We start from the raw sequence: 109,649 nt of genomic DNA, 5'->3' as shown, positions 1-109,649 counted from the left end.
CTATCTCAAAAAAAAAAAAAAAAATCCAAGTAGCATGAATTCATTACCTTCTCCACAGGCTTTCATCCTGGTAAACTAAACAGAAACCTGGTCATTCCCAGATGGGTGCAGAATGGGTTATTATCAGATGAGCACTGAGAATATTTATGCCAATGATATATGATAGACAGAACCTCCACTTTATTCTTGGATTTCCTGCTACACAGAAAACAAGCAACCCAAGAATCAATTACATACAATCCAGTATCAGTCACTGGTAGATTTCTCAAGGATTTTATTGAAAAATTTTTCAGACACATAGAAAAACTTAAAAGAGTAGTATAGCAGAGACCCTTACATACATCACATAGATTCAACAAATGTTAATTTTTGCCATATTTTCTTTATCTTCTACCTGTAATCTATATCGCTTTTCTATCCAGTTTGCTGCTTTTGACTGAACTATTTGAAGGTAAATAGCAGACATCATAACCCTTCACCCCCAAATGCCTTAACTTGGATCTTACAATAATGTATTGTCCTACAAAGCACAACACCGTCACGATGTCAATCCTTTAAGGGTGTAGTATTTAAGAAAGAAACCTTATGAATGCAGTGAATGTGGGAAAGCTTTTATAGACAACTCACAGCTTACTGTTCATCGAAGAATGCATATAGGAGAAAAACCTTATGAATGCAGGGAATGTAGGAAAGCCTTTAATAAAAAGTCGTCCCTCATAACACATCAGAGAATTCATACAGGAGAGAAGCCTTATGAATGCATTGAGTGTGGAAAAGCTTTTATAGATAAGTCACATCTCATTGTCCATCAGAGGACTCATGCAGGAAAGAAACCCTGTGAATGCACTGATTGTGGAAAAGCTTTTATACAAAAAGCAATGCTCATTATACATCAGTGAACACATACAGGAGAAAAGCCCTTTGTGTGTCTTGAATGGCAAAAAGCGTTTAGCAGTATGGCAATGCTCTGTAGACATCAGTTGATTCATACTGGAGAGAAACCCCATAGATGCAATGAATGCGGAAAAGCCTTCTGCCAAAAGAGCCATCTTATCCATCAGTGATGCCATACTGGAGAAAAACCCTATGGATGCATTCCATGTGGTCAAATCTTCAACCAAAAGTCACAGCTCATCAGGCATCAGAAATGTACAGGAGAAAAGCCATATCAATGTAGTCAATGTGGGAAAAGCTTTTTTGAGAAATCATACCTCAGTGTCCACCAGAGATGTCATGCAGGAGAGAAGCCTTATCAGTGCAGTGAATGTGGGAAATCTTTTTCTGTCAAATCTTTTCTCACTACCCATCAGGAAATTCATACAGGAAACAAATTTCACAAACACAGTAAGTGCTGGAAGGACTTCAGTGAGATGTCAAATATCCCTAAATATAAGATGATTCATATGAGAGACAACCTATGAGTTCAGAGAAAGTTGGCTATTTTCTCATTAATTTTGGCCTTTGTAAGCATCAGAAAAGTTATTCAGGAGACAGATTTTTTCAATGCATTGAACAAGGGAATATTATCTCCCAACAATGTAGCCTCATATTCGGTTAAAGGCAATATGAATTAATTGAAAGCTGGAAATTTTGAGAAGATAAATTCTATTGTATGTCACACAGAAACAAAACTTTTTGAGTGCAGCAAATATTTTTGCATAGGCCATCATAAAATAGGGAATTTTTACTGAGAAAAAAAATCTCATGAATATGTTGAATCCTGGATTGCTTTTCAAGCAAATGAATTTTTATACCCGAGAATACAGGACTGAAGACCTGTGGATGAGATGCCTCTGGCATAAAGCCAAAACTCATTGTGCATCAGAGAATATTTATTGAGGAGATATAGTGCAGTGATAAGGGGAAAGGTTGTCTACATAAGCAATTTTAGAATAAAAGTTCTCATCCTGCCACATTACCATGCATTCATGGAAAACATAACACCAAATAGTTATGAAGAGTAAATAACCTCAGTATGACAAATATCACTTTGTTGCATATTTGAATATGTGGTATAGTCAGAGCAGTAAGTTAAGAATGGTCCCATATGTATGTATTTGCTTTGTGTGTGAGTTTGTAGAACATATATGTAATGATTTTCAAATTTCAGAAGATAATGAAAGAAAATTGTCTGTCAGATATTACTTGTCCTAGTTTGTATGTTTCGCTGCCAGCCAGAATACATCATTGTAAATTTTTGTGTATCATATAAATCGCAAGGGAAGTGATCAAATTTAAGATTAAAGAAGAACTATGTAATATAATACCATGTATCTTTTTTTTCTTTACTGATTTATGTAAATGGATATGGTAGTTCTTTTCAGCCTGTTGAGTAAGAGGTTTTTGTTTTTTGGGGTTTTTTTTTTTTTTTTTAAGCGAGAGTTTTGTTCTTGTTGCCCAAGCTGGAGTGCAATGGTATGATCTCAGCTCACTGCAACCTCTGCCTCCCAAGTTCAAGTGATTCTCCTGCCTCAGCCTCCCAAGTAGCTGGGATTACAGACTACTACCGCTATGCCCAGCTAATTTTTGTATTTTCAGTAGAGACAGAGTTTCGGCATCTTGGCCAGGCTGGTCTCGAACTCCTGACCTCAAGTGATCCACCTGCCTCAGCCTCCCAAAGTGCTGGAATTACAGGCGTGAGCCATCATGCCCAGCTTGAATAGTAAGATTTTAAAACCAAATTGTACTCTGGTCAGTCAGGAAAAAAAGTTTATTAAAAAGACTGAACTCTAAAACTGATCAGTAATCACAACTCTTCTGTCCCTAGCTGAGTTCTGAAAAAGTAGACACAGCTTCTATTTTCAAAGAAATGAAATTAAAATGTCACCTTTGGTGGTGGTATTGCTCAAATGGGGAATGGGGGTTGGACCTATTACGAGATGTGCTTCTTACTGTATCCCTGCAAAACCTAGTGTATGTGTTTCTTAGGGCTTGCATAACAAAGTACCACAAACTGGGTGGCTTAACACATTTTTCTTTTTCTTTTTTTTTTTTTTGAGACGGAGTCTCGCTCTGTCGCCAGGCTGGAGTGCAGTGGCCGGATCTCGGCTCACTGCAAGCTCCGCCTCCCGGGTTCACGCCATTCTCCTGCCTCAGCCTCCCGGGTAGCTGGGACTATAGGCGCCCGCCACCTCGCCCGGCTAGTTTTTTGTATTTTTTAGTAGAGACGGGGTTTCACCGTGTTAGCCAGGCTGGTCTTGATCTCCTGACCTCGTGATCCGCCCGTCTCGGCCTCCCAAAGTGCTGGGATTACAGGCTTGAGCCACCACGCACGGCCTAACACATTTTTCATCTTATAGTTCTGGAAGCTGGAAGTCTGAAATCAAGGAGTCAGCAGGGCCATGCTCCCTCTGAAAGCTGAAACCTCCCTGTCATCTTCCTAACTTTTGATGGTTTGTTCAGATTCTTGCATTCATTAGCTTCCAGCTGTATAACTCCAATCTTTATCTTTGCATTCACATGGTGTTTTCCCTATGTGCCTCTGAGTCTTCATATAGCTAGTTTACAAGGACACCAGTCATTGGATTATGAGTCCATACTACTATATTCTGACCTCATCTTAACTAATTAAATCTGCAACTGTTCTAGTCCCAAATAAAGTCATATTTTGAGGTACTGGAGATTAGGACTTCAAAATGTCTGGTTTTTTTTTGTTTTTGTTTTTGTTTTTTAGAAGTGAGGCTATTCTATGCATAAAACCTAGCGATTTAAATGTAAATCTGTAAAGATAGTCTCAATTTCAGATCAGACACATTCAGACACAGGTACACTTGTCATGCCTCCCCACTGAAGAATGAAAAAAACAATCTGCATATCTGTCTCTTTGAGGTAAGCCTTGAATCCCATACCAATGATGCTTACTACTGTGACAGCACATACGAGATGGAATGTATCATTCTGCTGACAGGTAAACCCAAACACAAAAAGAGTATAAACTATGCATCCATGAGCTATTTTCATAACTCACAAATATGATACCTCACTTCTCCTTTGGAAAAACAAGGTGAAAACACAAAAGGAATGATGTAAAGTGTTCTTCCCAATATGGTGGACATACCCGAAGTTAAAGTGCAGTTATAAGTATGAAAAAATGTTTAGTTTCCATCCAGAATAATCCATGACTGTAAAATTTTGTGTATCATATAAATTGCAAGGGAAGTAATCAGATTTAAGATTAAAGAACTCTGCAATATAACACCATGCATCTGTTTACTGATTAATGTAAATGAATATGGTAGTTCTTTAAAAAGGGGGCAGGGGCTTTCCAATTACACTGAATGTGCAATACTATTCACACAATAGAATACCAAAACAGCAAAAATAAGTGGCAGAGGGATGACCATCACAAACCAGGTACACAAACTAGATAAGAACATATTTAGTGTATTTGTACCACTTACTGCCTGTATTGACTCTCAGACCCAAATCTACCCTTCCTAAACCTACTTTGTGGTCCTGGAACTGCAACTGATGAACATTTATTTGTCAGCTGGCACTGGCAAGGACATATTGAGTGCAGTAGTAAAGATACACGGCCATAGCAAAGGAGCTTCTCTTCCTTGTTCCAGTACTTGTTTCTGAAAATGTGACTGCCAGCAGATTGGCAAGCCAAAGTTCTGGTTGCCTTCACTTTAGTGTCTCTCATTGTTGAGCTCACCTCTCTTGTACCCTCTAGTAGGCTCCTCCACCACCTTTAGGCCACTTTCTGCAGATCAAGTGTGTTCTGCTGGCACCCTTCTGTGAGTTCTGGCACCCTGTAGACTGCTTTTATTTCAAGTTACTTTCCCCTTGGCAGGTTGCATGTACCTATAGCAGCCACATTTCTCCAACGAAATGTACATCCTAGCTTTTGGGGATTGAGTTTCCCCTTTAACGTTCTTAGTGCCTTCTTTTTAAGCTTCCTTTAGCTCTAGAGTTACTAGCTACTTCTTGCATCTGCTGCTTCTGCATTGCTTGGAGTTCTCTTTTACTCCATTGAATAGTTAACTCCTTTTAATTTTTGAGAACATGTCAAATTACTGATAAAATTTCTCAGTCCTTCTGAACCCTGAGTGATTTAAAAATAACTTCTATTAAATTAGAAAAATTACAAAACAACTATGTTTTTCCACATACGGACAAATACAGACAAAAGAGAAAGAAGATAAAATTTGCGAGGGCTGCAATTATTGTGGGGATTTGGGGCAGGGGAAGATTTTATCAGAGAGGGCCATGTAGTGCTTACATTGTATTGATACTATTGTCTCCCATTTCCCATATCCTCAGGTTCTATCTGTATCTATTTTTGGAACTGCAATAAAGTGCACAAACATTCCATCTTTACTCTTTTTAACAGTTATGATCATGGTAGAAATAATTTTCTGTTGCTCTATCTTGAATCTTTCCTCTAGCATTTTCATTCTGCTATAAAGTAACCCTAATAAAATTTTAATGTAAGATTTTTTCAATAGTAAAATTTCCATTATTTTCTTTTTTGTTGCTTTTATTTATCTACTGAGAACTTGAAAACTCCATCTGTTTGATTTCAAGAGCGTTTATACTTACCTCATGAACTAAGTTTATCACAGCTACTTTAAAGTCTTTCCCCTGATAATCCTAATGCCTTAGTCATCACAAGTTTGGTACCTGATGATTGTACATTCTCTTTAAAATTGGTCAGGGTCTCCTGGTTCTTTGTATGGTAAGTAACTTTTAATTGTACCCTTAGCATTTTCAGTATTATGTTGTGAAACTTTGTCCTTTTAAAATCCTCTTGAAAATGTTAATTCCTTTTGTCTTAGACTGAAGTCAATCAGGTTATATTCAGACCATAAATCTTTCTGTGGGTAGTGGTTCCAATGTCAGTGCAGTTTTCAAAATCCTTGCTGTGATCTTTGGATGCAGCCCTCACATAAGCCACCTCACAGTAGTAATTTTCAGAGACTTTGCTTCTTCGTGTGTTTTTTATACATGTGCAAGCAGGGGGGTGAGTCTTAGATTTATGTCTTAAGGAATTCACTTCTTTACTATCTTCTTTCCAGGATTTTTTCCCCCACAGTGTCTGGTTTCCTGGGGCCCCTTTTATCCAGCACTTTGCCTCAAAAGATGGAGTTCTCTCTATGAAGTCAGGTAGCTTTATGCTAGGCTCACCCAATGACAAAGCAGTGAAATAAAAATAATGGGAAAAAAGATATTTTCCCCATTTTCTTTGCACAATAGGGAATCATTTCCCAATATTTTCTTTTTAATTTTAATTTTAATTTTTAATTTTAATTTAATTTAATTTTTTTTTTTTTGAGACAGAGTTTCACTCTTGTTGCCCAGACTGGAGTAAATGGCGCAGTCTCAGCTCACTGCAACCTCCACCTCCCAGGTTCAACTGATTCTCCTGCCTCAGCCTCCCAAGTAGCTGGGATTACAGGTACCTGCCACCATGCCTGGCTAATTTTTGTATTTTTAGTACAGACGAGGTTTCACCATGTAGGCCAGGCTGGCCTCAAACTCCTGACCCCAAGTGATCCACCTGCCTTGGCCCCCTAAAGTGCTGAGATGACAGGTGTGAGCCACTGCATTGGGCCTAATATTTTCTATCTATAGATTTTTTCCCTGAGTTTCAGGTGTCCATGTCACTGCCAGTACTGTGGCAGTGCAGTTTCAACAGTAGAGCTAGCAAGACCATGCTAGAAAAACTAGAAAAACGGAAAAAAATACAATAAAACAGAGATCCCCACAACACACTTTTTGGCTCATGGGGATTCATTTTCTCTATTTTATGGCCATCAAGACTGGTTTTTCTTAGTGTCCTTGCTCTTCACCCCAGCAGCAAAATTTCTGTTGGGTTTTGAAGGGAAGGCAAGGGTGAAAGAAAGACACGGAGTGGTGGCTCTACAGCAAATGCAGGCTTTATGTCCAGCGTAAGACCTACAGAAGTGGGGAAACAGCCTAATGCCAGTGCCCACCGCTGCTTATAGGCTGGGACAATTTATAGGCCTGGGTGGGAGGGGCCTGGGGTGGCATGGATAACGTGTTCCCAGGATGAGGTGGTTCCCGCGCAAAGTAGTGTTCCTTGTACTTTCTCCCAGCAGAATATGATAAGAGGCAGGATGTTTCTCACAGTTCGAACCCCCCGTGAAATGATTCACTTTGATCAGGGTTTGTGAAATGGTGGGGGGCTTCCAAAATGGTGCAGTTTGGACTGGCACTTTCCTAATTTGTCTTACTCTTAGGTCAAAGGCAGGAGATACAAACAGAAAAAAAAAATTGGGGAACTTACTCTGTGTATTGCTTGGTTTTCAACTCTATACTTTATTCTCCAATCTCTTTGCAATTATTCATTTTAAAAGTTCTCAAGTCGTTTTTATTTATTTATTTTTCCAAAAGTTTTAAGTGTAACCAGTGGGAGTGATAAACTAGGGGGCTTACTCAATCAGGGCTGGCACCAGACATTACATATATTTATTTTTAAGGGATAAAACATCCTTGTATTCCTGGGAACCTGATCTTGAAGTTCATTCTTTTCATATAATGCTAGATTTGATTGCTAATAATTTCTTCATGACTTTTACATCTATTTCACATGACTGTTCAGAATACATGTGATCTTTCTGAAGTACAAGTAATACTCTCTTGGAATGGGTTGTGGTTGTCAGTGTCTGCTCAACAACCATTTTGGCCCAGTCCTTACCCCTCAAGGTCTCTCTCCACAATCCCACACCCAGTTGTACCCAGATGGCTCCCTGCTTACTACCTGAGCTCCTCCAGACCCAATTCTGGTTTCCTAAGACTTTTCTCAACAAACACATTCCCTGAATCCACCCTCTTCCTGCTCCCACTTCCTTGCTCCACTGCCTAATCTTTGTTCAACAGATCCCAAAACGTTTTCCAAAATGGCTGCGCCTTACCTGCTGCTTTAAGGGCCTACAGGGCTCAGTAGGTGCAGCCATTTTCTGCTTAGGTCTTGTCTGTGATTGGCTTAGGGCTGTTGCTAGATTTGAAGTAGACAGGTGAGAACGCTGAATGTTGTTCCCGAGAATGCACAATGCTGCTGGTAGCAGCGGGGAAGGTGGTGAAAAGGATAAAAGGATAGTAGATCAGCTGCATTGCCTCTTTCCTTTCCAGCAAGATGGAATTTAGTCGCCAGAAAATGCCCATCTCGCTATCTGTAAGAAGCATCTTCCAAGACTGCTGCTTCCATATGCACGCCTAGTTTCAAAGTCTGTAGACATCTTTTTTTTTTGAGACGGAGTCTCGCTCTGTCGCCCAGGCTGGAGTGCAGTGGCCGGATCTCAGCTCACTGCAAGCTCCACCTCCTGGGTTTAAGCCATTCTCCTGCCTCAGCCTCCCGAGTAGCTGGGACTACAGGCGCCCGCCACCTCGCCCGGCTAGTTTTTTGTACTTTTTAGTAGAGACGGGGTTTCACCGTGTTAGCCAGGATGGTCTCGATCTCCTGACTTCGTGATCCGCCCGTCTCGGCCTCCCAAAGTGCTGGGATTACAGGCTTGAGCCACCGCGCGCGGCCTCAAAGTCTGTAGACATCTTGTGTACAGCGAAAGTGCTACCGAGTCTGCGCAAGAGCGTGGGTACGGCAACGAGTGAAGAGGCTACGGAAGCCTGCTAGTCCTCAAGTGAATGTTCGTGCGACTCCAGCTGTCGGGTGAGTTTCCCGGTGCTGGTGGGACGCTTGACCGGATGAGACCAGCGTGGGGTACTTGTGGAGGTTTGCGGTATAAGAAGGCTTCAGGGAATGGTCAGTGGAATCTGAGGCTGGGAGTTAGCCACTGAGGGCTTCTGTGGTCTGCATTGGAGCATCCTCAGCGTCGAGTGGAAGTCGGTGTCTGGGGAACCAGGAAGAGCGAGCAAGCGATGCGGAGTTGGGGGCTGTTATGGCTATCAGTGATGGGAGGGGCCAGGGAAGGAGGTACTTCATTGCTTCAGATGTCAGGGATTTGGGTGCTATGCTAAGTATCCAACCGTATTTCCCAACATTTCATACTGAAACCTTTGAAGTACACTGAGGGAATAGCAACATGGTGGTCATCTGTGTACCCATCACCTAGATTCAGCAATTACTAAAATCGTGTCATAAATACCTGGTACATGTGTATGGGTATGTGTGTGTAATTTCTTCTTCTCTTCTCCTCCTCCTCCTCTCCCTCCCCCTCCCCCTTCCCCTCCTCCTCCTCCTCCTCCTTCTTTTCTTCTTTCTTCTTCTCTTTCTTCCTCTTCCTCTTCCTCTTCTTCTTCTTGTTGTTGTTGTTATTATTATCATTATTATTATTATTAGAGAAAGAGTCTTGCTCTGTCACCCAGGCTTGAGTGCAGAGGGGTGATCATAGCTCACTGCAGCATCAACTTCCTGGGCTCAAGTGAGCCTCCTGCCTTGGCCTCCTGGGTAACTGGGAATAGAGGCATGCTCAACCACGCCTGGCTAACATAATTTATTTCTTGATGAATCCTTTGAAATAACATTTTAGTCCTGATTCTTTATACCGATTCTGCTATTTACTGTCTGCATGACTTCGGGCAAGGTATTGAAATACTATAAGTTTTACTGTTAGGAAAAAATGATGGTATCTCCTTGGCAAATTTCTTTTGAAGATTATTGGAATGGTGTGCCTGAAATGCTAGCAAAGTGCCTGGTTTATAGTAGATAATTGAGAAATGGTCTTTTATTATTATTCAAATATGTACCTTTCTGTGGGAATTTTAATTCTCTAACTTTTCCTTTTCTGCTTTCATATAGTTCGTTTTCCTATATGAATTTATCTTTGAGTACATATTTGAAAACTTCTGAGGATTTTAAATAAAGATCTCCTTACAACAATTATTTATTACAAAAATTGTTACATGCTTGTAAATAAAAAACCAGGCAGTAATAGTAAAAGCATCTGCGATTTACCACCTATAGCAAATTTATCTTTTGTGCTGTTATTAAATTGAACTGCAGAGTATGAATATTTCATTTTTTTAAATATATAAAGCAGATCAGGTTAAATGCATAAACTTTTAAATTAAATTTTAAATTAAATTCTATTTAATTTAATATAAATTTATATATAATATATTTATGTTTATACATATATAACATTTATATAATAAATATAATTTAAGGTTTTTTTACCCTCTTATACCAGGAATAATGAGTATTTAAAAAAATTTTTTATTATACTTTAAGTTCTAGGGTACATGTGCACAATGAATAATTTAGTTTCTAATTAAACATTTAAATGCATATTTAACCATTGGCTCTTTTTGCTTAATAAAGGTAATGTTTGATAATATGCAAATGACAAAGTCTTTCATTTCTGTCCCATCTTTGCATCAATCGTGTATTTGCCTAATCATTCCCACCCCGCTAAAAATTTCCATCTAGAATTGTGTATGTGATTTCCACATATAAGTACATATTTTTAGAAATATGTTTAGAAATATGTACTTATATGTGGATACCTAAAGAACTCAATATTTAGATTTTTAAGTTTTATAAATAGTATTATAATATTTGTATTTGTTCTTAGTTGCTATGTAGAAATTACTACAAATTTAGCAGTGTAAAACAATGCTCATGTTTTAGCTCATAGCTCTGTAGGTCAGGCATCTGAATGCGTTTGGCTGAATGTTCTGCATAGGATCTTAAGGCCAAAATCAAACCAAGGTGTCGTCTGGGCTGGGCTTTTATCTGAAGACTGGGGAAGAAGTTGGCTCCAAGCTCAGTCAGGTGGTTGGCATAAATCAGTTCCTTTGCACTTCTGTAATAAATGCAACTTAGTCATAGTACAATATTTTTCTATCTATTTTGGTATACGATTTGCTAATATTTTATTATTTATTTATTTATTTTAGGTTTGGTTTTTATGAATAAAACCTCAATGAATGTTCATCTGAAAATGCTCATGTGAAAACAACAACCAAACCAATAATTCCATTAAAACGTGAGCAAAGGACGTGAATAGACGTTTTTCAGAAGAAGACATAGAAATGGCCAACAGGTACATTTAAAAAGCCGAACATCACAAATCGTCAGAGACATGCAAATGAAAACCACAATGAGATATTGTCTTACCCCCGTCAGAATATCTATTTGAAAAAAAGTGTAAAATATAAGTACTTTGAATCAAGGAATTAATTTATTTAAGTGGTAAGATTTTATGATGATTTCACACTGTTTTTACCACCTTAAGATTTAATGAAGTGTCTGACAATAAAGGCAAAAAAACCTTATTATACTAGTCAGGTATTCCAGAAATACTACATGCAGAGATTTTTGAAGAGTAGATATTAAATTACTTGGCTTCATTTTTGTTTCACTGCAAATTTCCACATGATGAGTAATCATCAGAAACAAAGGTTTTCATTATTGTTTTCAAGAACTAGATATTTTTTTCTTCCATTTATTGCCATGACATCAATATGAGAAAAACTTTTTAAAACCACTAATGTGTAAAGTATGTGTCACTTTAAAATTGGATGATCCAAACATTACTTAAGATATTGATTTCAAGGCCAGGCACGGTGGCTGACACCTATAATCCCAGCACTTTGGGAGGCCAAGGCAGGTGGATCACCTGAGGTTAGTAGTTCAAGACCAGCCTGACCAACATGATGAAACCCCGTCTCTACTAAAAATACAAAAATTAGCTGAGTGTGGTGGTGGGCACTTGTAGTTTGAGCTACTCAGGAAGCTGAGACAGGAGAGCTGCTTGACCCCAGGAGGCGGAGGTTGCAGTGAGCTGAGATCGTGCCATTGCACTCCAGCTTGGGGAACAGAGCAAGACTCCATCTCAAAAAAAAAAAAAAAAAAAAAAACGATATCGATTTCAGTTATGTCTGGTCATGTCAATGAAAACACAGCTTTTCTGAAATATTGGTTAAAATTTAAAAATGAATTAATATTTTAACTTCAGTTCATAAAAATCACTTTATTTTTCAAGCACAATTTTTGTATTGAACAGATGTATTTAAAAGTAAACTAGTAAGTGTTCCTTTTTCCCCTGTCTTTTGCAAGTATTTCTTGTAAGACTGATGTTACTTCTTTCTTAAATATTTAGTAGAATTCACAGGTGAAACAATGCAGGCCTGAAGTTTTTTTTTGTTGTTTGTTTTTTTGTTTTTTTAATGGGTATTGATTAGAAATTCAACTTCTTTACTAGGTATTGGACTATTTAGATTTTCTAATTCTTTTTATGGCAGTTTCATATGTGTGCTTTTCAAGGAGTTTGTCCATTTCATCTAAATTGTCAAATATAATGGTATAAAGTGATTTGTAATATCATTTTAATGTGTTTAGTCTTTGTAATAATGTTCCTTTTTTCATTCCTAAAATTAGTCATTTGCATTTTCTCTTTTTTCTTGATTAGTATTGCTAGAAACTTATCCATTTTATTGATCTCTTAACATAATTTTAATATTTCCTCATCTGTTGACCTCTATTTCATTTATTTCCACTTTTAAAGATTATTTTCTTATATTCTCTTTAGATTTAATTTGATCTTTTTCTAGCTTCTTGAGGTGTAAATTTAGATCATTGAGTTCACACATTTATTCTCTAATAAAAACACTTAAGGTAAAAATTTCCCCGTAAGGGAGGTTGAGGTTGGATGATTGATTGAGGCCAGGAGTTCAAGAGCAGCCTGGACAACATAGCAAGACCCCACCTCTACAAAAAATTTAAAAATTAGCCAGATGTGGTGGTGAGTGCCTATAATCTCAGCCATTCAGGAGGCTGAGGCAGGAGGATTGCTTGAGCCCAAAAGGTTGAGGCTACAGTGAGCTGTGATTCTGCCACTTCACTGCAGCTTGAGTGATAGAGCAAAACCCTGTGTAAAAAAAAAATCCTATGCACACTACCTTTAGCTTTAAATCACAAAATTTGAAATCTACTCTTCTTATCATTCAGTTTAAAATATTTTCTAATCTTCGTTAAGATTTATTTGGCCCATGGGTTATTTATTATATGTTGTTTAGTTTCTAAAGATTTGGGCATTTGCTAGTTATGTTATTATTACTGGTTTTTAATTTGATAGATTATGGTCATGGAATATACTTAGTATAATTTAAAGCCTTAGATTTTTATTGAAACTTATTTTATAACCCAGCACTTGAAAAGAATTAGATTGGATATTATGTGAAATATCCTACTCTTAGGTGTAAGAAATAGTTTATAAATGTCAGTTAGGTTACTTGATTGTGATGTTTAAATCTCTCTATCTTGAGGCCAGGAGTTTGCCTAGCAACCTTGTCTCTACGAAAAAATAAATAAATAAAAGGAGTGTGGCTGCACATGCCTCAGCTACTCCAGAGACTGAGGTGGAGGATCACTTGAGCCCGAGATTTTAAGGCTGCAGTGAGCTGTGATCGTGCCACTGCACTCCAGCCTGGGTGACAGAGCAAGACCCTGACCCTACCCCAGTACTATTTTTGCTAGCTACATAAGTGACTAGAAAAAAAAAATTATTGTGTGTTTTCAGAAAGCTGGAGGAGAGGATTTTGAATCTTCACACCCAAAGGAATGATAAATGTTTTAGGTGATGGATATACTAATTACCCTATGACTATTATACACATTGTATACATGTATCAGCATATCACTCTGTATCCCTTAAATATGTACAATTATGATGTGAACTAAAACTAAAAGAAAAAAATATATCGTACCCCAACTCTTAGTCTAAGTCATCAGACCTGACCACTTCCCAAAATTTCAGCCTCATAAAATCAGTCAACTTCTTGGAATTTCTGTGGACACAAGCAGTAGGCATGACAAACTAAACATTCTGAAAACAGTATCCCCAATTCTCCTATTCCCTGACCTGCCCCTTCCTCAGTTTTCTTTCTTTTAGGAATCAGAGGCATTGTCCTCTCAATAGATTAAGTGCCAAGTCTAAAATTTATTATTGATTTTTCTCTCATTTGGTAAGCAAAATCCAAGTGCTGCTGATTTTATGCACCCCAAGAATCACCTACAGGCTCATGCCATCTCTTGTCTGGATGCCTGAACTGGCTTTTGCGAACAGATCTCTCTCTCCATGAACAGAAGCAAAAAATGACTTTTTAAAACACAATCAACATAACTACTTCCAGCAGTGATGACATGTAAGAGAGACCAGATTTATGCTCCTACCTTAAACAACTAAAAATCTAGGGAAAATGCGAAAGAGTGGTTTTCTGACACTGGACAACAAGTAGTGTAGCATTGTAATCTCCAAAAAAAGGGGAAACAAATAAGATGATCCCCATGATTGCCCTGCTTACTGACTTAAAAGAGTTTCCAGGCCACAGTGTAGGAGGGGAAACACAGGTAGAGCCCAGTAGACTCTTTGAAATGAGTTTGAAATAAGAAGATAAAGTTGAGAGTTGGGAAGAACAAGACAGATAGATTTCAAAGATTAGTACTAAATAAGAGAGTATTGCAGACAGAATATGATTAAGACATCAATTCTTCCTCAAGCAAATCCATAGATTCAATGTGATTCAAGTTAAAAAAACATTAACAACCAAATTCTAAAAATTTATATGGAAAGGCAAAGGAACTAAAATAGCCAAACTACTTTTGAAAAGGAACAACATTGAAGTACTCATGCTACTTAATGTCAAGACTTGCTCTTAAGCTACAATTATCAAGACAGTGTGATATTGGCTAAACGGTAGACAGATAGACCAGTGGAACACAATAGAGTCCAGAAATAGATCCACACACATTATTGACTTTTGACATATGTAAAAAATTCAATGAAAAAAGAATATTGTTTCCAACAAATGGTACTGGCGTAATTGGAGATTAAAAAATATTAACAAAGGGAACCGCCATCTTCCAGTAATTTGCCAAAATGACGAACACAAAGGGAAAGAGGAGAGGCAACCGATATATGTTCTCTAGGCCTTTTAGAAAACATGGAGTTGTTCCTTTGGCCACATATATGCGAATCTATAAGAAAGGTGATATCGTAGACATCAAGGGAATGGGTACCGTTCAAAAAGGAATGCCCCACAAGTGTTACCATGGCAAAACTAGGAGAGTCTACAACGTTACCCAGCATGCTGTTGGCATTGTTGTAAACAAACAAGTTAAGGGCAAGATTCTTGCCAAGAGAATTAATGTACGTATTGAGCACATTAAGCACTCTAAGAGCCGAGATAGCTTCCTGAAACGCGTGAAGGAAAATGATCAGAAAAAGAAAGAAGCCAGAGAAAGGTACCTGGGTTCAACTGAAGCGCCAGCCTGCTCCACCCAGAGAAGCACACTTTGTGAGAACCAATGGGAAGGAGCCTGAGCTGCTGGAACCTATTCCCTATGAATTCATGGCATAATAGGTGTTAAAAAAAAATAAAAATAAAAGACCTCTGGGCTGAAAAAACAAACAAACAAACAAATATTAACAAAAAAGAAACTCAACCTAAGCCTCACATTGTTTGCAAAAGATAATTAAAGATGGATTATAGATTTAAATGTTAAATGCAGAACTACTACATTTTTAGGAGAAAACATTAAAAAATGTCCAGGACCAAGAGCTAAGCAAAGAATTCTTTGACATGACACCAAAAGCACAATCTGTGAAAAAGGAATAAGTTGGACTTCATAAAAATGAAAAAATTTTACTTTGAAAGTTATGGTTGATTACTCAGGCATGGTGGTTTGCACCTCCAGTCCCAGCTACTTGGGAGGCTGAGGCAGGAGGATCACTTGAGCCGGAGGGGGCAGAGGCTGCAGTGAGCTGAGATTGCACCACTGCACTCCAGCCTGGGAAACAGAGTAAGACTTTGTCTCAAAAAAATAAAAAATAAAAATAAAAAGGAAAGTTATGGTTAAGCTTTATACTCAATAAAAATTTAAAAAGAAATAGAGCAGATCATCACATTGCTCTGCATCATTTATTGGCTACGAGGCATCTAACTCAGGCTTAACAAACTCTGCTGTATATGGCTCAGACCTCATTTTCTGGATACCCAATCTCTTTCTCACTGAAAAATGACAGATGAATGTGGAGGCTGTTGCAATAGATGAAGAAAAAGAGAGGCATCGAAGGCTCTCAGACCAGCGAAGAATGAGAGAAGGGAGGTGATTTTGTGATTGACAGAAAGCTACAACGAGTGCTATGAAAAGAACTAAAATATTTGCTGAACTAGACTGGAGAGCGTCTGAGAGGCTACGTTATCTCAGGGACTCAGAAAAAAAAATATTCTGAGGAGGTTATGTTTAAACTGAGATTGGAATTACATGAACTGGTCACATGAAAGTTCAAGAGGAAGAATATTCCAAGCAGGAGAGCAGTTAGTACAAAGATTCTGAGACAAGAATGAATTTGGTATGTTTGAGAAATAAAGATATTACTAGTGTAATTACTAACAACATAATCGATGAAAGAAAAACTGTTGAGGAAGAACATCAGAAGGACAGGCAAAAGCCAGATAATATGAGGCTTTGGGAGTCAGATAGCAGATTCAGATGTTTTTATTATTAGCACGATGGGAAGCTGTTGGAGGGTGTTAATCAAGAGATGGGCATGCTCATATTTATATTAGAAGAAAAAACTTTGGCTGCTGGGTGAATAACTGACTGCTATAGAGCAAGAGTGAATTCAGAAAGATTAGGAAACTATTGTAGTGGTCCGAATGGTGGTGGTTTGAAGTCAGGTGGTGGTGGACAGGAAAGAAACACACAGATTTCGTCCATGTTTTTGACATAGAGTCAATGGGATATGGTGATGGATTAGATTAAAAGAATCAATAGGCCGGGCGCGGTGGCTCATGCCCGTAATCCCTGCACTTTGGGAGGCCAAGGCAGGCAGATCACTTGAGATCAGGAGTTTGAGACCAGCCTGGCCAATATGGTGAAACCCCATCTCTACTAAAAATACAAATATTAGCCAGGTGGGGTGGCATGCACCTGTAACCCCAGCTATTTGGGAGACTGAGGCAGGATAATTGCTTGAACCTGGGAGGTGTAGGTTGCAGTGAGCCAAGATCATGCCACTGCACTCCAGCCTGGACAACAGAGCGAGACTCTCTCTCATAAAAAATAAACAAAATAAAAAGAACCAATAATTACTTGTATTTGGAACTTAAGACATTTGGTAGAGTGTGATGACTTTTCCTAAATTTGGAAGAAATGTAGAAGATTTGGCAAGCAACTGTTTTAGGGGGAATCAAATTGATAGTTTTACTTTGATGATGCCCCATAGGTTTTCAAGTGGTAATGCAGAGGAAGGAGGTAGATACCACTCTGGAATCCTGAAGAGAAGTTGTGGATTATGATGGATGTTTAGGGGGAGTCATTTATGTACAGATGGGATTTCAAGTTATGGGAACACATTACCTAGGATGACTGCATTGAAGCAAGTAGATGAGGGGGTCTAGAATTGAGCCCTCGGGTACACCAACATTTAAAAGTCAGAAAAGAGCCAGTCAAGGAGATTGAGAAAGATAAGTCACGGAGGTAGGAAGAAAACCAAACAAGTGGGATGTTGCCAAGAGAATTATATATTTTAAAATAAAAGGGAGTCATATATGCTTAGGGGCCTAAGATTCCCATCATTATCAGATAAGCATATATGACTTAGATTTACCCCGTTGAATTCATAGTCAGGCACCAAATGTCTGAACCTGCAGTGCAATAACATGGCAATGGATGTCACTGTTGTCCTTGATAAGAGTAGTCCCACTGTAGTAATCAGGACATGAACCCATTTAGAATGAGTTCTGGAGAAAATGTGAAATTAGGAAGTAGAGAAAGGAACTGGAAGTGACCCTTGAGTTTGCTGTCAAGGAGAGCAGAGAAATTGGTTGTAAAGTTCAGGAGGATGTGTGTGGTACAAGAGGTTTTTACATTTTCAGTTAGTAAATGAGAGAACAGATGTATATGCTGATGGCAAAAACACAAAAAGAAAATTTCGTGATAAAGAAGACCGAGAGAGAAAGACTATTTCCATTTCTACCACTCAATTTCTACTAATTTCTATTAGTTAATGCTTCATCTTTCCTCTGTGTTTTTTTGTTTGTTTGTTTTTAAACACTAGAAACATATGCTGTGTCAGTCAGGTTTCCACCAGATAAATAGGACTGAAAATGAATCAGAGACCTGAATGTAAAAGACAAAATTATAAAACTAGAAGATAACAGGAGAAAATCTAGATGACCTTGGGTTTGGCACCCTGTTGTTTTGACTTTACCGATTGTTACTAAAAAAATCTGGGGGTGAGCTCCATTTGCACTGGCCTTGTAGGCAGCTGTTTCCCTTTTGAAGGTGTCCCACTTGACCTCTGAGTGGCTGGTGGGGACAAGGAGTGATAACAGCAAGGAATGTAGCAACCAAGGAGGCACTAGCCTCAGCAGCACTTGCTTTTGCAAATTGCCAAGGGGACTCAGGTGCAGTTGCCATATCACAGGTTAGGCTTAGGTGACTTGATCCTTTCATCCTGGCTCTCCTTTATGAACACACTGAAGCCCAGCATTTTATCATCTTTTCTGGTTTCACTGTGAGGGAATTGCTGCTACCCAGGAGCCTGGTATCCTATGGCTCTCTCATCAGTGAGATGTGTAGGAGATCGGTCAGGATGGTGGGAAAAATTGTAAGATAAATTATAGGAAAAGGACACAAGCCTTCTCGGAAGGCCTGGGGTTTGCATAGCTTCAGAAGAGGATTTGGCTGAAGTCAGCTGAATTTTCGCAGAATGGATAACAAGGAAGTGTAAAGGAATTGATCTAGATAAGTTTGTTTACTTAGGCCTTGGAACCTGGTCTTTAGTCATCTATGCACAGGACTGCTCTCTTTTGGGGGGCAGGGTGACAATGTTAATTACCCACAAGATGTGTTGACTTGAGGCCTTTGTCATTAAATCTGTACTGAATAAATGCCCGCAGTGCCAGCTTGTCAGGGCCGTGACTGCTGACTCTTTACAGCTCCCTCCTCAGTGTCTGTGAGCTTCCCGGTCCCCTAGCCTGCTTTTTCACTGGATATCAGCATCAGAATGCATTTGTTCATCCATCGTTCAGCCAGCTTCTGCAGGTCGGATCCGGCAGAGATGAACGTAGAGTTTCACCATACTGGCCAGCTCACTCTGACTGGAGACCAGGACTTTGCAACTTATACCCAGTACAGGCCAGACCACTACCAAGACCCCATGTAACAAGAACAGCATATACAGCTCAAGGGACAACATGCCCTGAAGTAGTGGCCCGTCAGCAGGGGCCGGATTGGAGAAAGAGTGACTGCTGTTCATAGTGAAACATCCTCATTACAATGAAACCTGCCTTCCAGGAGCTGCAGGGGAGCCTGAAGGCTCAGAGAGCCGTCTATATTCACCAGAGTTTCTGGAGCATCCCCAAGGCAACACCTGACAACAGCAGTACTAAGTTGCACAAAGCAGCAAAATCTGAAACCAGCAAGCAGTAGTGCCATCCCAGACTGACCAGGCCTGACACAGGAAGTTAGTGAGCCATCCACATGAACACACATTGGGAAGTATTTCTGTGTGGTAATTGTCCCATAATTTAAAAAAAAAAAAATCTCAGTTTCCTGAACCCACAATATATCATCATGAAATGGGAATTGAGAATCCACAATGAAAACTCCTGAAGAGGAAAAGAAAAATGGAGAGAATGTAGTGGCTTTGTTCTACTGCAATTAACCAAGGCCAGTGGGAAAGAATAGTAAGAATCCCCTGTCCTGGCAGTGGAGGAAGTCTCTTAATTAGCCCATCTCTAAGCCCTGGCATTCCTATCTAAATTTTGTCCTCCTTTTATTTTCTTTCTTTCTTTCTTTCTTCCTTTCTTTCTTTCTTTCTTTCTTTCTTTCTTTCTTTCTTTCTTTCTTTCTTTCTTTCTTTCTTTCTTTCTCTCTCTCTCTCTCTCTCTCTTTCTTTCTTTCTCTCTCTCTCTCTCTCTTTCTTTCTTTCTTTCTTTCTCTTTCTTCCTTTCCTTTCCTTTCCTTTCTTCCTTTCCTTTCCTTTCTTTCTTCCTTTCTTTCTTTCTGATGGAATCTTTCTCTCTCTCCCAGGCTAGAGTGCAGTGGCACATTCTCAGCTCATTGCAACCTCTGCCTCCCAGGTTCAAACAATTCTCCTTCCTCAGCCTCCCAAGTAGCTGGGATTACAGGTGCGCACCACCATGCCCAGATAATTTTTGTATTTTTTGTAGAGACAGGATTTCCACATGTTGGCCAGACTGGTCTAGAACTCTTGACCTCAAATAATCCACCCACCTTGGCCTCCCAAAGTGCTGGGATTATAGGAGTCAGCCATCATGCCCAGCCTTGTTCCTTCTTTTCTATGGCTACACCTTGGTTGGGCATTTAAGAATATACACCTCCTGAGAACTCTAAAGCGTTTATAGGAGTCAAACGTGCACATGAAATGCGCAAACTGCTCTACCTTGGAAATGCAAATAACTTTAGGAGAGACAGAAGGGAAAAGGAGAAGAAAACGGAGTAAAGCAGTGGAGTGAGTGAGAACGTTGATAACAGGACTGCCTGATATTCATGTTGAGTGGTGTCTTTGGCCAGTGCATCAGGGAAGTATGTTACACAATACAGAATTAACAACTTCTGAGTGTTTATGTGCAGAAAGCAAGGTAAAAGGCTGAGTTATGAGTTATTTATTTAAATATGAAGTCATTAGGCAATAATTAGCCAGAGTAGTTTACTTAAGCAGAAGCTCAAAATCAGCAATGTTCATGAAAATGTAAGCCAGCTGGGAATTTACAAATATTGTGGACATGAGGATGGGATTTCCTAGACCTGACCTGATTCATATTATGAGGACTGGAGATAATTTTGACTGGACATTAAGTGATATTATTGTTTATTAATGAGGTAAACATTTATTGAGTGTCTATCACATATCAGACACTATCTTATATGCAGGGGATTGGGATTCATCAGCAAACAATATAGACCAAAATTCCTGCCCTCAGATAGCTTACATTCTCATTACTTGAAAGAAACGTATCAACTACCATACAGTTATTATACTGTTTCATGCCAATATTGTGAAATCACATTTGCAAAAATTTTGACAGTGAGAGATGTCTAACGTGGCTGACTCCTTCCTGCCTCTAGCCTCAAAGGTTGTCTGTCTTTGCCCACTCCTGTATATAGGCTAAGATAACCAGGGGAAGAATTTAGTTTATGGTTTAACATGGAAGCAAGGATGATAGTAGGCCTTCCCTAACTCACACCCTCCTTGTTCTGGGACTGAAAGGCAATGAAAGGCCTAAGATTAGGATTGTGTGAGGAGTCTGAATTCTGCTAAAATGCAGGATTATAGTTTCTATAATCCTTTACTGCCAGGTGTCATGTGGCCGGTGACACCTGGGCAGTAAAGGCCAAGATTTGTAACTTCCCCAATCACTTCTATAGGTGACACCTCTATTGTAGACCCTAGGATTAGTCTTTTGAGATGTTTTTCAGACTTTCATTGTAGCAACTGACTGACCCCACAGGGAGCTCATGACTCATGACTCAAGTGGTCCTGTGACCCCCTCACTCCAAGGCAGACTCAGTGCATGAGGACCACTTTCAACTCTCCTATGGTTGCCTTCCCAACCAGTCAGCAGCACCCATTCCCTAGTCCCCTGCCCACCAAACTATCTTTGAAAAACCATAACCTCTCAGCCTTCAGGGAAACTGATTTGAATGATAACTCCAGTTCATCCATGTGGCCAGCATCATGTTAATTAAACTCTTTCTTTACTGCAATACCACAGTCTCAGTAAACTGGTTTTGTCTGTGCAGCAGGCAGGAAGAACCCACTGGGTGATTACATAAGTTTGGTAGTTGGGATGAAATGGCCAAATTTCTTGAATTTGAAAATCACAGTCTACCAAAAGTGAGCAATGTGAAAAAGAAAATGGCCAGGTCTAATAATTATTAAAGAAATTGAACCTATATTTAAAAGCCTTCCCAAAAAACAAACCCAAGATCCAGTTGACTTCACTAGCAAATTTTTCTAAATGTTTAAAAAAGATATAATACCTGAGGATAGAATTAGAAAATTGCTTCCAAACTCCTTTCAGGAAAATATACATTTTATGTAAAAGTTAACAAGGACAGTAGAGAAAAGTGAAATAACAGAGCCATCTCTACATAAACATAAATACAGAAATTCTAAACAAATCTGTGACACAGATTATAAATGTTCAAAAATCATGGGCAAGCGTGGTTTATTTCAGAAATGCAAGGGTAGTGTAACATTGAAAACGTAATCTAATTTATAATGATATAAATAAAAGAATAAAAGTAATATGATCTTGTTAATATTTACAGAAACCGCATTTAATAAAGTTCAATATTCATTCACAATTTAAACAATAAAAGAAAACTCTTAACAAATAAGAATAGAAGAAACCTTCTACAGTCTGACTTTAAAAAGAGAAAGCCCGAGGAAGCTTATGGCAAACATTTTACTTAATGGTAGATAAAGATTTTTTCTAAAAAAACACTATATCATCTAAGCCTTACAAATCCCCCCACTTTGTCTCTTCTCTTGTACTCTTTTCCCACTTCCACTTAGTCTCAGGATACAGGCTGAGGTCCAGACATGAAAAATAACACCCACAGTGGCCTCATTATCTACTTCTTACCCTCAAATCAGGGAGGGCACTGAAGTATTTTCCCTGAGGAAATACTTGAGCCACTCATCCTGTAATGACTCAATGTGACCAAGGTTAAATGAAGTTAGGACTGAGATTAGGGTATCTGGTATTAAGATGTATGTTGGTTTTAGCCCATGGTTTCTGCTTCATAACTCCCGTATCCCTTGCTACACGCCTTTGTTATAATGTTGGGTGGGTTAAGCCTCAGGAAACAGAATCTCTCTCCTTTCCTTTCATCTACCCCAAAGCAGGACTCTAATCTTCCCTCACCTTTCTAATTGTGGGTCTTAAGACCCTCCCCAGGGAGGGTCCCATCCTGTACTCTGGAGGAAAGAATGCTGACATCATGAAGCTTCCATAAAAACCCAAGAGGACTGGATTTGGAGAGCTTCATGAGAGGTGAACACGCAGAGGTTCCCGGAGGGTGATGCACTTAGGAAGGGCATGGAACCTGCTCATTTCTTCCTGCATACCTTGCCCTATGCGCCTCTTCATCTGTATCCTTTGTAGTATCTTTTATAATAAACCAGCAAGCCAAAATAAATGTTCGCTGAGTTCTATGAGCCACTCTAGCAATTAAATTATCTCTCTGAGTTCCATGAGCCACTCTACCCCCAAAGAGGGGGTAATGGGAACCCTGATTGAAGCTGGTTGGTCCAGAGTTTCAGAAGGCTGGATTTGTGACTTGTGTCTCAACTGGAGGAGCAGACTTGGGGAATGAGCCTTAAACCTGTGGGATCTGACACTAACTCCAGGTAGATAGTGTTGGAATTTAATTGTACGACACCCAGATGGTGTCTACTGCTTGGTTGTGGGGAAAACCTCCTACACATTTGGTACAGACTTCTTTTATGTTGATAATTGTGGTGGTGGTGGTAGTATGAATGTAGAAGAAAAACACTGTCAGAATTTTTTTTCCGCTTAATGCAGGGTAGAAAGAGACAGAGCCCCAAAATATCCCCGACCTCACATTGCTTGTAACTCCCTCTCCTCAGGAGGTGAAGCGGAATTGGTGTCTGTGTTGCTGGTCTGGGTTGAGTCAGGGACCTCAGTCAGGGCCCTCTCCAAACTAGTGGGCAAGGAGCGAATCAGTCTTTCTTGGAAGTTATGACCCATGAAGGCGTAGAGAACTGGGTTGAGGCAGCTGTTAAAAAAGGCCAAGGAGCTTGTTGGGTAAAGCAGGACAATAATGATTTTGTATTTGCCATTGAACAAAATCTCTTTGAGCCAGACTGCCATTAGAATGCCAGTTAGTTCATAAGGGAACCAACAGATGAAGAAAGAAGCCACCACAGCAGTGAAGACGTGTAAGGGACGGCTGGATTTAGTCATGCGCTTTTTGTGAATTTTGGCAACGATGATCCCATAGCAGACTGTGATGATGGACATGGGTATGCTGAAGCCAATAATGAAGTGGAGGATCAGAGAGACCTTGGCCATGGTAATGAAGACGTTCATCCTTTCTACAACAGTGTCACCCCAGAATGGAAATCTGAAAATACAGTGTGTGTCCCCATTCTCAGTACTTACTGTAGTCCAGAAGATGAAATCTGGTAAGGTAAGGACTATGGCAAGAACCCAGAGTCCCATGATCACCCTCTTGGCCAGACTCAAGGTGCGATGGTTCTGGGCCCAGGCTGGATGCAGGACACAAATACAGCGGTCCAGAGCAATGACAGTGATCAGGTAGACACTGACAAACAGGTTGATGTCTATCATGACATGAACTAACTTACATAGGAACGAGCCAAAAGGCCATTTTTCTCTCATGGCGACTGAGACCATTCGGAATGGTAGGATGGCACTGAAAGAGAAGTCAGCCAGGGCCAGGTTCAGGTAACAGATGGTGCTGACTGTGCGTGTCATCCGGAATCCAGCCACCCAGATCACGAGCCCATTGCCCAGGACTCCGAAGACAAAGGTGACTCCGTGGACTAGCAATGAGAAGATCCACAAAACGGTGTAGCCAGCAGGCTCAGGGAGCACCTCCTCAGATTCATTCAGAGGAATGGAGAAGTCGCTTTCCATCTTCCCACACCTGTAACATTTCAGCAATGGCCATTTCTCAGCTGTGGCACCATCTTACAGTACAACTATTCATTAACTTCCACTATAGCTCCTCCTCCTACCAAGACCCGCCCTAGTGAGCCTTGTGAATAGTTATAACATAAAATTGGCACTCTCTCAGAGTTCCTTTGGGAAAGGATAGTTCTCCATATCCCCATCATTATTAATATGCATTCCATCTATCAGGCTGATTAGCAAGAGGATTAAAGGGCTCTATCCACCAGCGGAAATACTGAACTGAGAGTGTATGGACAATGGAAATTGAGCATAGGCAGCTTCAGCATCGTGAGGAAGGCACAAGACTCAGAGTCAGAAGGTTCACATCTGTGGCCTCTATCGCTCAATGCAAACATGCTGGCAAGCTCTGCAACTTCTTTCGGCCCCATGCTCTCCCAGTCTCCCAGCTCCTGTCCCTCCCACTGTGAGGACCCTTTACCTATTTTTTAGTTGATATTTAATTTAAAGTTTTAGGATTTGGGTTGAGTTCATAGCTGAAGAGGATTTGGAACCATTACCTGTAATATGTAGACATACATTACGTGTTATAGGCCGGGCGTGGTGACTCATGCCTGTAACCCCAGCACTTTAGGAGGTTGAGGAGGATGGATCACTTGAGGTCAGGAGTTGGAGACTAGCCTGGCCAACATGGTGAAACTCCATCTCTACTAAAAATACAAAACTTAGCCAGGTGTGGTGGCGAGAGCCTGTAACTCCAACTACTTAGGAGGCTGAGGCAGGAGAATTGCTTGAACCCAGGAGGCGGAGGTTGCAGTGAGCCAAGATCGTGCCATTGCACTTCAGCCTGGGCGTCAGAGCGAGACTCCGTTCCCCTTCCCCCACCAAAAAAAAAAAAAAAAAAGAGCAGAAATATATTACATCCTATAGATTCTACGCTAGAGGAAGTCAACAAAGGGGACCCTATATTTACTTTCTCCCTTCTGCTTTTCATTGTCCCTACTTGATATAAAGTTCTGTGCTTGGGATGCAGTGAATTAGCATTCGTTGTATATCTTCAAGGTCTGTGGGATAAACAGAATGAGCATGAATATTTAGCTAATATTTGTAGGGTTCTTATCAGAGACTATTCACTGTGTTAATTGCTATGTATGGGTTGTAGTTTGGTCTACATAATAGCTCTGTAATATTCATTGTTTGTAGTTTCCATAGGAATGACTCAATGTTGAGAGCAATTGTGAAATCTGCTGGTCACTTAAGTAGGAAACAGTAGACAAAGATCTTTAATTTAGCTTAGTCTGAATTCTAAGCCCTATCTCTATGCAACAATTTTGACAGATATTGCTGGTGGTTCCCCTCCCCCACAAATAACTGTTCATCATTTCTTCTCTGCAAATCAAATCGCAATTTTGTTCAGTTACTCACTCTTTGGGGAAGGTATCCCTCCTCCATCTTTGCGGGCATATCTTGATTTTCTAATTTGTTCTAACTAGAATTACTTTTGCTTTGCAAGGGATTGCTTATTGGTGGACACATGACTAAATTCTGGGCAATAACACTATGGGAAGATATCCTGGTGTGTTTCTGGGATCTATTTCCTTGCTTTTAAGAAACAGAATCACAAAATTACAGTCCCTGTCTCTGCACCAGGTCACATGGGAAGCTGTTGCATCCAACTCAACCCAAAGGTCTCTGTGTCCCTTGTGTCTTTGCCACTTGACCAAATTTGCTTATACTGTGGTCTGTGGGCTTTATCAGAAACATCCAAGGTATTTGTTAAAGTGCATATTCATGAACCCCACTCTAGAATCTCTCTGTGTAAAAGCTACAGTGATTTTTATGGCCATGAAAATTAGACTGTTCCCACCCTGGGCTATCCAGCCTCTCTAAAAGTAACAGCAATTATCTAGCACTTGTTCTCATCTAATACTCATAGTAACATTGTGGGCAGCCATCATTACCCCCCTTTTTTTTTTACCAGAGGGAATTCATGCCCTACGAGTTTTTTTTAGATTTTTCAGCATCATGTCCAGCGGGTCAGTGGAGGCAGCAAGATTTGAAATTCAGGATGAACAACTTTAGAGCCACTACCTTTGCAACTCTAAAGTGCTGCATTTGAAAGGAGTTCCCCAAAGATTTCCAGCATATGGTCATACCCTAGTATCATGGTTTTTTCCTCCTTTCCCTTTCTCTCTTCCTTCTTTTCTTCCTGTCATTACCAGTCACATTCACTGAGGTCTTTCGTGGGACATTGTTTAATGTAGCGCCAGGTTTCTCAACCTTGACACTACTGACAATTGGGGCTGCATAATTCTTTGTTGTGGGGGACTGTTCTGTACACAGTAGAATATTTAGCAGCACCCCTGGCCTCTATCCACTGATGCTAGTAGCAACTCCCCCTTCAGGAGTGACAACTGAAAGTGTCTATAGACATTGTCAAAGGTACCGTGGGAGGCAAAATTCCCCCTAGTTGCGCATCACGGTTACAGAGTAAAGAGCCCTGGGCTTTGGGGTCAGTTAGATCTCTACTCTTTGGTACCTTGCCAATATGGGTTCTTGGTCAGTGACATCTCTTTGAGCCTCAGTTTTCTCCTCTGCAGAACAAGGACAATTTTGTGGTGACGTCTAACTTTCAGGTGAGGATTAAGTGAGGCTGGACATGGAAATCTAGGCTAGACTGAGTGTCTGTGACAAATGGGAACTCTTGGTCCTCACCAGACTGTGTGCTGTGTCATGGGGCTCAATCCTGGGTCATGCCTTACAGAGCTCAAGGTCAGGACAAGAACAATGCTCATAGCAATAGTGGCTACTACTTATGAACATTACTCACATGCCAAGAGCTTCTCCTTTAACCCTAACAATGCTTCTCACAGCCTCTACAGATGAAATGTGTTAATATGTGTAAGCACTGAACACACCCTGAGACATGGTGCATACTGACTAATCTTAGTTTGAATTAGTATAATCATTGCACAGATGAGGAAGTTGACTTATATTGGTTACATTAATTATTTAAAGCCCCCAGTCAGAAAGGGGTAGAACCAGAGTTGGAGCTCAACCAGACTGATTTCAACAGAATTGTATGGTTAACCCTCTCCCATTCCTTAGTTCCTCAGCAGACTCAGATTTTCTCCACCCACTCTCCAAATATCCTAGAAGACATTCAGACAGTATGATGTATCCATATTCTCTAAGTCATTTGGAAATGTTGACACAAGAGGAAAAGATGAATGTGCAGTGACAGGTGGGGACAGACCAACAAGACAATGTTGTAAAATTTTGGATCCACCCTAGTTATAAAGTGGAGAAGAGAACCATGGACTAGAGATGACACCTGTACTGATTATGAGGGCTGCTATTTGATGCAATCCCAATGTGTGTCAACCAATGTATATTTTATTATTTCTATATCCTTGCTTTGGGACAAATACCGTTCTTGTGTAATCCATAGGAAACCATGGCTCAGAGAGGGGAAGTGACTTGTTCAATGTCACAGTTATTGAGAGGCTGAAATGGATGTATGATTACAGATTTCAAATGGAAACTCAGCACTTCCTTGTTAGCATCTGCTTCTCCAGCACGTATGATTTCTGATGCATTAAAATAACATTCAGCCCTTCTGCTTTCTCCTCAAACTGACCAACTTCCTCTACTGTTCCACTCTCAGCTGATGGCCTTGGCTGATATTTTAATGAGAAAATGGTAACAATTAGATGTGCATTTTTTAGCCTTTTCTTTCCTAACCCTCAATTTACCTGCCGTTGTTATTGTGAATAAAGACTTCTTTTTCCCAGTGACTTCCCTCTTCACATTTGCTTTCCATCCCTCTGTCTCTCGTTTCCCCAAGAACTGGTATTTGTCCTTCTACTTTCTGCTAAAAAGAAACTCTCAAGATTTTATTTCTACTAGATACTTCTTGTTACCACATAAACATTATCCTATTCCTTCCCTTTAAAAAGAAACCAATCTTGGCCCCTCTTTCTTTCCAAACTTCAACCCTATTTCTTTAAGAGAAGTGTTTTCTGTAAAGAGATTTCCTAGCTAAACCTTAGAAATGGTTGTCTCTAATTGCTTGCTTTTTTTTTTTTCTCACCTCACCTATTCTGCTGAATCCATTCCATATTGACTTTACTCCTTAGCACTCCAGCTAATGCACTCTCCTAAGGATGCACATGACCTCCAGACTGCCAAATCCAGTGGACCTTTCTCAGTTTTTATCCTGATGTTCCAGTGACATAGGAACGACTGGATCTCTTTCCCCTAATTCAAGCATATTTTTTTCCATATCATAAGATGATAAGATGTACACACAATCCACTCTGGGTTGTCTTTACGGCTCAGTTGGCCACCTCTTTTCAGTCCAATTTACTGGTGCTTTCTGCTCTGAATGTCTCTAAATTTAGGGTGTCCCACATTCTATAGGTGATACTCAGTCTCACAGCTTAAAGTATCATGCTGTCTTCTCATCTGAATTGTTAGCACTGGCCTCCCCTGGGGCTCTAGTCTCATATAATCAATTGACTTCTTGATATCGCCCCATGAGAGTCCCATAGACACTCCAAACCAAACATTGCCCAAACCAACCGGGTGTTTGTCCCGTGCTCCCAAACCTGCCGTTCTTCCAATATTCTCTATCTATTTGGAGTTTAAATATTCAGTTATTAAAGCTCTAAATCTAGAACTCACCTTTCGTTTTCCTTACCAGCCAATACAATCCAAGTCCTATTGATTATATCTGCAGAACATGCTGAATGCACAGCCAGAGCCATCTCCGTCTCCACTACCCATGTCCATGGCCCTGTTAGACTTGGATATTTGTACAAACTTTGCAGATAGCTTGTTCCTGGCCCTGCTGTTCCCTCCCCTAAAGCCCAGACACAGACAAATTGTATTTTAATAGGAAAAATAAGACAATGAGTTATTCTTCTCAGCACTCTTCTATGGCTTCCACATTTCTAACTCACACTTCTCAAGCACCCTGGGATTTGTCTTGTGTATCCCCAGACCTCATCTCTGCCCTCTCACCTGACACACTGTGCTGGACCCATGGTGGACTCCTTGATTCCTTGACCATGCCAGCTTCTTGCCATTTCAGAGCTTTTGCTTTCTCTCTTCCTTCTGCCTACTATGATCTTCCTCTGGAGCTTTCCACACCTGGCTCTTTCTGAATATTTATATTTTAGCTTAAATAGCTTGTCCTCAGAGATATCCTCTTGACCCATTTGCAAAACAGCTGCCCCAGGTCCAACCTATCTCACCAGATGCTTTTCGTCTTTGTTCATTCCTTTATTTTCTATCCTAAATACTTTCTGCATTGATATCCAAACTCCACAAGTAGCACCTTCTTTCAGTGCTATGTCTCTAGCATAGCACTGTCCAATAGAAACATAATGTGATCTGTAAACATGGGTCACATTTGTGTCTTATAATTTTCAAGTAGCCATGTGTAAACAGAGTAGGAAACATTTGGGAAATTAACACCAATAATGTATTTTCTTGAATCCTACATATCAAAAAGGATATCATTGGAACATTTAATCAGAATAAAAATTATGAATGAGATAAATGGCATTCTTTTTTCATACTAAGTCTTAGAAGACATGAAATGCATTTTATACTTATAGCACACTTAAGGTTAAATGAGAAAAATAGCAAGCACCCAAAAGCTGTATTTGGCAAGTGATACTTCATTGCACAGCCCTGCTCCAGAGTTTAGGAAATGTCTGTCATAGAGCAGGCATTCCAACAATAATTTTTAAGTTGCCAGACCCCAACTTACCACCAGCTGAGTTCCTTTTCTTGTGGCCAGTTCCTGACTTCCTGTCGAGCAACACAAGCTCCAAGGATTTGTCAAAAGACAAAATTACAACTAATTTAGTGTAAAGTTTTTATTGACTTTATTTTTAATTCAAGAATCAACACCTCATCCCTCAAAATAGAATGCATGTGTTGATGAGTAGAACAGAGAAGTTTGAGTTTATTGGGAGAGGAGGGCTAAAGAAAGCAGAAACAAAGAAAAAAAATGCTGAATGGTAATTTCGAAGTTGCTTTTTCTGTACAGTGGGAATAGGGAAACAATAATTTAAGAAAAAAAAAAAAAAACAGATTGACTGACATGGTTACTTAGGTTACTTCTTTTGTAAGGATTAAAGCAGAGGCATTTTCATGGCTACTGAAAGTGACCTGTTTGGGAATTTGGCTATCTTCTCTCTCCCTCTTTATGATTTCTTAGAAAGCCAGATAAACAACTTAATTTTTGGTTTGGTGTCATAGAACTTTAGTATGAGTGACTCTATTTTGGGTTTGTTTGTTGAGTGTAGTACAGTAGCTCAGTTTAAGCCAATGGTGTCCTGTGATTTTTACATAATAGGCTTCAGCAGAGACTTCGCTGAAGGACAAGGGGACAGTGGAGCTGGAATCAATCCAGTGACAGAAACTCAGAGTTTCTTACCATTCCCAGAAGACACCTTGGAGATGTCATCAAACTACTCATCTTAGAAACCTATGTGTCTGAATGTTCCTTCACCTCTAACCTTCTGTGGGAGACTGGAGTTCATCCCTCCAAATAACAAGGGTCAAGGAATATGAGAGTCCAGGCCCTTTCTTCTTCTTCTTCAGAGATTCGGGAAAATGAAAGAAACAATTACCGAGGTGAAAAAATGAGAGGAAAACAATAAACAACAAAGATGCATGATTAAGCAAAAACTCACTTCTCTATTTACACACATACTTCTAACAGCATATGTGTGGGCTTTTTTCCAAACAAAGCAATTCTTCAATTCTCTGAAGACACCACTGTCTATCCTACAATTAAATTCAGTTCTGATGCTGTCTAACTGGAGCCAGCGTCAGATCACGCAAGTTAAAGCACTCACTCCCACAAGACTGTCTTCACTTCAGACACCAATCCAAGTCCCACGTGGCCACCTGTACTTCTGACTGATGGGCTATAAATCAGGGGTTCCTGTGACCCCCTCATCAGGTTTGGTAATTTGCTAGAATGGCACACAGAACACAAGAAATCACTTTGCTTTCTTTTACTGGTTTATTCTAAAGAGTACAGCTTAGGCCAGGCATGGTGGTTCACGCCAGTAATCCCAGCACTTTGAGAGTCTGAGGCTGGTGGATCACTTGAGGCCAGGATTTGGAGACCAGTCTGGCCAATGCGGCAAAACCCTGTCTCTACTAAAAATACAGAAATTAACCGGGTGTGGTGGCACATGCCAGTAATTTCAGCTACTGAGAAGGCTGAGGCACGAGAATCATTTGAACCCAGGAAGAAGAGGTTGTAGTCAGCCAAGATCATGCCACTGTACTCCAAGCCTGGGCAACAGAGTGAGACTTTGTATCAAAAAAAAGGAGAAAAGAATACAGCTCAAAAACAGTCAAAATAGATGCATAGGGCAAGTATATAGCAAGGGAGAGGTTGGGGTGGTACATGGAACTTCCATGCTCTCTCTTCAGGCACTCACCCTTCTGGCACCTCTATGTGTTCACCAACTCAAGACGCTCATCTAATCTCATTTTTCAAGAGGGTTTTTTTTTTTTTTTTGATAGGATCTGACTCTCTTCCCCAGTCTGGGGTTCAGTGGTACAGTCACAGCTCACTGCAGTCTCAAACTCGTGGGCTCAAGTGATCCTCCCACCTCAGCCTCCTGAGCTGCTGGGACTGTAGGTACGTGGAACCATACCTGGCTAATTTCTTTTCTTTTTTTTTTGAGACAAGGTCTCATTCTGTCACCCAGGCTGGAGTCTAGTTGCATGATCTCTGCTCCCTGCAACCTCCACTTCCCTGGGCTCAAGGGATTCTCCAGCCTCAGCTTTCTGAATAGTGAGGACTACAGGCGTGAGATAACCATGCCCAACTACTTTTTTGTATTTTTTTGTACAAACAGGGTTTCACTGTGTTGCCCAGACTGGTCTCAAATTCCTGGGCTTAAAGTGATCTGCCCGCCTTAGCCTCACAAAGGGCTAGGATGTCAAGTGTGAGCCACCATGCCTGGTCTCTAACTTTTTTTTTTTTTTTTTTTGGACAGAGTCTCACCGTTTCCCCCCGACTGGAGTGCAGTGGCGGGATCTTGGCTCACGGCAACCTCCACCTCCCAGGTTCAAGCGATTCTCCTGCCTCAGTCTCCTGAGTAGCTGGGGCTACAGGCGCGCATCACCGTGCCTCTCTAATTTCTGTATTTTTAGTAGAGACAGGCCTGATCTCGAATTCCTGACTTTGAGATCCACCCACCTCGGTCTTTGACAGTGCTGGGATTACAGGCGTGAGGCCAACATTTTTTATAGAACTCAATCTCCAGTCCCCACTTCCCCTTCCTGGAAGTCAACAGGTGGAACTGAAAACTCCAACCCTCCAGTCACTTTATTTTTGTGGTGGCCAGCCCTAACTGAGGCTATCAAGGGACCTCACCCTAAATAACCTCACTAACATAAAATGAGATGTGATAAAAGGTGGCTCATGCCTGCAATCCCAGCACTTTGGGAGGCCAAGGTAGGTAGATCATTTGAAGTCGGGAGTTCAAGACCAACCTGGGCAACAAGGTGAAACCCTGCCTCTACTAAAAATACAAAAATTAGCCAGGCATGGTGGTAGGTGGCTGTAGTCCCAGCTACTTTGGAGGCTGAGGCAGGAGAATCGCTTGAACCCAGGAAGTGGAGGTTGCAGTGGGCTGAGATCGTGCCACTGCACTCAAGCCTGTGGGGCAGAGCGAGACTGTATCTCAAAACAAACCAAACAAACAAACCAAAAAAAGTGGTTTTTAGGCTGGGTCTGGTGGCTCATGCCTGTAATCCCCACACTTTGCGAGGCTGAGGTGGGCAGATCACCTGAGTCAGGAGTTCAAGACCAGCCTGGCCAACATGGTGAAAACCCATCTCTACTAAAAATAAAAAAATTAGCCCGGCATGATGGCACATGCCTGTAGTCCCAGCTGCTCAGGAGACCAAGCAGGAGAATCACTTGAACCCAGGAGATGGAGGTTGCAATGAGCCGAGATCATACCACTGCACTTCAGCCTGGGTGACAGAACTAGAATCTGTCTCAAAACAAAAACAAAACAAACAAAAAACCTTGAGAGGTGAGGCAGATGCATGAGAGAGTACCCTTTATCCAATATCATTACCAAGATTAACCTCTTAACCTTCTGCTCCAGAGGGAGATAATTTGTGGGACATGCAACATAGCTCTAAGGATTAGTTAATAGACAAAATTACAACAAATTTAGTTCAAATATCTTAATCTGAGAAGAGTTAAAGGTCTAAATCTGAGGAGATGGGCCCTTTCTGAGATTTTAAGCAACATCAAGACATTGTTCTCCAGCTGAAGCACCACAACCGTGAAGACAAGTGGAGAGGCAGAAAACAAGAGTCAACTATTTTCTCTTTTCTCCCTGAATCACTATACCAAAAGGATGTTTTCAGCGATCAAGTATAGGAAACATATGAAGCACATAAACCAAAAAGGAATTTATTATTACAAAAAGTTTTGCAAGGTGGTAGAATCTGAGTCTAAATAAGAACTGGGTTTCGCCGGGCGCGGTGGCTCAAGCCTGTAATCCCAGCACTTTGGGAGGCCGAGACGGGTGGATCACGAGGTCAGAAGATCGAGACCATCCTGGCGAACATGGTGAAACCCCGTCTCTACTAAAAAATACAAAAAACTAGCCGGGCGAGATGGCGGGCGCCTGTAGTCCCAGTTACTTGGGAGGCTGAGGCAGGAGAATGGCGTAAACCCGGGAGGCGGAGCTTGCAGTGAGCTGAGATCCGGCCACTGCACTCCAGCCCGGGCGACAGAGCGAGACTCCGTCTCAAAAAAAAAAAAAAAAAAAAGAACTGGGTTTCATTTAAGCCCTTTGCTTCACCATCCTATTGGCATTCTTCCAGGGCCTTCTTGAAAATGACCACAGAATGGCTGCCACTGTTCTGGACATCACATCAACGGGCCCTCCTGAGCAAGAAGAATAAAGACAAACAGAAAAACTGACTTCATTCACATGCCTGTCTCATTTTATAAAGGAGGAAAACATTGGCCAGGTGCAGTGGCTCATGCCTGTAATCCCAGCACTTTGGGAGGCCAAGTCAGGCAGATCACGAGATCAGGAGATTGAGACCATCCTGGCTAACACGGTAAAACCCCGTCTCTACTAAAAATACAAAAGCAAAATTAGCTGGGCTTGGTGGCAGGCACCTCTAGTCCCAGCTATTCAGGAGGCTGAGGTGGGAGAATGGTGTGAACCCAGGAGGTGGAGCTTGCAGTGAGCCAAGATCACACCACTGCACTCCAACCGAGGCAACAGAGCAAGACTCTGTGGGGAAAAAAAAAAAAAAAAAAGAGGAAAATATCTTGTCTTCCTTTAGATCATTCCCTAGGCAAAAATTAAAAATAAAAATGAGGTTGCTCATATTGGCTTAAGCCAATCATAGTGCATCTTCCAGCATAGTGGTACATTGCCACCTGATTAGAATGGAATTTACTTATCAGGTAATGAGGAGTGGCAGGTATTATATTGATGCAGGTCTCTGAAGAGGTACTTCCTTGCCAGCTGCTGGAGACATAGAGATCAACCAGACATGGGCTCTGCCCTGGAGTTGCCGATCACCCGGATAGAGAGATGAGAGTGCAGTGCTTGGGTCATGGTAGACTTGGCGTATATAATGATAGACAGATGCCTGGTTCATTATGGGATCCCCCAAAAGGAACAACTAACTCAGACTGACAGGGTCTAGGATTACTTCCTGGAGCAGGTAACACCTGAGCTGAGTTTGAAGGCCTGGGTAAAGGAGAAAAAAATAATTCAATTTAGGCAGAAGGGAGTGAAAGCACACAGGAAGAAAGATAAGACATAGCAGGCTATCTTTTGTTGTTAGAGCATAGATGGAGGTAGACAGGCAGACAGCAATACACATTGAGTGTGCAGCAAGAAGCAGAGGCCATCTCTTGGAGCATCTTGAATCTACAAGAAAAACTTGGAATTCTCTTTAAGGACACAAAAAGTCACTTAAGTAGGAAAGGGACTCACTTATCAGGTGTGTACTTCAGAAAAATATTGCTCGGGCCGGGCGCGGTGGCTCAAGCCTGTAATCCCAGCACTTTGGGAGGCCGAGACGGGTGGATCACGAGGTCAGGAGATCGAGACCATCCTGGCTAACATGGTGAAACCCCGTCTCTACTAAAAAATAACAAAAAACTAGGTGGGCGATGTGGCGGACGCCTGTAGTCCCAGCTACTCGGGAGGCTGAGGCAGGAGAATGGCGTGAACCTGGGAGGCGGAGCTTGCAGTGAGCTGAGATCCGGCCACTGCACTCCAGCCTGGGCGACGGAGCAAGACTCCGTCTCAAAAAAAAAAAAAAAAAAAAGAAAAATATTGCTCTAGAGTCCTGCAAAGGGATGGCTTTGAGAATGTTTCTGATTAGAGGCAGAGGCTGTAGAGTGGAGAATGTTGCTGGAGATCAAGGTGAACTTGTTGAAGACTTAGGGAGAAATAGTGTGACATAGAAGAGGTGTGGTTTAGGGAGAGATTGTCCAGGCTTAGTAGATGAGCCTTGAAGACTGGGTGGCTATGGAGAGTGAGGAAGAATGAGTGCTCTTTATAAATCCCACATTCCTTAAGTTGTGATTGCTTTATTGTAACTCATCTGCTATGATGTGAATGTTTGTTTCTCCCCTCCCCAGTATGGAGCATAGATGGAGCCTCAAGCCAGTATGGAGCTTCCCCCAATATACAGAGGGGAGAAACAAATGTTAGTATGGGAAATTCTAATCTCCAAGGTGATGGTATTAAAAGGTGGGGGTTTTAGATTATGATTGCTCTGCCCTCATAAGTAGGATGAGTGCCTTATAAGAGTCTTATAGGCACTTGTCTTTCCCTTTTACCTTGTGAGGACTGATAGAAAGCACTGTCTGTGAGTAATGGCCCTCACCAGATGTTGAATGTGCTAGCACCTTGATCTTGAACTTTACAGCCCCCAGAACTGTGATCAATAAATTTATGGTGTGTGTGTGTGTGTGTGTGTGTGTGTGTGTGTGTGTGAGAGACAGAGCATCACTCTATCACCCATGCTGGAGTGCAGTGGCATGATCTCAGTCCATTGCAACCTCCATCTCCAGGGTTCAACCAATTCCCTTACCTCAGCCTCCCCAGTAGCTAGAACTACAGGTGCACCACCATGTCCTGCTAATTTTTATATTTTTTGGTAGAGACAGAGTTTCACCATGTTAGCCAGGCTGATCTCAAACTTGTAACCTCAGGTGATTCACCCACCTCAGCCTCTCAAAGTGCTGAGATTACATATCAGGGGAACCTGCCCCCGCTAATTCATGTAGGTTCTTTTTTATTTCCTTAAGTGTCAGCCAGTCTGAGAAATAAAGGGAAAGAGTACAAAAGAGAGAAATTTTAAAGCTGGGTGCCCAGGGGAGACATCACATGTTGGCAGGTTCCATGATGCCCCGCAAGCCACAAAACCAGCAAGTTTTTATTAGTGATTTTCAAAAGGGGAGGGAGTGTATGAATAGAGTGTGGGTCACAGAGATCACATGCTTCACAAATTAATAAAATATCACAAGGCAAATGGAGGCAGGGCGAGATCATAGGACTGGGGCAAAATTAAAATTGCTAATGAAGTTTCGGGCATGCATTGTCATTGATAACATCTTATCAGGAGACAGGGTTTGAGAGCAGACAACTGGTCTGACCAGAATTTATTAGGCGAGAATTTCCTCATCCTAATAGGCCTGGGAGCGCTACAGGAGACCGAGGCTTATTTCATCCCTCATCTGCAACTGTAAAAGACAGACATTCCCAAAGCGGCCATTTCAGAGGCCTCCCCTTAGGAACGCATTCTCCTTCTCAGGGATGTTCCTTGCTGAGAAAAAGAACTCAGTGATATAGCTCCTATTTGCTTTTGAAAGAAGAGAAACATGGCTCTGTTTTGCCCAGCCCACAGGAAGCCAGAGTTTAAGGTTATCTCCCTTGTTCCCTGAAAATCACTGTTTTCCTGTTCTTAAGGTGCCCAGATTTCATATTGTTCAAATACACATGCTCTACAAACAATTTGTGCAGTTAACGCAATCATCACAGGGTCCTGAGACGACATTCATCCTCAGCTTACGAAGATGATGGGATTAAGAGATTAAAGTAAAGACAGGCACAGGAAATCACAAGAGTATTGATTGGGGAAATGATAAGTGTCCAAGAAATTTTCACAATTTATGTTCAGAGATTGCAGTAAAGACAGGTGTAAGAAATTATAAAAGTATTAATTTGGGGAACTTTAATAAATGTACATGAAATCTTCACAATTTATGTTCTTCTGCCATGGTTTCAGCCGGTCCCTCCATTTGGGGTCCCTGACTTCCCGCAACAATTACAGGCATGAGCCACCATGCCTGGCCTAACTTTATGTTGTTTAAAATTATCCAGCATAATAAATTTTGTTATAATACCTTGAATGGACTAAGAGACAAATTAGTCTAAATGACCGTAATGTGTGTATCAAGTGAATCTTCTTGGAGGAGGATGTCCTCAACATAATGCTGTATCTGTGCTCATGGAGATTGTGGATGTCATTAAGCTCTTGTCTGCAAAGCTTGTGTGTGATGACAAAGCTATGAGGGTACCCCAGGTGGCCTGGAAAGGTGTATTGTGTTTCTTCAGAGGTGGAGGCAACTGTAGCTGAGGGTCTGTAGAAATAAGCACTTAACAGAACATGCTAGCCAAATGAATTAGAGCAAAATGTTTACCAGTTCTTGATTGAATAGTATTAGCAATTTTTAATAATATTAGATGTTAGATATGGGGGCCCTGATAGATGGGACTACAGCCTTAATGCTGTAGTCATCCATCATAAGACATTCTTTATGATTTTTTTTTTCCAGATATGGGAACAAGAAGCACTTTGGACTGTTAAATGGAGATGCAGTATGGATAGTCACTCTTTTATTAATCATGTTTTGTGTAACAAATTTTAATTATTGAAGGCCATGTTTCACCCTACATTGGGCCGTATTAACTATCTTAACTGGGGGACTAAGTGATCTGATTTTATCAAGCCAATCTCTAAGTGCAAACAACTTACTTTAATTTTAATGTATTATTTATTATGTCTGCTCTACCTCCAACATGTTCTATTTTAGAGCAACGTACCTCCAACATAGGCTATTTTAGAACAATAGGTATGACTATGGGTAATTTAGGCAAGGCTGTAGTTAAAGTGAGGTATACTCATTTTTCAAAATTTTATATATAGTTGCCTTCTCAAGACAATAGGGGCAGAGTGAGTACATTTAGCGGGATCCTTGCAGGGAGCCAAAGACCCCATGGGATGTGACCAACTCAGCATTCCACTGGAGGCTATATGATCAAACAGCACACGAATGCAGGATGTGGGCAAACTCACGATTACTGCTGCTACCAGAAGGTTTGCTGAGGGCCATCGCTTCCTGGTGCCGAGCTCCTTGAGGTTGTCTACTGGGACATCTAGAGAATGCAGTCTTGCAAGCCTACTCTGGACTGAGCAGCTGACCCCTTCTTCCACCCCCCTTCTCACTATCTCTTTTGACTAATAAATATGGAGGGCTATGTAAAGCTCAGGGCCCTTGTCCACTAGAGGCAAGGTGCCCCCTGACTCCTTCTTCCAGATGTACTCTTTTGTCTCTTGTCTTTTATTCTCGTGTTCATCCCCCTTTGTTCAGTCCACCAGGGATTGTGGCACATTACATGGTGGTGTCCCGAACAGCCCCAGAATTGGGTGCTCTACAGGTGGCACTCAAACAGGCGACAGTCTGAACACGGGACTATGAGGACACGAATGAAGAAGATCTCCTGGAACAGGGGAAACGGGGACCCCAGGACGAGTCGGCCGGCAGTGGATATAAGGTCAGTGCCCTAAAGAGGTACTGGGAGCAGTGCCTTAAAGAAGTACTGGGAATGGGAAGTTTTCTGAATCAGGGTAACATGGGGCAGATTTTGTCTACTGAAAAAAAACATTATGTGCAGTTGCTTAAAGTTTTGTTGAAACAAACTGGTGCTCAGGTTAGTTCTCAGACATTAACTAAGCTGCTGCAGGAGATTACTACACATAACCGATGGTTTCCACAGGTAGGCACTCTTGATGTGGAAAACTGGGACAGAGCAGGAGAAGGATTAAAACAAGCTCATCAAAAAGGTCTTAAAATTGATTATTTTGTTTTATCCACTTGGAGTTTAGTTCATACTGTACTTGTGCCATTATCTCTTTATTATTCTGCGGGACAGCAGGCTGAATCTAAAAATCTGAATCTGTTGTCCCACCCACAGTTCCAATTGAAAATAAAAAACAGGAGAGGGAGGATAAAAATTGGCCTATACCGCCTCCTCCAGTTGCAGAAACATGTGTACCGCCTCCTTTGGTAGCAGAAATAGAGACCCCAATACAAAGAATTTTATGCTCTACTGCCATAGCTGGAGAGCCCTTAGGATCTTGTGTTTTTCCTATTTCCATAAGGCCTGATCCAAACAATCCACAGCAGGTTATTCATGAACACACCGCACTGGAGTTTAAGTTGTTGAAGGAATTAAAAGCAAGAGTGGTAAATAATGGCATACAGAGCCCATTCACCTTAGGATTGCTAGAATCTGTGTTTGGTGCTATGCGTCTTTCACCCTTTGATGTGAGACACTTGGTGCACACTTGATTGTCCGCTAATGCATATCTGACATGGAATTTAAATTGGCAAGAAATGTGTGCAGACCAGGCTAAACAGAACCGTGTTGCTGAACAGAGACGTTACAGAGGATATGCTGTTAGGTAATGGCCCTTATTCAGACCTGGGAAGTCAAATGGCACTCCCAGATGCTGCTTATCAGCAGTGTGCACAGGCTGTTGAATGCGCCTGGGCCACAGTTCCTGAAGAGGGAGTCCCAGTACAATCCTTTTTACAAATCATGCAAGGGTCACAGGAACCCTATGTGCAATTTCTTGCAAGATCACAAGAGGCAGTGAAGCATCAGATTCCTCATACCACGGCTACAGAAATGCTAACCTTAACTCTAGCTTTTGAGAATGCAGACACGGATTGTAAACATGCACTGGCACTGGTGAGGTGTATAAAAAACTTGGGAAATTTTCTCAGAGCTTGTCAAGATGTAGGAACTGAGCTTCATCACTTTGCAATATTAATGCAAGCAGTGGCTAATTTAGCAATTGACAAATCTAAAAGGAGCCAAAGGTCAAACCCTAAAATGGGAAAATGTTATAATTGTGGAAAACCTGGGCATCTTATAAAGGAATGCCACCAGATCTCAGGAAAGAAAGGACCTTACAATGCAGTGCCCCACCCAGCGGAAGAAACGCCAGGGCTTTGTCCTTACTGTAACAGAGGAAATAACTGGGCTAATCAGTGCCACCCAAAATTTCATCAGAATGGCACCCCCCTGCTGGGAAATGAGACAGGGGCCTGGACCCAGGCCCCACAAACAATGAGGGCATTCCCAGTCCAGACCTCAACCCCGTTTCAGGCATGGGTTCCCAGAGGCACATTGATTCCCTCACCCCAGGAACACCAGGAGTGAAGGATTAGATCTTCCAGTCAGAGAATGGGTAATGTTAGTTGGGGCAGACAAACCCATCTAAGTTCCCACTGGTATTTGGGGACCTGTACCAGCCGGATATGTGGAACTAATTTTAGGCAAAAGCTGCCTTAACTTACAGGGCATTACTGTAGTCCCAGAAGTTGTTGACTCTGATTATGGAGAAATTCAAGTAGTTTTAATGTCACAAAATCTTTGGGGTTTTGAGCTGGGAGAATATATTGCTCAATTATTGCTTATTCTCTGCAAATCACACCCTTCTCCATGAAAGGAGAAATGAGAAAACAAAGGGTTTGGGAGCACAACTACATGGGAAATCTATCTGTCCCAACCCATAGCCTCTAATAGACCCACCTGTGTAGTACAAATTAAAGGAAAGACATTTTATGGTCTTATGGATAAGGAAGCTGATGTGTCAGTAATATCTAAAGACAGTTGGCCCCCATCCTGGCCTTTGCAATTAACTTCTACATCCTTAGTGGGAGTAGGAACAGCTCAAAGTGTTCAACAGAGCGCTGAGATTTTACCTTGTCTTGGTCCGGATGGACAGTCATGTACTTTTCAGTCTTATGTTGCAAATATAGCTGTTGATTTATGGGGTTGAGACTGACTTACAGCATGGGATAGGAGACTTACAAATGAAAACTTGCATAACCCAGGATTTAAAATGTTGAAGAACATGGGCTATCAGAGGGGAAAAGGTTTAGGAAAATTTCTTCAAGGAAATCCTAACCCAGTATCAGTAATGGAAAAACAGAGAGAAAAGGGATAGGATGTCAGGATTTCTGATGAGGGTCATTGATACTTCTCCTCCGCCCACTGCCTTTACCATTAGAATGGCTCAGTGAAAAACCTGTATGGGTGAATCAATGGCCCCTATCTCAGGAGAACCTGATGCAACTTCAGCAGCTAGTAAAAGAACAATAGGATGCCAGACACATAACCCTGGAATTCTCCAGTGTTTGTTATTCCAAAAAAGTCCGGAAGATGGCGACTACTACATGATTTAAGAGCTATTCATGTACACGTAAAACTGATGGGTGCCTTACAAAAAGTTTTACCATCTCCAGCGGCTATTTCAAGAGACTGGCCTCTTGTATAATAGATCTTAAGCATTGTTTCTTTACTACACCCTTACATGAGAAGAATAAGCCTGTTTTGCCTTCTCTGTGCCTTCTATTAACCAAAGAGAACCTGTTTCCCATTATCAATGGAGAGTTTTACCCCAAGGCATGCTTAACAGGCCTACACTATGTCAGCATTTTGTAGGACAGGCATTCAAGGAGCCTCGGAATATGTTTCCTACCGCTTATGTCATTCATTTTATGGATGATATTCTTTTGGCCGCTCCTACAGATCAAAACCTACATCAGTTATTCAGAGAAACGAAGCAGGCTCTGACTAAATGGAATCTCAAAATAGCTCCAGAAAAGGTACAAACAACTTCCTCAGACCAATATTTAGGAACGATTGTTACAGAGAGAAGTGTACCGACTCAGAAAGTAGTTCTCCGTAAAGACAGGTTACAGACTTTAAATGATTTTCAGCAATTATTAGGAGATATTAATTGGCTACGCCTGATGTTAGGTATTGCTACCTATCAACTTACACATCTTTACCAAACCCTGCAAGGAGATTCTTCCTTCAATTCCCGGCAGCAACTAACTAAAGAGGCAGAAGCCGAATTACAGCTTGTAGAGCAAATGTTACAACAGAGATATGCCTCATGGCTACAACCACAAAAACCTTTGCTTTTGTTTATTCTTCCTACCCCCCACTCTCCAACAGGACTTTTGGGCCAGTTCATAGACAAGTCTGTAACAGTGACAGAATGGTTCCTTCTATCTAATCAAACAGTCAAAACCCTGCAAGTTTATCTTTCTTTAATTACACAAATTGTAACTATGGGCAGGCATAGGTCAAAAATGCTTACGGGATATGATCCTGACAAAATTATTGTTCCTTTAGACTCCCAGCAACAAGCTGCAGCTTGGGAAATGAAGACTGCCTGGCAAACTGCGTTCGCAGACTTCATGGGTGCTATAGATAACCATTACCCTCAGACAAAATTTTACGTTTAATAAAATCCATTCTTTCATTCTTCCTGTTATTACTCATCACAAACCTATTCCAGGTGGGCACACTTGTTGTACTGATGGCTCTTCCAAAGGTCATGCCGCTATCTATGGACCAAAACATACTCAAACAATAACGATCTCGGGTTTCCGCTCAATGCTCAGAGCTAATTGCAGTCAGCTGCGAGGTTTTACAGCTCACAGCTTCAGATCCTATCAACTGCAGGGAGACGAAGGCCTGTGGGATGTGAGCAACTCAACATTCCGCTGGAGGCTATGTGATCAAACAGCAAACTGTTTATCATGAATGCAGGATGTGGGCAAACTCACACTGCCCTGCCACCAAAAGGTCTGCGGAGGGCCTCACTCCCTGGCTCCTTGAAGTTATCTATTGAGAGTTATCTATTGAGAAATCTAGCGCCTGTTGTTTTAAGAATGCAGTCTTGCAAGCCTGCTGTGAATCAAGCTGCTGGCCAACAACACCCCCCCTCCCCAATTCTCGCTATCTCTTTTGCCTAATAAATACGGAGGGCTGTGTAAAGCTCAGGGCCCTTGTCCACTAGAGGCAAGCTGCCCCCTGACCCCTTCTTCTAAATATACTCTTTTATCTCTTGCCTTTATTCCCACACTCGCCCCCTTCGTTCACTCCACCAGGGACCATGGCAGGCTACAATCAACATTGTCAACCATAAAGACAGGTTGCAGACTTTACATGATTTTCAACAATTATTAGGAGATATTAATTGGCTACGCCCGATGTTAGGTATTGCTACCTATCAACTTATACATCTTTACCAAACCCTGCAAGGAGATTCTTCTTATTCAGCTTATGTTGTAAATGTAGCCAGTCGCATAGAAACTGCTACAGTTGAAAGTACACTAGGCCCAGAACTGCTTAATTTGTTTCGCTTATTCTCATATGCTGCATGCTACATGCCAAACAGGTGAGACAGCTGGTCATGCACAGTGACATTGTCTGTCATCATTTGCTCATGTGGGGATACCTAAACAATTAAAAACTGACAATGGACCCACTTATACTAGTCATGCTTTTTAAAATTTCCTACAGCTTTGGGCTCTAACCAATAAAACCGGAATTCCTTATAATCCTAGAGGACAAGGCATTGTAGAGCGGGCACATCAAACATTACACTGCATGTTGAAAAGACAAAAATGGGGTATAGGAGGCCAACTACCACCTCAATCAAAACTACATTTAGCCTTACTTACTTTAAAATTTTTCACTCCCGGTACGGATGGTAAGACTCCAGCAGAAAGACATTGGCAAGTGTTAGAGGAAAAGAGGAAAGTTTATCCAAAAATGTTATGGAAATCCCCAGAAGAACAATGGAAAGGCCCGGTGGATTTACTGACATGGGGAAGAGGATATGTGTGTGTTTTACAGGAGATGGACAAGCTGTGTGGGTGCCCTCAAGGTGCGTGCGACCATGGAATGGGAGACTGGAGGGACCCAGGGTGGCCAACCATGGGCCCAGTCCCTCCGGTATGAGTCATGAGTCAGCTGAGCCTGAGTGCAGAGATGGAGAGAAGGCCGACTGGAGTCACGACACAGTCTTAATGTTACATTTGTAAAGAATATCACCAGTTTGCAGTTTGTGTTTTTAATACTTATGTCTTTTTGGCAGCTAAGAACGACCAGTTCCAGGTAAACAATAACCTGTTGACCTGTAAAGCTTGCCAGTTGTATCATTGCATTAATCATAGCACATTGCGAACACATAGTATCTCTACATTGATCATTTTAGGTCGCATCCCTGGGCTATGGATTCCTGTTCATCTGTCCAAGGCTTGGGCTGCCACACCTGCTTTGCATTTTGTGAAACTTCTAACTCAGCTTACTCATTGTGCCCATAGAGCCTTAAGCATAATAATTTTTGTTATCGTTTCCTTGGTCACACTAATAACTTCTGTTGTGATGTCCTCTGTAGCTTTGCATAATTCTGTTCAAATGGCTCAGCACGTAGAGAACTGGACACGTACAGACAAAGAAGCGTGGCTACCTCAGAATAAAGTTAACACTGAGTTACAAACTGAAGTGGCAATGTTGAAATCCATGGTTCTGTGGTTAGGGGAACAAGTACAAAGCTTGCAGTTGCAGCAGCAATTGTGTCATCATTTTAATCACGCTCATATTTGTGTAACCAACTTAGAATACAACCAAAGTGAGTATCCATGGGACTTTGTGAAAGCCCATTTGCAGGGAGCTTTCACATCCAACCTCAACTTTGATATTGGTGAATTACAAAACAAAATTCTTGATTTAAATAGGCAAACTCAAGAATTTCAGCCTTCTTTAGAAGACTGGACTGAATTCCAGGAAGGCCTGGAGAGCCTCAACCCTTGGACCTATCTAAAGTACCACAGTAACATCTTATATGTAGTTCTTGGAATTATGTTGTTTTATCTCTATCTTCTGTTTATAGTCTGTAAAATTGGATGGACCGCCAATTGGAGTATGAGAACCGCCCAGAAAGGGAGATATGCAGGGAGCTGAAGGCCCATGGGACGTGACCAACTCAGCATTCCACTGGAGGCTATATGATGAAAGAGCAAACTGTTTATCGTGAATACAGGATGTGAGCAGACTCACAACTGTTCCTGCCACCAGAAGGTTTGCAGAGGGCAGTTGCTTCCTGGCGCCAAGCTCTTTGAAGTTATCTACTGGGACATCTAGAGAATGTAGTCTTGTAAGCCTACTCTGGACCAACCAGCTGACCTCTTCTTCCACCCCCCTTCTCACTATCTCTTTTGACTAATAAATATGGAGGGCTGTGTAAAGCTCAGGGCCCTTGTCCACTAGAGGCAAGGTGCCCCCTGACCCCTTCTTCCAAATATACTATTTTGTCTCTTGTCTTTTATTCCCACATTCACCCTCTTGTTCAGTCCACCAGGGATCATGGCAGGTTACATAGTGGCGCCCCGAACAGCGACAGAATCGGGTGCTCAACAGATCCTCATGTATAATTTGAGCCCCAATGTAAAGTCCATAAATTTTTGTCAATTTGAGCATTTTTGCTGTTGTTGAAGTTAAGTTAGTACCTATGTTGTAAAGGCACAAAACCAAATCAGTGCATTTTTATCTTTTTGTTATATAATTTTTTTGGTATAAAAATTAATATATGAATTTTGAATTCCCAAACAGATCAAATTGTAAAACTTTATTTTGATGCGGTTATATATTAAATGTACATAATCCACCTATTTGTCATATATTTACATGAAAATATATACATATATACATATGATGTATTGAATTTCCTTTTATCACCCTCCCATTAGAAGTTTGTTCATAAATCACTAAGTATTCTAGGGCTAGGATTATGTTTCCTAGAACTGGATTCTGCTCAGTACTTAAAGTTCTTCTTTTTTTTTTCTTGGACTCATGACTGTGGTGTAGAACTGGAAACTGTGTCAAGGGTGACTGAATCCTGAGCCTCATATGAGAAAATTAAGCTTGTTTTCAGACTGGATGCCGAGGCAACAGACCCTTATAAGCATTCACTGCAGTGAAGAAGAGTGATGAATGTTGGGTAGGCAGCTGTCAGTCTTGGCCAGAATTATGCCTTCGGGTACTCAAGATCCCTTTACACTGTTCTCCCAAATAGAAGAAGTAGAGCCATCCTTCCCAAGGATGATATCCCCACCGTTTTATGTTGAAGTTTCTTTGTGATAACTGTCCCATAACTTAAAAGAATACTCAGATTCAAAGCCCCAATATACCACGATGCAATGAGAATTGTGAATCCACAATGGAAACTCCTAATGAGGAAAAGAAAAATGGGGAGATGCAGCAGGCACTGTTCTACTGCAATTAACCAAGGCCAGTGGGAAGGAATAGTAAGAATCTCCTGTCCTGACAGTGGAGGAAGTCTCTTAATTAGCCCATCTGGAAGCCCTGGCTCTCTTATCTAGAAGTCACACACTGTCCTTCATGGCTCCTGACTTTCTCTCTTGCATTTTTTTTCATTGTTCCTCATTTTCTATGGCCACAACTTAGTTGGGCATTAAAGAATATACTTTTTTTTTTTTTGAAATTAAAAGCATTTATAGGAGTCAAAAGTGTGAATGAAATGGGCAAACTGCTCTGCCTTGGAAATGCACAGAACTCTAGGGAAGACAGGAGAAAAATGAGTGAGTAAAGCAGTGGAGTGAGAGAGGACATTGATAACAGGACTCCTTGATCTTGTTGAGTGGTGTCTTTTGCCAGTGCATCAGGAAAGTATGTTACACAATACAAAAATGACAATTTCTGAGTGTTTACGTGGAGAAAGCAAGGTAAAGGGCTGAGTTATGAGCTGGTTGATTTGAATACAAAGTCATTAGGCAGTGGTTAGCGAGAGTACTCTATTGAAGCGGAAACTCAAAATTTAAGGTGTTCATGAAAATGGAAGCCACCTGGGAATTTATAAATATTGTGCACATGAGGATGAGAATTTACTAGACATGACTTGGTTCATGTTATGAGGGCTGGAGATAATTTTAGACATCAAATGTTTCTCACCTAAATATCTAGGTGACACTACTATTTATTGATTCATTAATTCAGTATTTATTGAGTGTCTACCACAGGTCAGACACTATTTTACACATAGGCGGTGAGGATCCATCTGTAAGCAATACAGACCACAATCTTTGCCCTCAGATAGCTTACATTCTTATTATATGAAAGGAACCATGTGAAGTTTGTATACAGTTGTTATCCCACTTCATGCCAATAAACTTCATGGTAGGGATGAAATGGCCAAATTTCTTGAAAATAATAGTTTACCAGAAGTGAAAGATATGAAACAGAAAACTGAACAATGTAATAATTGTTAAAGAAATTAAACCTATATTTAAAATCCTTCCCAGAAAGAAAACCCAAGACCTAGTTGGCTTCATGTAAATGTTTTTAAAAAGTATTTTTAATAAACACTTTTTATATATTTTGAAGCCAGGTGTGGTGGCTCACGCCTGTAATCCCAGCACTTTGGGAGGCCGAGGCGGGCAGATCACTTGAGGTCAGGAGTTCAAGACCAGCCTGGCCAACATAGTGAAACTCCATCTCTACTAAAAATTAGCCAGGCATAGTGGCGTATGCCTGTAGTCCCAGCGACTCGGGAGGCCGAGGCATCAGAATCGTTTGAACCCAGGAGCCAGAGGTTACAGTGAGCCGAGATTACGCCACTGCACTCCATCCTAGGTGACAGAGTGAGACACTGTCTCAAAAGAAATTTTTTTTGAAAATTAAAAAAAAAAGTTTAAGTGTAACAGTGTTTAAAAAGATATAATACTACAGAAGAGAATCAGAAAATCATTTTCCAACTCCATTCAGGAGACCATTAGGAGTGGATGTAAAACCTAACAAGGACAGTAGAGAAAAGTGAAATAACAGAATCATCTTTACATAAACATAAATACAGAAATTCTAAACAAATCTAGAAGATCAATTACAAGTATCTAAGATATATCATGAGCAAGCGTGATTCATTTCAGAAATGCAAGGGTAGTATAACATTGAAGAATTCATCAACCTAATTTGTAATGATGAAAATGAAAGAATAAAAATAATCATGTTAATATTGGCAGAAATTACATTTAAAAAAATTTAACGTCCATTCATAATTTAAGTAATAGAAGAACAAAACTCTTAAAAAGTAAGGATAGAGGACACCTTCAATAATCTGATTAAAAAGAGAAACATACAAAAAGGTGACAGCAAACATTATACTTAAGGGTAAAGTAATTAAGTTTTCCCTTTAATATATACGATCTCATCTAAGCCTGACAAATCCCCACCACTCTTTCTGTTTTCTTATAGTTTTTTTGCACTTCCAATTACCCTAGGATACAGGCTGAGGTCCAGAAATTAGAAATGACAGCCACAATAGCCTCATTTTCTATTTCTTACTCTCAAATCAGGTGGCACAGAAGTGTTTTTTCCTGATTAAAAACTTGATCACTCATCCTTGAATGGCTTAATATGACTCAAGGGTAGATGAAGCTGGAACTGGCATGAGGGTAGCATGAGAAAGAGCTAAAAAATATCCCTGACCCCCTCCTCACATTGCCTGTAACTCCACCTCTGCAGGAGGTGAAGCAGTGTTTGTAGCTCTGTCACTGGTCTGGGCTGAGGGGTTGAGGCAGCCCTCAACAGCCCATCTGCTGTAGTCATCCATCATAAGGCATTTTTAGGAAATTCTTTTTTTTAGATTTGGGAACAGGAAGAACTTTTGGGTTGCTAAACGGAGATGTGGTGTCGATAATCACGCTTTTATTAATCAGGTTTTGTATAATACATTTTAATCCTTGAAGGTGCTGTTTCAACTTCTGTTGGGCTGTAATAAATTATCTTAACTGTGGGACTAAGGGGCCCCATTTGATCAAGCCAATTTGTAAGTGCCAAAAGCTTACTTTAATTTTAATTTGTTATTAATTGTGTCACAGAGTCTACATCTAACATGGAATATTTTAGAGCAATGACTGTATGACTATGGGAAATTTAGGTGACACTACAGATAAAGTGAGGTCTACTCATTTTTCAAAATTTTAGTTAGCTTCTCAAGATTATGGGGGTAGAGTAAGTAAATTTAATGGGATCCCGATGTACTACTATAAGTTGAGTCCCACTATTAAGTCTATAAATTTTTGTCAATTCATGCGGCTGGAGCACAATCTCGGCTCACTGCAACCTCCACCTCCCAGGTTCAAGCAATTCTCCTGCCTCAGCCTCCCGAGTAGCTGGGATTATAGGCACCTGGCATCATGCCCGACTAATTTCTGTAACTTTTAGTAGAGATGGGTTTTCACCATGTTGGCCAGGCTGATCTCGAACTTCTGACCTCAGGTCATCTGCCCACCTCGGCCTCCCCAAGTGCCGGGATTACGGGCGTGAGCCACCGCACCTGGCCACTAATGTTAAAAGTTAAGTTAGAACCTATATTGTAGAGAAACAAAAGCCGATCAGTGTCCTTTTTGTCTTTTTTTCATATAAACTTTTACTACAAAAATTAATATATGGATTTTGACTTTCTAGTCAAATCAAATTATAAAACTGTTTCAATTTGGTTATATATTATGTATACATAATTTATCTATTATATATTAACATTAAAATATATGCATATATAATGGATTTAATTTCCTTTTGTCACCCCCATATCTAGAATTTTCTTCATAAATTAGTAAGTAATCTAGGGCCAGCATTATGTTTGCTAGACCTGGTTTTGGCTCAGCACTTAAAAGTTTCTCTCTTTTTTCTTGGACTTGTAGCTGCCTAGAGCGTCAGTATCTCGTTATTTTTTTCTATTTTCTTTTTTCCCCCATCAGTCTTTTAGCCACTTGAAGCCAAAATTCTTAGTTTCTGCCCTGGTTGATAAGAGAAAAAGGGGAAGGAGGAAAAGGGCCTGGTGCCACTAAATTGTCACCTCTCTCTGGGAAGGACCCCATTACAGGACAATGAGTCCCTCTCCTCTCTTTTTTTCTATTTTCTGTAAAATCTTTAAAATGGCTTGCATTTCTAGGCATCTAATATTTATGCACTTTTTATTTCCTATCCTCACTCTCCGGATGTTTACTGGACAAGATCCCAGTGGTATGGAGTAGCACTCTGCTCTTTTCACTTTACACATTGTTATCAAAAAAGGAAAAAAAAAAATGGTAATGAGAGTTAGTCCAAACTGCACCACTTTGTAAGCCCGCCACCATTTTGCAGACCTTGATCAAAGTGAAACATTCCACAGGATTTCGGGCCATGAGAAACATCCTCCTAATCACCTGACCACGAGGCAGAAGAACATCCTTATCATACCCGGCTGGGCAAAGGCCCAAGGCATGTCACTATCACATTCTGCAGGAACAAGTGCCAAACCGCCTCATCATGGGAACATGTTATCAACATTTTCCCAGGCAACAGGCCATGCCCTGCTTCCAGACCTCCCCCACCCAGGCCTGTAATTGCCCAAGCCTGTAAGCAGTGGTGGGCACTGGCACTGCTGCAGGTTTATGCTAGACGTAAATGCTTGCATTTGCTGTTGAGATGCTCTCTCTCTCTTCGAGTGTCTTTCTTTAGCCTCACTTTCTCTTCAAAACCGAACAATGAGTTCCGCTTGCACCGGCCTTGTAGGCAGCTGCTTCTCTTTCCAGGGTGACCCGATCGACCTCTGAGGGGCTGGGAGAATGAGAAGTGATAGCACCAAGGAATGCAGCAACCAAGGAGGCGCTGGGCTCAGCAGCACCTGTTCTCGCAAGGTGTCCTGGGGACTCAGGTACGGTTGCCCTGTCACAGGTTAGAGTTAGGCGATTGGATCCTTTCACCCACCTCCCCTTCACTGACACAGTGAAGCCAGCATTCTGTCATCCTCTTCAACCTCACTATGGGGGAATCGCTGCTCCCCAGGAGCCTGGTGGCCCATGGCCCTATCGTCAGCAAGATGGAGGTAGAGCTGAGGATAGAGCCACAGCTACCAGGTGGCCAGCTCACCATCCTGACCAGCTCTCTCTGGCCAGAGGCCAGTGCCTTGCAACTTAGAGCCAATACAGGCCGGACCACTACCGAGGCCGTAGGTCACCAGAGAAGCAGGTATGGCTCAAGGGGCAACATACCCTCCAGTAGTGACCCCCCTGTCAGGGGCCTGATCCCAGAAAGGGTGTCTGATGTCCCACAGGGAAACACCCTCATTACGATAGGATCTGCCCTCCAGCAGCTGCTGGGGAGCCTGAAGCCTCAGAGAGCCGTCCACAGCCACTGGAATTTCTGGAGAATATCCAAGGTAACAGCTGAGGACAGCAGTACTAAGCTGCACGAAGCCGCAAAATCAAGCACCAGCAAGCAGTAGTGCCATCCCAGACTGACTGGGCAGGAAGTGTGTGAGTCATCCACAAACACAGACACTGGGATTGTGTCCAAGACACAGCCAAAAGCCTGCCTGGTATGCCAGTGGTATTAAATGAAGCTCTTCAAGTTTCTCTATCAACTCAGCTGGTAGTGACCGTCCTCAGCAGCCACCAGAAGCCAGGACAAAAGAACATCAGGAGGGGATCCACCTGCCCAGGTTTCATTCGGGCAACCTCGCATCGCGGGTCAGATTGTGGGCACAGCTTCGATGATGCCACCACAGTGTTAAAGTTTGAGAGGTTTTAGTATTCACAGACCCTGGGAGGTACATGAGACATCCAGAGGCCACACTCAGAGGAGCAAGAGAACAGGCAGGAAGAGAGCTGATGGGGGTGGCAACTGGCAGTGGGAGTGGGGTGTGGCGCACTTCAAGTTCAGGGGCAAATGTCTGTAATGGTTCCCTTTTTTCCTCTGTTGCCCAGGCTGGAGTGCAGTCGTGTGATCTCGGCTCACTGCAACCTTCGCCTCCCGGGTTCAAGTAATTCTTCTGCCTCAGTCTCCCCAGTAGCTGGAATTACAGGCGACCACCATCATGCCCGGCTAACTTTTTGTATTTTTAGTAGAGATGAGGTTTCACCATGTTGGCCAGGCTGGTCTCGAACTCCTCGGCCTCCCACAGTACTGGGATTACCGGTGTGAGCCATCGTGCCCAGCCAAGCTACGGTGATTTTCTATGATCGTGAAAATTTGAGCATCTTCCCACCGTGGGCTATTTAACCTCTTTGAGAATGATAGCAATTATCTAGCACTTGTTTACATCTAATACTCATAATAACACGGTGAGGTAGCCATGATTATCCCTTTGTTACCAGGGAGAATCCATGCCCCAGGGACCTCTGTAGTTTTTTCAGCATCATGCCCAGCCAATCAGTGCAGGCAGCAAGATTTGAAAACCAGACTGAACAAGCCCAGAGCCACTACCTTTGCACACTCAAGCGCTGCCACTGAAAGACATTCTCCCAAAATTACCAGGATAGGGCCCTGCCCTCATATGATAAATTTTTTCTCCTACTTCTTTTACGCATTTCCTCCTTTTTTTCCTGTCATTACCAGTCACTTTCACTGAGGTCTTCCAAGGGACATTGTTTACTGTAGCTCAGGGTTTCTCAACCTTGGCACCAATGGCATTTAGGGCTGGTTAATTCTTTGTTGCGGTGGACTGGTCTGTACACAGTAGGATGTTTAGCGGCACCCCTGGCCTCTATCCATAGATGCCCGTAGCAACTCCTCATTCAGGAGTGAGAACCAAAAGACATTATCAAAGATCCCTTGGGAGGCAAAATACCTCCCCACCCCCTCCCCCTGCCAGTTGAGTATCACTGTGACCGTGTAAAGAGTACTAGACTCTGGAGTCAGTTAAATCTCTACTATAATCTTATCTCTGACACCTCGACAGTGTAAATTCTTGATCAGTGACATCTCTTTGAGCCCCTGTTTTCCCCTCTGCAGAACTGAAATGGTTTTTTGATGAAGACTGATTTTCAGGGGAGGATTAAATAACAATAGACATGGACAGGAGGCTGAGGCAGGGGAATCGCTTGAACCTGGGAGGCAGAGGTTGCAGTGAGCTGAGATTGAGATTGCAGTACTGCACTCCAGCTTGGCAACAGAGCGAGATTCCATCTCAAAAAAAAAAAAAAGAATAGACATGGAAATCGTCTAGGATAGATCTGTAAATCTATAACAAATTAGAACCCTTAGCCCTCACCAGGCTGTGTGATGTGTTGTGGGGTGCAATCCCGAACCCTGCACTATGAAGCTCAGGGTCGGGACAAGAACGATGCTCATAGCAATAGTAGCTTCTACTTATGAACATTAATCCACACACCAAGAGCTTCTCCTGTAACCCTCACAACTCCTCTCGTAGGCTCTGCGGATGGGTTGTGTTAATATGTGTAAGCACTGAGCACATCCTGAGACACAGTGAATATCGATTAATGTTAGTTCTAATTCGTGTAACCATTGTACAGATGAGAAAGTTAACACTTAGATTGAGGTGGGATGTGGTGAGGGACAAAAGACCATTTTTTATACCAAAAAAAAATTGAAAATTGTATTTCTACTAGATCATTCTATCACATAATCACACCCCCTTCTCTTTGAAGAGAAACCTCCTTTGAACCATATTTCTTTCCAGCTTCAACCCTATTCAGCCAAATGACCTCTCTGTCAGGGGAATTTTCAGCCAAACATCCAAAGATAATGTCTCTAATTCCTCCTTTTTCTTCCTCGCCTCAGCTGTTCTCCTTAATCCACTCCATATTGACTTCTGTCCTTAGCACTCCACCTAATGCATTTTCCCAAGGATGCTTATGACCCCCAGGCTGCCAACTCCAGTGAGTTCTTCTCAGTTTTTATCCCGATATCCCAGTGACACAGGACCCATTGGATCACTTTCTCCCTTTTCAAACACATTTTTCCTATGCCATGCGATATATCCAAGAGATACATACACACGATACACTCTTGGTCTTCTCTACAGCTCAATTCACTTCCTCTTTTCAGTCCAATTTACTGGTGTTTTCTATTCTAAATTTGACTCCAAATGTTGGGGTATCTCACATTCTATAAATGATATCATCCAGTCTCCGGGATTAAACCCTTGTGTGTCTTTTCATCTAAATTATCAGCCGTGGCCTCTCGCTGGCACTCAAGTCTGATAAAACCTCTCCCCATGGGAGTCCCATAGACACTCCAAACCTCACATGGTTTTACCAAACTGTTGATGTTCCCTGCCTCCCAAACCTGCCACTCTTCCAATATTCTGTATCTATTTGGAGATTAAACATTCAGTTGTTAAAGCTCCAGATTTAGAACTCACCTTTTATTTCTCTTTTCCTCACCACCCAACGCCATCCACGTCTTATGCATTCTATCTACAGAACATGCTGAATGCCCAGCCAGAACTATTGCCATCTCCATGGCCCTGTCAGGCTTGGATATTTGCGCAAACCTTGCAAATAGCTTTTTCCTGGTCCTGCTGCCCCCTCCCCTAAGATCCATTCTCCAGACAGAAACCAAATGAGCTTTAAAAAGGTCCAATAAGATGGTGACGTTATTCTCCATACCTTCCGACGGCTTCCAGACTTCTAAGTTACCCTTATCTTAGGTTCCCTTATTCACTGCCACATGTGCCCTGTGCATCCTTCAAACCTCTTCTCTGCACTCTCTCACTGTGCTCCACCCACTGGGCTCTCATTCCTTGAACATGCAGCTCATTGTCATCTCAGGGCCTCTGCTTTCTCTGTTCCTTCTGCCTACCGTGCTCTTCGTCTTGAGCCTCCCACACCTGGCTCTTCTGAATATTCATATTTCAGGTCAAATATTATTTCAGAGAGATCCTGCCTGACCCACTCTGCAAAGCAGAATGCCCAGGTGCAGCCTATCTCACCGGGTACTTATCTCCTTTATTTGTTGTTCATTTATTTTCTCTCTTAAATATCCTCCACACTAGTACGTAAGATCCACAGGACTACCGAAATCCTCCAGTGCTACATCTTTAGACTAACACTGTCCGATAGAAATAATGTGTTAACTTTAGCCACATATGGGACTTACAACTTTTTTGTAGCCAATATTTTTTTTAAAAAGTAAAACACCTTTGGGGAAATTATTTTAGTAATACATTTTATTTAATTACATACATGATAAAGAATTGGCCAGGCACGGTGGCTCACACCTGTAATCCCAGCACTTTGGGAGACCGAGGCGGGCAGATCACGAGGTCAGAAGTTCAAGACCAGCCTGGCCAGCATATTGAACCCCGTCTCTAATAAAAATACAAAAAATTAGCAGGGCATGGTGTCAAGTGCCTGCAATCCCAGCTGCTTGGGAGACTGAGGCAGGAGAATCGCTTGAACCCAGAAGGCAGAGGTTGCAGTGAGTTGAGATTGCGCCGCTGCACTCCAGCCTGGGCGACAGTGCAAGACTGTCTCAAAAAACAAACAAACAAACAAAAAGAATATTACTGAAACATGTAACCAAATTAAACATTGTTAATGAAATAGTTAACATTGTTTTCACACTAACTCTTCAAGCATACTATGTGCATTTTTATCCATACAGCACAACTCAGGTCAGACTAGGAACAGCAGGAGATCAATAGCCATGTGTGAGAAGTGGATTCTTCACTGGACTGCGCTACTCCAGCGTTAGAAGGGCTCTGTCATATAGCAGGCATTTCAACAATAACTTTAAAATTTTCAGACCCCAACTTACCACCAGCTGAGATCCTTTTCCTGTGCCCAGTTCCTGGATTCTTGTGGAGCAACTCAGGCTCTAAGGACTTGTCAAAAGATGAAGTTACACATTTGGTTTTAAGATCTTAATTGGCTTTGTTTGTAATGATAGAATCAGACAGCCTTTCATGCTATAAAATAACGTGAATATTTTGATGGTTAGAGCCAAGAAAGTTGGTTTTATAGGGACAGGAGGGCTAAAGAAAGCAGAAACAAGAACAAAAAATTGATTCGTCATTTGGACGTTGCATTTTTCTGTGCGGCAGGAATAGAGAAACAGCAATAAGGAACAACTGATTGATTGAAGTCAAGTTACCACAGATTACTTTTTTTTTGTTTGGTAAAGATGAAAGCAGAAAGAACTTCATTTTCATGCCCACTGAAACTGGCCTGTTTTAGGAATTTGTCCATTTTCTCTCTCTCCTGATTTCTCTAAAGTTCAGGTAAACAAATTAGTTTTGGTTTGGTGATGTGGAGTTTTAGTATGACTGACTCCATTTGGTTTGCTCTGTAGAACCTAGTGCAGTAGGTCCGTCCAAACCACTTACTTCCTGTTTTTATAGAACAGGTTTCAGCAGAGACGTAGTTGAAGGACACAGGGACAATGGAGCTGGAATCAACCCTGACACAAACGCGGGGTTTCTTACCCTTCCCAGAAGACACCTTGGAGATGTTGTCAGACCATTTCGCTTAGAAACTTATGTGTCTGAATGTTCCTTCACCTCCAGCCCTCTGTGGGAGACCGGAGTCCATCCTTCCAAATATGAAAGGCCAAGGAATCTGAGAGTCCAGGCCCTTTCTTTTCAGAGATTCAGGTAAATGAAAGAAACAATTACCAAGGTGAGCAGAATGAGAGGACAACAATAAATATCAAAGATGCATGGTTAAACAAAAACTCGATTCTCTACTTTCACAATCCTTCTGACCAAGTGTAGTTTTTCTCCGCACCAAGAAATTCTCCAATTCTCTGGGGATACCAACTGGGCCACCTGCAATTAAAAATTCAGTTCTGATTCTGTCTACCTGGATTTATCATCAGATCTCAAGAGTTAAAGGGCTCACTCCCACAAACTGTTCTCACATCAGACGTCTGTTGCAAGTCCCAGGTGACCACTTGTACTTCTGCCTGACAGGTTATAAACTGGGTGTTCCAATGACACCAACAAATTGCTAGAATGGCACGTAGAACTCAGGAAAGCACTTTGTTTATGTTTGCTGCTTTATATAAAGAATACACCTCAGGAATAATGCATTGGAAAGAAGCATATGGCAGGTATGTGGCAGGGGAGGGGTTGGGTGGCACACGGAGCTTCCTTGTTCTCTCCAGGCAGCCACTCTCGCAGCACCCCTAAGTGTTCACCAGTGTGGAAGCTCATCAAATCTCACTGTTCAAGAGTTTTTATAGAACTCCATCTCCAGTCCCTGCCTCCCCTTCCTGGAGGTCAGTAGGTGGGGCCGACGGCCCCAACCCTCTAATCCCTTGGTCTTACTGGTGACCAGTCCCATCCAAAGGCCATCATCTCCTTAGCATAACTCAGCTGTGATCAAAAGGGGCTCTTTATGAATAACAAAAAAACACTCCTATCACTCAGGGAATTCCAAGGGTTTTAAGAACCCCATGCCAGAAATCTGTGACAAAGTCAAATATGCTTTGAGGTATTTTATACCTCGGAGTTACAAAAAGAAGCAGTAACTAGGAGCATGGAGGGAGGTAAGGGAGGTGAATGAGAGACACCTTTCATCCCACACCATTGCCGAGATTAACCCCCTAACCTTCTGCTCTTAGGGAGATGCTCTATGGACCACTGATCTGAGGAGATGGACTCTTTCTGAGTTTTTAAACACCATCAGAATGTTGTTCTCAAGCCCAAGGAATAGAACCATGAAAAACAGTAGAAAGCCACAAAACAAGAGTCAACTATTTTCTAGTTTCTCTCTGATTTGCTGGATGTTTTCAATGATAAGGTAGAGTAAACCAATGAAGCACATAAGCCATGGAGAAATTTATTATTAAAAAAAGTTTTGGAAGGGGATAGATCTGGAGTCTGAACAAAAATTGAGTTTAATGTCACCCTTCCACTCCATCATCATATTGGTTTTCTTCCAGGGCCTTCTTGAAAGTGACCACAGAATGGCTGCCACTGTTCTGGACATCACATCAACAGGCCCTCCTGAGCCAGAAGCATGAGACAAGCAGAAAATGTGACTCATTCACATGCTTCTTTCATTTTACCACAAAGGGAAACCTAGTCCAGAGTCTCTTCAGGACCTCTTCTTGTCTTTCATTGCCAGAGCATGCCATCTCTAGACCAATCAATGGCCAAGAAATAACAAAAATACCAATACATAAAAATAAAGGTCAGGGACAGTGGCTCACACCTGTAGTCCCAGCATTTTGGGAGGCCGAGGCGGAGGGATTGCTTGAGCTCAGGAGTTCAAGACCAGCCTGGGCAACATAGTGAGACCCCATATCTAAAAATACATATATATTGGCTGGGTGTGGTGGTGTGCTCCTGTAATTCCAGCTACTCAGGAGGCTGAAGTGGGAGGACTGCTTTGTCAGGGAGGTGGAGGCTGCAGTGAGCCATAATGATGCCACTGCCCTCGAGCCTGGGTAACGAGCAAAACCTTATCTCAATAAATAGATAAATAAATAAATAAATAAATAAATAAACAAAGATAAAGAAGTTGCTCATATTGGCTTAGGCCAATCATGATTGATTTCCTAGGACAGTGGCACATTGCTACCTGCCACCTGATTAAAATGAAATGTACTTATCAGTATACTAAAGGGTGGTGGGTATTGCATGGGTGAGGTCTCTGAAGAGTTGCTCCCTTGCTGGCTCCTGCAGACATAGAGCTTAAACAGACATGTGCTCTACCCTGGAGATGCCAACTACCCAGGTAAAGAGATGAGAGAGTCACTCTACTATGACTAAGCATAGTCTTATGCAGCCTTTGTGCACAATGGTGTCCTCTGCCATTTCCCTAAGCAGTCACAGTAGAGTGGGGGTATACAGTGATAGACAGATACCTGGTTCATTGTGAGATTTTCCAAAAGGAACAACTAACTGAGACTGAAAGGGTCCAGGGTCACTTCCAAGTGCAATGCAGCTAACATCCGGGATGAGTCTTAAAGACTCAGATAAAGAAAAAAAAAAAAAAAAAAAATTCCAGGCAGAGGAGAGTGAAAGCACACAGAAAAGGGTCAAGAAATAGCAGGTTACCTGTGGTTATTGGAGCATAGATGGTGAGGCAGACAGCAATAAACACTGAGTGTGTACCAAGTGGCAGAGGCCATCTGTTGGAGGGTCTTGAATGCTACAAGAAGGACTTGAAATCTCTTCATAAATACATGAAAGCCATTTAAGCAGGAAAGTGACTTGTCAGGTGTGTGCTTCTGAAAAATATTGTTCTGTAGTCCTGCAAAGGGATGGCTTTGAGAACGTTTCTAATTGGAGACAGAGATGTTAGAATGGAGAATGTTGCCAGAGATCAAGGTAGGGTTCTTGAAGAGTTACCCAGGGCAGGAATAGTGTGATCAAGAGGAGGCGTAGCTTAGAGAGAGATTGTCCAGGCTTAGTAGAGCAGCCTCGGAGAGTGGACGGCTATGGGGAATGGGGAAGAATGAGTGCTCTTTATAAATTCCACATTCCTAAAGTTACTGTTGCTGCATCTGCTACAGTCTGAATGGTTGCTTCTCCCCTCCCCGGCTTTGTATGGGAAATCGTAACCCCCTAGGTTATAGTATTAAAAGGCGGGACCATAGGGAGGATTAGAGCGTAATGGTTGCACCCTCAAAAATAGGATTAGTGCCTTTATAAGAAAGCCTTGAGGGAGTTTGTCTGTCTCTTCCACCATATGAGGACATATGGAAGGCGCTATATATGAGTAATTGGCCCTCATCAGACATGGAATCTGTTGGTGCCCTAACCTTGGTTTTTCCCTTTCTTTCTTTCTTTCTTTCTTTCTTTCTCTCTCTCTCTCTCTCTCTTTCTTTCTTTCTTTCTTTCTTTCTTTCTTTCTTTCTTTCTTTCTTTCTTTCTTTCTTTCTTTCCTTCTTTCTTTCTCTCTTTCTCTCTTTCTTTCTCTCTTTCTCTCTCTCTTTCTCTTTCTTTCTCTCTTTCTCTCTTTCTTTCTTTTTCCCTCTTCTTTCTTCTTTCTTTTCTTTTTTCTTGAGAGAGTCTTGCTTTGTCACCCAGGCTGGAGTGCAGTGGTGCAATCTCGGCTCACTGCAACCTCCACCTCCTGAGTTCAAGGGATTCTCCTGCCTCAGCCTGTTAAGTAGCTGGGATTACAGGCATGTGCCACCACACCTGGCTTTTTTTTTTTTTTTTCCTAGTAAAGATGGGATTTTGCCATGTTGCACGGGCTGGTCTCAAACTCCTGTTCTCAAGCAATCCCAAAGTGCTGAGATTATGGTGGCATGAGCCACTGTGCCCAGCCTTAATGTTGGTTTTCCTATCCTCCAGTACTGTGAGTAATAAATTTATGTTGATCATAACTTACCCTTATAGATTTTGTTTTAGCAGCTCAAATGGGCTAAAAGACTAATTTGTACCGAGAAGTAGAGGTATTATAATTAGAAAGACCTAAACATGTGGAGATGGCTTTGGAACTGGGTAATATCAGAGGCTGGAAGAGTTTGTATGTGAGTGCTAGAAAAAACTCTGTGTTTCCATGAATGTAACATTGAGGGCGATTCTGCTACAGGCTCAGAAGAAGATTGCAATGATCAGAGCATTGGTAGAAATGTAGAGGGCGCAGGTCATTCTGATGAGATCTCAGATGAAAATGAGAAACATTATTGGAAACTATAAGAAAGGACAGCCTCATTATAAAGTGGCAAATAACTTGGCTGAATTGTGTCTGTGTCCTTGTGCTTTGTGGAAGGTAGAACTTCTGAGTGATGAAATAAGATGTTTGGTGGAAGATACATCTAAGCAGAGCATTGAGGGTGTGGCATGGCTTCTCCTGACAGCTGGTAGTAAAATGCAGGAAAAGAGTTACATAAAAAATGGCAATTATAGGCCAGGCACACTGGCTCATGCCTGTAATTCCAGCACTTTGGGAGGCCAAGGCAGGTGGATCATGAGGTCAGGAGATCGAGACCAACCTGGCCAACATAGTGAAACCCTGTCTCTACTAAAAATACAAAAATGAACCAGGTGTGGTGGCGGACGCATGTAATCCCAGCTACTCAGGAGGCTGAGGCAAGAGAATTTCTTGAACCTGGGAGGCAGAGGTTGCAGTGAGCCGAGATCACACCACTGTGCACCCCAGCCTGGGTCACAGAGTAAGACTCCATCTCAAAGAAAAAAAAAAGGCAATTATAATCAAAAGGGAAGTAGAACCTAAAGATTTGGAAAATTCTCAGCCTGTAAAAAGTGCAGAAATAGGGCTGGGCGCAGTGGCTCATGCCTGTAATCCCAGCACTTTGGGAGGCCAAGGCAGGCAGATCACAAGGTCAGGAGATCGAGACCATCCTGGCTAACATGGTGAAACTCCATCTCTACTAAAAATACGAAATATTAGCTGGGCGTGGTGGTAGGTGCCTGTAGTCCCAGCTACTTGGGAGGCTGAGGCAGGAGAATGGCAGGAATCCGGGAGGCAGATCTTGCAGTGAGCCGAGATGGCACCACTGCACTCCAGGCTGGGTGACACAATGAGACTCCGTCTCAAAAAAAAAAAAAAGTGCAAAAATATGTTCACGGGAGAACACCAATGGTGTGGGTAAGTGAACATTTGATATGGAGATGAGTATGGATAGAAGCCAGATGATACTCACCAAGACAATGGAAGAATGACTCTGAAGGCATCTCAGAGATCTTCACGTCTTCCCTGCCCATCACAGGCACGGAATGCAAACAATTTCAAGGTTTTGGCGGCAAACAATTTCAAGATTGAGTTCCCCATATTCCAGTATAGCACTCCTTGGCCTTCCAAGCTTTGACTTAAGTACGCCAGCATGCAGCTCAGGCCACTTCTCTGGATGGCACAGGCTGTAAGCCAGGGCTACATCTGTGCGGTGTCATCACCAGGGCACAGAGTGCATGAGCTGCGGGATTGTGGCTGCCTCCCCTTAGATTTTGAAGGAAGGCACTACCTGGAGTCACAGGCATGCAACTCAGAGGGCTGTCTCCAGGGTGGAGACCCAGAGGGGGTCTCCAGAGACTCTCTGTCTCTCCAAGAGAGTCCTTCTCCCAGTATGATGGCATTAAGAGAATGCCCAGTACAGCAGTGGGGATGGGGCCACCACAGAGTGCCTCTGCTAAGGCAATGTCCAGTGGAACCCTGGGGGCGAGGCTGCCCCTGAGACCTCAGAACCGTGTAGTCACCTGTGTGCAATACCACCCTTGGGGAGCTGCAGCACCTGACTTCAACCCCTGAGAGCTGCTGCATCAGCTACACCCAGCAAAGGCATGATGGTGGTGCTGCCCAGAGCTGTGGTGGCCCAACCCCAGCTCCACTGTGTCCAAAAAGCAGAACCTGGAGTCAAAGAACATTACACTGAGGCCTTCAAATGTGGTATTTGCCCTATTGTTTTGGACTTCCTCAGGATCTGGTTCCCCTTTCTTCCTTCCTGTTTCTCCTTTCTGATACGGGAATGTCAATCCTATGACTGTCCCACCACTGTATTTTTGAAAGCACATAATTGTCTGATTTAATAGGCTTACAGCTGCAGAAGAATTAGCCTCAGGATGAATCATACTTTGAGTCTCACCCATGTCTGATTGAGACGATCCTTAGATGAGACTCTGGACTTCAGACTTTTGGGTTGATGGTAAAATGAGTTAAGACTTTGGGGGCTACTAGGATGGAATGAATGCATTTTGTATGTGGAAGGACATGAATTTGGGAGGTACAAGAGAAGAATGATATGATCTTAATATTTGTGATTTCCCTAAGTTCATATGTTAAAATCCTAATCCCCAATGTGATGGCATTAAGAGAAAGGCTCTGTGGAAAGTCATGAGGTCATGAGGGAACTGACCTCATGAATGGGATTAGTATCCTTATAAAAGAGGGAGCTATTTAGACCCTTCCACCCTTTCTACCATGTGAGGATGTGGGGAGAAGGTAACATCGTTGAAGTAGAGAGCAAGTCCTCACTAGACACCAGACCTACTGATGTCTTGATCTTGGACTTCCTGGACTGCAGAGCTGTGGGCAATCTATTTATGCTGTGTATGAATTACCCACTTTAAGGTACTTTGTAACAGAAGGCTAAATGAATTAAGACACCACCCCAAAACATAGTGATATACAACTGCTTTATTACACTTATGGATTATGTGTGTTGGGGATTAGGATAAGGCACAGAAGTGACACTTGTCTCTATCACCAACGACTCCAAGTTTTTGGCGTGACTACAAGGCTGAGACTGTAGTCATCTGGAGGTCCTCATTCACATGTCAGACACCTGGGTTGGAATGACTCAAATGCGGAACTAGGCTGGGACTACATGCGTCCTCTTTAGCATGGCGGTCTTAGGGGAATCCTATTTCCTGCATCATGGCTGCCGTCCTCCAGAACACATGTCCCAGGAGAACCAGAAAAATCTACATGGCCTTTTTTGACCTAAACTTGAAAGTTATGTGGTGTCATTTCTACCACATTTCATTGATCAAAGTAGTCCTAACCTTACCCAGGTTCAAGAAAAGAGGGCATAGACCCTTCCTTTCAGTGGGAGAAATGTCAAATACTCTTGTGGCCATTTTCTTTAAAACCACTGCACCAAGGTAACTGCATGGATTTGGGGGCCATCGCTGAGATGAAAACTTATGAGGAGAAACAGTGTTTGGTTCGCTAGAGTGGCCATAACAAAATACCATTAATTAGGGGGCTAAAATGATAGCAGTATGTCTTCTCAAAGTTTTAGCAGCTGGAATTTCAAGATCAAAGTGTCAGCAGGGTTGGTTCCTCCTGAGTCCTCTCTCCTTGGTTTGCAAATGCCGCCTTCTCCTCATGTCTTCATGTGGTCTTCCCTCTGTGCCTGTCTGTGTCCTAATTTCCATGTTTTATAAGGACATAGGTCATAAAGAATGAGAGTTTACCCTAATGACCTCAGCTTTGATTATTACCTCTTTAAACGTCCTATCTCCAAATATAGTCACACTCTGAGGTGCCAAGGGTTAGAGCTTCAACATAAGAATTTTTTGGGAGTCACAATTTCATCCATGACACAGAAGTGTGAGAAGAGATGATGAGATCAAATGCTGAAGATGAGCCTGAAGGGAGAGATGGCTCAAAATGATATGTCTGGACATGAGGGGCAGGTCTGAGCTAGAGATGGGGATCTGGGGAATGTTAGCTGAGGTGTTGCTTCAGCATGGATAGGTTCACCAGAGAGAATGCGAAACAGGAAATAAGGAAGTTTTTGTTATTACTAAGATATTCGTAACATTTATTCCACTGGAACTAATGGTAAGTGCTTTGTATCACTGATCTTATTTGTTTTGCTCCAGAAAAGACCTCTGTGAATACCTTTACTCTCATTTCCGGTGAAGTGATGGAGACTTATTCACTCCTGTTAAATCAGGGGTCAAATCTGGCCCAACACCTGTTTCTGCGTGGCGTGAGAGCCATGAATGGATTTTACATTTCGTACTGACTGAAGAAAAGCAAATGAAGAGTGTTTTGAGACATGTACAGATTATATAAAATTCATTTATAGTGATTTAAATAAAGTTTTATTGGCACACAATAGTGCTCATCATTTATGCATTGCCTGTGACTGTACTGATGCTGTAACAGCAGAGCCAAGGAGCTGTGATGGAGACCCTATGGCCTGCCGAAAGTAATATATTGACTATCCGGCCCTTTACAGGAAATATTTGGGACCCCAGGGTTAACTGGCCTGTCCATGCACAGAGCTCATGAACAGTAGGCCTAGGATTCCAGTCCAGCCAATCTGGCTTCACCATGACAGCCCTGTCATTTACTGAGAGTCTCTGCTACTCACAGAGTTCGTTTCAGACCTTGCTGTTGCCAAAAGAGTCAGGGATTTTTGCTATACAGGCAGAAATTTTCCCCACTGAGGTCAACCCCAGGCCACTTCGTCTTCAGCCTTACTCAGATTGGTAATGGAGTTTTGCCCCATCGGAGTGAAAGTTCATTTTAAGACTCTTCTTCTGTGGACTTGCCTCTACGTGTTTTTGTTAATTATGGACCATTTGGTAGCAAGCAAGAAAACCTACTTATGTTTTGGTTTTTTGTTGGTATTTTTGTTTGTTTGTGTTTTGAAAAGGAGTCTTGATCTGCCAACCAGGTTGGAATGCAGTGGCGTGATCTCAGCTCACTGCAACTTCTCCCTCCCAGGTTCAAGTGATTCTCCTGCCTCAGCCTCCTTACTAGCTGGGATTACAGGCATGCGCCACCATGCTTGGCTCATTTTTGTATTTTTAGTAGAGACGGGGTTTTGCCGTGTTGGCCAGGCTGGTCTTGAACTCCTGACCTCAGGTGATCCATCCACCTCGACCTCCTAAAGTACTGGGATTACAGGTGTGAGTCACCATGCCCGGCCACTTATGTTTTAATAACGAGAGTTTATGGGAAACATGCAGAGGCATCCAGGAGCCCAGTTTTAGGGAGAACAATCAGACTTCAAAAGACTTGCAAATGTGTTTGGCAATTAGTTTCTGTGGGGTCCTGTGTCTCTTTTTTTCCCTTGACGTCTGGGTCCTTCTCCTTTGTGCGTAATGGTGTCCTCTGCTATTTCCCTTATTTTAATTCCCCCTCCCAACCACCACACACACACACAATACTTTGGTTTCCTTGTGCCTCTTAGACACATCTATACTTCTTACCCTTCCTTCCTTGGGGAACTTCTAAAATACTTCTGGTTATTAGGACCCAAAAATAAATTTTTATAAAATACATCTGAACATATCTCACCTCAGATCTAAATCTTCAGTATTTTTTCATTTCATCCCTATCTTCCTGGCATGAGATGTTGTATTGTGAGGTCAGGAGCTATCTTGGGGCCGTGAGGTAGCAATTTCCAGGAAATAAAACAAACAAACAAACAAAAACGCCAAACTAGTGATGAAAAAGTGAAAAGATTAAAATAAACTTTTTTAATTATATTATTCAGACAGAACGTAACCCAGTACTACTCACTTGCAAAATCTTTGGAAAGTAAACCATAAATGCTGTCTTTGGTTTAAGTCATTGTTAGATGCAATTTTAAATTTTAAACTACTTAAAACTGTAAACAGCCTTAATGACACAAAACCTTCGGAATAATGCTTTGGGGATGACTACTTTATTTCTGCCTCTGCTTCCCATTTCTCTTTATACCACTCTGATATCCTTGGATAGAACCTAATATTTCAGAAAGCCCACCACCTCTTTTCACTGGAAACCTACAAATGAGCTTCCAATAGAGCCAAAAATTATGGGGTTAATCTTGACAACGTGCCTGGGTGTGGATGCTCTGTCCTGTCAACTTCTCTGCCTCCCTTCAATCTCTCTGTGGTTTTGGTCTCCATCCTTCTCACCTTCCCAGATGTTTCCCTCTGATTCTTCTCACTGTTACCAGAAGGGGGTCCTGATCCAGACCCCAAGAGAGGATTCTTGGATCTTGTGCAAGGAAGAATTCAGCGTGACTCCATAGAATAAAGTGAAAACAAGTTTATTAAGAAAGTAAAGGAATAAAGCATGGCTACTCCATAGACAAAGTAGCCCTGAGGGCTGCTAGTTGCCCATTTTTATGGCTATTTCTTGATGATATGCTAAACAAGGGGTGGGTTATTCATGACTCCCCTTTTTAGACCATATAGAGTAACGTCCTGATGTTGCCATGACAACCTGTCATGGTGCTGGTGGGGGTGTAGCAGTGAGGATGACCAGAGGTCACTCTCGTCGCCATCTTGGTTTTGGTGGGATTTGGTTGGCTTCTTTACCGCAATCTGTTTTATCAGCAAGATCTTTATGACCTCCCATCTCTTCCTGTGACTTAGAATGCCTTAACCATCTGGGAATGCAGCCCAGTGGGTCTCAGCCTCATTTATCCAGCTCCTATTCAAGATGGAGTTGCTCTGGTTCCAGTGCCTCTGACATCATCACAGTACTTGCTCCTCTCCTTACCTTGACCCTTGAAGGGAGAAGGGGCCTGGACACCCAGATTCGTTGGCTCTTTATGTTGAGAGGGTTGAACCTCTGCATCCCACAAAGACTGAGGTTGAGAAACAGAGTCAGGTACTTTAGTTTCTAAATGGGCCCACCCCAATCCACAAATGCTATTAAAACAAGTAGTATACTGGTGTGTTCTCAGGGCCATTAAAAATTGGAAGGAGCTCTGGTTTCTGTTTCCTGTTTCCCAACTGGTTTTAGTTCTCTTACTCCTCCTGTCCCTTGGGGTAACTTCTGCTGTGAAAATTACATGACAGTCACCGTCTCCTGGAACCGGGACCTAGAACTTCCCAGAGCAAGGACCCAGCTGGTGGAAAATAAAAGCCAGATGAAGAACATATCTCTGGGGATGGGGAGCTTGTTAAGGGCATACTTAACAGACCCTTTGGAGTACAATAGACTCTTTGGAGTGAGTAGAAGAAGAATGTGAAGTGGAAGAAAAATTTTTTTTCTTTTATTTTCTTTTTTACTTTAAGGTCTAGGGTACATGTGCAGAACATGCAGGATTGTTTCATAGGTATACACGTGCCATGGTGGTTTGCTGCACCCATCAACCCGTCATCTGCATTAGGTATTTCTCCTAATGCTATCCCTCCCCTAGCCCCCCAGCCCTGACAGGCTCTGGGGTATGATATTCCCCTCCCTGTGTCCATGTGTTCTCATTGTTCAACTCCCACTTATGAGTGAGAACATGTAAGAGATTCCAGAGAGTATCAGAGTGCTAATAGGAACGATAGAATATAGAGAAAGTATTGATACTGCAGGAGACACAGGGAGCAAGTAAAGAAGGGAAGTTCTTAAGTAAACGAGGATGTGAGTTTTGCAACCAGTAGAGGAACCCCTGGGAAGGAACACTTGTTTCTCAATATCAAAGTGAAGGCAGAGAACAGTGGTGCAGGAACCGGCAGGAGGCTAAATCTGGTGAAGTAGGAGGCAGAGGCGTCAGCTTGAGAGCATGAGTGGGGATCAGTGAGGAGTTTCACAGCTTTGAAAAGAAAAACAGAAGGGCCCCAATGATTAGTACGGGTAATGGGAAAATGGGTGTAATGTGGAAGTGGTCACCTTTCAGAGCAGGGATGAGTCTCCACATGAAGAGACAGGTCCTCCATGGTGCATGGAACCCTTGGCTAGAATTGAGCTCCACCTTCTCAAGAACTGCAGACTTGGGCTGGTCCCCTCCCCTCTCAAAGGCCTAGTGTCCTCTCCTGTCCCACAATGAGGATGAGGTAGAGTCAACACTGTTGAGATCAGAGGTGAGAATGATGAGAGTGTGATCCAGTGATTGCCACAAATAAGGTTCAAAAAAGCGGCATCCGCTGTATTTATTGTTCGTTGTAAATCATGGGTTTTCTCCCTCAAACCATGGTGGAGTCATCACGGCACAGCTTTTTCTCGCTGGCAGGAATCCTCCTGTCATTGCAGAAGGCTCCCTTATCAATTCCTTTTTTTAAAAAAAACCCTCAACCTGATGGCTCACGCCTGTAATCCCAGCACTTTGGGAGGCCGAGGCGGGCAGATCACCCGAGGTTGGAAGTTCAAGACCAACCTGACCAACATGGAGAAACACCGTCTCTACTAAAAATACAAAAAAATTAGCCAGGTATGGTGATGGGTGCCTGTAATCCCAGCTACTTGGGAGGCTGAGGCAGGAGAATCACTTGAACGTGGGAGGTGGAGGTTGTGGTGAGTCTAGATTGCGCCATTGCACTCCAGCCTGGGCAACAAGAGCGAAACTCCGTCTGAAAAAAAAATCAAAAAAGCCCTCAACCTAAGTTTTACCTCCTTTATAAAAGCTAATCCAAAGTGGATTACAGATTAAATATTAAATGCAAAACTACAAACTTTTTAGAAGAAAACATAGAAGAAATAGTGAAGACTTAAAGCTAAGCAGAGAGTTCATAGACATGACACCAAAAACACAATCCATAGAAGAAAAAAGTATAAATTGGACTTAATTAAAATGGAAAATGCTTATTCTTTTGAAAGTTGCTATTCAGCTTCAGAGTCAGTAAAAAAAAATTTAAAAAACATAACAAATCATGACATTACCCTGCTCTTCATTCTCCAGTGGTTTCCAAATTTCTAACTCAGACTTACCAAGCTCTACCAGAACTGGTGCAGACATCATTTGGTGGAAATCTACTCTCCCTTTCACAGAATAGCAGGTAAATGCAACGGCTGTTTCAGTAGATGAAGAGACAGAGAGTGAGAGATGCAAAGGCACTCACATCAGTGATCGTAAAGATTGAGGGAAAAGGGTAATTTTGTGATTGACAAGGCAGCAATGAAGATTATCAAGAGAATAAATACAGTTTCATGGACTAGAATGGAGAGTGCCTGAGAGGCTACTTTATCTTAGAGGCTCGGAAAACAATATCTTGAGGAGGTGACATGTAAGCTGAAATCAGAATTACATGAACTGCTAATGTGAAGTGTAACCACCCAGTGGGTTCACCTTGCCCGCTGCCTAGACAGAGTCAATTTATCAAGGTGGGGAAATTGCAATAGAGAAAGAGTAAGTCATGCAGAGCCAGCTGTGCAGGAGACTGGAGTTTCATTATTACTCAAATCAGCCTCCCCAAGCATTCAGAAAGCAGAGTTTTTAGGAAGAACTTGGTGGGTAGGGGGAAACTGGGGAGTCAAGAGTGTTGATTGGTTGAGTCAGAGACGAAATCACAGGGAATTGAAACTGTCTTCTTGCGGTTAGTCAGTTCCTGGGTGGAGGCCACAAGATCAGATGAGCCAGTTTATCCGTCTGGATGGTGCCCGCTGATCCATCCAGTGTGGGGTCTGCAAAATATCTCCAACACTGATCTGAGGAGCAGTTTAGGGACCGTCAGAATCTTGTAGCCTCCAGCTGCGTGACTCCTAACCATAATTTCTAATCTTGCGGCTAATGTTAGTCCTACAAGGCAATCTAGTCCCCAGGCAAGAAGGAGGTCTGCTTTGCGAAAGGGCTGTTACCATCTTTGTTTTAAACTACAAACTAAGTTTTTCCCAAAGTTAGTTCAGCCTACACCCAGAAATGAACAAGTACAGCTCGGAGGTTAGAAGCAAGGTGGGGTTGATTCAATTAGATCTCTTTCACTGTCTCAGTCATAATTTTGCAAAGGTGGTTTCCGAAGTTCAAGGGAAGAAATACTCCAGTCAGAGGAGTGGTTAGTACAAAGACTGTGAGACAAGAGTAAGTTTTGTGTGTTTGAGAAATAAAAGTAGGGCGCAGTGGCCCACGCCTGTAATTCCAGCACTTTGGGATGCTGAAGCAGGTGGATCACAAGGTCAGGAGTTCAAAACCAGCCTGGTCAAGATGGTGAAACCCCATCTCTACTGAAAATGCAAAAATTAGCTGGACCAGTGGCAGGCGCCTGTAATCCCAGCTACTCGGGAGGCTGAGGCAGGAGAATTGCTTGAAACCGGGTGGCAGAGGTTGCATTGAGCCAAGATCGTGCCACTGCACTCCAGCCCGGGCGACAGAGTGAGACTCCATCTCAAAAAAAAAAAAAACAAAAACAAAAAAAGAGAAATAAAAATATTACTAGTGTAGTTACATCATAATAAGTGAGAAGAAACGTGACATGAGAGAAGATCAGAATACGCAAGAACCAGATAATATGAGGCTTTCCTAGAGAGAGGCTTTAAATGTTTGTTTTATTAGTGTAATAGAAAACTATTAGAGGGTGTTAATCAGGGGAGGAGCATGATGATACTTACACTATGAAAAAGGTTTGTAAAGATGGATTGTTATGAAGCAAAAGTGGAAGCAGAAAGAGGAATTAATCATCCAGATGGAGGTGGATTGGAGTCATGTGATAGCAGTGCACAGAAAAGAAACACACAGATTTGGTCGATGTTTCTGACATAGAATCAATGTGATTTGGTGATGGATGACAGTAAAAGAATCAGGAATAACTCATATTTGGTACTTAAGATATTAGGTAGAAGGTGGTGGCTTTTTCTAAATTTGGAAATGATGTGGAAAACATAGCAATCAGTTTTTTTGGAAGAATCAGATTGATAGTTCTGTTTTGGTCATGCCACATAAAATACTTCAGTTAGATTTTCAAGTTGAGATGCAGAGGAGGGAGGTAGATACCAGTCAGGACTTCTGAGAAGAGATTGTGGATTATGATGGAGATTTGGGAGGGGTCATCAATGGACAGGTGGGATTTCAAGTTACAGGAACACATTACCTAGGCTGACTGCATTGACACAAATAGATGAGGGGTATAGAATTGAGCCCTCAAGTACACCAATATTTAAAAGTCAGAAAAGAACCAGTCAAAGAAATCAAGAAAGAGAAGAGACTGAGGTGGGATGAAAACCAAACACGTGTGATGTCGCCAGGAACATTATGTATTTACAGATGAAAGGGCTGGTCAACTGAGTCGTATATGCTTAGGATCTTAAGATTCCACTGTTACCTGACCGATGGTAGACTTCCCCCCCGCCCGGCCCCGTTGGATTCTTAGCTAAGCTCCGAATGTCTGAACCTGCAGTGCGGTAACATGGCAACAGATGTCACTATTGTCCATAGTAAGAGTAGTCCTGGTGCAGTAATCAGGAAATGAATCCATATAGAATGGGTTGTTGTGAAAATGTGAAATGAGGAAGTAGAGAACTGAAGTGGAAGTGGCCCTTGAATTTGCTGTCAAGGAGAGCAGAGATTGATTGTAACGTTCAGGAGGAGGTGTGTTCTACAAGGAATTTTTTTTTTTTACTTAGAGAATATATATATACACATATGGCAATAATGAAATAAAATTTAATGATACAGTAGCGAGAGAGAGAGAGAGACCACCTCCATCTCTTCCTCTCAATACCTACTCATTTATTTTAGTTAATGTTTTATCATTCCTCTGTTTTTTCTCAGAATATGTGATTTTTAATAGAAAGTACAGAAGCGATAAAAGTAATATGACAGTTTTTAAATGGAGCAAAATATAAAGCCTTATTATTTCAATGAGAAAATAGGCAGACATTATTGGCATTTCAAAACACAGTTCATAAGTACACAGTTTCCATAGATAAATAAAAATAATTAGTACTTATTAGGTACTAATAATATTAGTTCTAATTCTCATGGTCTAATATTAGTTCTTATTATGTCCTCTAGTTAAGAGAGCATTTATTCAACCGCTAGAAAGCAAGGGAATCATTGCTGGGCACAGTGGCTCACACCTGTAATCCCAGCACTTTGGGAGGCGGAGGCAGGCAGATCACTTGAGTCCAGGAGTTCAAGATCAGCCTAGGCAAACTGGTGAAACCCTGTCTCTACAAAAAAAAAAAAAAAAAGAGAGAGAGAAATAAGCCCTGCGTGGTGGCGTGTGCCTGTGGTCCCAGCTACTCAGGAGACAGAGGTGGGAGGATCGCTTGAGCTAGGGAGGTTGAGGCTGCAGTGAGCCATGATCGCACCACTGCACTCCAGCCTTGACGACAGAGCAAGACCCTGGCTCAAAAACAAAACAAAACAAAACAAAACAAACAGGGGAATCTGATTGCACATTACAGTTTACCAGGGACTACATAAAGGGAAAAAAGTTAATCTGTGATTAAGTACAGATTATTGCGCTCTGCTCCAAACTTTGTAAATGAAGATGCTTTGATGTTGCAGTGACCTAACCCATACTAAAACAAACAAACAAAAAACACCTCCCCAATTGATTCTGATGAAACAGCATCAGTGTAGGTCAACATTTGGGAAGCAGTTAGCTAGATGGTGTTTGGAGCTGAAGGAGGTATGAGAGAGAAAGATAGAATGGAATCACAGTTGAACCTTCCCCAGCATCTTAAGGGCATGAAGCATTTACATAGATTTTCTTTTGTCTAATGGCACTGGTAACTCAGAATGGGATGAGATACAGGAGAGATCTCCAGCCTCCACCGTCTCTGGAATGTACATTTTGGAATGAAGGGGACTTCCTGTATTGAAAAAACAAAGTTACTTGTAAAGATGTGCTTAGAAATTTATTCTGGGCGAGCTAGCCCAGAAATAATCAAGCTTTCCAAGGGTTATCTCCCAGTGCGGTCTTGGAAGTGAGAGTGAAGCAAGACTTGCATTTCCTTGTTTTTTCTTTTAGCTGCCACAAGATGGAGCTCGATTTCTAATGAGTTCGTTTTCACGAGCAGTGGAGACCGGGGCCAGTCGTGCCGGGGATGACTTCCTCCTACTGCCTTTGACCCTGAGTTCTCCCTGTCTAGCAAGTATGAATTTAAAGAATTGCAGCACCTTTATGAATGGTGTCCTGCTTCAAGCAGTCTAATTTCAGGAGCTATGAAACTTTACCGGTATAAAGAAAAGGGGACCAGAATTCGATTGACTTAGTTTTCATTTTTTCCTTTTTTTTTTTTTTTTTTTTTTTTTGAGACAAGGTCTCGCCGTGTCACCCAGGCTGGAGTGCAGTGGCACAGTCATTGCAGCCTTCGCCTCCCGGGTTCAAGCGATCCTCCCACCTCAGCCCCAGCCCCTCAGCTGGAACTAGAGGCACGCATCACCACGCCCAGGTAATTTTTGTATTTTCAGTAGAGACGAGGTCTCACTATGTTTCCCAGGCTGGTCTCGAACTCCTGGGCTCAAGCAATTCTCCCACCTCGGCCTCCCAAAGTGCTGGGATTACAGACGTGAGCCGCTGCATACAGCTGACTTATTTCTCTTAGCTTTTAAAATGTGGACTGTAACAACACCCCGCCCCCCCACACACAATGAGAAAAAGATAAACGTGAAGATTAATATATTTGTGTAAAACAAAATGCTTATGTACTCCCACTCATGTCAAGAAATAGATCACTATTCGTTTTTCAGAAAAGTTGTCTTCCTAAGATGTGGCAATGGGCTTTATAGCTCTGATAGTAGATAAAAGCAGAGAAATCAATTAAACTACAAACTTTTTTTTAGTATTACTTTTTTTAATTTTTAATTTTTGTGGGTACATAATAGTTGCATATATTTACGGGGTACATGAGGTACTTTGATATCAGACATGCAATGTGTAATAATCACATGATGGAAAATGGGGTATCCATTCCCTCAAATACTGATCTTTTGGATTATAAAGAATCCAATTATGCTCCTTTAGTTTTAAAAATATATACAATTAAATTATTATTGACTATATCACTCTATTGTGCCATTGCCGTTGAATACTAGGTCTCATTCGTTCTTTCTATTCTTTTTGTACCCATTAACCATCCCCACCTCTCCCTCGACCCCTGCTACCCTCACAATTTCTGGTAACCATCCTTCTATTCTCTATATCCATGAGTTCAAATGTTTTGATTTTTAGCTCCCACAAATAAGTGAGAGCATGCAAAGTTTGTCTTTCTGTGCCTGATCCATTTCACTTAACATAATGACCTCCAGTTCCATCTACGTTGTTGCAAATGACAGAGCCTCATTATTTTTCATGGCAGAATAGTACTCCATTATGTATATGAACCATATTTTTTTGTTCATTCATTATTGATAGACACTTAGGTTACAAACTATTTTAATTTTTTTTCTACAGACAAACCCACAGTCGTGCAAAGGAATGTGTGTGTGCACAGGTATTCATTATAGCATTTTTTTGGTAATGAGCAAAAGATCAAAAGCAATTTTAATGTTCATTCATATGCGACAGGTCAGATTAAATTTTGTTACATTCATCCAATAAAATGCAATGCAAAAATTAAAAAGAATGAGGATTTTTGAGAATATAGAGACAGAAGGAACACTTTCTAACTCACAATAAATCCATAATCACCCCAATAACCAAATCCATTTAAAGACATTACAAGAAAACAAAACTACAGACCAATAACTCTCATGAACATAGATGCAAAAATTCTCAAAAACCTAGTAGCAAATCAAACCCGAAAATGTCTAAACTATTATAGTCTAAGGTATAAAACAAAGTATAAAAATTATTCATGCCAGGTATGCAAGTCTAGTTCAAATTTCAAACATTAATTAATATAATCAATTACATCAACAGACTAATGAGAAAACTACATAGTTATATCAGTAGAGGCAGAAAAAGTATTTGACAAAATTCAACACCCATTCATAATTTTTAAAAATGCTCAGTAATCTGGGAATAAAGAGAAACTTCCTCAATTTGATAAATAATGCCTACAAAAGAATCCTACAGCTAACATTATACTTAACAGTGGGAAACTTGAAGCTTTTCCACTAAGGACAGGAAGAAGGCAAGGGTATCTTCTCTCACATTGGTTTTCAGCATTGCTGAAGTCTTAGCTAATTCAATTAGAAACAAACTAAAAAGGTATGCGTATTGGAAAGGAAGAAAAAAAAACCTATTTTATTCAAAATCGACATGATCATCTATGCAGAAAATCCAAAAGAATGGACAACAAACATTCCTGGAAGTAATAAGTGATTATAGCAGGGTTGCAGAGTACAAAAAAAAAATATATATATATATATATATATCACTTTCCTAGCTACCAGCAGTGAGCAAATGGAATCTGAAATTAAAAACACGATACTATTTACATTCTCTCCCTCAGAAATGAAACACTGAGTACAAATCTGACAAAATATGTACAAGATGTATATGAGAAAAACTACAACAGTTTGATGAAAGAAATTATAGAAGAACTGAAGAAATTGAGAGATATTCCATGTACAGGACTAGGAAGATTCAAGATTGTCAGGATGCCAAGCTTTGGATTCAATACAATCCCAATAAAAATTCCAACAATGTGTTTTGTGAATATAACAAACTGATTCTAAAGTTGTCAGTGTTCTGGATTTTGGCCATTTCTGATAGGAGTAGGGTGGTATCTCATCGTTTTAACTTGCATTTCCCTGGAAAAATACCCAGCATAGCCAACATAATATTGAACCAGTATAGCCAACATAATATTGAACCAGTATAGCCAACATAATATTGGACAAGAAGAGCAAAGTTGGAGGACTGACACCATCTGATTTCAAGACATACTGTAAAGCTACAGTAATCAAGACAGTGTACTACAGGCAAAAGAACAGACAAATAGATCAATGGAACTGAATAGAGAGCCCAGAAATAGACTCACATTAATATCGTCAAGTGATCTTTATCAAAGGAGCAAAGGCAATTCAGTGGAGAAAAGATAGTCTTTTCAACAAACGGTTCTGGAATGACTAGACATCCATGTGCAAAAAAGTAAATTTAGAAACAGACCTTATGTGCTTCACTAAAATTAACTTAAAATGGATCAAAGACCTAAATGTAAAAGACAAAACTATAAAACACCTAGAAGATATATAGGAGAAAATCTAGATGACGTTTGGTTTGGCAATGACTTTGTAATTACAAAACAAAAGGCATAATTCATGAAAGAAAGAATCAAGAAGGCAATTCTTATGAAAATTGAAAATTTCTGGCTGGGCATGGTGGCTCACACCTGTAATCCCAGCACTTTGGGAGGCTGAGGTGGGAGGATAGCTTGAGCCCAGGAATTTGAGACCAGCCTGGGTGACAAAGTGAGACCCCCATCTCTACAGAAAATAAATGATTAGCTGGGCATAGTGGTGCATACCTGTAGTCCTAGCTACTCGGGAGGAAGAAGTGGGGGATCACTTGAGATCATGAGGTTGAGGCTGCTGTGAGCTGTGATGGTGCCACTGCATTCCAGTGTGGGTGACAGAGTGAGACTCTGTCTCAAAAAAAAAAAAAAAAAAAAAAAAATTTGCTCTGTGTGGGAGTATTGCAAAAGACATATCAGATGAAAGACTGTTATCCGAAATATGCAAAGAACCCCTAAAACTCAACAATAAGAACACAGAAAGCCCATTTTAAAAATGGGCCAAGCCCTTCACAGGCACCTCAAGAAAGAAGATATACAGATGCCAGGTTAACATATGAGAGGGTGATCCACATCACATATCATCAGGGAAATGCAAGTTAAAACAATGAGATACCACCCGGGTATCTTTGGCCAAAATCTACCTATTATTCGCCATTTCTACCTATCTTTGACCATTTCTACCTATTAGAAATGGCGAAAATCCAGAACACTGACAAAACCAAATGCTGGCAAAGACATGAAACATCCTCATTCATTATTGATGGGAAGGCAAAATGATACAGCCACCTTGGAAGAGCGTTTGGCAGTTTCCCATGCAACTAAACATAGGCTTACCATACAATCCAGCAGTCATGTTCTTTGGTATTTATCCAAACAAATTATAAACTTCTGTCCACATAAAAACCTGCACGTGGATGTTTGTAGCATCTTTATTTATAATTGCCCAATTGGGAAGCAACCAAGATGTTTTTCAGTAGGTGAATGGATATATAAATGATGGTTCATCCAGAGAGTGGACATGATTCAATTCTAAAAAGAAATGAGCTATCAGTCTATGAAAAGACATGGAGGAAACCAAATGCATCCTGACTAAATGAGAGATGCCAATCGTAAAAGGCTACATAATGCATGATTTCTACTATATGACATCCGGGAACAGGAAAAAACTATCAACACAAAGAAAATATCAGTGGTTTCCCGGGGATGGGGAGGAGGGAGGGGTGAATAGGCAGAGCACAGAGGATTTTTAGGGCAATGAAATGAGTCTGTATGATACTGTAATGGTGAATACAGGTCATTATACATTTGTCCAAACCCACTGTATTAGTCTGTTTTCATACTGCTATAAAGAACTGCCTGAGACTGGGTAATTGAGAAAGGAAAGAGGTTTAATTGACTCAGAGTTCAGCATGGCTCGGGAGGCCTCAGGAAACTTGCAATCATGGCAGAAGGCGAAGGGGAAAGAAGCCACCTTCTTCACAAGACAGCAGGAAGCAGAATTGCCCAGTGAAGGGGGAAGAGCCCCTTATAAAACCATCAAGATCTCATGAGAACTCAGTCACTACCACAAGACCATCATGAAACTGCCCCAGTAATTCAATTACCTCCACCTGCTGTCTTCTTTGACACGTGGGGATGATGAGGATTACAATTCAAGATGAGATCTGGGTGGGGATGGAAAGCCTAACCATATCACCCACTGAATGTAAAACACCAAGAATGAACCCTAATGGAAACTGTGGGCTTTGGATTAATGATGTATCTATGTAGGTCTAGCAACTGTGAGAAATGTATTACTCTGGTGGGGGATGTTGATAATGAGAGGAGTTGTGCATGCGTGGAGGCAGTGGGTTTATGGGAAATCTCTGTATTTTCTTCCCAATTTGCTGTGAAGCTAAAATTGCCCTAAAAAATAAACTCTAGGCCAGGCACGGTGGCTCATGCCTATAATCCTAGCACTTTAGGAGGGCAAGGCAGGAGGATTGCTTGAGCTCAGGAGTTCAAGACCAGCCTGGGTGACTTGGTGAAACCCTGTCTTTACAAAAAATACAAAAATTAGCTGGGCATGGTGGCACAAGCCTGCAGTCTCAGCTACTCAAGAAGCTGAGGTGGGAGAACCACCTAAACCTGGGAAGTCAAGGCTGCAATGAGCTGTCACTCCAGCCTAGGTGACAGAGTGAAACCCTGTCTCAATCAATCAACCAATCAATCAATAAACACTCTGCTAATAAAATAATGAGGCAGCCCCTTATGTACTAATATGATACTATTTTTGTATCTTATTGCTTGGAATTTACCCACATCTGACTGGAAGGATGACTGAGAAAATGATTATTTTAGCTAAATGAATTGCTGCCCACATTTGTTAATAAAGTAGGGGGAAGAATATTGGGTAGGCAGCTGGCAGTCTCCAGGGGAGCTTACACCTTTGGGTACTCAACATTCTCTACACTCTTCTCCCCAAACAGAAAAAGTGCTCTTGTTCTTCCTATGGGCACTATCCCCAGAGTTTTATTTTGGACTTCCAGATTCAAGCAAGTCTAGAAATGTTTGTTGGTGGCGAATGTCCCATAAACACCAAGAATCCTCAGCTTCTGAAGACCCCAGTATTCAAGGGTGCAATGGGAACTGAGAATCCACAGTGACAACTTCCAGTGAAGAAAAGAAAAATGGGGAGGATGCAGCAGGCCCTGTTCCACTGCACTTAACCAAGGCCAGTAGGAAGGAAAGTAAGACTCCTCTCTCCTGGCAGTGGAGGAAGGCTGTTAATTAGCCAATCCAGAAGCCCTAATTCTCCTGTCTCAAGGTCATACGCTGTGCTTGGTTCCTGGTTTTTCCTTCTTGCATTTTCTCCTTGTTCCTTATTTTCTTTGGCCACAACTTAGTTGGACATTAAAGGGTATACTTTTCTTAGGAACTGGAAAGCATTTATAGGAGTCAAGAATGCAAATGAAAGCCGGGCGCGATGGCTCAAGCCTGTAATCCCAGCACTTTGGGAGGCCGAGACGGGCGGATCACAAGGTCAGGAGATCGAGACCATCCTGGCTAAAACAGTGAAACCCCATCTCTACTAAAAAATACAAAAAACTAGACGGGCGAGGTGGCGGGCGCCTGTAGTCCCAGCTACTTGGGAGGCTGAGGCAGGAGAATGGCATAAACCCGGGAGGCGGAGCTTGCAGTGAGCTGAGATCCGGCCACTGCACTCCAGCCTGGGCGACAGAGCGAGACTCCGTCTCAAAAAAAAAAAAAGAATGCAAATGAACTAAGTAAACTTCTCTGCTTTGGAAATGTTGGAAATGCAAATAACTTTAATGGAAACAGGAGGGAAAACGAGAGGAAATGTGACTGAGTAAAAACAGTGGAGTGAGTGAGGACGCTGATAACAGGACTGCCTCATATTCGCGTAGAGTTGTGTCTTTTGTTAGCGCGTCCGGAGGGTATGTTCCGCACCGAAGGACCATTTCTAAGTGGTTATTTCCTGAAAGCAAAGTAAAGGGCTGAGTACTCTTGTGGGTTGATTTATTTCAAAACAAAGGCGTGAGGCAACAGTTAGCCACGGTACTTTCCTTAAAGCAGAAGCTCAAAACCAGAAATTCATAAAAAAGTAAACCACATGAGAATTTCTAAATACTGTGTGCTTGAGGATGGGTGTTTACTGGACATGGTCTGGTTCGTGTAATGTGGATTGGAGATAATTTTGATTTGATATGAAAAGCTCTCACTTAACACCTAGGTGATACTATTGTTTATTGATTTATTTATTCAATGAATATTTAATAAATGTCTATTACGTATCAGACAGTATTTTACACATAGAGGATGAGGTTCAATCAGCAAACCATACAGACCAAAATCCCTGACTTCAGAGAGCTTACATTTTCATTGTTTAAAAGAAATCACACCTCCAAAGGCTGTGCTCTAGGATAATAACAAGAAGAAGAAGAACAAAAATCAGAAATCAATCAATAAATAAAAGAAAGCATTTCAAGTTTCATGCTTTTTATTTTCAGACAAAGTCTCACTCTTGTTCCCCAGGCTGGAGTGCAATGGCACAATCTTGGCTCACTGCAACCTCCACCTTCCGGGTTCAAACAATTCTCCTGCCTCAGCCTCCCAAGTAGCTGGGATTACAGGTGTGTACCACCATGCCTGGCTAATTTTTGTATTTTAAGTAGAACCGGGGTTTTACCATGGTGGCCAGGCTGGTCTCGAACTCCTGACCTCAGGTGATCTGCCTGCCTCAGCCTCCCAAAGTGCTGGGATTACAGGCATGAGCCACCGTGCCCGGCCAAGTTTCATACTGTTTTATAACTTTTAAACAGTTATTATACTATTTCATGCTGATGAGTTTGACAGTTTGAATGAAATGGCCAAATTCCTTAAAACTCACAGTTCACCAAAACTGACAGTTAGGAAAAAACAAAAAACAAAAAAACAGAAGAGTCTAATGACTGTTAAAGAAAACAAACCTGTTATTAAAAATCTTCCCAGAAAGAAAACACAAGACCAAGTTGGCTTCACTGGTGAGTTTTTCTGAATATTTAATGAAGACATAACATCAGAAAACAGAATCAGAGGAATTACTTCTCAATTCCTTTTAAGAGACCATTACAAGTTTGATGTAAAACTTAGCAAGGATAGTAGAAAAAGTGAAATAACAGAACCATTTTTATATAAACATAAACACAGAAATTCTAACCAACTCTTGTGAGATATAAATATTTAAAGTATATCAGGACTAAGTGTGGTTTATTCCAGGAATTCAAGAGTAGTTTAACATTCAGAACTTAATGAACATTATTTATGATGATTTACATAAAAGAAGAAGAAGAATATGACCAACTTAATACATGTAGAAACTGCATTTGATAAAATACAACGTCCATTCATGATGTAAGAAAAAGAAACAGAAAACTCTTAGCAAACTAAAAATAGAAGAAAACTTCCATAGTCTGATTTTTAAAAATAGCTATAAAAAACCTACAGCAAACATTCTACTTTGTACTTTAAAGTCTTCCCCTTATTATGCGCTATCTCATCTAAGTCTTACAAATCCCCACCACTCTTTCTCTTCTGTTTCCCGCCTCCACTTACCCGGGTATAGGCAGAAGTCCAAAAAACCAAAAATAACACTAATATTATAGTAGCCTGACTGTCTATTTCTTAGCCCCAAATCGGGGACACAAAAGCATTTTTCCTGAATAAATACTTGAACTGTGCATCCTTGAATGCCTCAATATGACTCAAAGGTAGATCAAGCTGGAACTGGCATTAGGGTAGGATCAACAGAACTCAAAATAACCCTGACCCCATCCTCACATTGCCTGTAACTCAGTCTCTGCAGGAGGTGAAGCAGAATTGGCAGCCGTGTCATTGGTTGGGGCTGAGTCCTCAGACAGGGCCCTCTCCAGACTGGTGGGCAGGGAGTGGATCAGTCTCTCTCGGAAGTCCTGGCCCACAAAGACATAGAGCATGGGGTTGAGGCAGCTGTTGAAGAAGGCGAGGGAGCTCGTTGGGTTAACCAGGATATCAATGATTTTGTACTTGCCCTCGAGCAACATCTCTTTGAGCCAGACGGTGCTCAGAAGGGCAACCAGTTGAAAGGGGAACCAACAAATGAAGAAAGAAGCCACCACAGCAGTGAGGACCCGTAAGGGACGGCTGGATTTAATCATGCCCTTTTTGTGGATCTTGGCTGCAATGAGCCCATAGCAGATGGCAACAATGGACATCGGCATACTAAAGCCAATGACAAACCGGATAATCCCTCTGGCTGTCAGCATGGTAATGGCTACATTCTTCCTCTTCTCAGGGGTGTCACCCCAGGATGCAAAGTTGAAAGTACAGTACGTGTCCCCATTTGGAATAGTTACTGTAGTCAAAAAGAGGAAAACTGGCAAGGTAAGGACTAGGGCAAGAATCCAAGGTCCGATGATCACCTTCATGGCCAGACTCACGGTGCGGTGGTTCTGGGCCCAGACTGGATGCAGGACACAAATGCAGCGGTCCAGTGCAATGAAACCAATCAAGAAGACACTTCCAAAGAGGTTGATGTCCACCACGATGTGAATTAACTTACACAGGAACCAGCCAAAAGGCCATTTTTCTCCCATGGCCATAGAGACAATGAGGAATGGTAACGTGGCCGTGAAAGAAAAGTCAGCCAGGGCCAGGTTCAGGTAACAGATGGTGGTGACTGTGCGTGTCATCCGGAATCCAGCCACCCAGATCACAAGCCCATTGCCCAGGACCCCGAGGACAAAGGTGACCCCAAGCACCACCAACGGGAGGATCTGCAGAACAGTGTAGCCAGCAGACTCATAGGACGCTTCTTCATGCTCATTCAGAGGAGTGGAGAGGTTGGTTTCCATCTTGCCCGCACCTGAAACATTCCAACAATGGCCATTTCTCAGCTGTGGAACCATCTTACAGCATCTGTATTTATAGCTCACATCAACTTCCACTAAATCTCCCACTCCTACCAGGAGACCCACTCTATCTACTAAGCCTTGTTGACAATGGTGCTATGGAATTGGCATTCTCTTGGATGCTCCTTTGGGAAGGGATAGTCCTCCATATTCCCATCATTATCAATATGCACTTCACTTATCGGGCTGATCACTTCACCAAGAGGATTACAAGGCTCTGTCCACCAGCAAAAATACTGATCTTATGTTGTACGGACAATGGAAAATCGAGCATAGGCAGCCTCAGTATTGTGAGGAAGGCATAAGACTCAGAGTCAGAAGGTTCACATCTGTGTCTCCCATTACTCAATGCAAACATGCTGGCAAGCTCTGCAACCTCTTTCAGCCCCAGGTTCTTCCAGTCTCCCAACTCCTGACCCTCACAGATGTGAGAACCCTTGACCTATTGCTTGGCTAGTACTCAAGATAAAGTTGAAGGGTTTGGCTTGAGGTTATTGTTGAAGAGAATCTTGAGAAGTCACCGGTAATATGTAGTAGTATGTTATATCCTGAGGATTCTGCACTAGGGGAAGTCAGCAAAGAGAGTTCTATCTCTGCTTTCTACCCTCTGCTTTTTCCTGTCCCTGCTTGATGTGGAGCTCATCTCTGTTTGGAATGCAAATAATCAGTACCGATTTGTATAGCTTTGGTGTCTGTGGGATACAGACTCTGAGAATAATAAGCCATATTAATACTTGTAATAGAGACTATGCATTGTGTTAATTACTACATATGGGATCCAGTTTGGCTTACATAACAGCTGTGTAATATTCATTACTTCTAGTTTTCATTAGAAGAAATTAAAGCTCAGGGCAATTGTGAAATGTGTTGAAGGTCACTTAGGTAGTAGATAATAGATTAAGGACTTCAGTTCAGCTTGGTCTGACTTCTAAACCCTTACTCTTGACAGATATTGCTGGTTGCCCACCCAGCAACTGTTCCCCATTCTTCTCTGCTCAAAAAACCACAATCGTGTGTTTAGTTACTCACCCTGAAGAGAAGGTGTCCTTTCTCCATGTTGGGAATAAATCTTGACTAGTTTAATTAGCACTAACGAGAATTCCTTTTACTTTGCAAGGGATTGCTTTAGCAGTGGACATGTGACTGAATTGTGGACAATAACATTGTAAGAATATAACCTGCAGAACTTCTCAGATCAAGTTTTGTTGTTTTTTTTTTTCTTTTAAGAACAAAAATCCAAAACATGTAGTGCCTGCCTCTGGTCCGGGTCACATCTGTAATTTTTGTATCCAATTCAACACAAAGTCCCATGCCACTTGAGCACATTTTCTTGTTTTTTTTTTTTTTTTTCTCCTTGAAACAGAGTCTTGCTCTGTGACCCAGTCTGGAGTGCAGTGGCAGGATCTCGGCTCACTACAAGCTCCGCCTCCCGGGTTCATGCCATTCTCCTGCCTCAGCCTCCTGAGTAGCTGGGACTACAGGTGCCCGCCACCATGCCCAGCTAATTTTTTGTATTTTTTTTTTTTTTAGTAGAGACGGGCTTTCACCGTGTTAGCCAGGATGGTCTCGATCTCCTGACCTCGTGATCTGCCCGCCTCGGCCTCCCAAAGTGCTGGGATTACAGGCATGAGCCACCGCGCCCAGCCCACTTGAGCACATTTTCTTATGCTGTGGTCTGTGGACTTTACCAGAAACATCCAGGCTGCCTGTTAAAATTGTATTCATTATCCTTAGCAAACTAGTACAGGAACAGAAAACCAAATACCACATGTTCTCACTTATAAATGAGAGGTAAATGATGAGAACACATGGACGCAAAGAGGAAAACACTGGGGCCTACCAGAAGGTGGAGGGTGGGAAAAGGGACAGGATCAGGAAAAATAAGTAGTGGGTATTAGGCTTAATACCTCAGTGATGAAATAATCTGTACAATAAACCACCAGGATACAAGTTTACCTATATAACAAACCTGCACATAAACCCCTGAACTTACAATGAAAATGAAAAACAATTATATCCATAAATCTCACTCTGGAATCTGTTTGTATAAAAGCCAGGATGATTTGTTATGGCCATGAGAATCTGAGAATCATCTCAGACTGGGCTATTCAGCATCTTTAAGAGAAATAGCAATTCCCTAGCACTTGTTCATATCTAATGCTCATAACATTGTGAAACAGCCGTCACATCCGAGGGAATTCGTGGCCTGGGGACTCCTGTAGTTTTTCAGCATCATGCCCAGCCAGTCAGTGGAGGCAGCAAGATATGGAAACCAAGATGAAGAACTCCAGAGCCACTGCCTTTGCATACGGAAGTCCTGCCTTTGAAAGGGGTTCCCCCAAGATTACTAGGATAGGGCTATGCCCCAGTCTGATGATTTTTAGCCTTCTTCCTTTCACTTATTTCCTTCTTTTCCTCCTGCTATTACCAGTGAGTTTCACTGAGGTCTTCTTCCATGGGACATTATTTAATGTAGCTCAGGGTTTCTCAACCTTGGCACCATTGACATGTGGGTCTGGGTAATTCTTTGTTGTGGTAGACCGTTCTGGACACAGTAGGATGTTTAGCAGCACCCCTGGCCTCTATCCACAGATACCAGTAGCAACTCCTTCTCCAGAAATGACAATCAACAGGTTCCATAAACATTGTCAAAGGTCCCCTCAGAGGCAAAGTCACCCCCAACTGAGAGTCACTGTTATAAAGAATACTGGGCTCGGCCGAGTGCAGTGGCTTACGCTAGTAATCCCAACACTTTGGGAGGCCAAGGAAGGTGGATTGCCTGAGGTCAGGAGTTCCAGACCACCCTGGGCAATATGGTGAAGCCCCGTCTCTACTGAAAATACAAAAAATTAGCCGGGCCTGGTGGCTCGCGCCTGTAGTCCCAGCTACTTGGGAGGCTGAGGCAGGAGAATCGCTTGAACCCGGGAGGCGGAGGTTGCAGTGAGCCGTGCCACTGCACTCCAGCCTGGGAGACAGAGCGAGACTCTGTCTTAAAAAAAAAAAAATACTGGACTCTGGAGTCAGCTAGATCTCTCTTCTAATCTCATCTGTGATGTCTCCTCACTATGAGTTCTTAGTGACATCTCTTTAAGCCTCAGTTTTCTGCTCTGCAGAACGAGGACAATTTTATGGTGAAGTCTAACTTTCGGGTGAAGATTAAGTGAGAATAGACATGGAAATCTTTTAGGCTAGACTGAGTACATCTATGACACATGGGTACTCTTGGCCTTCACCAGGCTGTGTGCTCTGTCCTGGGGCTCAATCCATTATGAAGCTCAAGGTCAGGACAAGAACGATGCTCAGAGCAATAGTTGCTTCTACGTATGAACATTATCCACACGCCAAGAGCTTCTCCTTTAGCCCTAACGACGCCTCTCACAGGATGTGTGGATGGGCTGTGTTAATATGTGTAAGCACTGAGCACACCCTGAGACACGGTGAATATTGACTAATCTTAGTGATATTAGGTTGGTGCAAAAGTAACTGCGGCTTTTGCCGTTGAAAATAATAGCAAAAACAGCAATTACTTTTGCAGCAACCTAATAATTAGTATAACCATTGTACAGACAAGGAAGTTAAGATGGGCTTAGATGGGCTACGTTAATTGTTCAACGTTCCCAGGTAGAAAGAGGTAGAGCCAGAATTGGAGCTCAGCCAGACTGATTACAACAGAATTGTGCTGTTAACCCTTTTCCACCCCATAGTTCCTCAACAGACTCAGATTTTCTCTATCCACCCTCCAAACATTCTACGAGGCACTTAGGAGACATGATCTATCCATAATCTCAAATTCATTTTAAAATGTTGATACAGGCTGGGCGTGGTGGCTCACACCTGTAATCCTAGCACTTTGGGAGGCCAAGACAGGTGGATCACTTGAGGTCACGAGTTCGAAACCAGCCTGGCCAACATGGTGAAACCCTGCCTCTACTAAAAATACGAAAATTAGCTGGGCATGGTGGCGGGTGCCTGTAATCCCAGCTACTTGGGGGGCTGAGGCAGGAGAATGACTTGAGTCCGGGAGGTAGAGGTTGCAGTGAGCCCAGATTGTGACACTGTACTCCAGCCTGGGCAAAAGAGCGAGACTCCGTCTCAAAAAAACAACAAAAAAAATGTTGATACAACAAGGAAGGATAATTATGAAATGACAGGTGGGGATAGATTAACAAGGCAAAAATTGCAAAGTTTTAGGTCCACCCTAGTTGTAACATAAGGAGAAGAACCGTGAACCACAGGTGATACCTGTACTGATTATGAGGGCTACTATTTGGTGAGTCCTTAATATGTGCCAGTCACTGTATATTTTATCATCTCTGATTACAACATCCTTGCTTTGGGACAAGTGCCGTCCTTGCATAATATGTAGGAAAGTACGGCTCAGAGAGGGGAAGTGACTTGCGCGATTATTGAGGGTTGCAATTGAATTTATGACCATAGATGTCAAATGAAAACTCAGCAGTTCCTCATTAGGTTACTCTACTTCTCCAGCGCGCTTGCTATCCCACACCTTACTTATTTCAGTCCTGCTTTCTCCAAAAAATACCTCATTTACTGTGTTTTTCCCACTCCCAGCAGATGCTGTTGACTGACATTATAATGAGAAAATGGTAATAACTAGATGTGAAATTTTCAACCTTTTCTCCCCTGACCCTCAGTCTACCCGCCCCTGTCACTGTGAATAAAGACTTCTTGTTCTTTCCAATAATTTCCCTCCCTACATGGGCCGGGGATGCCCTCTCACCTTCCCACAAACCTTCCCCCTGCATTTGTCCTTCCATTTTCTGCCAAAACCGAACCCTCAAGATTTTATTTCTACTAGATCATTCTCACTATGACATAAACATTATCCTATCCCCTCCCTATAAAAAGAAACTATTCTTGGCTGGGTGCAGTGGCTCACGCCTGTAATCCCACCATTTAGGGAGGTTGAGGCGAGTGGATCACTTGAGGCCAGGAGTTTGAGACCAGACTGGCCAACATGGTGAAATCCCATCTCTACTAAAAATACAAAAATTAGCCAGGTGTGATGGCGCACACTGGTAATCCCAGCTATTTGGGAAGCTGAGGCAGGAAGACCTCTTGAACCCTTGAAGGCGGAAGTTGCAGTGAGCTGAGATCGCACCACTGCCCTCCAGCATGGGCGACAGTGAGTCTGTCTCAAAAACAAAAAAATAAAACAAAACAAAACAAAAACAAAATAAAAACCACCCCCAAAAAACAACTGTTGGGAGCAAACCCCCCCAAAAACTGGCCATAAACAAAATCTCTGCAGCACTATGGCATGTCCATAATGGCCCTAATGCCCAAGCTGGAAAGTTGTGGGTTTATGGGAATGAGGACAAGGAACACCTGGCCCCCCCAGGGCGGAAAACCGTTTAAGGCATTCTTAAACCACAAACAATTAGCATGAGCGAACTGTGTCTTAACGGGGTGTTCCTGCTGCAGTTAACTAGCCCAACCTATTCATTTAATTCAGCCCATCCCTTCGTTTCCCATAAGGGATACTTTTAGTTAATTTAGTATCTATAGAAACAATGCTAATGACTGGTTTGCTGTTAATAAATATGTGAGTAAATCTCTGCTCGGGGCTCTCAGCTCTGAAGGCTGTGAGACCCCTGATTTCCCACTTCACACCTCTATATTTCTGTGTGTGTGTCTTTAATTCCTCTAGCGCCGCTGGGTTAGGGTCTCCCCGACCAAGCTGGTCTCGGCAAACAACCAAAAAGATCCTTGGACTATATTCCTCTCCGGTGTTAACCCTATTTCTCCTAAGAGAATTCTTTCTGTGAAAAGAATTTGCAGCCAGATTTTGGAAGGAGTTGTCTGTGTTTGCTCCCTTAGACTCCTTGCTTCACTTTTTCTCCTGAATCCAGTCTGTATTGACTCCAGTCCTTAGCACTGACCCATGGTGCATTTTCCTGAGGATGCTTATGACCTCAAGGCTGCAAATGCAGTGGCTGCAAATCCATCTTGGTTCTTATCTCAATATCTTCGTGATATAGAACCCATTGGATCTCTTCCTTCTCCTTAAATCACGTTTTTTCTGTGCCATGAGATGATAAATGTACACACAACACACTTTCACCTGCCTTTAAATCTCAGTTGGCCATCTCTTTTCAGTCCCCTTTGCTAGTATTTTCTGCTCTAAGTTTGACTCTAAATTTAGGAGTATCCTGCAGCTTTTACTTGTTCCCCACCTCTTTTATCTCTATATAGTCTTTCTACAGGTGATATTATCCAGTTTCAGGGCTTAAAATATCATGCTGTCTTTTCATCTAAATTATCAGCCTTGGCTTCTCTCTGGTGCTCCAGTCTGATATAACCTCTCCCCACGGGAGTCCCGTAGACACTCCAAACCTAACGTGGCTCAACCAAACAGTTGATTGTCTCATCCTCCCAAACCTGCCACTCTTCCAATATTTTGTGTCTATTTGAGTTTAAACATTCAGTTGTTAAAGCTTCCAAACTAGAACTTATCTTTCATTTTCCTTTCTCTCACCACAATGCCATCCAAGTCCTATTAATTCTATCTGCAGAACCTGCTGAATGCACAACCAGAGCCATCTCCATCTCCACAACCTGTGTCCATGGTCCTGTCAGGCAGGAATGTTTGCACCAACTTTGCAAATAGCTTGTTCCTGGTCCTGCTTTTCCCTGCCCTACAATCCAATCTCCAGAAGAAAACCAAATGAGCTTTTTAAAAGTTCAGAAAGGGCCAGGCACAGTGGCTCACTCCTGTAATCCCAGCACTTTGGGAGTTCGAGGCAGGCGGGTCACCGGAGGTCGGGAGTTCGAGACCAACCTGGCCAACATGAAGAAACCCCATCTCTACTAAAAATACAAAAGTAACCGGGCGTGGTAGCACATGCCTGTAATTCCAGCTGCTCAGAGGCTGAGGCAGGAGAATCGCTTACACGAGGGAGGCGGAGATTGCAGTGAGCCCAGATTGCGCCATTGCACTCTAGCTTGGGCAAAAAGAGCAAAACTCTGTCTCAAAAAGAAAAAAACAAAAACAAAAAAACGCCCAATAAGGGCCAGCATGGTGACATGCCTCCCAGAACTTTGGGAGGCCAAGGTGGGTGGATCACCTGAGGTCAGGGATTCGAAACCAACCTGCCCAACATGATGAAACCCCAACATGATGAAACCCCATCTCTACTAAAAATACAAAAAGTAGCTGGGCGTGATGGTGGGAGCCTGTAATCCCAGGTACTCGGGAGGCTGAGGCAGGAGAATCGCTTGACCCTGAGAGGCAGAGTTTGCAGTAAGCCGAGACTGCACTACTGCACTTCAGCCTGGACGACAGAGCAGACTCTGTCTCAAAAAAAAAAAGTCCAATAAAATGGTGACGTTCTTTTCTTTTCTTTTCTTTTTTGAGATGGAGTCTCGCTCTGTCGCCCAGGCTGGAGTGCAGTGGCCGGATCTCAGCTCACTGCAAGCTCTGCCTCCCAGGTTTAGGCCATTCTCCTGCCTCAGCCTCCCAGGTAGCTGGGACTACAGGCGCCTGCCACCTCGCCCGGCTAGTTTTTTGTGTTTTTTAGTAGAGACAGGGTTTCACCGTGTTAGCCAGGTTGGTCTCGACTCCTGACCTCGTGATCCGCCCGTCTCGGCCTCCCAAAGTGCTGGGATTACAGGCTTGAGCCGCCGCGCCCGGCCTGTGATGTTATTTTCAACACCTTCCAATGGCTTCCAAACTTCTAACTTACCCTTATCTTAAGTTCCCTCAAGCACCCCTGGACCTGCCCTGTGCATCCCTCAGATCTTATCTCTGCACTCTCGTGGGGCACACTGTGCTCCACCCACAGCAGGCTCTGATTCCTTGAACATGCGACTCATTGTCATCTCAGGGCTTCTGCCTTCTCTGTTCCTTCTGCCTACAGTGCTCTTCCTCTTAAGCTTCTCACACCTGGCTCCTTCACATGTTTATTTATTTATCTTTGAGGTAGAGTTTCACTCTTCTCGCCCAGGCTGAAGTGCAATGGCGCAATCTTGGCTCACTGCAACCTCCGCCTCCTGGATTCAAGCGATTCTCCTGCCTCAGCCTCCTGAGTAGCTGGGATTACAGGCTCCCACCACTACGCCCGGCTATTTTTTGTTGTTGTCGTTTTCTGTATTTTTAGTAGAGACGGGGTAATGCAAGCCCTAAATGCTAGCCACACACGTGACTTACAACTTTCTAGTAGCCATATTAAAAAAATAAAATCACTAGGGGAAATTAATTATAATAATATGTTTCATTTAACCCCACAAATAAAAAAAAATCACTGGAACATATAACCAAAATTAAAGTCATTAACGAGATAAGTTGTATTATTTTGATCATACTAGTGATTAAACTACACTAAGTATATTTCACACCTAAGCACATTTCAGATCAAGATAGAAACATAAGCACTCAAAAGTTGTCTGTGGCAAGTGGATACTCCATTAACAGCACTGCTCTAGAATTTAGGAGGTGTTTGCCAGAGAGCAGGAGTTCCAACGATAAATTTTAAATTGTCAGTCCCCAACTTACCAGCAGCTAAGCTCCTCTTCCTGTGTGTTTCTTGGCTTCCTGTGGAGTAACACAAGCTCTAAGGGCTTTTACAGAGACTACTGAATGATGGGGGAGGGACAATGGAGCTGGAACCAATCCCCTAACAGAAACTCAGGAAATCTTATAATTTTCAGAAGACACCTTGGGTATGTTGTCAGTGGACTCTTCTTGGAAACCTATGTGTCTGAATGTTCCTTCATCTCTAGCTTTCTGTGAGAGACTGGAGTTAATGCTTCCAAATGTCAAGGGTCAAGGAACCTGAACGTCCAGCCCTTCCTTCTTCAGTTTCATGAAAATGAAGGAAACAATTACTGAAGTGAGAAGAGTTTCAGCCATGTATTAAAGCCCGAATATGATAGTTAAGTCAAACTCAATTCTCGACTTATGCAGTCCTTCTGGCATCAAATGTGTGTGTCTGTTCCATATCAAGCAATTCTCCAATTCTCTGGGGACGCCACTGGGTATCTCACAATTCAATTCAGCTCTGACGCTGTCCACCTGGAGTTAGTGTCAGATCCCACAAGTTAAAGGGTTTACTCTCCCAAGACTGTCCTCACTTCAGACACCAATTCAAGTCCCAGGTGGCCACCTGTACTTCTGACTGACTGGCTGTAAATCGGGGGTGGGGGGATGTTTATAACCCCTTCCTCTGTTTTGATAATTTGTTAGAATGACTCACAGAACTAAAGAAGGCACATTACTGGCCGGGCGCTGTGGCTGTCACCTGTAATCCTAGCACTTTGGGAGGCCGAGGTGGGTGGATCACTTGAGGTCAGGAGTTCAAAACCATCCTGGCCAACATGGTGAAACCCCACCTCTACTAAAAATACAAAAAAAAAAGTTAGCTGGGCATGGTGGTAGGCACCTGTATTCCCAACTACTTGGGAGGCTGAGGCGGCAGAATCACTTAAACCCGGGAGGCAGAGGTTACAGTGAGCCGAGATTGCGCCACTGAAATCCAGCCTGGGCGACAGAGCGAGACTCCATCCAAAAAAAAGAAAAGAAGAAGGCACATTACCTACAGTTACTCATTTGCTCTCAATGGAGTTCACATATCAAGAAATAGGAGGTGGTAGGTATTGTATAGGTGCAGGTCTCTAAAGAGGTGCTTCCTTGCTGGCTGCTGGAGACATAGAGATCAATCAGGCATGGGCTCTGCGGACCACCTGAATAGAGGGGTGAGAATGCAGTGCTTAGTTACAATAGGGTGGGGGTATGTAGTGACAGGCAGATGCCTGGCTCCTTGTGGGATCCCCTAAAAAGGAACAACTAACTCAGATTCACGGATCTAGAGTCAATATCCGGAGGAGGGAACATCTAGGCTGAGTGTTAAAGACTCAGATAAAGGAGAAAAAATAATGCATTCTAGTCAGAGGGGAGTAAAAACCCCCAGGAAAGGGGTCACAAAAAAGCAGGTTACTTTTGGTTACTGGAGCATAGATGATGAGAGAGACAGCAATGAGCATTAAGTTTGTAGAGGGTGGCAGAGGCAATTTCTTGGATGGTCTTGAATGCTACAAAAAGAACTTGGAATTTCTCTTTAAGAACACGAAAAGCTTATGAAAAGAGGAGAGTGACTAGTCAGATGTATGCTTCCAAAAAACATTGTTCTAGAGTCCTCCTGCAAAGGGATGGCTCTGAGAATGTTCCCAGTTGGAGGCAGAGATCTTAAAGGGTAAGAAGTTGCCAGAGATCAAGGTGAACTTGTCGAATAGTTGCCTGTGCTGGAGTAGTGTGCTAGAGAGGAGGGGTAGTTTAGGGAGCGATTTCCAGGCCTGGTAGACTGTGCTTGGAGACCAGATGGCTCTGGAGAATGAGGAAGCATGAAGGGTCTTTATGAAGCCCACATTCATAATTCATGATTGCTGTATAACCACCCAAATCATAGCATGTAAAACAACCATTTCATTATGTTCATGGATTATGTGGGTTGGGAATTAGGATAAGGCACAGAGGAGATGCTTGTCTCTGCCACCCAAAACTCAAAGGTTTGGGGGTGACTAGAAGACTGGGTACTGAAGTCATCTGGAGCTCCTTCATTCACATGTCAGACGCCTGAGTTGGGATGACTCAAATGCTGAACGAGGCTGGGATTGCCCCAAGTGTCTACGGGCAGCCTCTCCAGCATGGTGGTCTCAGGGGAATCAGAGTCCCTGCACAATGGCTGCCTTCCCCAGAACATGTGTCCTAGGAGAACTGGAAGATGCTTCCTAACCGTTCTTGACCTAGCCTTGAAAGCTATGTGGAGTCATTTCTACCATATTCTTCGGTCAAAGTAGTCCCAACCCTACCCAGGTTCCAGGGCAGAGGGGATAGAATATGCCTGCCTTCCTCTCAGTGGAGGGAGTGTCCAAGAATATTGTGGCCATTTTCTTCAGAACCGTTGCACCAAGGTAACTGTGTGGATTTGGGGGCTGTCATTGAGATGAGAATCAATGAAAAGAAGCAGAGTGTTTAGTTTGCTAGAGCTGCCATAACAAAATACCATTGACTGGGTGGCTACAACAATAGAAATATATTTTCTCACAGTTTTATCAGCTGGAAGTATAAGATCAAGGTGTCAGCAGGGTTGATTCCTCCTGAGTCCTCTCTCCTTGGCTTGTAGATACCGCCGCCTCCTCATGTTTTCACCTAGTTTTCCCTCTGTGCCTGTCTGTGTCTGGATCTCCTCTTTTCATAAGGATATCAGTCATATTGAGTTGGGGCACACCTTAATGACCTCAGTTTCAGTTAACTACCTTTTTAAAGGTTGTATCCCCAAATACAGTCACATTCTGATGTGCTGGGGTGTATTAGTCAGTTCTCATGCTGCTAATAATGGCATGCCTGAAACTGGGTAATTTATAAAGGGAAGAGGTTTAATGGACTCACCGTTCCACATGGCTGGGGAGGCCTCGCAATCATGGCGGAAGGCAAAGGAAGAACAAAGGGATGTCTTACATGGCAGCAGGCAAAAGAGAATGAGAGCCGAGTGAAAGGAGAAACCCCTTATAAAATCATCAGATCTCGTGAGCCATATTCCCTACCATGAGAACATTATGGGGGAAAACTGCCCCCAGGAAACAATTATCTCCCACCTAGTTCCTCCCACATCACGTGGGAATTACGGGAGCTACAATTCAAGATGAGATCTGGGTGGGGACACAACCAAACCATATCATGGGGTTAGGGCTTCAACCTAAGAATTTGAAGGGGAGTGTGACACAATTTAGTCCTTGGAGTTGTGGGAGAAGGTGAGGAGAACAAAGGCTGGAGATGAGTTTGAAAGGAAACAGGAACACAAAATGATGTGTCTGGACATCAAGGGCAGGTCTGAGCTAGAGACAGGGATCTGGTGAATGTTAGCTGAGGTGTGGTTCAAGTTTTAAGTATGGATGGGTTCACCACAGAGAATGTGAAACAGCAGAAAGAGAGGTTTATGTAATTACTAAGATATCAATAATATCTATTGCACTGGAATTCATGCCAAGTGCTTTGTATCACTGATCTTATTTGTTCTGCTCCAGAAAACACCTCTGTAAGTATCATTGCTCTCAATTCACAGGTGAAGTGACTGGGACTCAGTGCAGTTAAATCAGGGGTCAAATCTAGTCCACCACTTGTTTTTTTATGGCCTGAGAGCCAAGAATGGCTTTAATGTTTCTTACCAGCTAAAGAAAATCAAATGAAGGGTATTTTGTGCCATGTAAAACTTATATGAAATCAATTGTAGTGTTTTAAATAAAGTTTTATTGACACATAGTCATGCTCATCGTTTACAACTTTGCTTGTGGCTGTTTTCAGGCTACAACAGCAGAGCCAAGGAGTTGTGATGGAGACCCCATGGCCTGCCAAACGAAATATATTGACTCTCTGGCCCTTTATAGGAAATGTTTGTGGCCCATTGCAGTGGTTTCCTCCTGTAATCCCAGCACTTTGGGAGGCCAAGGCGATCCATTGTTTGAGGTCAGGAGTTCAGGACCAGCCTGGTCAACATGGCAAAACCGCATCTCTACTTAAAAATTACAAAAATTAGCCAGGAGTGGCGGCAGGCACCTGTAATCCCAGCTACTGGAGAGGCTGAGGCAGGGAAATCGCTTGAACCTAAGAGGCAAAGCTGCAGTGAGCCAAGATCACACCACTGCACTCCAGCCTGGGCGATACAGTGAGACTCTATCTCAAAAAAAAAAAAAAAGTTGGGGGAAATGTTTCAGACCCCTGGATTGGCTGGCTTGTCTGGAGCTAGTGCACAGTGTTCCTGGGATTCTAGTCCAGGTAATCTAGCTTCACCACCTCAGTCCAGTGCTTTACGGGGAGGTTGTACTGCTCGTCGAGGCCATTTCCGATGTTTCAGTTACCAGAAGGGTCAGGGATTTTTGCAGCACAGACAGCAATATCCCCATCCGGGCAACCCTAAGGCATCTTCCCTTTTAGCCTTACGCAAACACAGAAGTGGAAGTCCATTTTGACTTTCCTTTTTTTCTTCACCATAGTCACCTTTGAACATATACTTGGTTCTGTTTTTGCCCAACCTAGTGTGCTAATCATGGGCCATTCTGTAGCAAGGAAAAAAATCTACTTGTGTTTTAGAAAAGAGGGCTCATGGGAAACAGGCAGGGGTATCCCAGAAGCCCCGTTTTAGGAAGAAGAGTCAGACTTCAAAAGACCTACAAATGTTTCTGGCAATTACTCTCTGTGGAGTTCCTTGTCTCTTGTTTTCTCTTGATATCTGGGCCCTTCTCCTCCGTGCATAAAGATGTCCTCTGCCATTCCCTTTATTTTAATACCCTTACAAAATGCTGGCTTCCATGTGACTCCTAGATACGTCTTCATGTGTTACCCTTCATACCTTGGGAACCTTCTAAAACGCATCTGTTGTTATGATCCCAAGAAAATGTTTATAAAATACAAACACAAATGTTTATAGGGTACAAATGAACATATCACCCTTCTGATTAAAGATCTTCAGTGATTCTCCATCTTATCCCCATTCTCCTCATGTGGGATGCTGGAGTGCAGCAGTCCCCAACCTTTTAGGCACCAGGGGCCAGTCTCATAACAATTTTTCCACAGACTGGGGGGTGGCGGGGTGGATGGTTTCAGGATGATTAAAGCACATTGCATTTATTGTAGACTTTATTTCTATTATTATTATTACATTGTAATATTCAACAAATAATTACACAACTCACAATGGTGTAGAATCCCTGGGAGCCCTGAGCTTGTTTTCCTGCAACTAGATAGTCCCATCTGGGAGTGATGGGAGACAGTGTGGGTCAGGGAATGCAAAAGATTGGACACCCCCAGTTTAAGCCATTGTGAGGTGTAATTGTAAATTGTAAATTTCTTAGTATTAAAAACAACCTGGCTCAAGCCTGTAATCCCAGCATTTGGGGAGGCTGAGGCAGGAGGATCACTAAACCCAGGCGTCTGAAACATGCCTTGGCAACATAGCAGGATACCATCTCTAAAAGAAAAAAACAAAACAAAACAGCCTTAATGAAACAAGGTCTTGGTAATAATGCTTTTAGAATCAGTGTCGTTATCTCTGGTTCTGTAACTGCCTTACCGTATTTCTCCATATCACTCTGATACCCTTGGAATGATGCTTAATATTTCAGAAAAACAGTTATTTCTTTGCAATAGAAGACTACAAATGAGCTTCCACAAGATCAGAGGATTATGGGGTTAATCTTGATGGTGTGCATGGGTGTGGACGCGCTGTCCTGCCAACTGTCTCAACTTCCCTGCCTCCCTTACCTCTGTCTGTGTTTCCGGTCTCCATCCCTCACGACTCCTTCTCTGCCTTTCATTGCTTCCCTCTGATTCCTCTCACCACAGTACTTGCTCCTTTCTTTACCTTGACCCTTGGAGGGAGCAGGGGCCTGGACACCTGGATTTCTTGGCCCTTGATGTTGAGAGCATTGAACCTCTGCATCCCACAGGGACTGAGTTTGAAAAATACAGTCAAGTACATGAGTTTCTAAACAGACCCAGCCCACTGTCCTAATGCCATTAAAGCAGACAGTATATTGATGTACTCTTGGGGCCATCAGAAGTTCTGATTTCCTATTTCCTCTTACCCAGCTGATTTCAGTTCCTTTACCCCTCCTCCTCCTGTTCCTTGGGGTATGTTTTGCTGAGATCATTAGAGCCTGAGTCACTCTCCCCAGAAGACCCAGACCTAGAACTACCCAGAGCAAAACCACAGCTGGTGGACAGTCCGGGTAAGAAACAAATTCTGGGGGACTGGGTTGCTTGGCATAGACACACTTAATACACTGGTGAACACAATAGACTCTTTGGTTGAAGAAGGATGTGGAGCTGAAGAATAATTTTTTAAAAGAGGTTCTAGACAGGCCAGGCACGGTGACTCATGCCTGTAATCCCAGCACTTTGGGAGGCCAAGACAGGTGGACAACTTGAAGTCAGGAGTTCAAGACCAGCCTGGCCAACATGTTGAAACCTTACCTCTATTAAAAATACAAAAATTAGCACAGTGTGGTGGTGGCCGTCTGTAATTCAAGCTACTTGGGAGGCTGAGGCAGGAGAATTGCTTGAATATGGGAGCCGGAGGTTGCAGTGAGCTCAGATTGCCCCACTGCACTCCAGCCTGGGTGACAGAGTGAGACTCCATCTCAAATAAATAAATAAACAGGCTGGGCGCGGTGGCTCAAGCCTGTAATCCCAGCACTTTGGGAGGCCGAGACGGGCGGATCACGAGGTCAGGAGATTGAGACCATCCTGGCTAACACGGTGAAACCTCGTCTCTATTAAGAAATACCAAAAACTAGCCGGGCGAGGTGGCGGGCGCCTGTAGTCCCAGCTATTCGGGAGGCTGAGGCTGGAGAATGGCGTGAACCCGGGAGGCGGAGCTTGCAGTGAGCTGAGATCTGGCCACTGCACTCCAGCCTGGGCGACAGAGTGAGACTCCGTCTCAAAAAAAAAAAATAAATAAATAAATAAATAAACAAATAGGCTTTAGACTTTACTGGGGTCCTGATGGGAATAATGGAATATAGAGACAGTATGATGCTGCAGGGGAGAGAGGGGATAAGCAAAGGAGGGAAGTTCTTGAGTAAACGGGGGAATGAGTTTTGCGGGACCAGTAGAGGGTAGTTCTTGGATGGGAACAATTGTTTTCTGGTCACTGAGGTGAAGGCAGAGAACAGTGATGCAGGAGCCGGCAGGAGGAGAATCTGGTGGAGGAAGAGGCAAGAGCATCAGCTTGAGGGCATGAGTTGGGGTGGGAAAGGATGTTTGGTTTGAAGCTTTCAGGAGAAAGCAAAAGAGCCCTAATGATTATGATGGGCCGTGGGGAAATGAGTGTGATACAGAAGCAATCACCTTTCAGATCAGTGATGAGTCTCCACATGAAGACACTGGTTCTGCGTGGTGCGTGGGACCCAGCGGCAGAATACAGCCCTGCCCTCTCATGAATTTGCAGACATTGGCTGGTCATTTCTCACCAAGCTCCTAGTTTCCTCTTCTGTCACACAGTAATGATGATGTGTAATCAATGCTGTGCTTGTTGAGATCAGAGGCAAGAAAGTTGAGGATGTGGTACAATGATTGCCAAGTATAAAGTGCTTCATCGACGGCGGCCACCATGGTCTGTGTTCATTGCAAATCACAGGATTTCTCCCTTGAACCATAATTGGACAAAATTGCACAGGTTTTCCTCTCTGGTATGTTCCGGCTCATTATTGCAGAATCTTCCTCATTCATTGCAACAATCTTCTGAACTGGTTGCCTTAGAGATTCTTGAAGACAAACAGTCCTCAGGGTATTTTGGTGGTTAGATGGGTGGTAGGGGAGGGAGACATGTCTGAGTTATTTCTGAGATTGTAGAGTATCAAAGTTCATTAGAAATGTGAGCCAAATACGTAATTTCAAAGTGTCAAGTAGGCAGTTTAAAAAGATGGAGAGAAACAAGTGACCTTAATTTTAATAAAATATCTGAGGTAAACTTACATAGCCAAATTATTATCATTTTAACATGTAGTCAATATAAAAACTATTAATGAGATGGTCACAATATTTTTTTCATACTAAGTCTTTGAAATCTGATGGGTATTTTATTCCTGCAGTCCATCTCCAGTTGGACTAACCACATTTCACGTGCTTAAAAACCACATGTGGTGAGTGACTAGTGTATTAGACAGCTCTTCTGTGCTGGTAGCATGGCAAGGCAGAGGCAGAAAGAGACTTTTGCTGGAATTTGACAGCCTGGGTTTTTGGTTGACTTTAAGGAATTAACTGAAATGCTCTAAGTCTCACTTTCCTCATCTGAAAAATGGGTACCATAAAGAAAGTGACCCTTATAGTAACACTTTGGAGGAAGCCTCCTGCAAGCATTAGAAGAGAAGATCAGGCCGGGCACAGTGGCTCACACCTGTAATCCTAGCACTTTGGGAGGCTGAGGCAGGTGGATTGCCTGAGCTCTGGAGTTTGAGACCAGCCTGGGCAGCATGATGAAACGACATGTCTGCTAAAATACAATTTAAAAAAAATTAGCCAGGCATGGTGGCGTGCACCTGTAATCCCAGCTACTCAAGAGGCTGAGACAGGAGAATCACTTGAACCTGGGAGGCGGAGGTTGCAGTGAGTTGAGATCATGCCACTGCACTCCAGCCTGGGTGATAGAGAGAGACTCCATCTCAAAAAAAAAAAAAAAAAAAAAGAGAAGACCAGCTCTTGGCAAGAACCTGACATGCACTTTGCATACCTGATCTAATGAAATGTCATACCCAATACATATTTGGACTATTATTTCTACCACGGTCTTCTGCATCCCCAAGAGTGCTGAGCCCATCCAATGGATGGAGAAGCACCTCCCAGCCATCTGGCCAAGGTAACCGCAGAGACAAGAGTGGAAACGGAGTCTGTTGTTCTGACTTCTTGTAGCACAGAATCCATTGGATATAATACTTGATTATCCATCGTTTATTATCATTCACGGATCCATTTGGCCTATCTTGGAAAACTAACCAAATACTATGCCTTGCCTCCCACGATGAGAGAGGAAAGGGAGATTTCATGACCTTAAAGAGAGAGAGGGAGCAGAATTTGGAGTGGAGAAATTGCGTATCTTTTTTTTTTTTGAAACGGAGTCTCGCTGTGTCACCCAGGCTAGAGTGCAATGGCGCAATCTCTGCTCACTGCAATCTCCACCTCCCAGGTTCAAGTGATTCTCCTGCCTCAGCCTCCACAGTAACTGGGACTACAAGCGCCCGCCACCATGCCTGGCTAATTTTTGTATTTTTAGTAGAGACGGGGCTTCACCATGTTGGCCAGGCTGGTCTCGAACTGCTGACCTCATGATCCGCCCGCCTCAGCCTCCCAAAGTACTGAGATTACAGGCATGAGCCACTGGGCCCGGCCAAGAAGTTGCATATCTTATAGTTCTTATGCAGAGTCATGGATGAGAGAAAGTCTTAGTCCACATTTGCGTGACACTAGGTCACTGTAGGTGTCACCCACTGATTTTCTGATATCATACATTGTTATTTTTTCTTTATTAAATTGATGGTAAAATACACATAACAAAAAGTTAACCATTTTAGGCTGGGCACAGTGGCTCACGCCTATAATCTCAGCACTTTGGCAGGCCAAGGTGGGCAGATCACCTGAGGTCAAGGAGTTTGAGACTAGGCTGACCAACATGGTGAAAACCCATCTCTACAAAAATATATAAATTAACCAGGCATGGTGGCAAGTGCCTGTAATTCCAGCTACTCAGGAGCCTGAGGCAGGAGAATCACTTAAACACGGGAGGTGGAGGTTGCAGTCAGCCAAGATTGCACCACTGCACTCCAGCCTGGGTGACAGAACGAGACCACATCTCAAACAACAACAAAAAAGTTAATCATTTAAATGTACAATTCAATGGCATTAAGTACATTTACAGTGTGTTGCAACCATAACCATTATCTAGTTCCAGAACTTTTTTATCACACCAAACAAAAACTGCATAAGCATTAAGCAATAATTCCCCACCTCCTACTTTCCCTAGTCCCTGGCAATCACTAATCCACATTCGGTCTCTGTGAGTTTGGCTACTCTGGATATTTCATGCAAGTGGAATCATACAATATGTGACTGGTGTTGTCTTCCTTCCTTCTCTCCTTCCTTCCTTCTTTCTCTCCTTTCTTCCTTCTTTCCTTCCTTTCTTTTTTCTTTCATTTTAAAGACAGGGTCTCGCTTTGTTGCCCAGGCTGGAGTGCAGTGGCTCAATCATAGCACACTGTTAACCTTGAAATCCTGGGCTCAAATGAGCCTCCCATCTCACCCTCCTGAGTAGCTAGGACTACAGGTGTGTGCCACCACATCCAGCTAATTTAATTTGATTTAATTTTTTTGTTTTGTAGAGATGAAGATCTTGCTATGTGACTCAGGCTGATCCTGAACTCCTGAGCTCAAGCAATCCTCCTACCTCAGCTTCCCAAAGCTCTGGGATGACAGGCGTAAGCCACCACATCCAGCCCTCTTTTGTTTCGCGTCATGTTTTCAAGGTTCATCCACATCGTAGCGTATATCAGTGCTTCATTCTTTCTTATGGCTGAATAATATTCCATTGGATGGATAAACCACATTTTGTTTATCCATTCATCTGTTGATGGACATCTGGGTTGTTTCTACCTTTTGGCTATAGTGAGGAGTGTCTCTATGAACATTTTTGTTTGAATACATGTTTTCTCTGTACATCTTTGGCCCCATATTCTCCTCTTGGAGGTCAAGGACCCTATTTCCTTAGCCATTTAATCTCCCTGGTAGGGGCTCGCATGTTAGCAATTACGAGGATGTGTCATAAGATGCGATCTTGGCCACGCACGGTGGCTCAGGTCTACAATCCCAGCACTTTGGGAGGCTGCGGCACGTGGATCACCTGAGGTCGGCAGTTCAAGACCAGCCTGGCCAACATGGCAAAACCCCACTTCTACTAAATATACAAAAATTAGCCGGGTGTGGGGTGGTGCACACCTGTAGTCCCAGCTACTCGGGACACTGAGGCAGGAGAATCGCTTGAACCCAGGAGGCAGAGGTTGCAGTGAGAGATCATGCCACTGCACTCCAGCCTGGGTAACAGAGCAATATTCCATCACAAAAAAAAAAAAGAAAAAGAAAGAAGGAAGGAAGGAAGGAAGGAAAGAAAGAAAGAAAGAAAGAAAGAAAGGAAGGAAGGAAGGAAGGAAGGAAGGAAGGAAGGAAGGAAGGAAGGAAGGAAGGAAGGAAGGGGAAAGAAAGAAAGAAAAGATGTAATCTTGCCTAACAGGTACAATAAAAGATTGCCAATGTATACATGTGGACATGTGTAAGGGACAGTGGTGAAGATGTTCCAGCTGTTGTGGGAGCTCTAGGGGAAGGTGAGAAAGCTATCAGTGGGAAAACTGGCAGGGGCAGAAATGAGGGGATGGGGAAATGGTGCGGAGGATCATAACTAAGGAATGACCATGACTGCACTATTTCAGGAGTGGACAAAATGGAGACAAATTCCTCTCTCCCCACGAACATCTCTGGAGGGCCACCTGCTGTAGCTGCTGGCTATCTCTTCCTGGATATCTTCACTTATCTGGTATTTGCAGTCACCTTTGTTCTCGGGGTCCTGGGCAACGGGCTTGTGATCTGGGTGGCTGGATTCCGGATGACACACACAGTCACCACCATCAGTTACCTGAACCTGGCTGTGGCTGACTTCTGTTTCACCTCCACTTTGCCGTTCTTAGTGGTCGTGAAGGTCATGAGAGGACATTGGCCTTTCGGTTGGTTCCTGTGCAAATTCATCTTTAGCATAGTGGATATCAATTTGTTTGGAAGTGTCTTCCTGATCGCCCTCATTGCTCTGGACCGCTGTATTTGTGTCCTGCATCCAGTCTGGACCCAGAACCACCGCACCGTGAGCCTGGCCAAGAAGGTGATCATCGGGCCCTGGGTGATGGCTCTGCTCCTCACATTGCCAGTTATCATTCGTGTGACTACAGTACCTGGTAGACTCGGGCCAGGGACAGTAGCCTGCACTTTTGACTTTTCACCCTGGACCGATGACCCTGTGGAGAAGCTGAAGGTGAGCATTGCCATGTTGACGGTGAGAGGCATCATCCGGTTCATCATTGGCTTCAGCGTGCCCATGTCCATCGTCGTTGTCAGTTATGGGCTTATTGCCACCAAGATCCACAAGCAAGGCTTAATTAAGTCCAGTCGTCCCTTGCGGGTCCTCTCCTTTGTCGTAGCTGCCTTTTTTCTCTGCTGGTTCCCATATCAGGTGGTGGCCTTCATAGCCACAGTCAGACTCCATAACATATTACAAGGCCTGTCCAAAGAACTTAGAATTGCAGTGGATGTGACAAGTGCCCTGGCCTTCTTCAACAGCTGCCTCAACCCGATGCTCTATGTCTTCATGGGCCAGGACTTCCGGGAGAGGCTGATCCACTCCCTGCCCGCCAGTCTGGAGAGGGCCCTAACCGAGGACTCAGCCCAAACCAGTGACACAGCTACCGATTCTACTTTACCTTCTGCAGAGGTGCAGTTACAGGCGAAGTGAGGAGGGAGCTGGGGGACACTTTCGAGCTCCCAGCTCCAGCTTTGTCTCACCTTGGGTTAGGCTGAGCCACAGGCATTTCCTGCTTATTTTAGGGTTACCCACTCATCAGGAAAAAAAAGCCTTTATGTCCCCTGATTTCGGGAGAATAAACAGATATGAGTTTATTATTGACTTCTTTTTTGATTTTGGACCTCAGCTTTGGGTGGTCAGGATGGGAAATGATAGGAAGAAGCTGTCATCTGCATCCTAGTTTGCCTGAAATGAACCCGAATATACCCATTATGATTAGTCCTGAATTATGAGTAGTGAATGATACCCTCATTCTGGCATAATGCTGAGTAGTGTCCACTTTCATTCTGAAAAGTGCCCTGCTATGAAAAATAAATTATGTAGTCATCCTAGGTAAATGGAGGAGGAGGGAGAAGTGTGAAAGAGTATGGCTAAAATCAGGCAAGATATACAAGAAAATACTTCATATATGCCAAGTCCAGTGGCTCACACCTGTAATCCCAGCACTTTGGGAGGCCGAGGCAGGCAGATCACCAGAGGTCAGGAGTTCAAGAACAGCCTGGCCAACATGGTGAAACCCTGTCTCTACTAAAAATACAAAAATTAGCTGGGCGTAGTGGCAGGCTCCTGTAATCCCAGCTATTCAGGAGACTGAGGCAGGAAAATCACTTGAACCCGGAAGGCAGAGGCTGTAGTGAGCCAAGAAAACGCCACTGCACTCCAGCCTGGGTGACAGAGTGAGACTCCGTCTCAAAAAAAAAAAAAAAAGAAGATACTTTATATAAAGTCCTCAGCCTTTATTGATCAACAACTCAGTAAAAATATAAAGTTATGGAGATGTCAGTTGAAGACCCCTCATCCCCTTGAGGTCTACCTGATTGCCTAATCTTTTACATCATAAATTTTGGGAAACAGATTGTCCTCCCCACAAGGGAGGGCCCCCAGAGCCTATGTTTTTACCTGTGGCTCTAAGTCTTGCTTCAACTGAGTTAGTCCAATTCATACAATGTCTGGTGGTTGTTGCCCTGAATGAAATTAACCCAGAGAGGAACTCAGACATTTCCCTCAATTTCCTGAAAAGCTACCTGCACAAGGTATTTAAATATGAAACACGCTTTACAGAAAGAAGTTTGGCAATGTGAGAATAGGCAACTGGCCAGCAACAGACAAACATGAAAGCTTTCCGTTGAACTTAAGACATCCTTTTAAAAGTCCACCCTCCCTCCTATCTCCTCACCTTCAGATTTCTGCTTTTTTTTTTGTTTTTTTAATGCGGAGAAATTTAGCCATCCTACCCTTGACTCTGACTCTATCCCTCAGGTCTCCTTTCCCAACTCAAGTCATTTATCAATAATAGCATCCTCCTTAAGAAGATTTCTGGCGCCAGCTCTTTTTTTTTTTGAGACAGAGTCTCACTCTGTCACCCAGGCTGGAGTGCAGTGGCACGATCTCAGCTCACTGCAACCTCTGCCTCCTGGGTTCAAGTGATTCTCCTTCCTCAGCCTCCAGGGTAGCTGGGACTACAGGCACACGCCACCATGCCCAGCTAAATTTTTTGTATTTTTAGTAGAGAGGGGTTTTGCCATATTGGCCAGGCTGGTTTTGAACTCCTGACCTTGTGATCTGCCTGCCTCGGCCTCCCAAACTGCTGGGACTACAGGTGTGAGCCACAGCACCCCATCAAGAAGATTTCTGTTGCCAGCTCTTGAAGCAATCATTTAATTACCATTACAGACATCTTTTTTATTTTATTTTATTTTAAGACAGAGTTTCACTCTTGTTGCCCAAGCTAGAGTGCAATGGCGTGATCTCAGCTCCCTGCAACCTCCACCTACAGGGTTCAAGCGATTCGCCTGCCTCAGCCTCCAGAGTAGCTGGGATTACAGGCATGCATCACACCTGACTCATTTTGTATTTTTAGTAGAGACAGAGTTTCTCCATGTTGGTCAGGCTGGTCTCAAACTCCCTACCTCAGATGACCTGCCCACCTCAGCCTCCCAGAGTGTTGGGACTACAGGCATGAGCCACCGCGCCCAGCCATCATTTTATTATAAACAAGAAACAGAAGAGAAAAGGAGAATGAATGGAAAGAAGAGAGATGAAGGAGTGGCCTGGAGCATCCAAAGTTAACCTACAGCAGAACCTGTCTTTGGGTGAGGAGCTGGGTGATGAGGGCTGATTTCATTCCAGTGCAAGGGGAGATTCCTGAGTTTTGATGACATGATGTGGTCCTTGGGAATCTAGCTCATCTCTGGACTCCCATGATGGTTTTTTCTGCACACCCCCCATGAAGCGCTGCAAGCTTTACTCATCAGCATCCAATGCATTTATTTAATCTATGCCACTGACCCCAGAGCTTCTGGAGGGCATTGTGTTATCCTTGCCTTCCCCCTGCATACAAAAGGCTTCAATAAAGGATGGTTTAACTAAACTTTTTGCTTCTGTACCTCTTTTATAATTAACCAGGATACTTGCAAATCCAGGAACCCCTTAGGCCACCAACTCCAGGAAGTCAGCGAGTTCTTCCTATGTTGACACATGGAGAAACTGAGGCCCAGAAGGAGAGTGCAGTAAAATAGGACTCTGCTACAAAGTTAGGGGCACCGCCTCCGTCCGAGACCACCCTCGCTTCTGACACCAACTGCAAATTTGCAGAATCTCCAGAACACTCTCCAGCTGGATCATTTGCTAGAAAGAGCCACAGAGAGAGAACGGAGCAGAGGATTTGAACAGAGAAGAAGTGAGAGATGATGAAGCCCCAGATTGCAAGGGTGGCGGGGAGAGAAGCTACCAGATAATGTTCTGGTTCCTCTAAGGTCTAGACACACTGTCTGCAGTTGGCTTCCTTTAAATTCCCTTGTGTTCTTCCAGCAAGCAGGTTTAACTTGAGCCAGTTTGACTGAGTTTCGACAACTCACAACTCAACCATCCATTCCTAAGCCACCTCTAATAATCGTCAGGATGAATCAACCACAGGGTGGTTCCTGTGACTGAGGCTGAGCAAGAGAATGGGGAGAGACATGGCTTGCGGGGGATGGGTATTACCCTTCAGATCACTTACTGGGGGAGCTCCTGGTCTTGCATGAACCAGCAAACAGAGAAGAGGCAATGGCCTATGATGTGGTCAAAGAACAAGAATAAATGATAGCCCCTGTTGGCTCCCAAATCCTAACAATATCCAGCTCACCCTGAATGGTGCCTCTATGGGGGAAAAAAATCCCTCTTGTAGAATTTAGACATTAAGAATAGAGACCATCCTAACAAGTTGCCTGGGCAACAGAGCGAGACTCCAGCCCCCAAAAAATAAAAACTAAAAAATAAAATAAAAACTGGTACTGGATTTTGCAAGAAATAGCAAGTCACCCTGAAGTTATAATTGTGTGGTATTTACAAAAAAGAGAATTTTAGATTATATTATTATTCTTTGTAAAGTGTGTGGTACATATCCTTTATAATCAGTACAATTACAAAATGTATTGTAAACATATGTGTTTATACACAGACATACATTTTTCCCTTTGGAAAGCCAGTTGTTAAACATTTATCGGCACATCACAGTGTAGTCGTGTTCAGATCCCAGCTGTCACTACTTGCGTGACCTCAGACAAGTCATTTCCCTCTTTGAATGTCAATTTTCTCTTTTTTAACATGGGAGCAGTAATAGCTACCTGAGGGAATCTTTTGGCTGGAGCTCACGAAGATGAGACAGGAAGCACAGAGCTGAGCATCTGTATCACGGCTGGCCAGGCACAGTGGCTCACGCCTGTAACCCCAACACTTCAGGCCAAAGCAGGCGGATCACTTGAGCCCAGGAGTTCCAGACCAGCCTGGGCAACATGGTGAAGCCGTGTCTCTACAGAAATAAAAAAATAAAAAACACAAAAAGCAGTCAGGATTGGTGGCGCACACTTGTAGTCCCAGCTACTCAGGAGGCTGAGGCAGGAGGATCGAGGCTGGGCCTGGGAGGTCGAGGCTGCAGTGAGTCTTGATCATGCCAATGAACTCTGGCCTGGGCAGTAAGAGCAAGACCCTGTCTCAAAGTAAAATAAAATAAAAACATATAGATCATGGCCACCATCAACATTATGACCATTTCCACCTGCTGGAGACAGGGTGGTTTTCTCTGTCCTCTGCAACCACAGTGATGTGACACTTCCCGTATGACCCACCCTCTCCCATCCTCACAGTCTTTTTTCCCCCTTGCACCTCCCTTTGTCAAGCAACAGAGGTAGGGGGGTCATTTAGTAGGCATTACTCTGAAGTCCCTGCACCTGGGGTTAGGGGAGAGGAAATGCTCCCCTAGTGATCCGCTCGATCGTATGTACCTTAGAAGAGCATGCATGAGCCTCCCCAGGGCACAGAGCGGGAGCTTGTTCATCATACGCTCCACATGTGCCCTGCACTGGGCTGGCTTGTTAGTTTGTTAGGGTGCTGTAACTCATTACCACAAACCAAGTGACTTCAAACCACAGAAATGGACTGTCTCACAGTACTGGAGGCCAGAAGTCTGAAATTAAAGCATCGGCAGGGTTGGCTCCTCTTGGAGGCTCTGGGGGAGACTCCCTTCCACGCCTCTCTCCTAGCTCCCGGTGGCGGCTGCCACCCCTAACATTTCTTGGTGTTAAGGATGTAATTTTGTCCTCCCCACAGCCTCCATTCCTACATTGAAGTTCTAACCCTCAGCCCCTCGGAACATGTCCTTATTTGGATACTGGATCATGGCAGATGTAATTATTTAAGTTAAGATGAGGTCATACTGGACTAGGGTGGACCCATAGTCCAACATGACTGGTGTCCTTACGAAAAAGGGAAATTTGGACGCAGACGCACACACGGGAAGAACACCATGTGATGAGGGAGGCAGAGGTGGCAGTGATGCTTCCACAAGCCAAGGAACGCCACAGACTGTCAGCAAATCACCAAAGATTGTCATTGTCAGGCACCAGAAGCAGTCAAGCACAGTGGCTCATGCTTGTAATCTCAGCACTTTGGGAGGCTGAGGTAGGAGGATTGCTTGAGCCCAGGAGTTTGAGGCCAACCTGGGCAACATAGCAAGATCCCATCCTTACAAAATATTAAAAAGTGAGCAGGGTGTGGTGGTGCACACCTATGGTCCCAGCTACTTGGGAGGCTGAGGCAGGAGGATCACTTGAGCCCAGGAGTTCCAGGTTGTGGTGAGCTATGATCACACCACTGTACTCCAGCCTGGGTGACAGACCAACACCCTGTCTAAAAAATAAAAATAGGCTGGGCACTGTGGCTCACGCCTGTACTCCCAGCACTTTGGGAGGCCGAGACAGGCCGATCAACAGAGGTCAGGAGTTCGAGACCAGCCTAGTCAACATGGAGAAACCCCGTCTCTAC

At 42.7% G+C, this 109,649-nt stretch overlaps 3 protein-coding genes and 1 pseudogene across 9 annotated transcripts; 2 read left to right on the top strand and 2 right to left on the bottom strand.

Annotated features, from left to right (window-relative positions):
• Nucleotides 1–14,774: 14,774 nt before the first annotated feature.
• Nucleotides 14,775–15,285, top strand: LOC112613149 (annotated as a pseudogene). Its single transcript, XR_003116920.1, has one exon. The product of XR_003116920.1 is annotated as a 60S ribosomal protein L21 pseudogene (transcript).
• Nucleotides 15,286–23,263: 7,978 nt separating this feature from the next.
• On the bottom strand, nt 23,264–56,531 carry FPR3 (formyl peptide receptor 3). 2 transcript variants are annotated; one of them, XM_025369052.1, is made up of 2 exons: nt 56,346–56,531; nt 23,264–24,601 (listed from the first exon to the last, which is right to left on the bottom strand). In XM_025369052.1, the coding sequence occupies exon 2, from the start codon at nt 24,589–24,591 to the stop codon at nt 23,530–23,532; it is 1,062 nt and encodes a 353-aa protein (XP_025224837.1). In that variant the 5' UTR covers nt 24,592–24,601; nt 56,346–56,531; the 3' UTR covers nt 23,264–23,529. The 2 variants fall into 2 exon arrangements, with proteins under 2 accessions (XP_025224837.1, XP_025224838.1); XM_025369053.1 differs by lacking the exon at nt 56,346–56,531 and adding an exon at nt 30,365–30,435 and having other exon boundaries at nt 23,530–24,601.
• On the top strand, nt 46,771–104,443 carry FPR1 (formyl peptide receptor 1). 4 transcript variants are annotated; one of them, XM_025369056.1, is made up of 3 exons: nt 46,771–47,086; nt 73,868–74,002; nt 103,207–104,443. In XM_025369056.1, exon 3 carries the CDS (start codon nt 103,218–103,220, stop codon nt 104,274–104,276), a length of 1,059 nt encoding a protein of 352 aa, XP_025224841.1. In that variant the 5' UTR covers nt 46,771–47,086; nt 73,868–74,002; nt 103,207–103,217; the 3' UTR covers nt 104,277–104,443. The 4 variants fall into 4 exon arrangements, with proteins under 4 accessions (XP_025224841.1, XP_025224839.1, XP_025224840.1 ...); XM_025369055.1 differs by lacking the exons at nt 46,771–47,086; nt 73,868–74,002 and adding exons at nt 97,880–97,962; nt 99,826–99,876; XM_025369054.1 differs by lacking the exons at nt 46,771–47,086; nt 73,868–74,002 and adding an exon at nt 97,873–97,962.
• On the bottom strand, nt 81,309–91,754 carry FPR2 (formyl peptide receptor 2). 2 transcript variants are annotated; one of them, XM_025369050.1, is made up of 3 exons: nt 91,736–91,754; nt 89,124–89,263; nt 81,309–83,174 (listed from the first exon to the last, which is right to left on the bottom strand). In XM_025369050.1, exons 2-3 carry the CDS (start codon nt 89,125–89,127, stop codon nt 82,108–82,110), a joined length of 1,071 nt encoding a protein of 356 aa, XP_025224835.1. In that variant the 5' UTR covers nt 89,128–89,263; nt 91,736–91,754; the 3' UTR covers nt 81,309–82,107. The 2 variants fall into 2 exon arrangements, with proteins under 2 accessions (XP_025224835.1, XP_025224836.1); XM_025369051.1 differs by lacking the exons at nt 89,124–89,263; nt 91,736–91,754 and adding an exon at nt 83,283–83,438.
• Nucleotides 104,444–109,649: the final 5,206 nt, after the last annotated feature.

Source organism: Theropithecus gelada, chromosome 19, assembly GCF_003255815.1.
Source record: "Theropithecus gelada isolate Dixy chromosome 19, Tgel_1.0, whole genome shotgun sequence".
In the NCBI taxonomy this organism is placed as follows: Eukaryota; Metazoa; Chordata; class Mammalia; order Primates; family Cercopithecidae; genus Theropithecus; species Theropithecus gelada.
The sequence above is the reverse complement of the archived record's forward strand: the minus strand, read 5'-3'. Positions and strand labels throughout refer to the sequence as shown.

Bases quoted from the DNA above. Each gene is read 5' to 3' on its own strand.
- FPR3 (XM_025369052.1), bottom strand. From the start codon at position 24,591: ATGGAAAGCGACTTCTCCATTCCTCTGAATGAATCTGAGGAGGTGCTC.
- FPR1 (XM_025369056.1), top strand. From the start codon at position 103,218: ATGGAGACAAATTCCTCTCTCCCCACGAACATCTCTGGAGGGCCACCT.